Genomic DNA, 131,853 nt, shown 5'->3' with positions numbered 1-131,853 from the left:
TCACATGCGCTTCACGCATGTGATGTGGCTTTCTTTTTTTCTTTTTCTCTTTTTCTTTTTAGTGGTAATAGAAAAAAAAAATTATATTTTTTTATTTTATATATATAATTTTTATTTTGATACTCTAATTTTAAGTGGATAAATAAATTTGAAAATCAATAGAAGAGTAACTCTATTTTTTAGGCAATGTTTTAGTAGAAGTTATAATTGTATTTTTTCTGGATTGTCATTTAGTTTTGTCTCTACTTAAACCTAGGGATATAGGGGTATTTTTGAACAAAAAAAATCCGGTCCAAATAGGAGAAGCCCCTTAAATAGTAGTATAGAAAAACATAAAATATAAAATGAATTCTACATATAAATGATAATGGCCAAAAAATTTTATTAAGAGTACCGTTTTGTGATATTTATTCATTTTAGATATATTCATTAGTTCCAATTTATAAGGATATATGGACAAAACTTAAGTACAGTACCTTAGATGTTATTCTTTAGGTTCCTCTCTTAAAATTTAGCCATGTGACTACTTTCTGTTTGTTTCAGCATTAATGTTTTCTAGAAAATTTGTCATTTTCCAGAGATCATTTTTTGAAAAACTATCTTATTTTCCAGTATTTAGTAACGACCTTGAAAATAAGCTTTAAAATGTTTTTTAGTGTTTGGTATGTAAAAAAAAATTTTGGAAAACTATCTCATTTTTTTAGAAAATTATCTCATTGCAGCTATACCACTGTAATTTTTGTGGCTCTGGAACTCTAAGCATCAATGTTTCTCAGCCTAATTGTCCAAATAGTCTGATAAATACCAAAATGCCAAATTGTCCATATAAAAAAGCCTAAATTCTAACAAAAATGCACCTACATAATCAAAATTGGCTTAAATAGTTGTCAAAGAAGTTCTGCAACATTGTCTACGAAGCTTGTCATTTTTCAACATGAATAACCTTGCTTGTTTTTCATCCCCATGCAAATGGTCAAATGCAGACGCAATCATATTTTCTTCAAACCCATCCATCTTCATAACTTCTTCATAAAGTCTACCAAAATTTACCTGATTTTCAGAAATCTTTTCTATTGCAGAAGCAACCTTACCAAGTTGTATAGACAAATCTTGGTAAACAACATCTTCAATCATAGTAGCATGACTTCGTTTCCTGTGAGACCTTATTTCATTTGAGGCCACATGTGAGGGATCAACTTGCTTCTTTTTGGATACGTCATCAACATCAGCATCAACAAGCGGAGGTGAGTCATCTAATGCTTCTACACCTATATCACCAACTCCCTTGGAAAAACCTCCCCAAGCTCAAATAGCCTTATATAGATTAATTAGTAGAGCCTCCTACTAGTTAGAAAAATTCAAACTGTGCCTAATGAGTATTAGATACATATGATTTGAGTTCATTATATAGAGTTTGGCACCTTGCTTCACTTGGGTGAGCACCTTTTTGATACCTCATGCCTCTTGTGATACAAAGACTTGGCACCTCAACTTTGCCATTTGCCTTTGACTATGATGTTTCAGATATAGCTTTATCTAGCAAACTAATTCTGCTAGTGATGTTCTACCTGAGATACTAAACAAGTATTACCTTACTTTGACATGCCCGAGTCAGTTCACTCCTTAATTTCCAATTGCCAAATGAGGAACTTTCTCAATACAAGGACAACAACAACAACAACAAAATAAAAACTCTTTAATAATTTTAATTCCCTAAACATTGAGAGAGGATTCTAATATCACTAATAGAGCCCTACACAATCTGCATAATTCACAGTGATAAAAAATAAAAGCAAGGTCAAAATTTTGCAGTAGTCCAAACAGGATTCCATCAAACCAAGAAGAAATAAAATCAAGTATACTAAAACACACGCGAACAAGAACCAGCCATGCAAATCTTAGGAGACTAAATTGTGAATAAAGTAGGCAGAACAACAAATTGTATCATGGAAAATAGAATGCACAATAGAAATTCTCTATAAATTTTTATAACAAATAATAAGCCGTAAGCCAATCACGAATTTGGTGTGCAGAAAAAACGTATCTACGTTGAACTGTACCAAGTAAATAACAATAATCACTAGATCAAAGAAAAAGTTTGCCCATAAGTGTGTAAGATTGTACATAAATTCAAACTCAAAATTTGGCACAATCTTCAATAGCTAACTTTCTTCATAATGTTAAAAAAAATATCTATTGAGTTTATTAATTAGAATTATGGATGTCTGAGCATGCCCACGTGCTTGACTGTCGAAATCATCAAACACAAACATCAAAAACCATATAAAACACGTAAACTATAGTCTATTTTTTATCATACAAATTTTCAACTCAAACTACCCCCACCCCACAACAAATGCCAAAGGTTATAAAATTTAATATTAATTAATGCCAAACTTGGGAATACTGTAATTGAAATCAAGAAACTTATCTTATAAAAACATGAAATTACTATATATATCGATAGAAACACAAAAAGCAAACTATAATATTGGGGTTTTTGTAGAGAAGAATGACATATTACCAATGCAAGGAAGAGTTGTTGACCGTGAGAGATAGATAGAGAGAAATCTGTGAAAAGAGGAGAGACCAGAGGGGGACAAACAGTGAGAATATGAGAGGAGAGAAAAAGCAAAGAGAAGGGAGAAAACTGAGAGCTTACCGTGAGACTGTGAGAGAGAGAGTAGGCACCAAAATTAGTTGTTTCCCACGACTATAGAGGGTAAAGAAAAAGATAATATTGATAGGAGATGTGATGAGAGAGAGAGAGAGAGAGAGAGAGAGAGAGAGAGAGAGATTTTTTTTTTTAAAACAAAATTTGGAAAACATCTCATAGAAAATAAGCCTTATTTTTATTAGAGTTTTCCATTGACTAAAAATAGTTTTCCGTTGACTTTTTTTTTTTTTTTTGTGCTACCAAACACTGAAAAATGTGGAAAACTATCAATCTAAATAGTTTTCTAGCGAAATAAACAGAGCGTTAATTAAAAAATACACTTTTATCCTATAAGAAAAAATCAACATAGCAAAATCTTAAAAAGGGAACTTAAGAAACGCACCTAAGTATTGTACCTAAATATCTCTCTCTCTCTCTCTCTCTCTCTCTCTCTCTCTCTCTCTCTCTATATATATATATATATATATATATATATATATATATATATATATATATATATATAACTTCGTCTCCCAAGGAAACTTTCTAATTCCGCCACAGAAGTAACAACAATTGCTTGTTGGTGAAAGTACAATAAAACAATAATAAAATTCAAAATTGCACCAAAATTAGACTTTATTGAGGCATAAAAACCTCACTGTCTTTAATCCAAATCGGATTCTCATGCATATTTCATGCATCATAAACCTCAACCACAATAACATCATCAATTATAAATTCAATGTTACAAATAGTTTTTTTTTTTTTAACGAAAACACTATTATTCTAACTTCCCACTAAAACCTCAATTAACCAAATTATTACCAAAATAAATATTAGATTAACTCTTTCATTCATTTTATTATGAAAATTCACCAACAACAAAAACTCTAGTACTTGAGATGATCAGCTTCTTGTAACAACAATGTGATCAATTTTATTTTTTACGAATTCTAGTACTTTAGATTTCTTTTTTCCTAGTCAGGTTAAAAATATAACCACTTTATTATGAATCAACTGTACTTGGTTTTCTTCTGTGTTTAATCAGGTAATTCAAACTTTTTGTTTAATTGTTGAGAGGAGATAATGTATATCCCTTTGGTTCACAATCGCAGAAGGAGTTGGACACTATACACAAGTTTTGAGCCAATCCATTAAACCCATAATCACCCTATCCATGTCTCAGACTCTCAAACCCATACCACTCCCCCTAATCTGAACCCAATAACTAACTCTAACCAAAACCAACATGCAACCAATACAATTGACACCCCATCACCACATCCACAAGACATTAATGAATCCACCCCCAATTTAGCCATACACTCTAAATTTGGGGAATCTCAACCTTCCAAGGTTACCCCACGACTCCAATCATCACAGTGTCCCACCAAAACACATATATTCCCCAGTATCTTCCCCAGATAATTTGGGAATATTAGAAACCCCTCAACATCACAACCTAAAGGACTCTAGCTACATCCCCAGTTTTGAACAACGTACATAAAGAGAGAGGATTTGCTGCAACCTTGTATGCAGCAATTGCCGCATATAGGATAAGGTGGTAGCCAAAAGGAAGTGACAAGTGTCCAAGGGTCATGTGAAATGATCATGTCTAGCTTAACCTATGATTTATTGTCACTCTTCTTTAGCTGTCACCTTACCCTGTATGCAACAATTATTACATACAAGATTGCAGCAAATCCTCTCCTGTACACAAATATACGGATCACAAGGCTTAATTTATCCATAGTGGCGTGATTAGCAGTATTCCTTGAATTCGTCCTAGACTAAGATGTAAGTTTTCATAGAATGTGTACTGTACAAAACTAATGAGCATATGCATAACAAATCTTGACATCCATAATCCATTACAACTCTTATTTGAGTTTTACCAGTTGTCATAAAATTTGTATTATTCACATTCTATATGTTGTCATAGTTGTCACACAATCTGTATTGTTCACATTCTATAACTGTGAGGTAGCCCAAACACATTCTATAATTTGTCATAGAATGTGTATTTTATTCACAAAGAATGTGCACGAAACATCCATTACAACTCTTATTTGAGTTTTACCAGCTGTGAGGTAGCCTAAACAGTAAAAAAAAGATGCAGTATTTTAAATGATTGCAAATTTGCAACTTCAAAAGAAAAGTACAAATTTGGAATTCTTACTCTCATAAATCACCGGTGTATGTGTGCCTCAACGCATGCAGAAATATAGTATTAAGAAAGAAAAAAAAAATACTTTAATGTACACCAAAAGCCTACTACAATGCATGAAGTGTTTGATGCGGTTTTTTTTATCAATCATTGTGTGTTACACTTACATCCTGTCGAAGAAAATTTAAATTGTCTGTTTTGTGGGTAAAGAATTCATGTACACGAAAGAATTTGTGGGTGTTTTTTCAAATCTCAGTGTCAAAAATGTAAAAATCAGTTTGCGTTAAAAAAGTTATGTTAAGGTTAAGTCTAGGTCTAAAACTTCTCAAAAAAGACAGTTTAGTGTGCGTTTGATTCCAAATAAAAAATACAGCTTATTTTACTATTCAGCTTATTTTTACTACTATTTATGAACCCATTGCATTTTTTGGTACTATTCATGAGTCTCACAGTATTATTCAGCTAACTTTTACCTTTATCTACATTACTTTTAGCAAAAAATATTCAATTTTAGCAAAATAAGCGGATTTCAAACAAACCCAATGTGCTTAAAGATGAGGAGTCAATGATCTTTTTCTCATATGTTTTGTACCGTAATAAATATTTGAATGAGACTTGTTTCATTAAAAAGTAGATAAAATGGGCACAAATTTGACTAAATTTAAATTTGAAATGAGTGAGATATGATTGTTTGGAAGTGCCACGATAATGATAAATCCCATAATCTTAATCAAGCGAGAAGCAATTACGCTTGCTCAAACATGTGGCAATTTGAAATTCTAATTTTTTTAGAAAATTGGTTTCTATTAGGTTTTAACTATATGTTGTTCACCTATATAAAGCACATTAGATATGACTTTCAGAGGAGAGAAATGAGATTATATCAAAACTAAACAAATTTTATTTTGTTCATTTCTTTTTAAGCATAAACAAAGAAAAGAAACTTGTGCTATTCAAAGAGAATGCCTTATGCCTTTTCTCCTTGAACTTCATAGAAAAATCCTTATTCTTTGTCTACTCATCTTGTGATCCTAAAGAGAGTGTTTGGTTGTATGAAACCATAGTGAGGTTCACTGAAGAAGAAATCTTCAAGAAGGTGCTTTCAAGTGCTCTAGAGATTATAATTCATTTGGCGAAAATCAGTATCAGAGAATTTCAAAGATTCTAGACCTATTGTGGTAGGAAGGCAAGCATGTCGTTTTATGTAATCTCTAGAGCTATTTGTAAGCTACAAAAGTTTAAGCAATATGTCTAAGCTCAGTGCCCGCTTTATAGTATAATTGTACAAGGGATTGATGCAGTCGTTTAAGGCTCCAAGTATAAAAAATGCCTCAAATTTTAATTTAATTAAACCCAAATATTAACTAATAAATAAAATAATATTTTTTCATCAAATGAAAAAAAAAAAGAAAAAAAAAAAAGAAGAAGATAGAACTGCTACATTCACAACATTTCTCACAACACTTTCACAACAAATCCTAAGTAGCAAGTTATTATTGATGACAAAAAAATAATTTTAATAATGAGTTCAAATTAAAACCCGTAATAACTTAACATCTAGTATTTGTTATGAAAATATTGTTAATGTGACACTTCTAAAAAAAAGTGCAATACACAAAAAAGTTTACAACATTTTTCACAATAGTTGAGTTGGCAAACTTTAACTAGTTTTCAGTTCTCACTTAGGTCTGCCACCAACATCATTCTTTTACTTTTCACACTTGTTGATGTAGTGGAATAATATTTTTGAGATAGGTTGAAACTCTCTCTCAAAAATATTATTCCACTCAAGGGAGTCCATCTCATACTGGAGGTTATACCAATTTGACCAGTAGAACGATATATTTCGGTACCGATCAATACCGGTGTACCGTTTTGGGTTTACCGTTATTTTTTATATTTATAATTATATGTGTGTGTGTGTGTGTGTGTGTGTGTGTGTTATAATAAATATAAAAGTTTACCATAAAACATTACCTCAATTTAGAACAAATTATTCATGATTTTAGACTTTAGCATCTGTAAGTGCACAATTGTACCCGGACCCAAAAACAAGTGATGGGCTCAGGCCCAATGAGCCTTATACAATGAAATTTGTAGAGTATTGGTTTGAAACCTAGGTTTGGGATGTTGGAAGCTGATTAACAGGCTAAAGTGCCACAATCTATGCAAGTGATAAACAAATATGACAAAGAGACCTCCTCGGACACAAGCCGAGGACAATTTGTATTGTACTTCTCTTTTTACGCCAAAGTTTACAATTCTTAGTTCTTTTTTTAGCTAAGAAGTCGGTCCCCTTTCTTTCCTCTCTCGTCTTCTTATACTTCTTCTTCTTCCACATTTCATCCACGTGTCACACAAATCTTCCTTTTAGATACTTGCCCCGTCTACCACCTTCTTGAAGTCTTCAAATAGTGGCAGGAAGGCTGAATTCTACTGTTCAGAAGTCATTTCTCCATTAATACGGTCAGGAAGGTAGATGCAAACCTTTAATATGGTGGTAGCAGCTTTTTCCTCAGATATTTCTCACATGCTCCTGCTTCTAAAGGGTGCACCGATCACAGTTTTACCCACCAGTCCTTCCAGAATTCTGCCTCTAACCCGTTTAGCAAGTCCTAGGGCCATTACTAGGCCTGTCCAAGGAGATACTCCTCCTCGGACAACTCCTCGGACTTCTATAGTGCGGACTGCCTTGTGGGCCTAGAGACCCTGATCAAAACAGACTGGTACCAACCACTCAAGCCCAAAGCCAAAACGTTTATTCAAGTGCTTTTACCCCCCACAATAGCTCCTCAAAACTTTATTTTTCCCTCCCATCCGAGGAGAGAAATAGAGTTTTGAATCAAACAGCATACCCTCCACACACTTTGCAATTCGCCACACGTGTAGGGGTCTTTTCGTTCCCTGAAAACGTCTCTGACGCTTCGAAACCCGAAACGTGCGCATTTATGGCCGCAAGTTACATCTTGTTCCCCACGTTCAACGGTGGGATACGCATCCAACGGCCCAGGTTTGTTCTAAAAATTTGAGCAAGAAAGTTTTAATTTCGAGGCCGCCTCCCACACGTCAAAACTCCTGGGAACCCGTATCTCCATCCATTCTTTCAGAAATTAATCAAATCTAAGTACCAGTTAATATCTTTTCTCTCAAGAAGCTCGTGAAGACTTGCCTAATCAACTCCCGTAAGTTCTCACTTTTCCTTACTCATTCCTTCTCGGCTTCTATCCTTAGCCACCATCTAGATCCCTTTCCTCGCTTCAAACTTTTGTTTCATCCCCACCAAATGGGTAGATTTAAGTGTCTAATTGATACTGACACCGAAATGGAGGGTTTTAGGGCCAAATATCATATTCCTCACGACGTAGGCTTGAAATACTACCCAGTAGAAGCCATAGGTGACGCTAGGAAATAAGGAGAGGTTATCATTCCCATGATTGCCTTCATAGAAGGTGGGATGACTCTCCCTATGAAAAATGTAACCAGCGAATACCTACGTAACCATAGGTTATGCCCAGATCAGTGCACACCCAACTTATTTAGGGTGTTAGGCTGTGTCGATACTCTAAATGAGCAAATGGGTTTGAACCTCACATGGCACGATGTTGCCTATATGTACGAGTGCCATAAACTCAAAAGTGTAGGATACTACATTAAGTCCAGGTCTAGCGTCGTTAGGCTGATATCCTGTCTTCCCAAGTCCAACAAAGGCATGAAAGACGACTATTTCATCACCTCGAAAAATTGGTTTGACGGTCCTCACTGCCCAGTCGAATGGGGAGAGCCAGGTGTGACTCTATAGGAGTTAGATTTCCTAACCCATGACTCAATCCCGTTATTTTTACTGGTTTTGAATTATATTGCGCATTATTGTTTTTTTCCTTGATATTTATTACTAATCCGACCATGTTCGTCTTCTCGGACGTTTCTTTTCACATATAAACAGCATGTACGTCCACGTCTAAACTTTTGCAACGTTGCAAACTTAAATCGCGTCCTTCGCTCCAAAGTCTTTGTCAGTGAAGACCTGCAAGTGAGACCTGCCCACCTGATATTAGGATACGATCCTATATCAGTGGACTTCCAAGAAATCGACAACGCGATCACTGCTGGAGACAAACAACGCAGAAGAATAGACGTGGCACGACCCAGCTTCCTTTCTAACCGCGAACTCCCAGACGATCCCTCCATCATCCTATACTCTCGCCCGATTGCAGCGATTCCTCTTTCGGCACATTCCTAGACAACTGCCATCCGAGAAGAGCCAAGGTCCTCACAACAATCGTTAGACGAGGAGATCGACCAGTTTCGACTCGAGGAAGTTGAGAGACCTCGAGAAGATCCACTCGTCATCCTCTCGGACGAAGAACACGCGCCCGCCAAAACTTCGGGCATACAAGGCCTGGTGATTGCACAGCCTGATTCCAGCTCCGAAGAAGAAGAAGATATGGACACTCTACGGAAGCTGATGAATAAGAGGGGCACAAGAATCTCTCAAAAGGGAACAGGTGGGTCGCAGGTCCCTCCGTCCTTACCACCACCTCCTCCTCCCTCCGATCCTAAGCCTCCTGTTTTGGAGCCTAAGAAGAAGAGGAAGAATGAGGTCGAGGAGGCAGATGTGGAGAGGCAGAAGAAGCTGAAACAACAACAACAACAAAAACCTAGCAAAGGCAAGGGATGTGCCTCTTCAGTGGAAAGCGGGGAGAGCAGGGACCTTGCCGAGGTACACCGTGCACCGGCTAACTGGTCTCCCGAGCTGAAACTGGACGGGGCACCGATCTCCTACCAGTCTAGTATTAGGGCGTTCCAACAAGGTCACGCTCACCATCTGTCCGATACCTTGGAACATCCCCTTCTTCTGCCTAAGGACATGGACGCCCTGGAAAAGATGCGACAGCCGCATCTATTCCTTTCGCTAAAAAGGGACTTGGCTTTGGTGAGTATCTAAGTCTTATCCTCACTTTATTACTTTCATTACATCTTAACAAAAGAAACATTCTTATGTACTTTAGACTCGTACTACTAATAATGCATTTATTTTGATACTTCTCCACAGGCCATTCAGGAAGTCTTCACTGCTGAGAAGTGGGTGGAAGATTCTCAAAAGAAAGCTGCACTTGAACTGAAGCTTAGGCAGGAGATCGAGAAGTCCCTAGGCCAAGCTCTTGCGCAAAACGAGAAGCTAACCACACAGTTAGCAGAGCTAAAAAGGGAAAAGGAAGGTGCCGAAGCCAGCCTGAAGACAATGAGGACCCAGGTGGAAGGGCAATGCAAGCTTCTTCGTCAGAAGGACAAAGAACTATCCAAATCTCAACAAGAAAACTCCGACCTGAAGAAGGAGCTTGCTAAGATGAGAGATGAGGCTCGTACCTTCAAGGACTCCATGGAGGCCACGAAGAAGGTCGCTTACAAGGAAAAGGTGGAGGCGACAGAAAACCAACTAACTAAGGAGTTCGCCGAGCTATGCCGGAAATACTGTCAACAAGTATGGGAGGAAGCCTTGAATGTGGCAGGGATTCCCTCAACCTCCGAGTTGAGGAAGCCCGAAAACATCTGGCTCCCCCAAGACATCCAGGTGATAGAAGAACTCCCTCCTGTCGCACCTGCCCCTAAGACAACATCTTCCACGCTCCCTCCCATGATTCCGGAGCCCATTCCAACTCCTACAGAACCTAAGGGTTCAAACAAAAAGAAGGAACAGGGTGATGGCACCAAGAAGACTACGAGCCAAAGTGCCGAGCCCAATGTCCCTCCACCGGTGACAACAGATAAGGGAAAACAAGCCCAGACCTCATTTGAGATAGAGCTGAAACGAACAGAGGCTGCTAGCACTTCCGAGCAGGACCCCCCTTCTAAGGCTTAGGGCTTAGGCTATTTAGGACTTCTCTTTTTGTTATCTAACAAATTTTTTTAAGTTTTTTTGCTCTGAATGTACATTAATAGAAATTAATGAGAAACTGTCTGGTTTGATTTTCATTGGATTTCCAATCTTTAGTATAAAAATACTCATCAGCACTAGAATAAATGAATGAAACAACTAACTCCACTTCGAATATTTCAATTTGCCATAACTTTAAATAAAAGTACACATACTTAGCCTATACTTTGTAAATCATGCCTTAAGAACATAACATATGTGACACAGCAATACACAATCAAAAACTTAACTTAGAATTCAATTTGGGGCATGAAGCTATTCAAGTAGAGGGTCCGAGGACCCGATATAACTAAACTTCCTTTTAACAAAAAGTAGGATATCAATTTCCACAAGGCATGTGGTTCGAAGACCATGCATGTCCAAGTTTCTGTTTGATACTTAGAAATAGTAACTTGAAATGCTAATTTCCCCAAAGTAGAAGGTCTAAGGACCCGACATAACTAAGGTTCTGTTTAACAAACAATAGGATATCAATTTCCACAAGGCATGTGGTCTGAGGACCATGCGTGACCAAGTTTCTGTTTGATACCTAGAAATAGTAACTTGAAATGTTAATTTCTCCAAAGTAAAAGGTCTGAGGACCCGACATAACTAAGGTTCTGTTTAACAAACAATAGGATATCAATTTCCACAAGGCATGTGGTCCGAGGACCATGCATGACCAAGTTTCCGTTTGATACTTAGAAATACTAACTTGAAATGTTAATTTTTCCAAAGTAGAAGGTTTGAGTACCCGACATAACTAAGGTTCTATTTAACAAACAATAGGATATTAATTTCCACAAGGCATGTGATCCGAGGACCATGCATGACCAAGATTCTGTTTGATACTTAGAAATAGTAACTTGAAATGTTAATTTCCCCAAAGTAGAAGGTCTGAGGACTCGACATAACTAAGGTTCTGTTTAACAAACAATAGGATATCAATTTCCACAAGGCACGTGGTCCGAGGACCATGCATGACCAAGTTTCTGTTTGATACTTAGAAATAGTAACTTGAAATGTTAATTTTCCCAAAGTAGAAGGTCTGAGGACCCAACATAACTAAGGTTTTGTTTAACAAACAATAGGATATCAATTTTCACAAGGCACGTGATTCGAGGACCATGCATGACCAAGTTTCTGTTTGATACTTAGAAATAGTAACTTGAAATGTTAATTTTCCCAAAGTAGAAGGTCTGAGGACCCGACATAACTAAGGTTTTGTTTAACAAACAATAGGATATCAATTTCCACAAGGCATGTGGTCCGAGGACCATGCATGACCAAGTTTCTATTTGATACTTAGAAATAGTAACTTGAAATGTTAATTTTCCCAAAGCAGAAGGTCTGAGGACCCGACATAACTAAGGTTCTGTTTAACAAACAATAGGATATCAATTTCCATAAGGCACGTGGTCCGAGGACCATGCATGACCAAGTTTCTGTTTAATACTTAGAAATAGTAACTTGAAATGTTAATTTCCCCAAAGTAGAAGGTCTGAGGACCCAACATAACTAAGATTCTATTTAACAAACAATAGAATATCAATTTCCACAAGGCACGTGGTCCGAGGACCATGCATGACCAAGTTTTTGTTTGATACTTAGAAATAGTAACTTGAAATATTAATTTTCCCAAAGTAGAAGGTCTGAGGACCTGACATAACTAAGGTTCTGTTTAACAAATAATAGGATATCAATTTCCACAAGGCACGTGGTCCGAGGACCATGCATAACCAAGTTTCTGTTTGATACTTAGAAACAGTGAGAGATAAACCCAAGTACATACTGATAATTTGAACAACGAACGATAAAAATACTTTTTATTAATAATAATACCTTCGTAGGTTATTTACATTCCAAGGGTGTTGTATAGTTTTTTCATCTAGATCAGCTAATCGATATGACCCTATGCCTGCTACAGAGATGATCCGATATGGTCCTTCTCAGTTTGGTGCTAGCTTTCCCCATGCTGGGTTTTTGGCAGTACCCATGACTTTCCTCAACACCAAATCCCCAGGCACTAGTGGCCTTAGTTTCACCTGAGCATCATATCCTCGTTTAAGCTTCTGCTGATAATAAGCCATTTGAACCATGGCGGCCTCTCGCTGCTCCTCAACCAGATCTAGGCTTTTTTTAAGGAGGCCATCATTATTTCCCGGGCTAAAAGAACTTGTCCTTAACGTGGGGAAACCAGATTCTAAAGGTATCACCGCATCGGCCCCATAAGTCATGGAGAAGGGTGTTTCTCTAGTGGACCTCCGTGGTGTAGTATGGTATGTCCACAAAACGTGTGGCAATTCCTCTACCCATCTACCCTTCGCATCATCCAGCCTCTTCTTAAGTCCACTGACTATGACTTTGTTAACGACCTCGGCCTGCCCATTTCCCCAAGGATAAGCTGGGATGGAGTATCTATTTGTGATGCCCATGTCACTGCAATATTTTCTGAAAGCTTTACTATCAAATTGGACGCCATTATCTGAAATAAGTGTGTGAGATACCCCAAATCTAGTGATAATATTCTTCCAAATAAGCTTCTTGGAGTCGATATCCCTAATATTTGATAACGGCTCAGCTTTGACCCACTTGGTGAAGTAATCAGTTCCCAAGAGCAGCCACCTTTTGTTTCCCACAGCCCTCGGAAAGGGCCCAACTATATCTAGTTCCCATTGAGCGAATGGCCAAGGACTGGACAAAGGATTAAGAACTCCCCGAGGCTGATGAATATTGGGAGTGAACCTTTGGCATTGGTCACACTTTCTTGCGTAGTCTTGAGCTTCCCTCTGCATATTGGGCCACCAATATCCCTAAGTCAGAGTCCTATGGGCTAAGGATCTTCCCCCAATATGGCTTCCACAAATTCCCTCATGTAATTCTTCCAAAAGTGCCTCCATTGCTTCAGGATGTACACATAGCAAGTATGGTCCAGAAAATGAGCATTTATACAATTTCTGACCCTCGGATAACCAGAAACGAGGCGCCTTTCGATGAATCTTATCTACTTCAGACTTGTCCACGAGAAGAATATTGCTTTTTAGAAAAGAGACCACAGGGTAAATCGAGCTAGGCCCAAGCCTTATCAGATGGATACGGACGGCACTTGCAGTAGTTAGAGCTGGTTCTAGCAAGTCTTCGACGAGGATAATCCTGGGTAAACATTGAGCCGAGGATGTTGCCAAAGTAGCCAACAAGTCCGCATGTGTGTTTCCACTTCTAGAAACGTGCGAAAATATGAAAGAATCAAACTCGGATTGTAAACACTTGACCTGGGTCAGGTACTCTTGGATTCTTGGATCCTTAGCCTCCATAGTCCCCGTCACTTGGCCCATGACTAATTGAGAATCCGAGAACATATGAATTGTCTTTCCCCCCATTCTACGTACCATATTCATACCAACCAAGACCGCTTCGTACTCGACCTCGTTATTAGTGGCCAAGAACGCTAATCTCAATGATTTCTCAAAGACAATTCCCTCAGGGGATACCAAAATAAGTCCAACGCCAGACCCCCTCTGGTTGGCTGCCCCATCAACATACACTTTCCAAATCGGAGGTCCTTTGCCCGTGATCATGCCAACTGATTTTTCATCCATGTGTGATTCCTTCGTAGTTTCTTCTAACAATGGTTCGGCGAATTCTACCACTAAATTCGCGAGAACCTGGCCCTTCACCGAGGTGCGTGGCATGTATTTGATATCAAAAGCTCCCAAAATAGTTCCCCACTTAGCTACCCTTCCCGAGTAGTTAGCACTCCGTAACACTGACTTAAGAGGTAGTTGGGTCAAAACCACAACGGTGTGGGACTGAAAATAGTAAGGAAGCTTCCACGTGGCATGGACTACAGCCAGAATTGCCTTCTCTAAAGGCAAATAACGCACCTCAGCTTCATTCAAGGATTTACTGACATAATAAACCGGTCTTTGTACCCCGTCGTCGTCCCTTATAAGAACCAGGCTGACTGCATGGATGGCTACAGCTAGGTATGCAAACAGGATTTCATCGACTTTCGGCCAAGACATAATGGGCGGCCGAGAAAGATATTCCTTAAGTTGCTGGAAAGCTAAAGCACACTCCTCGGACCATTGGAATCCTTTCCATTTATTTAACAGTTGGAAAAAAGGTCTACACTTGTCAGCTGACCGAAAGATAAATCTGCTAAGAGCAGCAGTCATCCCAATCAATTTCTGAACTTCTTTTGGATTCCAAGGTGGTTACAAGCCCTAAATGGCCCTAACTTGTGCCGGATTCACCTCTATTCCTCTATGAGTCACCGTGTAGCCTAGAAACTTTCCGAAACCCACCCCAAAAGAACACTTTGAGGCATTAAGGCGCAACTTGTACTTCCTAAGTATTTGAAAGGTATCGTCCAGGTCTTTCACATGCATAGGTACTGCCTTACTCTTCACTACCATATCATCCACATATACCTCAATGGTCTTTTCAAGTTGTGATTCAAACATTCTGGTCATCATCCTTTGGTAAGTAGCCCTGGCATTTTTCAACCCGAACGGCATTACTTTATAATGATAGTTCCCTGTTGGAGTAATGAAAGCAGTCTTCTCCTGATCACCCAACGCCAATGGTATTTGGTGATAGCCCTAGAAAGCATCTAAAAAGCTCATTCGAGGATGCCCGACCGTAGCATCCACAAACTGATCGATGCGTGGCATCGGGAACGAGTCCTTTGGGCAGGCTTTATTTAGGTCTATGAAGTCCATACATACTCTCCACTTTCCGTTCTTCTTTTTTACTACAACTGTGTGCACCAACCATTCCGGGTAGAAAACATCTTTAATAGCCCCAGCCCTTTTGAGCTTGAGCACCTCCTCCTTGACAGCCTCAGAATGCTCTTTCGAAGAGCGCCGAGGCGGTTGCCTTCTGGGAACAACGGCAGGGTTGACATTCAAATGATGGCAAATGAAACTTGGGTCAACCCCCGAAGCCTCATAAGGATCCCAGGCAAAGACATCGATGTTGTCTTTCAAAAACTTCACCAATTCCATCTTCTCTAAATGTGGTAACCGTGTCCCAACTTGGAAGAACCTTTCAAGATCATCGGTTATAAGGAATCTCTCCATACCTTCACACATGGCATCCTCCGCTGTCAACGCACTGGGCGCATCCAGAGTCGTTAATTGCTACAAGTCTTCCACAGCCGAGGCCGAGGACTTTGATTTGGCTTGATGCAGTACTGCAGCCGATATGCATTGTCTTGCCACTGATTGGCTGCTCAGAATTTCTTCGATGAATTCCCCTGAAGGGAATTTTACTTTAACATGCAAAGTTGAGGAGACGGCACCCAAAGCATGCAGCCAAGGCCTGGCAAGGATGGCCGTGTATGGAGAATATGCGTCAACCACAATGAAATCCACATCGACCTTTTTCGAGCCAAACTATACGGGCAATCGAATCTGCCCCTTTGGTATAACAGCCTTCCCTTCAAAACTTAGTAATGGCAAGTCATAGGGAGTGAGATCCTCCAGTTTTAACTTAAACCCCTTGAATAAATCAGGGTACATAATATCCGCACCGCTGCCTTGATCGATCATCACCCTTTTGATGTCTTAATTCCCTATCCTCAACGTGACCACCAGGGCGTCATCATGGGGTTGAATAGTTCCAACCTTATCCTCATCAAAGAATCTTAAGATAGGCACACTCCCTCTGATCCTCTTCGGCTTAGAGCCAGACTCCTCGGTCTGGGAGTGTGACACTGCCATCACCCTGGTAGGACAGGAACCGGTCCTACCAGGTGCAGCAAAGATGATGTTAATCGTTCCCAAGGGCAGCCGAGATGAGTTGGTCTTCTGATTATTTGAACCTGACTGACTGCCTTGCCCGTTTGGTTGATATAGGTGCTGCTTCAATTTTCCCTCACTAACGAGCTGCTCCAAATGGTTCCAGAGGGTCCGACAATTCTCGGTGGTATGACCCACATCCTGATGATATTAACAAAAGAAGTTCTGATTTCGCTTCGTGGGGTCCTCGGCCATCTTACTGGGCCACTTGAAGTAGGGCTCCTTACGGACTTTCTCTAGCAGTTGGTGCACTAGTTCTCGGAATATAGTGTTAACTGCTTGAGGAGTGGCTGAGCCAGATTGCTCAGAGTAATCTCTCCTCGATTTATTGTTATGGTACCTGTCCGACTTGAAATCCCTTCTCTCCTGCGGGATAACCTTCGCCTTACCTTTACCTTGTTGTTGATCTTCCTCAACCCTTTTGTACTCGTCGATGCGGTCCATGAGGCGACGTACACTCCATACGGGCTTTTTGGTCAGGGATTTCCTTAAATTATGATCAGTGGGAAGGCTCACTTTAAAAGTATTAATCGCCACCTCATCAAAATCCCCATCGATCTCATTGAACATTTCCTAATACCTGTCGGAGTATGCTTTCAATGTCTCACTCTCCCTCATGGCCATAGATAATAGCGAGTCCAACGGTCGAGGAACTCTGCTGTATGTAATGAATCGAGACGCGAATGCCCTGGTAAGTTCCATGAACGAATCGACAGACCCCGACTTTAGTCCATTAAACCATCTCATAGCAACAAGTACCAAGCTAGAAGGAAAGACTTTGCACATCAAGGTTTCGTTCTGAGAATGCACCGCCATCCTTTGATTAAAGTGGCTCACATGTTCCACCGGGTCCGTCCTGCCATTATAAATGGTGAAGGTGGGCTGGGTGAACCGTCTAGGGAGCCTTCCCTTCTGAATCCTACGTGAGAAGGGCGATTTAAAGAGTTGGTGTAGCGCTCGGCTCATAGCATCGTTCCCCAAGCCCCTGGAGAGAAGCTTCTTATGCTTACAACCGGTAGGTCATCCCCTTCGTAAGAGAAGGTTTCGCTAGGGGGAGTCTTGGACCTTAAACTGTAACTGCTTTCCCTGGACCCCCTTGAGGAAGGATTGGATAGGGGTGAAGCCTGCCTTCGTTTGACACGGCGCAGCTTTTTCTTGAGGTGGTCAATCTCCCTTTGCATGGCCTTGGCATCATCCTCATGGGTGGCACTGCTTCCACCACGCGTATGACTCGCGTCAGGATATACGGTATGCACACTTCCCTCTCGATCCCTCCGACACTCAAGACGCTCAAAAAGATCTTCGGGCTGGGATCCTTGAGATTCTGCATGATGCGAACCTAAGCCTGCCATAATATTCCAATTTCTTCAATGCTAGATCCCCACAGACAGCGCCAATTGTAAGTGCACAATTGTACCCGGACCCAAAAACAAGTGATGGGCTCAGGCTCAATGAGCCTTATACAATGAAATTTGTAGAGTATGAGTTTGAAACCTAGGTTTGGGATGTTGGAAGCTGATTAACAGGTTAGAGTACCACAATCTATGCAAGTGATAAACAAATATGACAAAGAGACCTCCTCAGACACAAGCCGAGGACGATTTGTATTGTACTTCTCTTTCTACGCTAAAGTTTACAATTCTTAGTTCTTTTTTTAGCTAAGAAGTCGGTCCCCCTTTCTTTCCTCTCTCGTCTTCTTATATACTTCTTCTTCTTCATCCCTGTTTTGTCCACGTGTCACACAAATCTTCCTTTTAGATACTTGTCCCGTCTACCACCTTCTTGAAGTCTTCAAATAGTGGCAGGAATACTGAATTCTACTGCTCAGAGATCATTTCTCCATTAATGCGGCCAGGGAGGTAGATGCAGGGCCTTTAATGTGGTGGTAGCAGCTTTTTCCTCATATATTTCTCACATGCTCCTGCTTCTAAAGGGTGCGCCGATCACACTTTTACCCACCAGTCCTTCCAGAATTCTACCTCTAACCCGTTTAGCAAGTCCCAGGGCCATTGCTGGGCCTATTCGAGGAGATACTCCTCCTCCGACAACTCCTTGGACCTCTATAGTACGGACTGACTTGTGGGCCTAGAGACCCTGATCAAAACAGACTGGTACCAACCACTCAGGCCCAAAACACAAACATTTATTCAAGCACATTTACCCCCCACAGCATCAATTAAAAGAAAAAAAAAACACACAATATAAAAATAGAAAACTTAATTGTTTATTGCATACTAAGAAAATAAATAATAATAATAATAAGTTAATGCAAATAAGTTATCATTTTGTCTTTACAAAAATATAAAAATTACAAAATTAAAAATAAATAAATAAAAAAAAAAAGTTTTTTTCTGTACCGGCTGGTACGCCAGGTATCAGCCGGTATTGCCTGAAATTGGCCGGTATGGCCGGTATTTAAACTGGTATGAAACGTTAGTATTTTGATACCAATATACGTACCGATATGGTACATACCAGCCGCTACGGCCAATACCGATACGGTATTGACTACACTAATTCCACTACATCAGCAAGTGTGAAAAGTTTTGTCAAATTTTTTATACCTATAGACTTTCTAAAAAAAATTGCACGGTTCATGTTAATTAGTAATGAATTTTAATAGAGTTTAAATGATATTTATTTTTAAAAAAAAACTATATTTAAATATGTAAAAAGCCTCAATTTTAAATTATTTCGCCTTATGCCCTCAAATGCATCAAGCCGCCCTGTCTAAGCTACAAAAGTTTTGTGTATGTTTTGACCATTTGTAACTATTTATTCATAGTGGATTTTTTATAGAATCGTCTACCCCCAGAGTGGATTTCCCTTTGAAGAGTTATGTCATTGATTTTTCACTTTGTCATCAAATCTTTTTTTTTTTTTTTGGTATTTTTATATAATTGTATTGTAGATCACATATCAGAGATAAGTTCATGATTAATTAACAAAGAAGTCTAAACTACAAAATTTTCAAGCTTAACAATCATGATATAGTTTTCAAGATAAAATAATAGTGATTAGGGAAAAAAATAACTTATTTATTAAAATTAACTTTTTCACAATTTTTTTAATAGTTGTCGAGATGGTAAATTGTCAATAATAGAGAATGAAGCGTAGAAGACTAGAAGCAATACTAATAATATTTCACCAAATCTTTCATTCACCATTGTAAATATCAAATTGTAAAAATAAAGAATAAAATTCAGCAGCACCAATTCTAGCGCTTGAGATGAGCTTGTCGTAGGAAAAATGATTAATTAGTTATGAACTTTTTTGCCATACCTTTTATTCCCCACCTCCTTTTTTTTTTTTTTTTCCCTATTGGGTGAAAAAGGGTTTCTATTTATGGCAAGGAATAGGTTCTTTCTGTCTACATCTGCTCACACGTAGCGCCGGCCCTAGGCCTAGGCCACTTAGGCAATCACCTAGGGCCCCCTACTAGAAAAAGGCCCCTAAATTTTGGGACAAAAATTGAAATATATATTTTTTAAATATTTTTTTTGAGATATAGAAAAAAAAAATTAGTTTGACTTTTTTCCTCTACTTTTAAGAAGTCCCAAAGAATTGAGTAATGCTAAAGATAATACAACTTTAAAAACATAGGGTTTGCAAATATGTGTCACTAATTACAAGAAATAATTTAGATAGGAAAATACTATAAATTTTACTTTAAAACATTTACAAATAGATGTGACAATTAATATGATTTGTAAACGTCAATAACCTATTAAATACATTTTTAAATTACTTAGTGATACATCTTTATAAGCATTATGTTGTAAAATTTATAATATCTCTAACATCATTCATTCAAATACTTATTTATTATCACCGTGCACCCTTGGTGCGATGGTCACTTCACAAGTATAAGTGCTTGTAGGGTGTGGGGGGCAAAGGTCAGGATTCAAGTCTTCAAGAGAGAACTTCACACACATATACACTTAGATTAGGTTAGAGTTGAAATTCTATCTTATATAAAAAAATACTTGTTTACTATCTTTCTAAAGTGTCATTAATCACATTCATTGCTACAACATTTGTAAGTTTTTCGTAGTAAAATTTGTTATAATTTTAGCATTTATTCAAACAAAATACATACTACAAGATAAAAGGAATGCATTTTTGTTACATAAAAAATTATAGTATGAAAACTAGTTAAATGTTGTTTAATTAATAATAAAAATGCCCTATTTAAATATATCTTCTTAGGCCTCAATGTTTGTTGGCCGTCCCTGCTCACAAGTCAAGTATTTGTAAATAGAAAAGAAGCTTCCCAATTTTCTTTCTATTGACAAAATAGACAAAAAGATGAAGTTTCCTCCTTCTGCAATTTTACTTGAACAAAATCCCTCATGTTTCTCGTTTCTTTTTTAAATTGTGGAATCAAAATTTTAACTCACCTCTTCTAATTTGCTCTATGTTTGGGCAATAAGAAGCTAATTTATTTAATGCAACCTCTCTTTTTTTATAGGAAAATTGAAATTTTATTGCTTAACGAGGAATAGAGGTTACATCATAGATAAGAGTTTGCGCGCACAATACAACAAGTATATATATATGTGTGTATATATATATATATATATATATATATAGAGAGAGAGAGAGAGAGAGAGAGAGAGAGAGAGAGAGAGTATGTGAATGAGACACTTTCTTACAATTGGGTCCGGCTTGTGTCCAAGCCACTAGACACAAGCTCCACCCCTTACAATTTATCTTTATTCGTATCTTGAATAACAATATCTTTTCTTTTCTTTTCTTTTTTTTCCTGAGTAAAACAGTAGAGTATCTTGTTCAACACTGTAACCATTTGAATCTGATCATAAACAAACCATGTGATTATTTTTTTTTTAATTTTTTAAAAAAAAATGTCAATTTTTAACCATAATTTTTAATTGTACTGATTTGGAGTTTGGACGATTGATTTCTTAGGAGGCTACCCGTATTTCCGTGCTAAAATTTCCCATGGATTAATTACAGGTGCACATGCCTTCTTAAAAAAATTAATAAATAAATAAATACACATGCGAAGAAAGATTCGAATTAAAAACGATTTTTTTTTTTTTAAATGGTAGTTAGTCATAGGAATGGTAAGCAATAGTTAAAAAATATGGTGTGATAAACGTGGAAAGAGGGTGTGGATTTTAATTACTTCAACTAATAAGATTTTTTATTCTTAAATAATAGATTTGGGTGAAATAATTATCAAAATTGAGAAATTGGGAAGGAAAAAAAAAAAAAGTGAATGAGACTACTCTCAAAATTCTAAAATTTGTATTTGACTTATTAGGTTACTTTTTGTATTAAAGTTCTTCATTTTTCTTGCCCTCGTAACTTTAATAATAGAGAATATGATTCCTCAGTTGGGACTTGGGACCTCATAAAATTTGTTCCAATTTATTTAAAATACCTGCATCATAGGACCCATATAATTCCCACATGCGATCCACCTTATATATGGGTGGACTCCCGTCTTAAAAAGAATTGATCATATTTGTAGACTAAAGCTTATTCTATGAATCATTTTCTATATAAAAAAAGGTATTTTTTGAAAAATTATTTTATTTTCTTATATTTGGCAGGAATCTTAAAAATAAATTGAAAGACTATTTCTTGACTTTTCTTATTTAGCTTGGCATAAAATAGAGTTATTTTTTTGAAAAATTTTAACGAAAAACAACCCTTAAAAAATAAGTCATACTTTTAATAGGGTTTTTCGTTGACTATAAATAGTTTTCGTACTCTTTTTTTTTTATATAATACTACCAAACATAGGAGAACACTAATAATCATCTTCACATAAAGTTTTCTATTGAAACAGACAGAACAAACAAATAACCCACTGAAGTAAAAAGTTTTATCATCACATACTTCTTTTAACATAACCAACAAATACTTATTTACACAATTTCACAACGTACTAACATGTCAAATTATTATTATTAGTGTGGTCAAAAGTCTTGTAACTCAATTAGTACCTTTAGTTTTTCCAATAGAAACATTTAGGATTCAAATCACAATTTACTAATTCAATCCATGGGAATTGTGTATTCTAAACTCTTACTTGATGTTATGTAGCTCCAACATAATTAAGGATGAAACTACATATAGACCAATTGGGGGGGGGGGGGGGGTGGAAATGGGTTCTAATAGAAAGGCAAAGCACAAACTCCACTAAAAAATTATGATTACTTTTAACGGAGGGTAAAATAAGTTATATTACACACAACATACTGTATATTTTGATTCAAAAAATTCCTAAAATTCTACTAACAAAGAAAAAATAAATCCCACTAAGAAAAAAACACAAATGACTTGTGTTTATATAATTGTGGTGATTAACTTATTTTAGACTCAAAATTAAAATTTTGAGACTTCCAAGATTTGGGTGCTTTTGTTGAATGGAATTTCATTTGTTAGCATAATATGGTTTGATATCCAAACTTCAAAAAATCATAAATTTTTTTTTTTTTGAATTGTTTTGATGATTAACAAGGACCAGATTCAACAAAAGCCTTTCATATATGTTGTAGCATTTTTCTTAGAGAATCAATAGCTTATTAATTAAGAAATGCTATATGCATAACATTTTTATAACAAATTTTACGTGACATATTATTATTAATAGACAATAAAATTATTTTAGTGAAGAATTCAAATTATAACCAAATATAATTTATCCCATAAAATTTGTTTTGAATTTTCTATAAAAAAAATTGGTCATAAAGTATTCTCTTATCAATTTGTTTGTCATTGTACTATTTGTTTGTACGGCAGCGTCGGCACCATTCTGCACACAGATCTAGACCCAAAAGCCAAAAGGTTCAAAACTCCAAACGGGTAGTTAAAACTTTTATGGGGTCGGAGTTTCGGGTAGGGTTTGACCTGAAAGCACCCCAAGTAAAAAGGAAACCAAACCAATCCTTGTTTGTCTCTCTGTTTTACATTCACTCATTCATTTCTCTCTTTATCATTTCAGCATCGCACACTTCTTTCTCTTCTTCTCACTTCCCACGTCTCATTTCTCAACCAAAACAACAACAACAACAAAAAAAGTAAACTAAAAAAAAAAAATGAGCTCTCCTCAGATTTTTCGATCTGCCTCTAGAGCTGCCAGGTCAATCCTCTCCTCCTCCTCCTCCAAGGCCTCTCGTTTTCACTCTGGTAATTTCTTTAGCTCATTCTTTTTTATACTCTGCTTTCTCAGCTAAATCTCTCGTCTGTGTAACAGTTATCGGTTCAAAAACTGTTTTATGAGAAACCCATTTAGCAAAAAACTTTTTTTTTTATTTATAATTTTTATAATAAAATAGCACTGATCGAGTTGTTGTGCTGTTGATTATGCTTATAGATTTTTGGTTTTTTTGAAATATGTTTTCTTTGATGATTTGGGTTGTGCCTGTGTGAATTTTTTTGGTTAATAATTTGTATATATTGGAGTGAGAGATTTATGTTTGATGAAACCGACTTGTCGTATTTGCAGAAGGGAGAGCTGTAGCTGCGGCTGCAGCGGTGTCGTTGAGTGGCAACAAGCTGCCGTTTTTTGCTTCAAGTTACGGGAAGGCGGGTTCGGAGAATGCATCAAGAGAATGGATTGCAGGAGCGATTGGCGTTTCTGCTGCAGGTTCGAACTAAAAACCCCATCTTTATAAATTTTGTTGAGCTCGTCGTTAAAATTTGGTTAAAAGTTGGATCCCAATTGACGTACCCAATTTCACAACATGTTAAAGTGGTCGACTGTGAGCGGTGAACAAAAAAAAAAGTGAATCCATGTAAAAAGTAGTGTGCAGAAAGTGTCGACCATTCACAGTCAATCACTTCGGCATTTTGTGAAATTGGGTGTCCCTGGATTTATTGTTGTCCAAAAGTTTAAGGTGTTCTCACTTGATTGATGGGTCAACACATGAGATTTGTTAACTTCTTTAAATAGGAGGTTAAGTAGAGATAGAGCGTGGACTGAAGAAAAGAATGAATAAATTAATACTTTAAAAAAAAATTCCAGAACCAAATTGCTAAAATTTGGGGACAAAACTGGAAGTTGGGTCAAATTTTAGGATTTAAAGTGTGTTTTTGGCTTTTTTTTGTGATGTGCTTTTAAACTGTTGAGATGATAATCATACTTTAATTGGTTATGATTATGTTCCCTTCGAATTGATAAGATTGTGACGGTTTATATGTGTATGTTTGTTTGCTTCATGTTCATTTGTTTTAGGTTTAATAATGATGCTGTTGTTTATGTGGCATTTGGATTGGTTTTGTTAGTGGATAGTTGCGAAATATATTTCTTACCTATATTTTTCATGGGAGTAAAAGGAAATGATGGCTTAAAAGTAAAAGGTATGAGCAGGGGTCAGTGTTGTAGTCTGGGGTGGAAGGAAAGAGGAGCCATGTTCCTTGCTTAAATGTAGCATTGTGGCATCTGGTACCTCTTCTAAAAAAATTATACCATGCTTGTGCATGGTAATGGGTTGAAATTATAACCTTGGATGTATTCTAGAATTGACTATTTTCCTGAATTTCCCCAACATTTTACCTGAACCCCAAACTACAAACATTTTTCAGCTACAGTTGTACTTCTGCATTGATCACATTTCATGCTGATCCTTTTACTGTCTGACGTTGTGGTCTCTCACTCTCTCTCTCTCTCTCTCTCACACACACACACACACATGAATGTTTAAACATTGTTTTAGTAAGTTGTTTGATCAAATGTCATAATCTCCTGTATGGAATCTTGAGAGACCTCCAGCAAGAGTTATGGATCGTTTTAATCATATTGGCAAAAAATTGTAAGTGCCTGATACATCAAGTGTCCTGCTTGTACAACCCTATAATTTTATTATATGGGTTATATCACTTATTGGTGTAATTTGAACAATAACTGAATCTTAAGGGGCGTGTCATTTATGATAGCATGTCACTGTCCTCTTCTGGCTGCATGATATTATGATACAGTTTCTCTCTCTCTCTCTCTCTCTCTCTCCAATTTCTGATCATATTTTTTCTTTTCTTTGTGATTGCAGCTTACATGCTTCAGGAACAGGAGGCATATGCTGCAGAGGTACTCTAATAACCATTTTATTACATATCTATTTCATTATTACTCCAATTCAATCTCTCATTTGCCTATTGTGTTGCTCAATGACTAATTATCTTACTTGTTCTTCTCTATTCAGCTGGAGCGCACTTTCATTGCAATCAAACCTGATGGAGTGCAGAGAGGGCTGGTAAGATACCATTAGACTTCTTGCAAAAAAATTTAGTAACCTGTTCACACTGTTTCAAAACGACTTTGCCTAATGTATACCACTCAGTGGGGTTGAGTTGTTGGTTGGTCTTTTTAGGCTGGTAACAGGATATTTATCTCATCTAAGACATGTTATTGTGTTCCAGATTTCAGAGATCATATCTCGTTTTGAGAGGAAAGGTTTTAAGCTCGTGGCCGTTAAAATTGTGATTCCTTCAAAGGATTTTGCACAGAAGCATTACCATGATCTGAAGGAAAGACCTTTCTTCAATGGCCTGTGCGATTTCCTTAGCTCTGGCCCTGTTCTTGCAATGGTTAGAAAATCTATAACTCTCATCTTATTGGTTACCACAACTTGTGAGTTAGCCGAACTCAATTGTTCTAATTGTCCATACAGGTCTGGGAAGGAGAGGGAGTAATAAAGTATGGTCGAAAACTGATTGGAGCTACAGATCCACAGAAATCAGAACCTGGAACTATCAGGGGCGATCTGGCTGTTGTCGTTGGAAGGTATTGCTTTGAATAATAGCAGTTTTTGGTTTCTTAAATTTACCATATAGGCATTTACATCTTTTTTTTTTCTTTATTTTTTTTTATCTGAATTAAATTTTACTCTAGTCTAATCTAAGTGTATATGTATGTAAAGCTTCTTCTTGGAGACTTATATCCCGGTCTTTGCCCCTCTATATACACACACCCCATAAGCACTTATACCTGTAAAGTGACCATCGTGTCAAGGATGCGCGGTGGTACATCTTGATAATTACTTAGCCTATGTGCGATCTGGTTTTATTACTTGTGATATTTGCCATTAAAGTTACAATTTCTCACTGTAGAGTAGCAAACAATAACTGGGCCCTTGTTTTTGTTAGTAAAATTATCATGGGCCTGGTGACAATTGTGCTTTTGCTTTCCACATGCATACACTGTTCGTTGCTTTGTTATCATGATCTTGCTTTTGTTGTTCGCCATGTAGAAACATCATCCATGGGAGTGATGGTCCAGAGACCGCCAAGGATGAAATCAATTTGTGGTTCAAACCAGAGGAATTGGTTACTTATACAAGCAACTCAGAGAAGTGGGTCTATGGAAACTAATCATTTTTTCCTTTTTCTTTGAGTGAGTTAGACCCCGCATGAGAAGCAGGGTTGAAGCAAAATTGTTAGAAATAAAAATGTCTTTTGGTGAGGTGAGTGATAAATTATAAGTTGGTAACATCAATTTTCTGCACACAATGGGCAGACACGAAACATTTGTAATAATTAGTTTCACCTCTTTTTCATGGGACAACACTTATCAAACGAGTTAGTTTTAATTATGAATTCATATCATAGGCCACCACCAGGTAGCACAGGTACAATTTCTATTTGGTTATTGTCCCTCGCTTAAGATATGAAATTGATTGGTTTTGCATGACATTCTTTACACCGTAGGAGGATGCATTACACAGAGTTTGGTCTATGTCAACGGTTGAATTCATTACTGATAATTAAGATTGCATGACTTATAAATAATTATTTAATATATATATATATGAAAAAAAAGAAAAAAAGAAAAAGAGATTATATCATATTTAATCACAGAAGTTGGTAGATTTTCGTTTTAATTGAGTATCAAGTTTATTTTATGGGATGTATAAAATAAAAAAAAGTTTATTTTATGGGAGGCTGATGTGATGTGATCACTGATCATTGCCATTAATAGTTTACTACTAATATCGAATGATGAAAAGCGACCGAACTTTACCCCCAAGAGTTTCCTAGGAACTCAAGAATTTTTAAGTCTAAAAAAGTCGGATCCAATGATGAGGGGTAAAAGAGCATGACCAATTAATGGGTATGTCTGGCTGAAAGAGAAGTTCAAAGTTTTTAAAGCTGAACTGAAATTTAATCAAGATTAAGTGCCCATTTGGTTGGGCTTTTAGGGGCTGAAACGTAGCTTTATGTAAAAGCTGGGTTGCTTTGGACGTTTGGTGAAGCAAAAAAGCAACTTTTTGGTAAAAGTTGCGTTTTGAGCCAAGGTAAAAACGCCCAATCCGTTTATGGAGGTCTGAAGGTCCATAAATAAAAGGTTCAGCAGCATTTTTAACTATCCGTTGGGCGAGTCCGAAAATTACCAAATTACCCTGACCTTCATTCCTCTCATCTCATCTCTCTACTCCGCTGGGTGAATCTTCTTCCTCTTCTTCTGCTTTCTTCGTCTTCTCTGCTTCTTCCTCTTCTTCTGCTTCGTTCGTCTTCTTCTTCGTTCGTCTTCTTCTTCGTTCGTCTTCTTCTTCGTCTTCTCTGATCTCTGTGTGTGTGTTCGTTCGTCTTCTTCTTCGTCTTCTCTTATCTCTGTGTGTGTGTGTGTGTGTGTGTGGGTGGGTGGGTGGGTGGGTGTGTGTGTCTGGAGGAACTGAAGATAAGAAGATCAGGAGATAAGGACGAAGGAGATAAGGACGAACAAAAGATATGGAGGAGAAAAAAGTGAAAGAAAAAAAAAAGAAAAAAGAGTTTTTGGGTTTGGTTATGCAACTTAGAAGAAAATATAATGAGTAAGAACACAAATTATTTTACAATTTTTTTTTTTTAAGTTGTGATGTTATAGAGTATGTAGTGGAGAAAAAATTATGGGTACTAGAACAACTCATTTAAAAGATAAGTGTTAATAAAATTTTATTTTACAAAGATTAATTTTAAATTAGTATTGTGAAAATATTGTGACATTTTATTATATCTCTAAACTTCTTAAGTTAGTACTATTTTTTTTTAGAAAATAAATAGTACTATTGACATAATATTTTTATAACAATTTCATAATAAAGTTTACATAGTAAGTTGTTATTAGTTCTCATCTAGACCTACTAGTGACATTTTTTTTTCCTACTATTAAAAACTTGTTATATAAACTTTATTGGGAAATTTTTGTGAAAATATTGTGTCCATAACTTGCATTAAAAGAGATAATTAAAACAAAAAATTCTTTTTATATAGACATTGTCCTCTTTAGTAATTTACCCTTCAAACTGCCACTTTTATAAGTGCTAGCCAAACACTCAGTTTTTTCAAAAAGCACTTTTTAACAGTTTTTACCAAACACTCAGTTTTTTGAAAAATCACTTTTTCATTATGCACTTTTTAAAAACTCAACTTTTTCATTATGCACTTTTTCAAAAAGCCCAGCCAAACTCACCCTAAATCGTGATATGTCATTTAATATTTTAATATATTTATATTTAAATTAGTTTATATTTATTAATTTTTAAATCCTATAAATGTGCATAGCCCAATAGTTTGCAAACTAGTTTTGACTTTTGAGAAATTTCCTTCTACCATTACATGGTTACTCACAACTAATTGAACAAGTCATGTAATCAAATGAAAGCATAGTATTAAAAACTAAACCCTAATTCAATCGGATAAAAATCCTCCAAAACTGGTAAAATCAAGAATTAGGAATTCTTTGACTGTTTCAGTTTTTTATTTTTTTTTTTTAACTACAAGAAAATAACAAGAAGATTTCATTATCATTTACTGGAGTAGGAAAAAAAAAACATAGGAAAAATTTTCCTAGAAAGGTAAAACTTTTTTCCATTTGATGCGGAATCGAAATCCGCCGTTCACACGGACCGCGTCCTTCAGTTACTATAAATACTTTAAATACCCTCTCTCACTCACTCATTCACACGGGTCGCTTTTCGAGGAAGCTGTCTGTTAGTTTTCACGAAACTCCCAAATTGCTCTCCGCGTTTTCCCAATTCCCCATATATTCTCTAAACCCTAACCCTAATTTTCTCTCAAAATCATCAAAATCTTCGCTTGCATTGCTTCTTGATTTCGATTTTCGTCGAATCCTACTTTCTATCTCGGTGAGTCTTCGATTCCAAAACCCTAGCCCTAATTTTTTTTTTTGTTTAGTTAGTTTTTTAATCATGTTTGTGCTTATTGTTCGGTCATAGTTGTATGAAAAGTTTTCTGTTTGGTTGGTGAGAAAACATGGAATAGAGAAGATACGAGTTATGATTTTGATTTTGGTATCGTATAGCTTCAATTCAAGCTTGGCTTTGGTGTTGTATTAGGCTTATTTTTCGTGGATTTTCTTTTATGTTCCAGGGTTCTAAAAGCAGCGAAGAATCTGAGATTCAAGTATATTGCTAATTATTTTTTTTATTGCCCTAATCAATTTTGATATTATTGCGAAATATGTTTGATTTTTATAAATTTAGATTAGAAATTTGTTTCAAATATCTACTTTTCTAGGTGCATAGATTGTTTGAGGTATTTTACGGTTAAATATTTGTTAAGATAATTAATCCCCTTGATTCTTATAGTTCATGGTTGTAAGAGTTTGAATGTTTTGAAGTAAATTTTCAAAGGTCTTTGTTGATATGCTTTGGTTTATGTACCACTGTGGAGGTTTCTTTTAACTTGTTGTTTATCTCTTTATAATTGGTAGTCTGTGAAGATGTTTCTGTTGCCATGTTATTTTGCTTTGTTTATCTTATATTTTATGACTGACTTCAACATTCTCTAGCAGATGGCAACTAAACCTCTTACAACTGAGGCAATTGCCCTCACAGAGAAAAAAATGGACATGGCCTTAGAAGACATCATCAAAATGTCTAAAAACCCTAAGTCCAGGGGGAGGAAGCAGCGAAGGGTTCCGGTAAGAAGTTTTTTTTTTGTGAAAGCAAACTTACCTCTCTGATATCATCTATAATTTATGCTCTCTTTTCTTGGGCTGTTATCATAATATATGAATCCTCTGTCCATTCAGAACAAAATTCAGAAGTTTCCCAATAATATTGCTCGAGATAAATCTACAACGGTTCGACGTTTTATGGATACAAGATCATCACTTAGACAGGTATGAAATGGTTGCTGCTAAAGTGCATTATTTGTTTATTTATTTTGCCCATGATCTCACGTTTCTTTGTTTTTTTCAACAATGGTAATCAGGGGGCCTTAGCTCAGAGAAGGTCAAATTTTCAGGGGAACCAATTTCCTCTGGCAACTGAGGCAGCACGGAAGGCTGCAGCTGCTCCGCTTCGCAATAGAGCTTTTGGTCGTAACAGGGCAGCTAATTGGAACAAGACAAGGTATTTCATCCCAAAGGTCTATTTGTCCCTTATACTGCTTAAACCTCATTATTGTGGCGATGACAATAGTTAAGCATCTGATGGGATTTTTTTTTGATAAATAATTGCAGGTAAAAGTGTGGCTCTTCTATAGAATTGATCACATCTGCCATGTGCTTCCTGTTAATGTATAAATAAGTCGCATATGATTTGTTTTCCACCAGAATCAGCCAATTTGGGAATAATTCCAAGTGTTGACTGTTTCCTATTGCCATCCTGAATAGCATTCTTGCATTATAAATCTTCATATATGTGGTGTGCAAAGTGTGACATAGTGTGGGCAGAGCACTTTAATTTGAATGTCGCTGTACGTATTTGGAAATTGGAGTTTTGTTATTTGGGTTGGCTGTTGAGGTAGTGGTTTACAAGTGATAAACAGGGATATGATTGGAAGGAAATGGTTTAATGGAATTGTGAATTAAGTGTGATCTATGGAAGTTTGTTTGGTGGTATTATTTGAAGATAGCTAATGCACTGGAAAAGTTCACATTGTGCATTTTAAGTGGCTCATTGCTTGATAGGAAAAAGTTTACATTTTTTGCAGTGTCAACTGGATGTTTTCTTGTTACTGTACTGAGTGCGGCAATTTCTGCTTTTCTTGGTTTATGAATCTGAATCTATCTGAAGGTTGCAGTTGTTTTATCCACATGTATGCTTATTTTACATATGCTCCAAACTGGATGTTTTCTGGTTTCCTAGTGAGTGCGGCAGTTTCCACTTTTTCTGGTTATGAGTCTGAATCTTTCTGATGGTTACAGTCGTTTTATCGACATGCATGCTAATTTTTCCATATCCTCCATGATGAGATCTGCTGCTTTTCCATTTAGCCGTCAGATTTCATTCTTGAGATTTGTAGGATTTGGTTTAATCATTGTCCACAGAGCATTGTTGGCCTGCAGACATTTTGATAATTTATGTGAATTGGAAGATAATGCTGTGGGATGCACACCCTTCAGTCTTAGGGTCAATTACAAGAGATTTCTACATTTTGGAACTCGTCTGCTATTTCTACTCCATCTGACTGACACTTCATCTCTGCTTTTCTTTTTTCTTGCCTATGCTCTTGGTGATTGGTCTTCAACTGTGTTTTGCTATGGGATGGATCTAAAAAGGATGGTTCTTGGCCAACTAAACAAGATTCATGTGTTTCGGGTTTTCATTTAGAGTAATTTATTTTTGCTTGAGATAACCAAGTTTGGAGTTTTGGGTAGTAGCTGAATGTCAAAAAGGAGCATAGAGTTTTGCTCCTGTTAGTTATTTTCAAATTCATTTAGTGGTTGGCAGCGCTGTTGGCAATGTAGTTTGGTTTTAATGTAGTTTGACAAGGTGTGGAAATTGGATACTCATTTTTGTGCAAAAGCTTTCATCGCTACTGTGAATACTACGCTTAGTTTTCAAGACTCATTTTGGAGCTTCCTTGGACAGAGTCTCTTGTTTATTGAATTGAATGGAGAAATAAGCCCATTGTGGTTTTTCCCCAATTCAGCTTCTCGTGGTTGTCTTTACTTTTGTTTCCATTCAATCGGGGTGCAAGGTTTGAACTCATCATGCTTTGTGATTGGAAAGAGCTTTTACAGAAATTTAAGAGAATTCACACTTCAGAGTTCCAGTCTTCACTATATTGAAGTTACTGTTTTTTCCTGAAATGGTTTGTGTTAACTTTCTCTTAGTTGGATATAAATAGAATCTGTCAGGGTAAGATGCCTGACTCTCCTTGTGAATGTAAATTGCACGGTGGTCCTATGATGTTATTATTTGGTATTGATACTGGGGCGTCTTGAATATTTCCCTTGTTGGACTCAGCTCTTGATGGTATGTTCTCTTTATGTTTTCCAATCCTTGTTTATATTTCTGCTTGCAGGGGTCCACTTATCCAGAGGCACGCTGCAAATGGAGGCTTTGTGGCAAAGGTATTTATTTGACTTCTCAGCTGCATCAATCTTCATCTCCTTGAAAATTATTTATAACATCATTGAGTAGGATCAGTAAGCTTGTTATTCATAATATTAATCATTACACTAAGTTTGGTTTACCACTGAAGAAGAAAAAAATGGAGAAGGTTTTGAAAATCTTTTATATCAAAATAAGAGAGAGAGAGAGAGAGAGAGAGAGAGAGGGTTTTGAAAATCTGTTGATTTTCATTGTTGGGCTAGTGAATGAGAAATCAATGGTCCAATGAAAATTTACTTTCCAAACTAGGTGAGTTTTGGGGAGAAACTGGTTGTAAGAACAAAAGTTATTAAAATGTCTTATCTGCTCTTTATTTTCCTCCTGCTTCTCCACATGACCAAACAAGGGGAAGTATTTTATATTCTTTATTATCTTTTATAGAAAATAAATGAAGTAGTGTGAATTGCATGGCCTTAAAGAGTAGCTCTCTGTACAAGGGTTTATGGGTAGCTTTTTGTAACTTGGTTTGACGTAAGGGGTTGTGACAACAAGATTGGACGTGGATTTACTTTTACTTGTCCATATTATAGGTTGAGCCAACAAGTTGTTGGACTCATTTTTTTTTGTCAAGAGATACATTTAAGCTGTTGCTTAATGGGTGATAGGATCACCAGATCATGCTCAGTAGCTTTTAACCTCACTTCCAGTCTCACCATGCAAAGTAAATAATATTGATGAGTTTTATATATGGTGTTGCAGTCAATGCCACCGCAGCAGCAGGCGCAGCCAGTGACCAAGCAGAGGTCTCAGACACTAGACTCGCTGTTTGCAAACATGAAGGAGCAGAGGATGAGGAACTTGCCACGCCAGAACAATGCTGTACAACGTAACAATGCTGTACAACGTAATGGTGGTGGCCAACAAAGACCACCATGGGCAAGAGGCCGACTTGGCAAATAATTCGAACCAGTGAGCCAGCTAAATTGGGTATCGTCTGCAAAAGGTTCTGGTGATTCATATCTACTTGGTCTTCCTGCATATCCAGTTGATGCAAGTTGGAGTAGCTGAGAGTGCCCAAATGCAAGATCAATGGCCTCTTTTTCAAGTTTAGTTACCGTCCTTTTCTTCTCAATCTTGACAATTTGACAATTTGTAATTCATTTTGGTTCCTTTGCACTTGCTGTGTATAGCACTTTATCATAGATTGATGATGGTAATCCCTGCTTTTGCACATTGATTTGGTTGCCATCTTTCTTGTTTTCGTTGACTGCAGTGACTTAACCTCTACTATCTGGGTGTTGTGCATAGGTTTGACACGTCCAATGTGGATGACTGAACTTGTCTTTGCCCATCTTGTGTTACTTTTTCCAATTACTGCTTTTGTAGGATACATTCCTTGTGGATTGTAATTATTGGATGATTGCAATAATTATCTATCTATTTGTTTTCCCTCTCAATTTGTGTAGATTTCATGGTTATAGAAGATTCACACAATGTGAAATGAAAGATGTATATATCCAATGCGGGATACTTTTTCGAATGATGTAGCAGCTGGTTATGCTATCAGGGTTGCAGCCGTCGCGTATGTAGGAAAAGAAAAATAATATTCTGATTCAAACAATATGTTTAAGAGAATATATAAGTAATCCAACACACCTTGTTTAATAGCTTCTTTTGCACATCGTGGTTAACAACTTCTGATGTCTTTCTTTTGTGGTATACCGACCCCAATGTTCATGATTTAATAGCGAAGCCTTGCCTCTGCTCTCTGTGATGGTAACCTCTGTAATTAATTAATCATCCTCAGCAAAATGGTACCTCTGCTCTCTGGAGTAGTAACCTCTGTAATTAATTAGTCATCCGCTGCGAAATCGTACCCCTACCGTTTTGGGTAGGTTTAAATCCTCCTGGAAGAAGAATTGTGTGAGAGGTCAATATACAATATAAGGATAGGATAAAAATTTTATCTGATGACAGATTGGCAGGTGATATCTGTATGCGGATCTCACTTGTCCACTTAGTAGGGACGGGATCTCTCTTAAAAAGTGGGTCAAGAGATCAAATTGGTCAAGATCGTATTTATTGCCTCTAACTGTGTACTCAAAATTTAATTCGAATTAATTTAGCCCATTTGCTAAAGTCAGTCATTATTTAGAAACGAGCTTCAAACAGACAAAACAAATAAAGACATGTTATGTTTGTTCTCACTCAAAATTTAATGCGATTTAATTTATCCTCTTTGCCAAAGTCAGTCATTATCTAGAAACGTGTTTTAAACTAGCAAAACAAATAAGGACATTATGTTTGTTGAAAGTGGGATGGGTAATAATAAGGACGTGCCTCAAATTGGCAAAACAAATAGAGACATGTTATGTTGGTTGAAAGTGGGATGGGTAGGCAATGATGAAATCCTAGGGTTAAGCATGTTCCAATTAAGAGTATAAATACCTCCACTGCAGCATTCCTCAAGGTATGCAACTCTTGTTTCAAGGAGTGCAAAAAATAACACTTATTTCCATTATTAACTTAAAACTTTGAAGTGCAAGGTGCTCTTATATAGACTATCAGGACTAAACCTTAGTCCTAAACACTTATTTCCACTACTCACTCAAAATATTACACAATAAAATTTGTAATATCCCTCTAAATGTTATTTAAATAATGTAGAAGCTATCACTAAATGGCCTTTGCAATTGTATCATTGATCTTTCTTCATTTGGCATACAATGGAAAATGAATCACTGCCTTGTTAGGTTCAAAACAATAATCTAATCTAATGTTTCACAACATTGCTTCCACTTCCTTAAAAGCCAAGAATCAGAGCTTTAAAAAGAAATGAAATCTTTCAACCGGTAAAAGCCCATTACTTTCATACTTGCTTTGGCCTTATAATGAGTATGAATATACATAAATTTTATTACCTTTTTCACAACGGCACAACCTAATGACTTACTAAAAAGGTAATAAATTCTTATTAGAGTAATATTAATATTATATTCATATGATTTCATCACAGCTAAATAAATTAAACATTAATCGTGAAAACAAATTGGAAAAATTGTATATATTATCAATCGATTTTTGCCCATATGCGGAAATCTCTCTTGTTATTACATATGAACACATTGATTAGAAATCCATAGTCGGTTAAAATAAAACAGTTGTAAAAATATGAAGTTCTATTAAAATAAGAAAATAGAAGCCATTGATCACCTCGGGGGTGTAGCTCATATGGTAGAGCGCTCGCTTCGCATGCGAGAGGCACGGGGTTCGATTCCCCGCACCTCCACTTTTCATACATTTCTTCTCTTTTTACTCCCATGATTTTATTCAAGTTTCGTACACCACCATGCACACTATAACACACCCCCTATCTCGTACCCTCCACCACTTGTCCTAACGACCACTCGTTCCTAATCCAAAAACCCAAACCACAAGCAAAACCAAACCAAACCGATCAAAGATTCAAAACAATAGCTCCTAGCTAGCTCTACTTTCTCTTTGGCTGATCATCCAAAACAATCCCACAAATGACTCTCAACTTGGGTTGTTCTTGTTCTCCTTGGCTTTTCTCTCACCAATCTCCTCCACTTCCCAAACTCTCTGAAACCTTTGCCACCAACAACTACTACAACAATATTTCTTATTCTCTTACTTTTGTTAACTTCTCTAAGACCCTCAAGACCAGAGTCTCTTCTTTGAGTGAGAGCCAGAATGGGTTGGTTGAGAACTCGGTATCCCAGCTTTTGGACGAGGAGTTGCTTGCTAAGGTTTCAGGTGCTAAGGATGCCAATGAAGCTTTGGACATGATTGGTGACAAGTGTGGAAGAAATGGAGGTGTTGTGGGAGTTAATGATTGTTGCTTGATTATAACAGCTGCACTTGAGCGCAACAATGCTGAGTTGGCTTTGTCGGTTTTCTATGCCATGCGTGCCAGCTTCGACCAAGGTACCAGGTTTATATGTGTTTACGTCATGCAACTTTCTATGTAATGATATACCCTTCATTTTTAATTAAGTGAAAGCTTTGGTTGTTGTTACTTGAAAGTTGAAACTGTTAATTACAATCATAAGTTATCGGATCGGGACATTGTGAATTTGTGATAGATTTCGTGCATCATCAGTTTTCGTGTGGATTGGATTGTAAGTGTCTATCGAGTCTCACTAGTGTTAACTAGGTCGAATTAGGTCGTAATTACAATTTGATTACTACCTATATGGTGTAGCACATATGTGGCTAAATTCGGGGACAAATGGTATTTTCACACCAAACTAGTAATGCCATGTGGCTCACGTATATTGCTCACAACATAGCCTTGATAAGGACGTCATGGATTTAACTGAGAAAAATGGTGGTAATTGGATTGGATAACTATTTTTTGTGCGTTAGTGTTGTATTCTTGTTTTGATACTGATGGTGTTTATTTGATTTTTTTGTCCATGGGCTGTGTGCATTTTTGGATTTGAGGAATGGTGGAAATTAAATTCAATGGAGTTACATAGACAAGATCGATCTGGATAGCTAAATAGAATATGGTACAATTTGTAGTACACCGCAAGTAATTTGGGCGCACATATTTGCTCTTGTTGTTTTGGAATGTGTTAATTAAGTTTTGATAAATGAGATGACTAGGTAGCTAATAAGCTTTATCTTGGTTACATTTTCTCATTTCATGCTGTTCTCCCAAGTTCAAGATTCCTTTATGGCCTGTTTGGGAGTTTAGAGAAGGAGGAGAGTAGAGGGGAGGGGAGTAGTGGGGAGGAGAGTAGAGGAGAATGATTACCCTCCATCTTGTTTGGATGTTTTTATAATTAGTAAGGGGGAAGGGAGTAATTAGTCCTTCCCCTTGTTTTTAACATTGTAATTTTATAAATATAATAAGGGTAAATTAGGTAATTTACTTTATCAATAATTTTATGTACTCTACTCTCCCTCTAAATCTCTCCAATATGGGAGAATTAAAAATGAGGGGGTTGGAAGTAGTTGAAACCCCTTCAAACCCCTCCCCCTCCTTCCTTAAAAAACTCTCAAACAAGGTAATTGAATTACTCCCCTTCCCTCTACTCTACTCTCCCTCCTTTTTTAAACATCCAAACAGGCCATTAGGAATCACAAAAAGGTAATGTGAAGTAGCGAGTCCTATTAAAGTAGTTGAGGTTTTATGACTTTTTCCATCATATTCATCTATTCAAATATGATTACTATTAAATGGTTGTTCAAAACATATCTATATGTGTTTGTGCGCGCACACGCACGTGCGATCTCTTGGTAGCTAGTTTAAACAATATTACTGGATTATAGCGTTAAAGTTGTTTAATTTAGGTCATTCTAAGAATTTTCATTGCTAAACTATTATCTTATATTGATATTCGTTGCAGGTGCTACTGAAAATGGATCTTCTGCTGAGAGATGGAAGTGGTCCAGGCCTGATGTACATGTTTACACATCCTTAATTAGGGGTCTTGCAGCATCATTGAGGGTTTCTGATGCTGTTAGGATAATTGAAGATATTTGTCAAATGGGAGTATCTCCTGCCGAGGAGGTATGAAGTCACAAAACACTAGTGAATTTATTTTATAAGTTCTTTAGCTGATTCAATATTCATCTCTCATCAGTATATCTGGTATTCTACTGAGTATATCTATTTTAATAAAATCAGCTATAAAATATAACATTCCCCTGCTTGTACTTTGGAAATGGGACATATTGCCTACTGTAATGTTATCGGCTTTACAGTGTTTGCAATTTTATGGATGTTGTGCAGGTCCCTTTTGGAAAGGTTGTGAGGTGTCCTAGTTGTATGATAGCTGTTGCTGTTGCACAACCCCAACATGGTATTCAGGTATAGACAGAAAAGCTTTGATAACACGATCTGGTCTAAACTCACTTTGTGGGGAATATCTAGATTTTGATCATCTGAACTATTGCTACTCATGCCACAGATGCGGTGCACCAAAAATTTCTTAGTATTGATAACTTTGATGATACAATTAATGTATGCATAGTACGTCTGTGCAGATTGTATCCTGTGCGAAGTGCCGCTACAAGTATGAACTTATTTCTGGCGACATAGTTAGCATCGAGTCTGAAGAAATCAGGTTTGTTCCATCTGGTTTTGTTTATTTGTCACGAAGTTATGCACTTTGTTCAGTATTCTATTGCTATTGTTGTTTTTCTTTGTGATTATAATAGCTTTCTTTATCCGTCATATAAACATTACACAATTTGTTTGGTATTCCATTGGTTAGCATCTGCAGTAGTTCGACATGTATGAGTTTGCTTCCATTTACTTGCACGGGAATTACATTATGTTTCCAGTTCAAAGTGAATATGTCTCCATATATTGGCTTGTAAACCATTTAACTTGGATTGAATAATTAAGCACTAAGTATAAATACTGTGTCACATTTTAATTCTATGTTGATCACAGAATCTATTAATCTATGATGTTGATGCTGGGATATTTCACTTCTTCTAAGGATCTCCTCCTGCCAAACGCAGGATATTATATTTCACTAAATATAAATACTGTCACATTTTAATTCTATGTTGATCACAGAATCTATTAATGTATGATGTTGATGCTGGGATATTTCACTTCTTCTAAGGATCTCCTCCTGCCGAACGCAGCATGGATGTTCCAGCATGGAAAAGAGGGCTAAGATTCCTGCAAATAATGAAGCAAAGCATTCCTTCTGCTGTTCACTCTATCGTGGTATAGATTCTTGATTTAGAATTTTTAACTACAGATTCTACCCACTATGCACATTGGTAGCTCAGGTGTTTATTTTTGCCAATATGCTCATGCAAGCATTACTTAATAAGATACTTTATATTGCATACCTATTTATTTATTGCAAGTTGCAAGAAACTAAGCCAAAAGGGAACCTCTTTGCCAATCACTGATTATCCAAAGTTTGCCAATGCAATAATCCAATAACATTTGAGGCTCTCTCTCTCTCTCTTTCATTACTTATCTTACTAAAAAAATATAGTACTCACCAATGACACCCTGCCAATGCTTATTTAGTAATAATTCCTTCCACCCTTCCAAATTTCAGGTAGAGACTCCTTCTGGTATGGCACGCACACACAGATTTGCTACTGAAACAGTTGATCTCCCAGCACAAGAAGGAGAAAGGGTTACCATTGCTGTAGCAGCTCCATCAAAAGTTTATAGAGAGGTAGGCCCCTTCAAATTCAGTCCAAAGGCCCCCAACTTCTATGCTGGAGAGCCTATGTGCCTGACAAACCACAAAGATGGCCGAGAATCACTATTGTTAAGAGCACCACTAAAAGAAGGAAGCTCGTCCTTACTTAATCCCTCCATCCTCTTTCCCCTTCTTGCTGTGTTGGTCACTGGAGATGCTGCCTCTGGAATTATTAACCCCAGCTTGCCCCAGTTCCTTTCAGCCGCTGCAGTCACATCTCTTGCTGTGGGGGCTACTGTAAATGCTTTGGTTCTGCCCCAGTTAAATCGAGTAAGCTAGTCTCAAGTTTTCAAGTATTACCTCCCTCTCACATTCTTGATTCTTGTCTTCATTGAGATAATCAAGTTTCTACTAAGACCTTCATTTGGCTGTGTCAGTTTCTTCAGGGCATTAAATAAAATCTAGTTCTGCATATTTCTCCTTTCCTTTCCCCATTTATTCTGTATTTGGTATTTAAAAGAAGTAGATTGAGAAATGGTTACACATTACTCCATACTTAAGTTGGCAGCTAAAGACCACCAATACTCTATTACAAATTATGTATTCTTTAATTTGACAGAAAATTGTCTTTATATCTTTTGCATCTGTCACTTTTAGTTGTAGGCTGGACATGCATACCTCATGATATCATATTCTGCAAATATGTTTAAAACATAGCAGCGAACCATCACAAATAATTAATGATAATGCAAAAAATTATACTCCTTTTTTATTGCATTTTCAGTGAAACATATGAGCAAAACATCCAGAAACACATAATTTATAGAATATTTAAAAACCAGCTAGCCTAGGTTTTTTTAGATTGTTTGTAATTGTCAAGCTAATGTATTACTGCAAATCTAACTAAACTAGGATATCAGTAAATATAAACAGCTATCGGAATGGTTTCATTTCTCTTTTGCAATGTGATTTTTACTCTTTAATTTGATCCATCATGATTTTTCTCATTGAATGAGTTGAGGCATATTCATTTATCCATTGATATCAGCTTCCTCAAAGATCGGTGGATGCAATTGCTATAAAGCAGCAGCTTTTAGCTCAATATGATATGCTCCAGTCTCGCATCAAGGACCTTAAAGAAGCTGCTGAAAAAGAGGTATGCTCTTATGCAAGTTGTAATGGTTGCATGGACAGCTTTCTTTTCTTTTATCAAATGAGTTGAGTGAGTTGGCGTGTGGAGGATAGCCCTCAAAGCTTTCAACATAGGTTTCATGATGTGTGCTGGGACCTCATTGTTATAGGACTAGAAAGGAACTATATATGTGCTAGAAACCCTGATAATAGAATCATTTTGAGTCAATTTTAATTCAATAATTATATTGACAAAAATAGTTTGTTTGAAAATACAAAATGAAGGATTTATCTAGATTAATAAATATACCTCCCTTTCATGTTAAGCAATCTGAATTAACATATTTTAAAACAGTGCTCACTAAAGTAGTCTTCAAATCACAGCCAAAAGACTGCAAGAATATCAAGATTATCTATACAAAGTCCACTCTATGCTTCAGATACAAATGTGAAACTGAGCTTTCTATAAACAAGTTTAGTGCACTGAATTTTTCATACGCAAGGACATAAAACTTTAAGGATCATCATATATTAGTTATGAGTATTCTCATGGAGCACTCTTTATATTTGTATAGTTGGTTGGTATTGGACATTTGGACTAGCAATACGTCTATAAAATAAATGTTGGACAATCCCTGACAAGTCATAGTTGAAGAAAATACCAGAAGAATGTTGTCTTCTTCTCTGGCAATCTTCTAAAATGGGTTCATTCGGGATCCTGTGAGGTTGAAATATCATATGATGCAACAACTATACGATAACAATAACCACATTGTTTCATAAATTATCTGATAAAGTATCTTGATGCTTGATATGAGAAATCCATTTGTTTCTTGTGTAGGTTTGGATGTTGGCTCGGATGTGCCAATTGGAGAACAAAATTTTTGCTGTAGGAGAACCCTCTTATCGGTGAAACCGCCATAACATTATTAGCTCTACTTTCTTAATTTCTGTATAATCGCTGATCTAATTATTTCTGTTAGTTTAGTTGACTTATAGTGTTGTAAGTGTATGAAGGTTTCCTCTGTTTGAAGTTTACCCTCTGAAGTTTTCTTTGGTAATATTTAGTGCTCGGAGAAGTAGAGTCAAAAGAGTGCGAGAAGGCTTGGAAAACTCCCTCAAGGGACGGATTGAACTAATTGACAGCTTTGCAAGAGTATGGTTCCTGCATGACAGAAACCATAATTCCAACCCACCCTCCCAAACAAAATTCTCTTAATTTTGTGTTTCCAAAAGCATAATTTAATGTGTGGTTATGCCATCTATTTTTCAGATTTCTTCAATGATTGAAATAGAAGTAGAATTGGACTCTGACGTACTTGCTGCTGAAGCAGCAAGCAATGTGGTGCGCACAACTTGATTATATGTCTCTTCTCTGCTTTGATCTGACTTGCATAAGATTATCTAACTTGGTCATTCTTGTTTATAGGAAAGTATTGCTGAACAGATACAACAAATAATGGAGCTAGAGAATCTTGAAGAGGCATGTTCTTTTCACTTGAATGTACTTTTGTGACTTCGAATTCAGAGAATTGGAAAAGGCCTTATTGATATTGGTTAAACTGAATTCACCATAAACTTATTTAGTCACAAGAAAATAGATCCTGGGTTTAGGAATGCACTTTCTTCTGAGCCACTGGGCTAATCTGCCATGAGTTCTTGTTGGAACATGAATGCATTTTTGTCTATTAACCTCTAATTTCCTTTGCAGAGATGGAAACTACAAGCTGAAGCAAACGACGAGGCAGAAAGAATTCTTAGTTCCCAATCCATACCCACAGAACAGATTTAAACACATATGGTTGGTTGTTCTACCCAAGTATTAATTGTCTGCAATGCTCTCTATCCATTGGATGTATCTGTTACCAAAGATCTTTTTGATTGAATCAATCAAAAAGCAATCACCATTCCTCTGACATATTACCAAAAGGATGCTAAACAGTGTAATACGTTCAAAAGTCATGAACATACCAATACCATGACAAGAATTTAAAGAATGCAAGATTGTGGAAATGGGGGTTGGTGGCATCAAAAGCTTGGTTTTTTTGGTTGTCTCTGTTGAAGACTTTCCCACGGGCTCAATCAAAGATAAAGGCGTTATATGTAAATTTTGTCTCACTTATATTGTTCATTGAAAGTTTTAAATTGACCACCACATTCATTCCCACAGTGTAGTACAATTTCTTTTCATTTTTTTGGGTGTAAAAAGTAGTTCTCCATTTCAGCGCATGTGTATTAACTCAGATGTTCTGTATAATAATTTAATAAAGGGATCTGTTATGGGTTTTTTTCCTAAGCCTAAAAACTCATTTGATGTCGAGGATAAGAATAATTTTCTTAGTTGGGTCATTCTCTTTTGTCCCATAACCTAGTTATATAGGCCAGTAGTGTTCCTGGCGTGGCTCTGTTGGTTACTGTCAAGTAGCATGGCTCAGGTGTTAAAGCCCAGACAGTTGTAGTACATTGCTGAAACTCCAGTTTGGCACATAAAATCTAGGTGGGTAAAATACTATTTTGATCCCTCAATTTTACTAAAAATTTATTTTTCATCCCTAAACTTTGTAAAGAATTTTTTAATAATATAGAGACAAAAATAGAGATGAAAAAAAAAAATTTAATAGTTTAGAGATGAAAAACAAACTTTTAGTAAAGTTTAAGAACATAAATAAAACATTTTCAATAGTTTAAGAACGAAATATGAGCTTTTCTATAGTTTAGGGACAAAAAATAAACTTCTTGAAGTTTAGGAATGAAAAACAAAATTTTGGTAAAATTTAAGAACCAAAATAGTATTTTACCCAATCTAGATTATAACACACACTTATGGACGACTTCCTACATAATGCTTCTGGACCTGAAAATTATGGGAAGGAAAAAGTTATTAAGATTGCATTGAACTTGGACTTTGAAAATGTGTATTGAAATTTGAACGTGTAATTTGTAAGAAACGGCATCTATTGAAATGTAATTTACTATAAATATCATAATATCAACTGATGAAAGTACACTAACAGCTAAAGTGCACCACCAAAATCGATCTAGAGAAACATAGATCAGGTTCTACAGAACACAGACTTTCCTGCATTCTTATACCAGATAGGAAGACATAAGATTCCAGCTAATTTTCATGTGGTTAGGCATTGATGCCACAAACCGAAGGAGATCTGGCTTTGAGCTCAGCGCTGGATGCAGGTTTTCTGACTTTTGATCCAAAACCTGAAGGAACTTTGCAATGTTGGGAAGTACAAGCTCTCTACAGTGCAGATGTAACAAGGGAACCTTAGATAAAACACTTCCCTTCTGAACATCCAGACCTTCTGGTCTTCGCAACCTATATGGTTTCCCAGTTATTGGCTCAATATCAACTCGAGGCATTTGCTTCCATCTCTGGTGAACAAACCAACCATATTTATAGTCGCCCACAATTGGAGTGCCAAGAGCTTCAGCACAATGGACACGGAGCTGCAATAAAGTTAATGAAATTAGATATGGTCTGACACAAAGGGGAAGAACTCCAAGCAAACACTAGCCTTGGCAGCACACTGATCATGCAGCATCACACAAGAGACTAAGATTTGGCCTTGGACATTTAATATTTACTTGGCCAAATAAAAACACTGCCCTGTGTGTCCGTGAGAGAGAGAGAGAGAATGCAACATTAATGCAATATTGTACCTGATGCTTCCGGCTAGTAAGTGGACGTAATTCAATCCATGAGCATCCATTTATCTTAGGGCCAAGAACCCGATATTCAGTTATTGCCTCTTGAGAGGCTTCTAAACCTGTTTGATGGGCCAAGATGACTCTCTCAGTCTTCCCATCATTCAGAAGCACCTGCAAAGGATAACAATTAGTAATACATTCAAGTTGTTTTCTCTTCCAAATGAATCCATCTAGGGAAGGTAATATTTATTGTTTATGCAAAGATAGAGAGAACCTTTGAAAGAGGAGCACAAATTAAGCCTTCCTTTTGCTTGGGACAGCCTATGACCAAAGCCCAATACCTCTGATATGTTGCTTCATATGCATCATTCCAAGCCTAGATTAAGCATATCACTAATCAGTTTAAAAATAAAAATAAAGTTGAAGCATTCAATTATTTCCCCATCATGTTCAAGAAGTTACATTCACCACCCCTGATCTACATGGTATAATCCGCAGAGTGGGGTATGAGTACCTTACAGGAGAAATTTGCTTTGTTTATGTCACTAAATAACCACTGAAGATGATCGACACTTTCTTTGGTTCTCCCCATCAAGAGGAGGCCACTGCTCTCTCGGTCAAGACGATGAACCTAACAAAATACCTCCATGAGAACAGCAAACTTCCAGTCTCCTAAAGAGAACTAATGATTTGAGATAGAAATTGTAATAGTGGTGGCACAGGTTGCAACCAACACTCCAAAAATTGCACCACATCCATCTAATTTTTTTTTAATTTTTGTGCCAAGTGAGTTAATTCAATGCAAAAGAAGAGAACATCAATGTAAATAAACCATCAAAAACCCAATCATATATCTAATTATATAGGGAGAGGCTTAGATCCAGTGCACAGGACTCTAGAACCAGCCAAACGCAATCATATATATATGTATGTCTATATTGGTATCTTTCCTCTTTTTTAAAGTAGAGGAGGATTCAATGAATCATAGAAATATGACTAAAAGCTTTTCTTATGACTTGGTTTACCAAAATAATAAGCGAATAAAAATGATTGTCAAATTAAAACTTCCTTTATATATATATATATATATATATTTCTTAACTTCCTTAAGAAATAGAACTTTTACGTCTTTGCATTAAGGGGGACAAAGTACTCAATGGTATTCATGAAACAGAAATAAATAAACACATGGTCAGTAATGATAAGATGATTACAGCAGTAAATGAACCAAGCCGTTCATAAACAGCTTGGCTTTGGCTCGATAAAAAACCTTGTTTCAATTTGTTTATAAATGAGCCAAACTTGAGCCTTAATTTTAGGCAGATATAGCACATATCTGCTTTCTCAACTAGTTACTATCCTATTCAACCTAGTTCTGGATTTCACTAAACAATCACAAACTGAAAAAAAAATCTCAAACACAGAAAAAGCAGAAAAATAACAATATTATAAGTGGAAAAATCTTTTGTAATTATCTGGATCAACAACCTCATTACATAACAATCATTTTTTGAAAGTACAAAGTAATCATCTAAAACTAAAAGCTTACCAACTTAGGACCCTCATCATAATCATAAGAAAGAGCTGCAGCTGCCAGAGCATCCATGCTGTTATGAACAGGCAGATTCCCCTAAGAACATAGTTATAAATATATAAATAAAAAGTTTAAGTGGCAAGTGGCAAGTGAATAAACTGAAGCAACAGTCTATCATTAAAATGAATAGGGTCACAGGATACTGACCTTAACTGGCAGTTTTGGGGGCTTGTTTAGAACAATTATAGCATAGTCCTGAAATTTCAACCACCAATTAACAAATAGTAATATGGGCACAAAAGAATACAGAATCAACAACAAATATAGCCACACAGCATTTTCAGGCAGCAAATAACATGAGCATGAATTAAATGTAAGACATGCCTTGTACTTGACAAGCCTTTGCAAGTACTCTATCTCATCGGCATTTGGATATAGTGTCCCACTTGGAATAGTGTCAAATCTCTTGGAAATCCTGGTCTCAGCAACTGATACAGGTATGTAAACTCTTGCCCCAGCCTCCATGACCTCATTAGGCCTAATCTGTAGGTCAGCTGTATGATTGCAGATCAAGTAAACCCCCATAAAATCTCAAACAGTCAACAAATAGAAGTAGAAATAAAGGGGGGAGAGAGGGGGAGAGAGAACTTCATGTATCCATCTTGTGGATGTGTACAATGATGTTGTCAACAAGTTCTAGCTCAAAAGACACTTAAGGATGGAATACAAGGTGAGACTGTGCATCCAAAACTCACTAGTTGCATGTGTAACTTAACAATTGAGGGAAAAAAAAACTGGGATGGGAGTGAGATCGTGGTTAAAAGCTAGTGTCAGTACCTTCCTCAAAGGTTTCATATGTCCTTCCTTGTCAACATTGGAGTCCTCCGAAATTGGGCATTCTATCTGGACCTAAAAAAGAAGAAATTACATAAGTTAATAAACTTAGTTCTGTAAAAATTCCAAAGTCCCTTACACACTCAATAAGAATAATGATTAGATTTATCCCTTCCACCAGCTCAAAATTTTAGGACAAATGGTACAGCATGTGGTACAATGGTTCAAAACTCTCCACTGTAGCTCCCATTTAAATTTTTTTTTAAATCCTTGTATTGAGCCCATCCATTGAGTTTGGGTCCACACATGCAACAGAGTATTAGAATATTGATTTAAATTACCAAATTCATCATCGTCCTATCAGTTTAAGCTTTTGAAACAACTAGTAGTTTACTAGTCAAAACTCCAACTTAATATGGATAAAACTAACTGAATCAAAACAAACACAGATAAAGTGATATATAAAATTTTAAATAATCATAAAGTTGACAACCCAACCCAACTCTTCACAACCCAAATTAATATACTATTCAAACATAATAACCCACCAAAAAAATTTAAACATTTATACTCACAAGGCCTTTGTTGAAATGTGACTGAATCACAGTGTCCGAAATCTCATCAAAGTAATACTTGACCCAACTGATAGCGGTGACCCGAGTGGACTGACCGGGGATGCTGAACGAGTTCTTTCTGGGTAGAGGATGAGCAGGAAATGGAGGCAAAGACAGGAGCTGCCGAGGCTTTGGACCTTCTTTTGGGCCACCCAATTGGGCTATGTTGTTGGAAACCCGGATTACTGGGTCAGCGTAAGCAGGTGGTGGAGGATAAATTCTAGAGTATTGCCTAACAGAAAACAATATCTGTTGGCGATTGAGGATTTTCTTCCACATGCTAATTCTGATGAAAAAAAAAGGGTAGTGTTGCTATGAGATTTAGAAGCTATAAGTCTCAAAAAGGAAATCAAATAATTTTTTTTGTAAGCAAGATTGATTACCTGCCAGTGCTGGGCTTTTTGGTTAGCATATGACTTTCCTGAAATGGTGCAGTTCACTCGAACTTCTACCCTCTTTCTGTGATGAATAACGAGTGATGGCTATTTAAACTTCATATGGGGGTTATACGGGTCCCTTAAATAAGAATCAAGTACATGCATTAATGTCAATAAGCTGATCAACAACTAGATTCTGATATTTCAAAAAAAAAAAACATTGATATCATAGCAAACTGGGCATCCCCTTTCAGCACAAAACAAAAATTAACATTTATCATGACTCCACAAAAAGTGCAGGATCCATCCATTTATATATCTCCAAAGTACTTGATAGTTTCTAGCAACCGAACAAAGCCAACTTCAACTGGTCAACAAAATGATTCTATATGCTTCTATTTATTTATCTTTTTGGTAAGTATACATAGCTTCTATTTACAACACAATAAACCCATAAAACCTTGTTAATTGCTCTACTTCTGATCCCAAGTCCCAACCATATATTACATAAAAGTAAAGCAAATGAAAAACACTTGGTAAGAAGCTAAAGCTAGTACATCAGAAATTCACACATAGGTGACTTATTCACCAGAACTTCATAATGTTCTGAATTTCAGCTCTGCTTAAACAAAGCAAACCCACAAAAAACCGCAACATGGAAAATCCCAAAACATCTATTTCCCTTTAATAACCTTTACCTTACAGTTTTTCAGCAACCAAACGTCAATCAAAACATAAAACAAGACAAAATTTTCATAACATTCAACTTCAGCTCAACCTTAACACATCTAAACTTTAAAGAAAAATACTTTTTCAATTCATTTTTTTCTCCTCCTTCCCAAAGACCCACAAGGGCCACAACAGCATAAAACACAAAACTTTTTATTCTCTATTCATTTTCTTCCACTTTCTCAGATACCAAACACTAAACAATAAGTTCTCTCTTTTTTTTGTTAATCTAATTACCCATTTCAAATCAAACCCCAAAAACACCAACCATTGCCACAGAATCCTAAAATATCCCACAACACCCAGACCAACCAATCACTGCCTCAAAATTAGAAAAACCCACCTCAAATGTATAAAATCCGATGGTGAGGCAGAGAGAGAGAGAGAGAGAGAAACCTGAAGGTGGATGTTCTTTTTGGTAGAGCAATTTCTGAAAACAGTCTAGTATTAGCAGAGCAAGCTACAGTATTACACCTTTGGGCAAACGGTGCTATATACTGTAGTTTATAGAGTAACTGGGCCAAAAAACCTCTTGATTGGTTTCAATGGCTGGGTTAGGACTTGGGACCAGCCTTTGTACCCAACAAAGGGCCTGGGTTCGGACTTGGGATCAGGCCCTAGGTACCATTTGGTTTAGTCATACTTTTGTTTGGTTAAACCTCAACAGTCACATAAATATGACAATATTATTAAGATACTTGTAATTCAATTGATATTTTCTAGTGTTTTTAAAGAAAACATCCCGAATTCAAATTTCTCTCCCTCAACTTTCAAAATCAATGAAATTTCATCCAAATTTAGAAATATACAATCTAGAAAATATAATATGAAATGAGAGTTTTTTTCTTTGTTATTAGGCTTTCAATTAATAATTTACCAATATAACAATGAAAAGTCTTTTAATTATTAAATTATATATCTAAAATTAAAAATAATGTTGGATGAAAATTTAATTTATTTATATGGGTTCAACAAATTTGTGTCGAAATTGGACAACTTGTCTTGACACAAATAATGAACTAATTTATTTACAGTTGATTACTTGTTAATCAAGTCAACACAAAATTTACAATAACTCGCAAAAAAATTGTGTTGTGCTCCAAGTTAAGTCAAACATTGTCATCCTTAGTCTAAGACGATAAATTTAAGTAATACGTTATCTCTTCTTTCCTTTTCTTTTTTTCATCTGTGATAATTTTCACTTAAATTTTTGTTATATTTTGTATATTGATTGTAAAAAAAAAATTAAGAATATGGTCAGCCAATTGTCTTAACAATCACAAGTGATGAAATATTCACTTTTAAAATTAAATTAATAATAGATTTTACCACTTCAATTGTGAAAGCTCAAATAGTGTAATACACTATAGTTAGTTTAGATCCCAAAATTTAAATTACGACTTAATTGCTTTTACTCTAACTTATCTAAGTGCAAAACAATAGTAAATGATACACAATAACTGGAACAACTCTCTAAGCCATTACAACAAGTAAGCAATAATAAATATAAAGCTTAAAGAAAAGGGAAGAGAGATGTAAACACAAGATAATACCGAGATGTTTTATCGAAGAGGAAACTAAAGTACTCGACAAAAAACCTCTCCGATGCCCTCCAAGCCAAAATCGATTTATTAGTGAATAAAGTTGGAGTGCACGAATATCAAAAAGACCCTCCAAGCCTAATTTACCCTATGTACTTGAACCCTCCAAGTTCTTATTACCAACAAACTTCATGGAGCCATGTCTTCACTAGTTATCTGGATCCCACAATTAGCTTCAAATTGCATCCGTCAATCAATGACTTCTTTAAATGCTTCTCATACGCACCAAAACTTCTCTCAGCACTCATAATGGGCGAGGTAAGTGTTTAGGCTAAGAACCTCTCAAGGATGTGTAAATGGAGAGGTAGGAGTAGAGGAAAACTTTAGAGAAATTGTATAGATGATTGTCGGTTTACAATCTCTAACTCTCAAGTGTATAGCTAGGGTTTTCTCTCTCAAAAGTTCCTTGGGAAAACTCCTTACAATTTCGTGGGTAATGTGGGTTTATATAGTGTTGGTAAAGGATTGAAAAAAAAAAACACTTAAAAAGTTCATGCAGTGAGTTTCGCGAGTCACTCGCAACTTGGCTTTAGTCGCAAAGTGACTCGTGAAATCCAGCCTTGCATGAGACTGTTTAGATTTTAGCATGTGCTTCTTACGTGTTCTTTCGTGGGTTGTCACTCATGAGCCAATTACGAATCCTCCTTCTTCACAGATCTTCACCAAACTCTCACACTCAACCCTTACATTAAATTCTACAATAAATACAGGAAAATAATTGAACAAAATTACAATCAAATTTGACACCAAATTAAAGCCAACATAAAACATAGTTGTAAATCACAACCTTACAAATTATATATAATAACAGGATAAATACGAAAATAAAATAAACATATTTATCTTAAATGTAACACATGCGAATAAGTTTAAGGGTACAAGAAAAAAAAATGGTTTGATGATGACTTGTTGATAAAATATGCTTTTAGAGTTATAGATAAAGTGTATCTATGAGTGGCTTTATGCTGACTAGTTGAGAGATGCTAAGAGATTGAAAGATGAAATGACCCTTCTTTTTTTCTTCTTCTTCTTTTTTTGTTTCTCTTTTTTTTAAATAATTGAAAGACTTTTTTATATTGAGTGAAAGAAAGAAAGAAATTATTGTGGGGGGCAAAAAGATCCTAATGAGAATGTGGGCCTTTTGGGCCGTGTTAAGGAAGGCCGACCTGCTACTGGGTTTAGAATTTGTTGGTACTATGGGTCGGCCCATACGCCGAGGGTCCGAGGATCTAGCCGAGGGTGAACTTACCCTCGGATGGACACCGAAGAACTCGGAATTTCGTGATAAAGATTAGAGGATGACACGGTTAAGGCCAATGGTTAAAAGGGGTAAACCCTAGAATGCCCCAGAAGCACTGGTGTTGAAGAAATGTCAAAGATAAAGGCTGCCACCTCCACATTAAAGACCCTGCACCTACCACCCTGGCCGCATTTATGGGGAAGTGACACCTAAACAGTGGAAGAGAAACTTCTGGTTACTATTCAAAGGCACTGAAAAAAGAAATATCTAGGCTAAAGGGGAGGTAAAGCAATACGTGTACAAAGTATTCAAAAGAGTAGTATTTAAAGAGCAATCTAAGACAGAAAAAGGGATCCCCCCTCTTTGTAACCTAAAGGAAAGAGAAAAATAGAGAGAAATTATATAAGAACAGTTCTCGGCTTACGTCCGAGCAGATTGACTTATAGCATTCTTTGTTGTTTTTAAGGGTTTATAATCTTTGGCTTGCTATTTAGTCCTCAAACACTTCTAACCTGGGTTTCAAACCCACACTCTACAAATCACATTGTTTAAGGCTCGTTGGGCCTGAGCCCATAACTGTTCTTGGGGCCAGGTGCAATTGTGCACTTACAATTATATAGATATATTTTAGTTTTAAGTGAACATATATCTCTTTCTAAAAGTAATAATAATAATAATTCAATGGAAATGAAATTATGGTGACAATTCGGGTTAACATGTCGGGTTCGTGTCATGTCAAAGTAGGAGTATTCGACTAAATGCCTCAACCCAAACCCTACCTATTTAATAATTGTGTCATGTCCCTTCAACCTTAACCCGACCTATTAATGAAGTGAGTTGACAAGACCCAACCCACTTGACAAGCTTAATAAACAGGTCATGTTGGGTTGACATGAGTGTAGCAAAACCCATTTCAACCCACTTAATGTTAAATATGACATCCATATAGAAATAAGTTCTTTACATCCCAAAATAATGCATATACTTCAAGTCTTCTACCCACATCCAAAATAACATAGTTCAACAAAAATATAACATCTATCTAGAAATAAGTTCTTTACATTCCAAAAGAAGAGCATACACATCAACCCAAATTAACATAGTTTAACAAAAATATAACATTCACAAAACTTGCCAAGTACTAAGTATCAATATTAAAAGAGTTGGAGTAGACAGTAGACTAATCATGACTATGACTGCGAGTATCATCCATAGATTCTTTGTTGATGTCCAAATTTATAACATTTTCCACAAATTCATCCAATTTCATTTGTGCAAATTCTATGCCAAAAATATATATAAGTAATTGTAGTATTATCATGCCTCAACAATGTTACGAGAACTAAATAATAATTTAAGATTAATAATTAAAAAAAATTAGATATTTATAAGAATGTTTAGAAATTTAGGGTCTGTAAAGTTTCAATTTACAATTATATCACTTATAAGTTTATGTAATTACTCATTTTTCTTTTTAAGTTTAAAATATAGGTTGGACATAAAAGGTACTTGACAAATATATAATAAAATAAATATTTATTTGTTATACGAGTTAAACGGGTTGTGTTAAATAGGTCATTTCGGGTTGACACAAATAAATCGACGTGTCAAACGTGTCTATTGCGGGTCCTGCGGGTTGACCCGTTTATGACACTTTTTTATCATGTCGTTTATAGGTCGACCCATTTATGACCCAAATCTACTAAGGTCCAACCCTACCCCGTAAAAATCAGTGTTGTATTCGAGGGTCCCGTCAAACATTGAAACCTCTACATAATTTTTTATTATTATTTTAGATTGTTATATAAGTATAATACTATATTATGAAACTAAAATGAGAGGTCTTCTTCCATTTACAAGCCTTAGGCTATTGATTAATTTCACTTAGGGAGCGGAGGCCTAACCTCCAAGGCCTAGCTCACACAAACTGCAATTTGTATAAGAGATATGCTTAAAAGCCCCTCTCAAACCAAAACTCATTAATAAAGGCGATAGTAATAAGAGGTATAACAAAACTCATGAATAAATGTGATATAAATGAGAGTTATGTTTAGGCATAAGGAAGGCTTTAACGAATGTTTGAGCTTGTTTTTTTTTTTTTTTGAAGAAGGTATGTTTAAGTTGGGAAAAAAAGCATATAGATATATTTTATTTTAGCTAAAAAATTAACATATATCACACTCTATAAAAATAAAAATTAAAAAATTCAATAGATATGAAATACATACATATATATATATATATATATATATATATATATATTAGATTATTATATAAATATGATACTGTGTTATAAAACTAAACTGATGGTTCTTCCATTTAAGAACCTAAGGAAGAGGTGGCCACCTCCCAGGCCTAGCTCACAGAAATCGTAATTTGTACAAGAGTTATGCTTTAAGGTCCTCCCAAACCAAACTCATTAATAAAGGTGATTTTAATGAGAGGTATAACAAAACTCACTAATAAATGTGATTGATGATGTGGAAATCATCAGTAGAGTATGCTTGTCAGATGAAGCAACAATCTAGTCCCTGTACTTGCAATGGATGTGAAAAGCCCTCCTTAGATGGTCACCGGTGTGGTGCCTGTCACAAAGTCTCCGATGATAAAGTTAGCGTATAGAAGCTATTAAGAAAGTATAAGAGCTTAAAGTATCAGAGCTTAAAGTATCAGAGCTACGGCGTATTAGTATGTTTGGATGTGTGTATGTACCTTGTCTAGTTCTAAGGGGCGTGCATATATAGCTCTATAGCTCCTAGCCGTTGTAGCCTTAATTGTGGCTTTAGTGCTTCTTTTGTAACGCCTCTGGACTCATTAATGTGGGCTTTGATGAGTTTCTAACAGTTTGAAAGCTAGTTTGTAACTGTCTGAGGCATTGACTCCTCTTATTAATGGCTTGCCTTCCTTCGTCCATGACGTGGCCAGGTAGACGAAAGTGTTTGAAGAGATTGTCTGAGGAAGAAGGTTTGTTGGTCCTATCAGTTGCCCCCCCCCCCCCAAGGTTCCATGGTCGTCCTTATGTGTTATGCCGACCACTAGAAGGTGAAAGGTTTTTTACTGAGACATGACTCTTGGGGTTCCGTTCCGCATTTAATGCGTAGTGGCGGCGCCACGCACATCATGGACACGTGGCATGTTCTGATTGGTGGACTTAATGCCCCACTCGTGTGACCCTTGGGTTTTCCGCTGGTTTTCAATTTTTTGTGCCTAGTTTTTAAACTTCTTTTCTTTTTCTTTCTCAGTCACTTTTTCCTTTCTTTCGCCTTTGCTACTCTGTGCTTCCTCTTCTCCGAGCTGTTCTCCCCTGCAATTTCTTGTGCTTTTCCTTCCCATGGTTGCTTTTTTGAGGTACGGCTCTTTCTTACCTTTTTTACTTTTCGTAGCATAGGTAATTTGTAAGGGTTTCTAATTTTTCCTTTCTATTTTGTGTTTTTTAGGATTTTGTCCCTCTTTTTTCATTTCTGGGGTTCCATGGTTGGTAGCTCTAAAGTTAGGATACTTTGCCCCTTCATTTCGTTTCTCTTTGCACTTTTGGGAGCTTCTCTAAGTGTTTCCCGTACATTTTGCCCTTTAATTGAAGGTTTTGTGTTTGAGGGTAATAGCTTAAGCGTAGTGTTGCTGATCTGTTTCCTTTGCTTCTTCAACCGGTCGATTGGTTCGAAGATTTAGTGGGTGAGCGAACAGTGATGTCGGAGGCGAGATCCAATGAGCTTGAGATGGGGCTGTCATCTAGCAACGACCCAAGGGAGGTGGAGGAAGATACTACGGCTTCTGGCCCAAGGGAGGTCAAGGCTTTTTCTGCCATTGGGGAGAAGTGCGGCTTGGACGCTGAGACGCTTTCTAGGTTTAGGGATAGGTTTTAGTTTCCTGAGAGGGTTAGGGTTCGTTGTCCTCATAAAGAGGAACGAGCCTGCCATTTTTCACCCGGGGAGGTGTGCTTCTACGAAGCTGCTTTTCAGTGCGGGCTTAGGTTTCCTGTCCATCCATTCATTATGGAGCTTTTGGGTCATTTCAATATTGCTCCTGAGCAACTTATGCCAAACTCATGAAGGATAGTGGTCAGCTAAATGGAGATATGGTTGGCAGCCACTGAAGGAGATATGATCAGGGTGGACAAGTTTACATACCTATATCGTTTAAAGGGAGTCCAAGGAGTATGGGTACTATAAGTTGGTGCCTTGGGTCAAGGAGGCTAGGATCGTCAAGGGCCTGCCCTCGTCTTTCAAATATTGGAAATCTCGGTTCTTTTTAATGTCTGGGGATGAGTGGGAGACTCCTTCTGTTAAAGTTTAGGGTGACATCCCTAGGTTGCTCCGTCGATGTAGAGCCTCGAGTTTAGGTGTGTCGTCTTTCTGCCAGTCCTTCGTCCTTCGTTCTTTTGTATATATTTTTATCATCGCTAACTTTCTTGTTTGTTGTCTCTCATGCAGTTAAGAAGCAGCTAAAGCTCAAGAGCAGGTACAAGCAACTCGTCGAGGCAGCTATAGAGTACGTGAAGACGATTGAAGACTTGGTTGACCCGCGAAGTTTAGCTCTTCACTGCTTTGGTCCAGAACCTTCCGCTTACGTCCTGCGCACTATAGAGATCGAGGAGAAGAAGAGTAAGTGTTTACTCAATTCATCATTGTCACTCCCTTTTTTTTAACAAGTGTTTCCCTTTCGCAGAGATGATGATGAAGTTCAACCAGAGAATGTACACCAAAATTAGGACCAAGAAGAATGAGCCCCTTTCCAACCTTGGGAAAAGGGTGGTGCATGTTGTGGAGAAAGGGGTCTCCATCACTCCCGCTACCCCTGTCCCTAAAGCGACGAGGACTGCTTCCCCAACTACCTTGGTGGAAGAGATCACTCCACACTCAAAGAAGCAGTGCATGGATAACAAGGGAAAAGAGAAGGCCGACTCCTACTCGTCCAGTGTTTGGGACAACGCTTTCACGGCTGAAGAGCTTAAGGTCCTCTCTAGCATACCCTCTAACAAGATTGTGGGTCGTCATATCCACAAACTCGTCCAAGTAGTGTACTTGTGCAATTTTATCTTTCCTTTTCCCTTTTTATTTTACATTGTTCTGAAATTTAGATCTTTTTTTCAGGTACTGGAGGAAACCATTCATATTACCTCGAAGTACTTAAGCCACGAGGCAAAGGCCGCGTCAGTAGGATCTTAGGTGGAGGCTTTGGAGGTAGAGAACTCAAAGCTAAAGAAGGACCTCATTGCTGCTATGGACAAGACTAACACTGCCAAGGAGAAGGCTAAGGTCTTGTTTGACTATTTAAGGGCTGAGAGGCAACTGACCCTGGAGAAGGATGAGCAGCTCCAAGCTGTGAAGGAGAAGATCAAGACTGTTACTACCAAGTCCTTCGAGGCCTTTCAGCAAACTGAGGAGTACAACACTGTGTTCTTCAGTTGGTACGACAAGGGTTTCGAGCTCTTCTGGTGATACCTCGTCAAGCATCCCACTAGTGTGGACCTAGAAAACTTAGATCTAGAAGAGGTGGATAAGGAAATGGCGATGGATGAGGCCTCTCAGTCTACTGCCACTGCTCCTGAGGGTGACGCTCCAGAGAATGCTCCAATGCCTCCCCCTGTCGGTGGTGACGAGGCTACTGCTTAAACCTGCTTATGTACATGTTTCATTTTTTTTTTTTTGGTGCCCGTATGTTTTTTAGGCTTTTGATTCTATCTCCAAAATAGTATTTTCATTCTAATTTAAGAATAATGTTTCCTGCCCAATGTTTTTGGGCTCTTGTTTCAGGCAGAGTGTATTTATGCTTACCATTTATTTTTATGCCTTCGTTGATTAGTCCTTCATTTTGCATGCCTGTGACTTGCCAGAATCCTCTTCTGTTTACCCTCATCTGTGAGGACTTGGTCAATTTTAGATTAGGGATCTGGTTGATTAGGCTTTGTTAGTGATTTTTATTCGTCTAGGCTGACTCCTATCACTTAGCCAATTTCTTTAGATGACTAATACCCATTCGAGGGATTTTGTCATTCGGCTCCGACAGTAATTTACATCCGTTTAGGCAAAATCTTATTACTTAGCCAATTTTTAGTTGACTTACACCCATTTAAGGGATCTTGTCATTTGACTTTGTCAATAATTTACATCCGTCTAGGCGGAATCTTATTACTTAGCCAATTTTTAGTTGACTTACACCCATTTAAGGGATCTTGTCATTTGGCTTCATCAATAATTTACATCCATCTAGGTGGAATCTTATTACTTAGCCAATTTTTATTACTTATGGGCTTGCATACAGTACATTGGGATATTAGCTGAATAGTACTTTTATTGCTTTCTTTCAAATATGAATACAATCGTCTGTTACATTTTTTTGTGGTACTTCTTTAAATGCTCAATATTCCATAGTCGTGATAGTTTCTTCCCGTCCATCGTTTCCAAATGATAGCTGCCTTGTCTTGAGTAATGAGTGACCTTGTAGGGTCCTTCCCAAGTTGGACCAAGCTTCCCCTAGGTTGGATCCTTAGTAGCAGGCGTGACTTTATGTAAAACGAGGTCCCCTATGTTTAGCCGCCTAAGTTTCATTCTCTTGTTGTAGTATGCAGCCATCTTCTGCTGGAACTTTGTCATCTTTTGGGATACTATGTCCCTTACTTCATCAAGGCAATCCAGGTTAACTCTCAACTGATCGTCGGTGCTGCTTTCACTAAAGAATTCTTTTCTTAAGCTGTTGATTCCCACCTTGACTGCAATTATTGCCTCGGTGCCATAGGTAAGCCTGAAGGAAGTTTCTCCTGTTGGAGTTCTCGCTGTAGTTCTGTATGCCCACAGGACGTTAGGCAATTCTTCTGGCCAAGCGCCCTTTGCTTCTTCCACCCGAGCTTTGATGATCTTGAGTAGTGTCCAGTTTGTCACTTTTGTCTGTTCGTTGGCCTGGGGGTGGCCTGGAGACGAAAAGTGGTTCTTGATTGATGGAGGAAAAAAATGGTGAAAAGGAAAGATGTTTTAGAAAGCTAAATTGTTTAGAGAAAGAAAGAACTAACTAGCTTTTCAAGAGACACACTCTTGGAATAATACCTCATAGGTAGATTTCTTAGATTCAAATTCAACTAGTTACAATTGAAAGCACCCTTGCTTATTTATAGTTACATAAGCAAGCTGTTGAGTTAATTACAAGAACCCACCATGTGGCTGCCATGTGATTTGGCCAAAACCTAACTAACTTCTCTAACTAACTGATAGGCTATTGTGATTATCACTAACAACCTATCAACTAACTAACTTTCTGTTACAAGTGATAAAGGCTATTAAAAGTAAAACCAGAAATTACTTATTATACAATAGAAGCTAGTAACAGATAAATTTTAAAATGGACTGCATCAGGACTGTCCCTCTTTAGAACACACTTGTCCTCAAGTGTGGCTGGTTGTAAGCTGATCTGGTTCATGATAGGGCAGCAAGTGATGTACATTGAAACTGTTAGAAATACGTAGATGATTAGGTAGCTTGACTTGGTAGGCATTGTCATTGATTTTATGTAGTATAGGACAAGGACCAATCTTCTTTTACTGCAACTTTGTATTAGGTCCAGCAGGGTTCCTCTCCTTGGTCAGGATCACCCATACTAGGTCACCTTCCTTGAAAATCACTTGCATTTTCTTCTTGTCAGCTTTTGCCTTGTACTTAGCATTGCTAGCCTCTATTTTCTTCTTAATATCTGCATGTAGTTGTTGTATGAAGTCAGCTAACTCAATGGTTTTCAGATGCTCCTTCTTGTGTAATGGTAAGCTTGACAAGTCAAGAACATAGTTTTGAAACTCGGACCGTTCAATGAACCGTAAAAAGAAAAGGTTCAAAGTTTTTGAGGTTGGACCAAGGTTCAACCGAGGTCGAACCGTAATGACGTCATAATCAATTTAATAATTATTTAAAGTATAAATAAACATATTAAATTAGAAAAAAAAATAGAAAAATTGAGTGTAATAGTTCAAATAAATATAAAGATTTATCTTTCAAATATATATATTATAACTTTCATAAGGAAAATAAAAAATATTAAATTCTAAACAAACATCAAAAATTTTTGTTATGGCTTAATATTATACACTTTTTATAGGAGCTTGGGTCTAAATTATCTTAAATCCTTACCAAGCCATTTGACTACCTAATCCTTGTCATGCCCAGCCCATTTGACTAGTCAACCATTTATGAAAATTTTTAAAATAAAAAATAAACAAAAACAAAAGCTAGAAGAGTCCGGACAAACCAATAAAATATTTAATAAAATAGAGAACAAAACCCAATAACATTTCCAAAAGAAAGTGGTTGACAGCAAGCATTTAGTGGGTGATAGGAAAGCAAGTTGTCCATCACACAGAGAAGAGTCAATAGACCAGAAGACTCTAGAGTGCAAAGGCAAAAGCAAAACGCAGGAAGAGAGAAATAGACAGAAAGAACCATCGGAAAAAAAGCAGAGAGAAAATATAGAAACAACAGTCGGTGAAAACCGTGATAAAGAGAGTGAGGGAGAGTGAAAAGAAGAATAAGAAGAAATGGCGGTGCGATCTGAAGGTCTGAGGTTGTAGAATGAAGATTCAACAATTGCTGAGCTTGTAAGTACCCAAAAAAGGAAGAAAGAGAAGCTCTGAACTGAACCCGCGAGAACCGTCCACGGTTTTCAAACCCGGGAGGTTTAATCGTGGTTCGCACGGTTCACTGACTTTTCTGTATATGCCGGTTTTTAGAGTTAAAAAAATCGTGTTGATGAACGGTTTCCGGTTAACCCGGTCGCACTGTACGGTCCGGTCCGGGTTTTAAAACCATGGTCAAGAACACTGGCTGGTTGCATCCCATAATCAATCTCAAAGGCTAACAATTCATTTAATTACCAAAACTGATTTACAAAGAGCTTACATTCTCATACTTATGCTAGTTGTTTGGTATTGGCAGCCTCTAGATGGTTGACAAGTGTCTATATCCTATAGGCTAAGGCTTAAGAAATATTCTAACTAACTAATTAGTTACAAGTGGATTAGGATATAGGCATATAGTTGCTTGAAATGCTCTGCATCAGGACTCTCCCTCTTAAGAAGCACTTGACCTTAAGTGGTCTTGGTTGCCACAAGATTTGTATGAATTTCTAGCCTTCTAGGATGATGCAGTTGCCTAGTATAATGAGTTTGCTGTAGCACACCAAATGTTGCTGCTTCTGCACAGCGAAGTCCCACAACACTGAAACTCTAATGTAGATGCATTTGCATTAAGATGACTCCCTTTCTTGAAAGCAAACTTGTCCTCAAGTTTGGTTGACCCTCCAATATTAAAGCCTTCTTCATCTTGACCATTGGTTTGGGACTTACTTTCCCCTTCTTTGGTTGCAATGAGTAGCGAAGCACTATCTTGTGCAAACTACGTGTGCTGCACCTTCCTCCCAAGACGACTTGCCTATAGTAGTTACATGATTGTATGTCTACTTCATCACAAAGAATGGAATAACAACCTCTTGAAACTCTGATTTCATCTCTTTTATTTAAGCAAGACAATTTTTGTTGATTCTTCAATTTTTGCTTGTTCAAAATATCTTGTGACTCCACATTCTCATAACTACTTTTCTCAATCAACAAGTCACAAATTATTCCTTCAATGCAGAAATTAATTGGAAAAATTTTACCTTTACGGTGTTTGTCTTCCTCCATTTATTGCTTTGGAGCTTGCAAGGCCTTTGTTCCTAATGATAAATCATTTTTGTACTCAACAATAACAGCTGCTTCATCCATAGACTGATCATAAACAGGTTTAACCACATATTTCATGCTATCACTCATTTCTTTCCCTTCTTCACCAACCTGTTCTTCAATGTAATTATCAAAAATAGGATGCCCCACGTCATGATATTCTAAATCTTTAAACAACAAATCTTGATCTTCTAACTCTTCTACCAACAAGTCTTGATCTTCTATCTCTTCAACCACCAAGGTTTCACCCTTTGACAAAACAGGTTGATTATTGGCTGGTATCTTGGAAACTTCATTAGATCCAGTGGTATTTGACCCAATCTCAACATTCATGGTTGGCTGCCTCCAATGCTTAGTGAAGTTTGATGCAGTACCACCACTTGGACTGGTTCTTGAATTGAAAAGGGCTGATTGTGATCTCTTTGTTTGCTGAGTCTCAATCAACACTGCTCTATTTGCTGCATTTGAATTTGTCCAGCACTTATGCAAGTTGCTATAGTGGGTTTGGATTTGGTTGTACGAAAAAAAATTGCTTCCTGAGTTTCTGTTTCAGCTTCTCCCAAATTTGAATCTTGGTTTTTCCTTCCCTCAATCTTTGAATCTTCAACTGCTCCCACCAAAATCTTGCCTTGTCTCTCAAATTAGTTGCTGCCAATTTAACTTTCTTGGATTTTGGAATATCATAACAAGCAAAGAACTCTTCAACTTGGCTAAGCCAATCCACAAACTCCTCATGATCCAAGCTGCCATCAAATTCAAGGACTTCAATCTCAAATCTTGATTCCCAATTCTGGTTTGGCATCTTTGGTTGAACCCTCACAAGATTGTGGCCATACGTTTCTTGTCTCCTCCTAGGAATATGAACAAAAGGTTGTTCATAATCCTCCTCATATAAAGCTACACTTCCAACAGTATCATGCTGGTAGTATTGTTGTTGTATCTTCCTATCTCTTCTCAATTGTTCAGTCAAGGCTTGTAGTTGCCTCCTCAATAATTCCACTTCAGCTTCTAAGCCATTTTGAACCCTTCTACACCTTGGTCCATTGGCTGCAATATCATCTTCCTCTACTACAAGAGCAGCTTGCTTCTTGCCCTTATCCTTCCTTGTCTTCTCAAAAACCATGGCTTCTTGCTACTCAAACTAATTGCTAGCACATAGGAAGGCTTTGGTTTGGGAAGAGAGGTATTTTAGGCTAGGAAAAACAATCAAGACTGAATCTTGATAGGTTCTTGGACAGAAAATGAAGAAACAAATTGCAAACGAACTTAAATCCTAAGGATCTCAAGCTCTGATACCAATTTGATGCAGGGAATGTGATGGGCTGTTTGGTGTATGGTTTAGAAACAATGAAAGGGCTAAGTTACTTAGAATAAATTGATAGGTAGATAAATACCTCTGCAAGAACACTTACCCAAATAACACACAAAGGCTAACAATTCATTCAATTACCAAAACTGATTTACAAAGAGCTTACATTCTCCTACTTATGCTAGTTGTTTGGCATTGGCAGCCTCTAGATGGTTGACAAATGTCTAAATCCTATAGGCTAAGGCTTAAGAAATCTTCTAACTAACTAACTAACTAATTAGTTACAAGTGGATTAGGATATAGGCATATAGTTGCTTGAAATGCCCTGCATCATTGATCCCCAATCCTGAGCAAAAGTCTCTGAAGCTTTAACTGTCAAATTGCCACCGTTGTCCAATATGAATATTCGTAGTATCCCGAATTTGCAAACTATATTCTTCCACACGAAGTTCTGGATCTCTGCCTCCATAATGGTTGCAAGTGCTTCTGCTTCAACCCACTTTGTAAAATAATCAATAGCGATCAGTAAAAACTTTACCTGTCTTTTACCTCTGGGTAGTAGGCCCATGACGTCAATTCCCCACTAGGCAAATGGCCACGAGGAGGCTATTGGCGTTAATCTCTCTGCTGGGATGCGCTAAACATTCCTAAATCTTTAACATTTGTCGCATTTATCGACAAACTCTCTTGCATTCTTTTACATAGTAGGCCAAAATTAACCTATTCTGATTATTTTACTTACTAGGGACCTCGGGCCTGTATGATCTCCACAGATTCCTTCACGAACCTCCTCCAGTATGTATTTGGCCTTGCTTTCGTCGACGCACTTCAGGTAGGACATGGAGAAATCTCTTTTGTACAGGGAGTTGTTCATGATAATGAACCTGGTTGCCCTCTTCTTGACTTTCCTAGCTTCCTCGATGTCTTGTGGAAGTCGTCCATCTTGGAGGTAGGATAGAATTGGGGTCATCCAGCTGTCTTCAATCTGGATGGCGAAAGTGAGGATTTCTTCAATGCTAGGATGCGTTTGGACTTCCATCATTAAACCCATGCTCGTCGACCGTACTCCTAACGACGCCTATTTTGCTATCTCGTCAGCCCCCATATTATGGCTTCTAGGGACTTGTATGACTTCTACTCGGTCAAATTCTCGAGCCAAATGCATCGTCAGTCTCAGGTACTTCTGCATCCTTTCCTCATTTGCTTCATAATCCTCCTTTATCTACCCCACAACCAGCTTTGAATCGCTTTAAAGGAGTACGTTATTGATGCCCAATGCCTTTCCGACCCTTAGTCCCATCAATATTGCCTTGTATTCAGCTTCGTTGTTGGTGACAGGGAACATCAGCTAAACCCCGTACTTGAGCGTCTCTCCTTCTGGGGGTGATGATGATAACCCATACTCCCCCCTTCTTTCAAGCTGGCGACCTGTCAGTCTGGACCGTCCATCTTTCTACTTCGTCCCATGCTCTATCCTTGTTCAGGACTATGAACTCGACGATGAAGTCTGCTAATGCCTGTGCTTTGATAGCTGTTCTGGGGTGGTACTCAATATCAAACTGGCTGAGCTCGATTGCCCACTGAATCATCCTTCCTGCAGCCTCGAGTTTGTTCATGGACTTCTTGATGGGTTAGTCCGTCATCACTAGGATAGGATTCGCCTAGAAGTATGGTCGTAGCTTTCATAAGGCTACAATCAAGGCGAATGCAATCTTCTCGATCTGTGGGTATTTTGCTTCAGCTCCTTGGAAAGCTCGATTGGCATAGTAGACTAGGAGTTGCGTTCCATCCTCCTCTCAAATCAAGGCTTCACTTACGGTTGTGGCTGACACTGCCAGGTACAGATACAAGTCTTTTCCCTCTTTGGACAGGCTCAGTAAGGGCGAATTGCTCAAATAGTGTTTGAGTTCCTGGAAGGCCTTTTTGCACTCTTCCGTCTAGGTGAAAGCTTGCTTTAGCATCTTGAAGAAGGGTAGACATTTATCCGTTGCTTTAGAGACGAACCTATTGAGTGCTGCTATTCTCCCTGTAAGCTTTTGGACTTCCTTCACAATCTTTGGCAATGTCATTTCTAGTATGGCTTACACCTTCTCTGGGGTTGCTTCTATCCCTCTCTAAGATACCATAAACCCTAAGAACTTCCCCAACGCTACCCCAAAGGCACACTTGCTAGGGTTTAACTTCATTTGATACTGCCTGAGAATAGTGAACATTTCTTGGAGGTCGTCTAGATGGACAGACTCTTCCTTGCTCTTGACGAGCATGTCATCCACATATACTTCCATATTCCTTCTGATCTGTTTGCTGAACATCTTGTTTACTAACCTCTGGTAGGTTGCTCCTGCATTTTTCAGTCTAAAGGGCATTACCTTGTAGCAATAGAGCCTTTGGCTCATGATGAAGACAGTCTTCTCCTGATCCTCTCCTGCCATCTTTATCTGATTGTATCACGAGAATGCATTCTTGAATGTAAGGAGCTTGTGTCCTGCCGTGAAATCCACTAGTTGATCTATCCTCGGCAGGGGGAAGCTGTCCTTTGGGCAAACCTTGTTCAGGTCCGTGAAGTCCACGCACATCCTCCATTTCCCATTTTTCTTCTTGACAAGGACGACATTGGCCAGCCAGTCCGAGTAGTAGACCTCGCAAATGAAATCCGCGGCTAGCAGTTTATTTACTTCGTCTATGATTGCCTGGTTTCGTTCTAAAGCAAATGCTCATTGTCTCTGCTAGACGGGCTTTCTCTTAGGATCAACACTTAGCTTGTGTTGGATGATTTTTGTAGATATGTCTGACATGTCCTCGTGGCTCCATGCGAAGATTTATAGGTTCTCTTTGAGGAATTGAATTAATTTCTTCTTCATTTTTGTACTCATGGTTGCCCCTACCCTTGTAGTCTTCGTTGGCTCTTTGTCTACCAACTCCACAGTTTCCAGAGCTTCCACCTTCTCTTCCTCTTTCTCCTCTATCATCCATGTATAGTTTTCATTCGCAGCTAACACTGCTTGGTAGCACTCCCTAGCTAGAACCTGGTCTCCTTTTACCTTGCCTACACCATTTTTTGTTGGAAACTTTACCTTCAGGCAATAAGTGGATGTTGTCGCCTTCCAACGATTGAGTGTGGGCCTCCCAATGATCACGTTGTATGAAGAAAGACAGTCTACCACCAAGAAGTCTAACTGATGAGTCAGTTGTTGCGGGTGAGACCCCACTGTGACCGTCAATGTCACTATACCTTTGGGATATACTCTGTCGCCACTGAAGCTAACGAGAGGAGACTTAAGGGGACGCAGTCTACCTGGATCCAACTTTAACTGTTGAAAAGCAGAGAGGTAGATGATATCCGTAAAGCTATCGTTATCCACAAGATTCTCTTGGTGTTGAACCCCTCTATCATAAGCATTATAACCAGGGGTTGTCATGCGGTTGCTTCTCTCCTCTAGCGTTTTCTTCCGAAAAAAAAGTCCCTATCCATCCGTCTCTGCTTCAATGGTGGTATCCTGTGGATGCTGTTCACCTGCCTCTGGTGTGATTTCTTGAGGGATCTAAACGATCCTTTTGTGGATGACCCACCTGTGACCGTCTTTATCTCCCTAATCACACTCTTTGGACGATGGGACGCGTGGTCCTCGTCCCTTGGTAAGGCTTTGTGCTTGTCCCTGTTATAATCCCTGGATCTGCTAGAGTCTCATTTTTGACATATTTCTTCAACTTCCCTTTACGGATGAGCTCCTCTATCTGTTCCTTCAAGTCTCGGCAATCTTCTGTGTAGTGGTCGTGATCCTTGTGGAAGCGGCAATATTTCTTCTTGTCACGCACATTGGGCGACAAGTGTAGTGGCCTTGGCCATTTGAGATAATGCTCATCTTTGATCTGTGCCAAAATTTTATCAACAGGCATAACTAAAGGAGTGAATTTTACCGTCCAAGTGGTTTTATCATCATTCTTTTTGTTCCCGTCAGTATTTTGACAATCTGTTCGCCCCCTTTTTCGCCCTCTTCGGTCGTTTTCCTTTCTTTCCCTCTTATTGGACTTCTCTACATCTTTTATTGTTGTTAGGGCATCTTTGGCGTTCATGTACTTCTACACCTTCAGGAGCATCTCTGCCATCGTCACCACAAACTCCCTGGACTTCAAACCATCCTTAAAGGTTGTTAGCTGTACCTTGTCATTAGCTTTGTCAACCTCTAATGTTTCTCGAGTGAAACACTTCACGTATGACCTCAGGGTCTCCTTTTCTCCTTACCTGATGGTGAGTAAGTGGTCTGCTGGCCTTCTCGAGCGCTGTCCCTCGACAAAATGGCATAAGAAGGAATTGCCCAACTGCTCAAAGTTTTCGATGGACGATGTTGGTAACTTTGTGAACCACTCCCCCGTAGCTCCTTTAAAGGTGGTGGAGAAAGAGCAACACAGTATTTCGTCAAAAGGTTGTTGAAGACCTAGAGTCGTCTTGAAAGTGTTGAGGTGATCCAAAGGGCCTTTTAGTTCATCAAACAGTTCAACCTCGGGGTCTCCTTTTCTCCTTGCCTGATGGTGAGTAAGTGGTTTGCTGGCCTTCTCGAGCACCGTCCCCCGACAAAATTGCGTAAGAAGGAATTGCCCAATTGCTCAAAGTTTTCGATGGACGATGTTGGTAACTTTGTGAACCACTCCCTTGCAGCTCCTTTGAGGGTGGTGGAGAAAGAACGACACAGTATTTCATCAAGAGGCTGTTGAAGACCTAGAGTCGTCTTGAAAGTGTTGAGGTGATCCAGAGGGCCTTTTACTCCTTTCTCATTTCACAGAGAAGGTCGACCTTGGTCCTTCTGGAGTGACGGGTCTCTGACGGTCATTCCTTCTTTGACTATCTCCATCATCCTTCCGGTTGGTCCCAAATCAGTTATCTTCTTGTTGCAGTCGCAGCCTCTTCTCCTAGTTCTATCTGGTAAGCTCTTCCACACTAGCTGTAAGTGTCTGGATTTGCAGAGTTAATGCTGCAGAATCTTGGTTGGACTCCATCTAGACTTGTGAGTTGAACAGAACTACGCTCTCAAACCTAAGTACAAAAATGTCTTTCCCACAGACGGTGGCAAACTGATGATGTGGAAATCGTCAGTAGAGTATACTCGTCTAGATAAAGCAATAATCTCGTCCCCGTGCTTGCAATGGTCGTGAAAAGCCCTCCTTAGATGGTCACCGGTGTGGTGCCTACCACAAAGTCTCCAATGATAAAGTTAGAGTATAAAAACTATTACGAAAGTATAAGAGCTTAAAATATCAGAGCTACTACATATTAGCATGTTTAGGATATGTGTATGTACCATGTCTGGTTCTGAGGGGCGTGCATATATAGCTCTACAACTCCTAGCCATTGTAGCCTTAATTGTGGCTTTAGTGCTTCTTTTGTAACGCCTCTAGGCTCATTAATGTGGGTTTTGATGTGCTTCCAACAGTCTGACAGCTAGTTTGTAATTGTCTGAGGTATTGACTCCTCTTATTAATGGCTTGCCTTCCTTCATCCATGACGTGGCCGGGTGGACGAAGGTGTCTGATGAGATCGTCTGAGCAAGAAGGTTTATTGGTCCTATCAGTGATAATAATGAGAGATGAGTTTAGGCATAAGGAAGGCCTTAACTAGGTGCGGCTTCAGGAATCCCCCCGACCTCGACCCCTCCCATTTTTTTTTAATACATAGTAAGTTGGGAGTGGAGAATCAAACCCTAAACATTATTATTGGAGACGATAAGATAAGAGGTGGCAATTGAATGAATGAATCATTGGGAAATGCCCCTCCTTTTTGCAATCTATAGTAGGCACAAGGGCGGTTGCACATAGTAGTCAAGGTGGTCACAGGACCACCCTGACTTCCCTAAAAAAAGTAATAATAAACTTGCACCAAAAAAAAAACTATATACATAATTATATTTAAATTAACATGTTTTGTCTACCATAAAAAAATATTGACCACCGACTTAATAATTTCAAGTATTTGGGTTAAAAAAGTAATAATAGGGACACAATAAAATGCCACAACAATTTCACAATATTTCAAAATTAGCATGCCAACTCATTCATGAGGTTTTTTTTTTTTATCCCTAATTGAAATATTATTATATGCTAATATTGGAATTGTTGTAACATTTTGTTATATCTCTAGCATTACTCACACAAAAGTAACCTTGGCCCCTAAACATAATCTTAACCCCTTAAACAAATAAATAAAAGTTCAAATAAGATTAGGCCAAACAAAAAAAAAATTACCAAAATATTTAACAAAAGCTCATTCAAAAACAAAATATATATTAAAAAAAAAAAACCCTAATCATTCAAATTTCATTCAACCCTTTCCATAAAAATAATTAAATAATCCTTAATTTCATTTTCTTGAATTATTCATTTCTCGCTCAACCCATTCCATAAAAATAATGAAATAATCCCTAATTTAATTTTCATTTAAAAAAAGGGTACCAAGAGAAAGATTGTGTCATTGAGTTCTCCTCAGTGACACTGGGAGCTCTTCTCCTCAGTGGCTTAGCTCACAATCATAACATATATCATTCGTTGCTCTCTCTCACTTCTTCCATTTTTCTCTTCTCTATCATCATTTTAGACTCTCTCTCACTTTATTACTCTCAGCTCAAAATTCTCAGTTTTCACTTAATTTCTCATTAGTCATTTTTTATTCTTTAATTTTTTTATAGAATGAATTGTAAATTTCATGTATTTGCATTTTTTTATGTCCATATATTCAAATTCTCTTTTTATAAGATTTTGTATTTTTGTATGATTTAAGTTTCTTAATGAATTCTCTAGAAATAATTCTTTAAGTTATAGACAATGATATTTCCTAATTAATAAAACATCTTTATCGCTTTTTATATCAGTAAAAAAAAGCTACTACATCTCATAATTTATATATATATATATATATCCATGTATAATATGATTTAAAATATCATTGTTCCATCATAATTGCTCTAAACCATGTGCTAAAACACTAAAGAATAAAGATTTGTTTGTAGTGTAGGTAGTATTTGATTTTAGGTTCTTCAACCGACTTATAAACCGAACTCACACGTCACTTTGAGAGAGTTGATGAAAACAATGCAAAAACCTATTAAAATGAAAATATATAACCAATGTATTATTATTATTTGTATTTAAAGCATTACTTTAAAACGAAATCTATGGCATGTTCCACAGCTTTTGTAAACCTACTTTTAAATTCCAGACGTTGGGTGAGACATTATTGCAAGTGCCATTAGAGAATGTGGGGTCCTCTTCTAATCAAATCAAAATATAAGACAAAATTGTTCCAAATATTGTGCACTACACGTGGATGCATGGTCCATAGACACAAATCCTATTTTACGTCACTTTTCTCATGATTTTGAATGCAGCATTGAGAAAATCCAAATCCAATAATTTGGAGCTGAATGGGTTGATGTGCCATGCACTCAACTTCAATGTGTTAAAAAGCTTGGCTATGAAAAAGATTGAGAATAAAAGGTATACATTACGCTTATCAAAAAAAAAAAAAAAGACATTACGCTCGTGATAAAATATGCACAAAGGTGTGGGGGTGGTGACTTTGATGGCCCAACTTTCTAAGTTCTAACACATAAACAAATGAAGGAGATTGTTATCTACGACTAGAGTAGTTATGGTCTTTTATTTTTAATTTTTCAAACAGTAAATCAAATTTCAATAGTTAGAAAAATTTATGGTAAAGTTTATTGTCGTTCAATTACAGTACTCTCATGTTAAAAAAATAATAATAATAGTCACTCAAAAACTAGTTAGATTTGCAAATAATGTACTAAATTTTCTTGTGAGGATGCAGAATGTTTTATTCTAGTTTATTTTTGTACTTCAGACTAATTTAGCTAGTTTTTCTTAATTTAAGCAGAATTTTCTTTTCCCTAAAAAAAATGTTTATTGTCAACAAATAAGAGATATGAATTCTGAAGTTCAATTTCTACTTACACAAAAAACTAATTGATATCTTGACATAATAATAAAGAACAATTATTATAAAGTGAACGCTATAAATTTGAAATATTATCCAATCTATCGAGAAAAAAAAAATCTATAGTCTTTTTACCATTTGGTCAGGATAAATTAGAAAACCAAAACTTGGTATGACCACCAATGCCGAATAAGACAATCAGCTCTCAAAAATCAATAAATTGAGTGACATAAAAATTTTCACAACTTTTTATTTTTATAATTGGTAATGTGATTCATTGTATTAGTAGATACAATAATGTAGTAGGTAGGTGAATATAAAAATTTGTAATTTTAGCAAATTAGGAAAATATTGTGTCATCATTGCATTTAAAAATTCATACGATGAGTAAGAGACAGAACAAAAGGACCATGCAAAACAGAACCTTTGCGGGGTCCTTTAAACCATCAATCAATAGGGAGAAATATTAATGTTTATTTATGAAGCACAAAGTTGAAAGAACAGAACGAAAGGACCAAATGCAACAGTGCAAACACAGAACCAAAATGTTAACGGGTCCTTTAAGCCATCAGTCAATAACGAGAAATATTAATGTCTATTTATGATGCAATATGCACGTTTATTAGAAGAAGAAAAAAAACTCTCTTTTCAGTCACTCTATGTCAAGTTCATTTTTCTTTCAAGGATGGCAATGGAATCGATTAAGTAAAGAAGTATTAAAGGCTCTTTCACATGCCCTCACCACACCCCAAGCAAGAGCCAAAGAGATAATTGGTATTTCTTATTTTCTTCTTTTATTTTACTCTTTGGGTTGATAAAAGAGTCTCTGCGAGACCTATAGTTCCTGTTAGTTTATTTGTATAGTATTTATGTTATTTATATATATATATATAATTTTTTTTGTAGTTTTATGTTAAATGTATTATATAAAAAAAAAAAAAAGTTAAGTTAAAATATTTTTGCCCAACACTGTCTCTTAGCTTTTGACTAAATTATTTAAGAGGAATGTCTTTATGCAAACTACCACGTGACAGTTAAAAAGACAATTTACATGTATTATTTAAATAAGTTACATAAATTTAATGCAAACCACTATGGTTAAAAAGACTACTTATGTGTATATTATCTCTATATAGTCTCCACTCTCCATATTTTAAGAGGATTCAAAAAGCTAATTATGACTTCAAAAATTGTCAAAAATACCCATAATCTAATTATATATATTTTTAAAGAGTTTCAAACTATGGTGTTTGTTCCTCCTGATGATAGCTCTTTATTATCAGACCAAGACAACAAAAAGTTTTTTGGTGTAGGCGATAATTAAACCACAGATCTCTTATTCAAATAGGGTTAAAATTGTAATTCAACAAAATTCAAAAACAAAAAATTACCTGAGAAACTTTTTTTCTTAAAAACTAGGACATACTAAACCCAGTTACTCATTTTCAAAATCCTAAATTTTAGTTTCTTAAAAATCTCTTCATGTTTAACATTACCGATAATAGACAAATTCAGATTGAAAAATTACATTAAACTAAAAAGTAAAAAATGCCCCTAATTTAATTAGATAATTTTTATTCTTAAAAAATAAAAAATAAAAATTAGGGTTAAAATTGTAATTCAACAATATTAAAAAAAATTGCTAGAGAATTTTTTTTTCCTAAAAATTAGCACAATCTCTATTTAAATATATCTCATGCAATTTTGATACATTTTTTCCTTAAACACTAGCACACACTAAACCAGCAATTTACTTTATTTCAAATTCTAAATTTTAGTTTCTTAAAAATCCATTCATGTATAATCTCACTAACAATAGATAAATACCTCTAATATCATTAGATAATTCTTATTCTTAAAAAATAAAAATTAAGGTTGAAATTGTAATTCAATAAAATTTATAAAAAAAACTACCCGAAATTTTTTTTTCTTAAAAATTAGCACACTCATTAAATATATTAGACTTGATTTAGGTCCAGTGCACTCGACCCGGCCAGATCGTGACACGTGTCTAAAAGTGGACACATGTCATCATCTCAACGAGTTAAGTACTACTGGACACTGGACCTAAGCATGACTTAAATATATTTCACGCACATTTGATACATTTTTTTCCCTAAAAACTAGCACACACTAAGCTCAGCAGTTTACACTGTTTACTTCATTGTCAATCATAAATTTTAGTTTTTTAAAAGTTCATTTCTATATAACCTCACTAAGAATAGATAAATTTAAATTGAAAAATTACATTAAACTAAAAAAAAAAAAAGCATCATTGCATGTGTAGAGCACGTGTGATGAGACTAGTCTATACTACTATTCAAGGGACTTTCCCTATTTGGATTCCTCTTTTTTAGTTCAAAAATACCCTTATAGCCTTATGTTTAAGTAGAGACAAAATTAAAAGACAATCCTGTAAAAATGTAACTTTAACTCCCACTAAAATATTGCCTAAAAAATAAGACCACTCTCCTGTTAATTTTTAAATTTCTTTATCCACTTATAAATTAAAATTTCAAAATAAAAATTATATATATATATATAATCTACAAAATAGGACTACTAACAAACAAAAAAAAAGTGAAAAAATAAAAACTCTCCACAATCCCCACTTTCTCCTAAAAAAACCATCCTACCTTCTAAAAAAAACCACCATTCGATTTTCTATTAAAAAAAACTCCTATCATTGCCATCCCCAAAAAAAAAAAAAAAAAAAAACACTTATCCTAAGTTCGGTAAAAAAATAAAACTACCGCACATTCTTTAAAAAAATCTCACCATCTGTTTCCTATTATAAAAAAAAAAAAAACTACCGCATATCACATCAAAAAAAAAAAAACATATTTCAATGTTATTTTGTGTTATTTTTTTAGAGCTAATCTTATTTTTTGGCCATATTAGTTGTTCTAAATCTGCAATTTTTGTGGAAAAATAAGTGTAAATTTCAAATTAAAATAAGTAAAAAATTATAATACTAATAATAATAAATATATAAAAGAGTCTCCATGCGTGTAATGAGGCTAGTATTATTTAAGTAAGTTACATAAATTTTAACTGCTATCAAGTTGTTTGCATAAAAATTCTTGTAACATAGGTTGCCTAAAAACCTTGCTCATTTTTTCCTCAAAAAAAAAGCCTTGCTCATTTAGTTCTTTGTCAATGAGACACTCCTAAAATTATGGACAAAAAATGTGGTGGATAGAATCTGAAACTTCTGAATTTACTACATGTTATTCAAGTCTATTAACTTTGCCACCCGATCTTATCAAAAAAAAAAAAACTCTACCAGCCGGGTGTTTCCTAAGGAACAAGATAATTGGGTTTAGGTGGGCTAATCCTAATCCACCTATGAATTAAGAAATAGGATGATGCAATTATAAATTAGTAGTCTAAGCTAATCAAACCGAAAGTGAACAACGTTACGTATATGATCATACATTGACCTTTTCAAAACGTTACCGAGTCACCGACTGACCGACGCCTTTAGAAAAGCAAGGTGGTCGGTGTTTCCGGATAACTCACGAGAGAAGTACGTTTTGCCGTTTGGCAGTTTTTTTGCAATTCCGCGTTAACCACAAAGTCGTAGGAAAAGGAAAATTGCTTTTGTTCATTGACACGCATCCACCGTTTATAGATATCACTTATCAGATTTATTTTTCTTTTAATTTTTTTGAGAAGCACTTATTTATCAGATTTCCATACTTCAAAATTGAAATTTATGACATACTATAAAAGGTTGAATATATAATAAAATATTTCCAACCCAGAATATATTCTTTTTTTTTTCTTGATAGGAACCCAGAATATATTCTTGTAACACTTTTTTGGTGTCTCTGTATACTTTATGAGAATATCATTTGGAATCACACCTAGTTTTTTTCTCCTTTTTTTCCTTTTTTGCCTACAAAATGATTGGTGTTGGTGATGATTATTTTTTTTCAAAAAAAATAATCATGATTGATGTATGATATGATGCTTTGAATTAAAAATCAGATAGTTTCATTGCAAAGAAAATTAAGTTAATCAGTACATCAAGAATGAGGGATTGGAATTCTGTTTGCCTACAAGTTGATTCAGCTTATTTGGGTTATGTAAAAAAAAAAAAATTGAAAATTTAGGGGTAACTCAAACAATCAATTGATTGGTGTATCTATTTCTATTATGTCATCGATTTGTGTATAGTTATTAAGTTACAGTTTCCACCAAATTGTCAATTAGAAAAAGAAGGTAAAATTTTGTCAATAAGTACATTTCCCATTTGGCATTAAATTCTATGCAAATCAAATATTTACCGGAATACCATAAATGCGTACTCTCATTTTTCATATAATTGTAGATTTACTAATTAAATTTATTATGAAATTCACATTTTATATAAAATGAGAGAATACATATTTATAGTATTCCCTCAATATTTAATAATTTTCCTCAACCTCCCAGATCTTTTACATATAATACTCATTTACTCCTTTTAAAAACAAGAAAATAGAAAAGTTAGATATCAGTCATATCACTAATATCATGGAAAATCTGTTTTCTTTAGTACTACATTTAAAATCTTATTACACAAAAATAAATATGATAAATGCTATAACATCATGTAATTAAATATTTACCAAACAAATTGATCTCCGAGCTCTAAAGGCAATTCCTAACCCCTAGCTTCGCAAGAGCTGACAAAATAATCTGAGATCATATGAGCAACTAATTAAGAGGTTTCTCCTTCAAATAGGTCATACAAGTGGTATCACTGTTGAGCTTTGGGCGACACAAACAAAGTTGACCCTCTTGTGAGATAAAGGCTATAAGGATGTTATTCTTGAGATAAACTCCCTTTTTAGTTTATTATTAAGGGAAAATTTATCATATGCCTTTATGATATTGGTTTATAATACATTTTAAAAAAATATATGAAAAAAGAAAAAATAATTAATTTTTTTGACAATTTTTTATATTTTCCATAAATGTTGTATTAAAACTTTATTTAGTAACAATTGTCTTAAGAGAACTCGTTAACAGGATCTTATTATATATATATATATATTTTTTTTTTTTTTTTATACAAACAGGATCCTATTATTAATTAGGCAATGAGCTAACGCCCCATTATTGCACATATCTTTCTGTCAAATTACCAAAACTTGCTATTTTAAGGATAATAGATCAAGGTCATGCAATTTTTTTTTTTTTTTTTTACAAATGAGGGTGTCTAGACTTCTTTGACTATTTAATTATTCTCTCAGAGATATATATAATCCACTGTCCCACACATACTACTATATTACATGGAATAATTTTATGGGAGTGACTCCAAGATATATGTTTTTTTGAAAAAAAAAAAAAAAAAAAAACTAGTTTATGTACAAACTAAGGAAATCTTAAAAAGAAGTCCACATACATAGGACATTCATAATAAGGTCTATAAAAGCTAATTCATAAGACTGCATAAACATAAACAAATTCACCAAACAAAGTTGATTCTTATAATAATAATAATAATAAGGGAAATGTAAAACTAAAACCACCCAACCAGTACTTCCTCAAAAAAAAAAAACCACCCAACCAGTAGCCACTAGCCATCCCTCTCTTTAAAAAAACAATAAAAATTAAAAAATAATAACCATCCCTCTCATAAAAAAAGTAGATCTCATTATAGGTCAAAAACAGAATCTAAAACAACCAACCAGAGAAGGACAACGAGGTTAAGTAAGTAAAAGAGTACTTTAGTCAATCTGAGAAAGCATCTAAATTCTAAAGAAGTAACAAACATTTTTCTTCACAGTAGTCCTTGGAGCATGTAGAACTTGACGAGAAGCCCCCCATCACCACAGACAAAATTAGCACCACGTGGCTGATCTGGTTCCCTACCGCCACTTCCCTGTATAAACCATAAAAATCTCTTTCATTTCTTTTTCTTTTTTATTAATTTCCACCCATTTTTTTTACAAGTTGATTATCACCACAATTTTCTCTTAACCCTTTTTTATATTGCCTTTCATATAGGTGATTTTCAATGATTTGGTTTTGTTTAATGGATAAATAAAGATCAAATTACACTTAACAATACAACAAAATCTTAATCCTAAAATTTAGAATCAATTATAAATCCTCAATGTTTCTAAAAAAAAAAATTATAAATCCTCAACAAAATAGTTAGAGTTGTCCACAAAAGAACTTGCCACCTCAAGTTTTTTTTTTTTTTAAGTAACTTTTTTTTTGCTTAGCAAAAAATCAAGAAGAAAATATTGATTTCTTAGGGAAAAAGATAAAAATGATTCGGGCTTGTTTGGTAGGCCATTTTAAACTTACATTTTTACATTTTAAATAACTTTATACACACTTTTTTACCTACATAAATTTTATACACACTTTTTTACCTACATAAATTTTAAAACATTACAAAAGTTTTATCTCAAACTACTCTATTAAATGCTCTGAAATATTTATTAATGACCTCAAAAAAACAGAAAAGAGGAAGTATTTAATATGGTATTTCTGTTACTGCCACTATATTGACTCTCGTCCTCCCAAAAACAAAAACAAAAAACAAAAACAAAAACAAAAAAAACAGGGCTGGCATTGGTAACCGTTCCTATATATTGGGCTCCTCGCTTTCTCGTATCAGTTACAACCAAGACCAAAACTAAAAGGTGCTCTCATTATTACAGAAGAAGAAGAAATCTAGCTTTTTGTAACAGTAACAGAAGAAGGTGTGTTATCATGGCTCAGAAGAACATCCTGGTCACCGGTGGGGCCGGCTACATAGGAAGCCACACGGTTCTCCAGCTCTTATTGGGTGGCTTCAACACCGTTGTCGTTGACAACCTCGACAACTCCTCCGCCATAGCTATTGAACGAGTCAAAGAACTCGCCGCTGATTTTGCTCACAACCTTTCCTTTCACAAGGTTCTTCTTTTTTCTTCTTCTTCTTCTTCTTCTTCTATTCTTAAAAAACAAAAAAGTTGTCGTTTTGTTGTATTATATCGTTTTGTTTTTATCGTATAGATTGGTTTTTGTTTCTGGGTTTTGATTTAATTCTCTGTTATGTGAATTATATGTGAATTCTGTATAAAGGGTGTTTTTTTTTTGGGGGGGTTCTAATTTGGTTTTGAAATTTGAAAGTTGTTTGATTGATAAGTGCTTTCCTTTCCCCTGTTTTTTTTTTTTTTTTAAAACAATATGTCGTTTTTTATTTATTAAATAATTCTCTTTTATGTGAAGTATTAGTGAATTCTGTGTGAAGTTTTTTTTTTATTTTTTTTATTTGGGTTTGCGAATTTGGTTTGGAAAGGTTAAGCTTTTGAAAGTTGTTTGATTGATAGACATGTTTTCATTTGAACAGTATTTTTGTTTTTTTGGGTATTTAAGAATTCACCGTTTTGTTGTATTTATTGATTTTCACATTTTGAATTAATTCTTATGTTAGGTGACTTATCATTGAATTCAGTGCAAAACGGCTTTTATTTTTTATTTAATTGGGTCTGGAAAGGTTTAAGCCTTGAATGTTAGTTGATTCATAGATTGCTTAGAATTGTAGTTTATGCGTATTTAGTTGTAGTTTATGCGTGATAAAGGTTTAAGCTTTGAAAGTTGGTTGATTGTATCGCTCAAAATTGTAGTTTATGCGTGCTAAAGGTTTAGTCATTGGCTGATCGCTTATTCTGTTATACATACATATATGTTTGTATATATAAGTGTATATACATATGTGTATACGTATGTACGTGTATCTATACATGTATACACACACACATATATATCTTTTTTTCAGTTGAATTAGACTACTTTTTATTGAAAAATTGAGCATGGAATTACTAATTTTGTGCATTTGATCCAACTCTGCACCTTGTATTTTGTAAAGTCACGTTTTGATTGTGCAGACCATGCCTCTGATCTGCTACATCTCACTGTTTCTAGTCTGGTGGCTTTTTTGGTCAAATTTATGTTTTAGTCGACTTTTTTATTCTTGGGTATTTGTGGGGGGGGGGGGGGGATTCTATTTTTCAATTTGTTTCTTTTTTTGTTTTTTGTTTTTTTTTCTATTTAATCTATTCATATTACGTTGTTAAGTTGATGATTGTGATGGCCTACTTATCAAAAAAGAAAAAGTTGATTGTGATGAACCATTTCTTTACATTTTCTGTTTTTACTTGCAGGTGGACCTCCGGGACAAACCAGCACTTGAACAAATTTTTGCTTCAACAAAGTAAGTACTAAATGTTTATGGCTGAATTTACAGTTTTGCGGTCTCTTTAAACTATGAAGACAGATAGGTGCTTTCTACTTTGTTGGCCTCCCATTGTTGTGCACATTTTCTTTCACTTTAATTGTCATCTTTTGTGCTCTCATCCATTCATCGTATTCAGATGTCATCAAACATCAAACTCTTTAGCTAGAGGTGGTTTTCATTTTGACACATGATTTTTCAAGAGTAAATCACTGGCCATTTTTCTTCCATCAAACCTCTTTTTAAGTTCAACTTATCACGTATGTTTCTACCTGAAAGAAAACATAACCTTAGATAATAAGGCATGACTAGACTACTATGTTTTTACACAACCGACAAGCAGCTTGTTTCTTACCACACAAAACGATTTTAAAAAACTGTGCTTAATTTTGCAATACTTTACCAAAAATGATCCTCCTGCTTAATTATTCTGGCTATAAGGTTTTTTGTCTGTCTCTTTGTATTGCAGATTTGAGGCTGTCATACACTTTGCTGGGCTAAAAGCTGTTGGTGAAAGTGTGCAAAAACCATTGCTCTATCATAACAACAATTTGATTGGGACAATTACTTTGTTGGAAGTCATGGCTGCACATGGATGCAAAAAGGTTTTCCCTCATTTTGCTGGTTGTTTTTATTACTTTCTTATACATGCACAAGATTCATATTTTCTAGAATTTATAATCAGGACCGTTGAGGTCTCCTAACACAATTTTTCTGCTTCCGTTCTGTTTTTCATTATGTTCTTAATTTTTTCCAACATATAGATTGTCAGGAAAAGTCAGCATTTTTTTGGCTATCTTGTGTCATCTTCTCTATTTAGAGTTCCTTCATTACATCCTGGAAATGGTTTGCAAGGATTCTGTTTTTTCAATTGTTAGCTTCAGTGTTGTTTTGGCTGTGTCACTGCTCTTTTAATACTGGGTACTGTCTTGTGTTCATCACAACTTGTCTCCAGTTGAGTTGAAATATATGCAGTGTCTGACCTGCTTATATTTTTTCCATCTGTCTTGAAACTTAATTTGCATCAATTAAAAAGAGAAGGAAAAGTGAATGCTTTTTACTCTGCTCGTTGATTCAACTTGAAGTCCAGAGGCCTGAATTGCCTTTATGTTGAAAATTTGTGTGTTTTTGATGTATTACTGCTCAGTTGGGTTTGAACATAACAATGAAAGTTTGTCATATCATGTAGTATTTATGATTGGTATCTTTGTTTCTTCCAATTTCCTTTTATCCCCCAATGATGGTTCTCCTCACCTAAAAATTGATGGTATAAATGACAAAGTGGTTGTGAATTTTACATTCTTGACTGATTTCCTTTCCTTGTTCTTGAATTATTTCAGCTTGTGTTCTCATCGTCAGCTACTGTCTATGGTTGGCCAAAGGAGGTACCATGTACAGAAGAGTTCCCCCTTTCTGCAGCAAATCCTTATGGGAGAACCAAGGTATGTATTGAACAGTTATTAGGTGCTTAGTATTAGGCAGTACTCAGATCATGTATCTGATAACAAGTGAACAATAATGAAAAAAAAGAAACTCTTAGATTCAGTAAAAGATAAATGTTCAATTGATAAGCATCGTCTTATTTAGAATCTAGTAATGACATCTGATGAGTCTCATCTTTCAGCTTTTCATTGAAGAAATTTGTGGTGATATCTACCACTCGGACTCTGAATGGAAAATCATATTGCTAAGATACTTTAATCCCGTTGGCGCACATCCTAGTGGCCATATTGGTGAGGATCCCCGTGGAATTCCAAACAACCTTATGCCCTTCGTGCAGCAAGTTGCTGTTGGCAGGAGACCAGCCCTGACAGTTTATGGAACTGACTATTCAACTAAGGATGGCACTGGGGTATGCTCATTTAATTTAATTCTTTTTTTTTTTTTATCTGTTAGTTACACACCCACTTTGTGTGTTTGGACCCATAACTTTGCCCTCCACCATTGCTTGAGAGAGAGGGAAGTGCCATTTGAGGAAGGGACTAAGGGCTCATTGGCCTTAGTATTCATTTCCTCCTCTATTGCACATGGTGAATAGATGTTGAGTCATATTTTGTGGATTAATCCTTCATTATTGTAGATGAACACGTGTGGTCATTAGAAAGCCATTGGCCTTTGGGCGAAGTGGCACTTCCACCCCCTATATGTATGGGGTGGTGGGAGACAGTGACGGTTTTTGGGTGGTGTGGAGTATTTGTTACTTTTTCCTTTCCAGTATTTGGTTCTTACTTTTGTTAGAGAATCCATTATGATAGTTGTTATCTCCCTTCAGGTTCGTGACTACATTCACGTTGTTGATTTAGCTGATGGTCACATTGCTGCTTTGCGCAAGCTGGATGAGCCTACTGTAGGTATGTGCCATGAAATTGACATGTTCTTTTCTTTCTTTGCTTATCTTGTGCTTGTTGATTCTCCAAAATACCAGCTTGTCTTGAAATGTTGTGTATAATGCATTGCTTCAATTCTGGACTCCCCCACACCCCCCCCCCCCCCCAAAAAAAGTAAACTTTGTTAAAGTATTGTAGGAAATTATTTGGTGGTAAATATTTAAAAATTACATACATACATACATATATATATATATATATATATATATATATATAAGGTCATAACCTGAGAATAGGTTGTTGACGAATTGGTTGTAAATCAGGTACTAAATTTCATATGCTGTTTATTACTTAGGGGGTAGAGTTCCTTTTGGTCTTACATGTTTCTGATGTCTCCACAGGTTGTGAGGTTTACAACTTAGGAACAGGTAAAGGAACATCAGTTCTGGAGATGGTTGCTGCATTTGAAAAGGCATCTGGAAAGGTAAAAATAATAATAACAATAATTCTACTCTTCCTGTACTTTTTACTTGCCAATTTTTATTTTCCATAGAATAATTGCTTGGGGGTTCATTTTACTGAACCCTAGTAGTTCATGTAAGGCAATTATTACTTTGGGTGTTCTCAAACATTTAGTTAAATGTCCATTGTATGTGGGTGCATTGCGAAGATTGGAAAGAAGTTGACACAAATGGGACCCATGTGCAAGCTCCCATCCATTCTGACTCTGAACATAGTCACCATCTGGATGAGTGCTGTTGGCCCATCTTAGCATAGATGTTCTCATTATTTAAATGTTAAATTTTGATGTTTTAATCCACTAGATTGGTGTAGGCATTGTGTAGGCCTTGTTGTTTCTCTGAATTGCACAGACATTGCAAGATTCTCTCTTTTTTTTTCACTTAGCTGTTCTTTTCAGTTTGGCACTCTAACGTGTGAAATATTTTACTGTTCCAGAAAATTCCACTTGTAACATCTGGGCGGCGACCTGGTGATGCTGAAATTGTTTATGCTTCAACAGACAAAGCAGAAAAGGAATTGAAATGGAAGTAAGTGCTAATATAAAACCAAATAAGTACTAAATATGCAGATCATGGAATCAATATTTAGCCAAATGGCTTTCTTAATTTCTAGACGCAATATTTAGTGTTGTGTCACATTTTTCTTCTTACACATTTGGCATCCTTGCAGGGCAAAATATGGCATTGATGAGATGTGCCGGGATCAATGGAACTGGGCTAGCAAAAACCCTTATGGTTATGGATCTCCTGATTCCACCGACTAATCAATGGAATTGAGCTAGCAAAAATCCTTATGTCAACTTATAGAAAAAAGAAAGAAAGAAAAGAAAACTTATGGCAATGGATCTCCTGACTCCTCCAACTAAAACAACGCATATTTTTGTCCTGTCACCCGTGGTGTCATGCTTTTGCAGCCTTCTGACATTAGCTTTTTCTAGAACTTGGCAGACATTGAAGCTGATAATCATTGTGGTGTAATGTTCTAGGTTACTAGCCAAGTAATTCTTGGTTTCTACATTTTGTTATAAAGGTGAAATAGATTGTCCATTTCAAAACTGGTGAGACTTAAGTTAATTTATTTAATACAATTGCAACCTATTTCTTTCTTAAAACATTTTGCTGAGTTTGTCACTTGCTTTAAGCTTCCATCTCTATGAATGACACAGGAGTCCCGTGGGCTTGCAGTCATTTCTTGATATACGGGACTCAAATTTTTTGTTCCAATGGACTTATACATGTGCACAATAAAATTTTGCAATCCTTATATGACCTTCTCTAGATGTGTTCCAGCAAGGGCACCACCAATCCCCCTAGGTGGGACTTTGGCTGTTTCATTTCTCATTGTATGTGGATGTGGAAGAGATGGGAAGCTTTTTAGTTTTTACCCCCCTAAAGAACTGTTTTAGGCAGAAGAGAGAAGGCATAGAATTGATGATAGGTTGTCATTTTTGGCTACTCATGTTCTGCAGCAAGTCCTTTCTGTGTTAGATGTTGATGTCCTTTCTCTTAGGTTTGTATTATGATCTCTTTTTACGATGTGAAATAGGTGTCGGTGGTGGCCTGCAAAGGAACTCGACATTTTTCACAATTGCTAACATTACCTAATGCATAATGAAGGTGGTATCAGTAATAAACCATGTTAAGGTGATATATATATATATATATATATATATATATATATATATATATTTCTGCTTCTATTATTACGACTTACCATCTTGGCATGTTACGAAAATAGTTGCATCTTTCTCTTCGCAAATAGATACTGCCAGTCTGGCACTGCAGTGTAGATATCACATGATAAGCTGTATCACGGGTGGTGGATTGGCCTTTGGGTTTTTAATGTGCAGGACCTCATTCAATTTTTGAAGCAGAATATCCAAGTACGGCATATAGCGATATAGGTGGGGTTGATGCTGATATATTTGACCATACAGTCATTACAATTATTATGCTTTCTTTTGAATATGAAGTACTAAAGTTTCCAAATGCAACAAAGATTTGAACATAATGGTGCAGACTGTTGCTTGTGCATTTGAATTGTCATTTTTCAGCCCAAAAAAAAAATTGTAATTTGAAAGTTGAAGACCATGATTTGATAACTGGAGCTTTTCCTTGTCAACAGTATTTCCACGGATGATGGGCCCAACAAAGCTAGGAAAAGTGTTAGCCAAACGTGTAGCTAAAGCCTAAAGTGATGCCAATTTTTTGCCGTTGTGGTTGGAACTCGGTTGCATGAGCTGTTTTACTCCAAGTTCAATGATTGTACTGGGCCATTTTTGTTTAAAGAATGGTTTAAATTTTTCTCGGAAGATCTAGGATTTCTCCAACCCCACCAACATGGCTCATTGCAAGTGGTCAGCAACCTGAATTTTTTATACATGAATAACAAAAGTGATACAATTCAGGAAATAGAGTTAGGATCACTTTGGGGTGTTTGGAAGAGCAGTTTGAGTTAGGTTGTTTGAGTGTTTTTGATATAGGTGTGAGTAAAAAAATGTGTGTAAATGTGTGTAATATTATTTAAAATGTGTTGAAATATGTTAAAACTATGCTACCAAAATGTGTTGAAGGCCTTAGTAATGTTCATCCTAAACTTGCTATGATATGTATGATGAATGCACAAATAATTGCTAACACTTCATTGTGACATTTTATCAAAATATAATTTGTTTTTCATAATATTATATCTTAAGTATAATTGGAGGGACATATTGCTTAATTCAATGGTTGGTTCATGAGTTATGACTACTAAGAGAACCCTGAAATTCCAAAACATGATGAATTTACTTGGAACATTTCAAAACTTTGAACAATAATAGGCACCAACTAGTGGAGGGGTATCTCCTTCAGCATCAACTGTTTGGATATGGATTTAATGTTTGGGCACTTTGGCTGAATTTGATTGGATGGAAAAAAATAAAAATAAAAAAAGAAAAGAAAAGGAATAATATGTTTGGAAGTAGGGTTGTCCATGGGTAGGGTTTGTGCCCAACTCGGACTCGACCCAAAATTTTCGGGTGGGTGAAAACCAAAACCAAAATCGACCTGGAATGCTAATCGGATCATCCAGTTCGGGTTTTGTCGAGGTTGGGTTGTACCAGCCGGTTTCGAGTTTTGTCATCGGTGCTGATATTTGGTCGGATCTGTTAAGATTTGGCCAAATCATGATGAGATCTTGCTGGATCTCATTAAGATCTCGCTGGATTTGGACTAGATCTAGACGAGATCTCACGCGGATCTAGTGGATTTCAAGTATTCCTTTTGTTTGAGAACTCCAAATATCATCGGCTTTTGTAAGTTTTCGTTGAAAAACCTTCGAATATCGCCTAAATTTTTTAGTTTTATGATTAGGTTAGGTAGCTTGAGTTTTGGGGAGGAAACCTGCCAACCAACCCGAAGGTGTCGGGTTTTATGGGCGATGATCCGCCCCCGACTGTTGGAGTGGTCGGTTCGGGCAATTGGCAGATCGAGTTCAGGCGAGTTGGTTGGGTTTCTAGGTTGGGTGGACAATCCTATTTGGAAGTTGTTTGGAAACCTAAAATTAAAACAAAAAAGAAAAAAAATAATAATGACGTGAGTGTTGCAATGAAATCTTTACTAAAGCTTATTATAGTTGCTTTTGATTTTCTAAGGCAACACCATTGTTAACAATAACAAACAAAAATGCTAAAGTTCCTACGATTTTGGTGATTAATGATATATCAGTTTGTAAACTTTATGTAATAAAATTTATAATATCTTTAATATCACTATTAACAAAATACATTCTCTTAATACGGTGGCACATTTAAAAGTTTTAAAGGCTTCAACTTATTTTTTTTATATAAGAATCTTAAAGGCTACAATTGAACCGCCCTAACAAGCAGTTTTGATCATGATAAACCTAGCTTGTTGTCATCTATTAAGAATCATGCAACTATGATGTCAACGCATTACACCTCAGTATAACTTTCTGATAATAAACACATATTTACTAAACAAACATATGAAGTTCAAATTTCAAGTTTTATGTCCACAATGTCACCCCAGTAAAAATTTTGCACTCAATCATTTGGAAGTTTGAAATGAGAGAACTCAGAGGACACTTAAAGGGTAAGGAGAGGAAGAGCGGACGGGGAGAGGAATGGTTACTCTTCTCACTATTCATAACACTTACATATGATTTCCTATCATATATTCTATTTCATTCAAATATTCATTACCTAAATTAGTCTCTAATCCTATTTTAAAGAGACCAATGTGAATTCTCTAAGTAGGAGAGGAAAATAGTCATATAAAATGAAAATTATGACTCTCTTTAACTAGTAATATATATATATACACACATTGAAATTGTAGTGGTAAATTTAACAATTTGACATTTTTGAATATAAGTGGAATCTCTCCCCTCTCTTTCCAAATTCTTGCCATTTTAGAAAGTTAAAATGAGGGATTTGGATGCCTTAAATACACCTCCAAATTTCTTCAAACACTTCTCCCTCTCCGTTTAAAATACATCAAAACAAGGTACTTTAAACTCTCTTTATCACTTCCTTCTACTCTACTCTCTGCTCTCTCCATTCAAACACACAAGTGCACTTTGTTGTGTTTAATTTCATATAAGTGAATGCAAATAAACTTTGGAAAGCCATCATTTTTATCTTCAGAGTCCTTGTCCTTTTTTTCGATGAGAGATATTACGTCTACAACATTTTTACAATATTTTCATAACAAATCACAGGTGGTTTGTTGTTATTGGTTCAAATTTGAACCTAACACGAAGATTACTTTTTTGCCTTAATAATAACAACCAATAACAACCAGTAATAACTTAATACTTAGGATTTGTTGTGAAAATATTGTGGACATATCATTTCTCTTTTTCGATAAGCACTCCTGGTATCATCATTATTATTATTATTATTTATTTCATTTAATATTTTTTAGATATAAATGATAGTAAAGTGTTCTACTCCCTCTATGAACATATGAATTCAAAACTGTAACGGTATCATCACATGATCAAACAGGCAAACAAAGTCAAGAGTCCTTTGACAATGAGATATTTGATTGTAAAGTCACTACAATAATGACCTTCATTTGAATAATGATTCATGATAATTGATAAGTAGCATAAAATTCTATCAGTGATTCTGTGTACATGCTAAAGTGCATGCCGGTTCTTTCTTTCTTTCTTTCCCCCTTTTTTTTATTATTTATTTTATGGAAAATTTTTAAGTAGTCCTAGAGTATAGTGAAATGGTACTCATTCTTCTCACATTCATGGCGGGGTCTGTCATGAATGTGAAAGGAGGGAGTATCATTCTCCGTGTTTTGAGAGTACCTAAGAATTATTCTTATTTTATATCTTTTATGGGAAAATTATTGTGTACTCCCAGAGTACCATAAATGTGTATTCTCTCCTTTCACATGAATGGTGAATCTCACTAATTAAATTTATAGTGGAACCCATCATTTATGTGAGAGAATATAATACATATTTATGGTACTCCGAAAATACTTAATAATTTTTATCATTTATGTGAGAGAAAATAGTGCATGCCTATTCGAATTGCCATTTTCAAAAATTGCAATAGTAGCAGGAACTTTGGACCATTCATCCAATCAATGGATAAACATTAAAGCAAATCAAGGGCCTAAAACGAAGCTCAATAAAGTAATCGCCTAAATAAATTGCTAAAAAGCGACGGCATTTGTGCCGAGCTTGCACGCAAACTCATACTTCAAATTCAAAATATGGTAGGCCATATATTTGTTTAAAGAATGATTCAAATTTTGAATTTTAAAATGGCTACTATTTTGGTTCCTATTAATATTATTATTTTTTTTAAATCAGTTTTATGAAACATTTTGAAAACTGAATTGACATAATTATCCTTGGTAAACGACAAGTTTTTAAAGAACGTCAAAATGATGCTTTGTGAAGAAATTATGTATATAATTTTTTAAAAATTTATTAAAAAAAGGCAATGGAACATGTCTTGAATTTTACTATTATATTAAGGCTTTAAAAAACAGGAATCTTTTTTTTTTTGAAAAGAAAAAACAAGAATCTTCGATGATGAATTAAACAATTAACATATCTTCACCCAAAAATAAAAAGTTAAACACTATTCGATTTTTCTATAAAGGTTTGGATTCAAATTCTTCTTCTAGCTTCCATTTGTTGTAAGGAAAAAAATAAAATAGATGCCGGCCAAACTTATAATCATGGCAAATAAAGATGATGTAGGTTGTGCCATTTGGCCAAAGAATAAAATAAGGCCGGCGATGAAGCTTTATGATTGAGTTTAACTTTTTACTCAGCTAAACAACAAAAAATGGTGTTGTGTTATTTTTTTTTTTTTTTTTAATACGAGCTTCATTCTGGAGACTTGAACCCCGGTTATTGTCTCTCACACTCCACAAGCACTTATATTTGTGGAGTAACCATCGCACCAAATGTGTGCAGTAGTGATGTTGTGTTATGTTTAAAAAAGAAACAACTAGTATTTTGAATTAATTATGAGTTATTTATTACTTTTTTTTTTTTTTGAGAATAAAGTAATTTACTCTAGAAACAAAAATACCTTACTATATGATTTAATTTAATTTTTTTTTTAAATCTCACGCTTACTAGTAATTTGTATCAATGCGCAAAACACCGAAAGCTTGTAAGTTGTATATGTATGATGGTTAATTCAACAATGGATAGTTTGCACCTATGTCGTGCCAAACAACATAAAAAATATTACATGTAATTATTTTAATTTAAATGTCAATTTGATCGCTGTAGTTGCATCGATGACCTCCGTTAAACCTTTACTTTTATAATTTGATTTCTTTTATGTATATGTGTATATGTTATATGATTTTTATTTTATTTTTGAAAACGGTATGGATCGAAGATCGATTATGCCTTGAATAAATATAACTTTTTCTAATTGATGGTGATTGAATAGAATTGATGACAATGTTAATTGCTTTGCGTTGATTATCGAGATTAATACCAAGTAACGACTAAAATAATCGGTGGAGAGAATATCCTGAGTATACCGTAATGTGATTCATGAAACAAAATTACCAAACGATGAAAGTCAAAGTTCAAACGAGTAATGACAATTATACGAAGTGGAAAAGTAAAGATAACAAGTGTTGATCTAATTAATAAAACTACATTTTACAAAGAGCTACTTGCTCGCATTAACACCTCAATAAGACTACGTAGAACCCTAAACTAATGAATTACAAGTGAAATAATAAGGGATGTTTGTTCTTGCTTAGAATGTTAGTCTTTACGCGTATTTGAGGTCTCCAGACTCTCCACAATTATTGACGATTATTTGTAACGCATGGAATTTCATATTCTATTTTTTTAGAGTTTTAACTTATGATTTTTATTTCTAATGATTTTAGACTTTACCATCAGAGAAAAACACTTTTTACTAAATTTTGTACCACAGTTCATTTACACACGTTGTCTCCCTATGGCCCTATTTACCTAATTAATTGTATTATAATATTAACACTTACAATACATATATAAATGTGAATGTAATTGTTATATTCAATTTATTAAAGCATTTATCTATTGTGTTTCTAAAAAAAAATAGTCATTTATTCAAAACATCAATTTTTTTTCTTTCTAAAACGTCAATAGTTTCACATAACTATTTTTTTTATAAGTTTTTTTTTTTTTTTTGGCCGTAAATCTTATTAAACAAAAATATTCTTACCATAATTTTTTTTAATAAGAATTTATGCCATAGCATTTTTGGAATCCAACAATTGTACCAAACAGAACTTTTTTTTAAAATGAAAACATACCAATTTAAGTGTGCAACAATATATCGTGCTAGAAATATTCGATATTTTTATGGTGTTCACTCTATAATGATTATTGCACTAATTGATTTTTCGTGTAGATAAAACTAAAGAAGGGAATACTTAGACCATTAAGAATTTCAATAAAATAAAAAATATATATAATATTTTTTTTATTGAAAATCTTAATGGTATATAAGTATTCCCTTCTTTTTTAGTATATACTAGTGAAAATCTTGTGTGTTGCATGACTCTAGTCATAAATTTTCTTTCTATATATATTGTAAGGACTCGGATCGTGGCCTTAGCCCACCTAGAACAGTGTGAGCCAGCCTAATAAGCTTAAAACAATAGATTTGTTAGAGAGTGGGTTTTATAAGCAAACTACAAAGTCACGTAAGTTCAGGCTCAAGGATGACTGGGCTTAAGTTATAAGGGTAAGAGACATAAATTCAACATAAAATCCCTCCTTAGGTAAGTCCGGGGACAAATTATTCATATAGTGATCAAGTATAATCTTTTTACAATGAGTTCTTGTATTTTCTATTCTCTCTCACTTTTTCCATGATTGCATGCCCATTTTTGTGGGGGTCACTTCCTTATATAGTTCCCTCCATTTCATCTCAGCCTTCCATCTATACAATTTCTAGGGAACCCTTTGGATGTTTGTCCCATCAAGACTCTTCTGTAGGTGGTAAGAGGGGCTGTGAGCTGTGAAGACACTGTTTATGTGTCATTTCTTCATAAATGCGATATTTTCAGTTGGTGCAGTGCATTAAATGTGGAGATGGCAATCACCTTCCCGTATATTTCTTGTTTCCGTTGCTTACACGGCTTTGTTGCCTTCCCTAGAGCTCCTCTTTCTAGTATGGCTAACTACTTAAAGTATTTCCAAGATGCCTTTACTTCTTGGGAACCTCAGTCCACATGTCGGTACCCCTTTTCTCCTCGGTCTTCCTGTCTATGTGTACATAGGTCTTTAATCATCCTTGGACAGGACTCATAGCCCAACAATGTGCTCAGATCACCTGCTCCCACATATATATATATATATATATATATATATATATATATATATATAGAAATAATAACTTTATGAGTTATTATTACATAATTTTAAAACTCATTTCTAAATAAATGAATGATTATTATTATATAAAATGCATAATTTTTTATATTTGTCCTTATATATAATGTCTCAAATTAAAATTATCAATAAAAACTTTTCTAACTTTTTTAATTCTTTATTTATTATAAGGAGGCTGATTTGAACTCAAGCAGTTAAATCTTTTCTAATACTTACACAAATAAGGTTATTCTAAAATAATTAATTCCAAACTTAAAATTAAAAAAATCAAAAGTATTTGTATACCTAAAAGAAAATTCATATTTAAATCATCTGTTTTAGTGTTGATTTTATTCAAATTGTGAACACCCTAACTTATACAACTTGAGTAATGTCTCTAATTAAATTGTGTTTTAACCAATAAGAACATATATATTAATATTACACATGAAAACAAAAATTAATAATTGTTGAGAAATTTAGACCCCGATTGATAGAATTAACAAGTTTTAAACCCAAGCTGTTAATTAGATTTATTATGAATGAAACTTGTTAAAACAAACAAACATCAATATCATGTCAAAAATAATGTGCAGCGGAAAAGTAAATACCAGTTTCACAGTAAAAAACCTAAGGGGGAAACCTTCCCGAATATAAATTCACTATAGTAAAAAGAAGTTTAAAATCTAGTACAAAACCTTTGTCCCTAGACTCTACAATCTCCGTAGATGAACTTACAGTAGAAACCTTCTACCGTTTCAGAACATTTAAACTCTTCAATATATAAATGCCACCCTTTTGATGCACGGATCCTAGTACGTGACTCACTCACCAACTTAAGGAAGAAGAATGTTGGCTGCAAAGTTTTTCACTTCATCAACAATAAAGATCAAGAAGGACTTGGTTACAAAACCCTAAGGCGCAAAAGACGCAATAGCTTCTTTCAGAGAGAATAAGGTTTCGGTCACCTTTTGCATATGTTCTCCTTTTATTCTCTTATGTGACGGCCTCTAAAATAAGTCTTATATGTCTAGGGTTGTGAGAAAAAAAAGCTTACACATACATGTCAGTATGGGCTGAAAATCAGATCTGAAAATTCTGATTTTCGTAACCTCGATAGATAGTTCGATAGATAGTATCTGTCGAGCCTCACTAAACCTCGATTGATAGCTATCTATCGAGCAACCATCGAGCTATCTGTCCGCAGGTGTCGAGCTATCTGTCCGCAGGTGTCGAGCTATCTGTCCAATTTTAGCGAACAACTTTTCTTCATTTGTTTCTTAGTCCAATCTTGATGGCTTTAATACTATACTTGAACAACATGTTCTTTGAAGTATTAAACACATTCTAGATCTACCCAAATATAAGTAAAGTGCATTTTGTCAAAGGATTAGCCAATTACATAAAATATGTCTTTAACAATAATGAAAACATCTGACAAAAAAATTAAGCCAAAATTCCAATTCATAAATGAAAAACAATCCAAATTTCAACTTTTTTAACAAAATGAAAAGGAAGTTAAGTAAAGATGGACTTACATAGGAATTTGGACTGATGGATCTAATTTAGCCAAATATTATCTATGATCTAAAAGGATAAGGAGGAATTCTAAATTGAATTTCGTTAGACTTTCGAAGAAATATAGTCATGAAAAAGTTCACAAGAACCTTAAATTATATGATCTAGAAGGATATGGGAGGGATTCTCATACTAAGAAATTAACACAAATTAAAGAATAAACATAGCTTTAAAATATAAAAATAGATAAACATTGATAAAGTCTTAACAATCAATAAGTGAAAGTAACTTGGAATTCGATTGCACTACATCGCATGGAAGACATATTTTGAACTAGATTTTTCGTAGTGATAGTCAATTGAAAAAATCAAAACACTTGCCAACTAAATACATAGGATAACCAAAACCTAAGAGACAACACACAAAATAATTCAAAAGTTGAGAATTAAAAAAAAAACTTACCTAAGAGTAACCAAGAACTTAAATGTGCGTCCCTTGTTTTGCTTCTTTATAATAGACTTTCTTTAACATAATATCTGTGGGGGGTAAGAGTTATTAAATAAACAAATGGGCTTTGGGCTTGATCAATTGGTACCAGTTTGTTTTTGTCATTGGGCCCCTAAGCCCACGAGTCAGCCTATACTGCAAGGGTCCGAGGAGTTGTCCGATGATGAAAGCCTCCTCGGACAGGTCCGCCAAAGACCCTAGGATTTGCCAAGAAGGTTAAGGGCAGAATCCTGGAAAAGACTGGTGGGTAAGAGGGTGATCCAAGCACCTTCTAAGATGCAAGGATATAAGATAAATATCTAAGGAAAAGGCTGCAACCTCCACATTAAAGACCCTGCATCTACCTTACTGGCCGCATTAATGGGGAAATGACCCCTGAACAGTAGAATTCAACTCTCTGGCTATGGTTCAAAGACTTTAAGAAGGTGGCGGATGGGACAAGTATTTAAGGGAAAGATTTGTATGACATGTGGAGGAGCCAGTGTAGGAAAAGCATATAAGGAGGCAAGAGAGAGAGAGAAGGGGATCGGCATTTTTCTTATGCTAAACAAAAATAAGAACTAAGGATTGTAAACTTTAACCTAGAAAGAGAATATTTATACAAACCATCCTCGACTTACGTCCGAGGAGATCTGTTTGTTATATTCATTCATCATTTATACGAATTGTAACATTCCAATCTGTTAGTCGAACTTCCAACATCCCGAATCTAGGTTTCAAACCCCATACTCTACAAATTTTATTGTATAAGGCTCATTGGGCTTGAGCCCAACATTCGTTTTTGGGTTTGGGTACAATTGTGCACTTACAATATCCATACATGCAAATTTAGAAACAAATAACAATAAGCAAAATAGATTTATTTAATCAAAACTATCATATACAAATACATATGCTTAAGTTGCAACTTGAAAAAAAAAAAACGTGGGGTGCAAGAGGGATTTTATGGAAAGAGCATTGGTGAATATATATAAGTTTTGAAATTTTGATAATAGATTTTTAGTTGGAGTAGTATTTAAATTTCTAAAACTTAGATGTATGTTGCATGTTTTATTAAAACACTTATTGTTACTTTATCTAAATAAATTGATAAGAACAAATAAGTTGTTGTCTCTATCAACTAAAATTTATATGTATATTGAATGTTTTGTTAAATCACTTATTGTTACTTCATCTAAAAAAAAAATTGAATTGAACAAATAAGTTGTTTTCTTTGTCTAAAAAAAATGTGTTTATCCAAAATATTACTTTGGTTTGGTGAAGCCATTTGACACAAGTATAGTTTAGAAAAAAATATTGCAATTTAGTGAAGCCACTTGTTGCAACCATGACTTCTTAGCCCAATTTTATCATAAAGATACTTATTGTTATTTTACATAAAATGCAAGTTGCATGCTTTGTTAAAATACTCATTGTTATTTTATTTATTGAAATTAATAAGAACAAACAACTTGGCGTAACCACTACTTCTAAACTCGACTTTTATTATATAATATATGTTATTTGCTACAATTTAGTCAAGTCACGTAGTGCAACTACTACTTTTAAGTTCAACTTTTATTATATAGTATATGTTATTTTTATTTGAAATGCATGTTGCATGTTTGTTAATATACTTATTGTTATTTTATCTAAAATGCATGTTGCATGCTTTGTTAAAATACTTATTATTACTTTATCTAAACAAATTGATAAGAACAAATAATTTGGTCCAACCATATCCCAAAAAAATTTGCTGCAATTTAGTGGAGTTACTTGGCGCAACCATGACTTTTAAGCTCAATTTTTATTATATAGTATATGATATGATATGACATAACAATTCATAAGGAAAATGGCAATAAAGGGAACATTTCATCCTTTACAATGCTTTATCATGTTTATTTTAGCATAAGACTTATTTAATGTGTCGCTTAAAGTATTGTAAATAAAATGTAATAGTTATATAAAATAAAAAGGTGACTCACATTTCTTTTTTTTTTGGGAAAGAAACTTGCTGCTGCTTTTTTATTTAAGAAGCCGAAGGTTAGAAAAAAATAAAAGATGCAATGTCTTATGGAACATGCTCCATCCAGACAGACTAAGGGAAGGAATGTCTTGCTCTCTAGGCTAAGGCATGTGCAACTGCATTGCCTTGCTGTACAACATGAGAGAAGGAAATACTCTGAAAAGAGTTTACAAAAGCAAAAATATCTTTGATGAGGTGACCACCTTGAGCTCTTTCCTAACCACCATACTGTAATGCCTTGATCACTGTTTCGGCATCCCCTTCAAACACCGATTTTGTAATACCAGTTTCTAGGGAAAAAGAATACTGCTTGCTTTGCAGCAAGCAACTCCAGGATATCCACAGCAGGCGACTTCTTGATCTTCTCAGACAAGGTAGTCCTCACTTCACCCTTGGAGTTTCGAAAGACCACTCCTATACCAGCTTCATCGGACTCTCCAAACATTGCGCCATCAAAATTTACCTTCCAACAATCTGATGCAGGTGGGCGCCATCTCCGTGAGACTGCACGACTTGAGCATGAAGGGATATTGATCAGATTATTGAAGTCATGGAAAAAGGTGACTCGCATGGAACTTACAAGTAGAAGAAAAAATAAGCAAAAGTTAAATAAAATAAGCTGGTGACTTGAGTGGATTCGCAAATAGTAGAAAAAGTAAATAATAAGCTAGTTTATAAGTATTCGTTTGGAAACAACTTATTTGGCTTATTGCTGAAAGTGTGCTAAAGTATACTTGTACAGTTGTACTTTGAAAAACTTGAAAATGCGGGAAAATGTGAGATTTTAAAAACCTGTATATAAAAAGTAGTAACAACTAAAAACTGAAACTAATGCCAAACATACTAGTGTATCCCAGATAAGTAGTATCTCTATGACTATTAGGAGTTTTATTTTTTTATTTTTTTAAAAGAATTCTACAGCCCACAAATTTCTTTATATCTCAATTTAACCGAAAATCCGATATGAATATATATGTGTATATATATATATATATCTATTTAACCAAAAAATCATATACTATATAATAAAATTTGGGCTTAAAAGTCGTGATTGCGCCAAGTGGCTGCACTAAATTGCAATTTTTTTTAGAATTTAAAAAAAATTAATATAATTTTTTTGTACTTATCTTCTTCTCCTATAATTTATAAATTGATAAAAATCTTAATTTGATTATAATCCAAACTCTTCATCTAATCCTTTTATTATTATAATTTATAAGTTAATAAATTTTTTTTAAAATTTGATTACAATTCAAACTCTTCATCTAATCATTTTTTATTTAAATTATATTGCTAATTGTAAAAAAAAACCACACATAAAAAACAAAAAATAGCAACAATCTTCATCTATTTTTTTAAAATTTAAATTATATTACTTCGTGTAAAAAAAAAAAAACATAATTGTAAGTGCACAATTGCACCTGGACCCAAGAACAGTTATGGGCTCAGGCCCAATGAGCCTTAAACAATATGAATTTGTAGAGTGTGGGCTTGAAACCCAGGTTAGAAGTGTATGAGGATGAAATGACAAACTAAAGATTGCAAGTACTTGGAAACAAAAAGGAGTAATGTAAATAGGCCTCCTCGGACGTAAGCCGAGAGCTGTTCTTATATTATATCTCTCTCTTTTTCCTTTTTCTTTTTAGGTTACAAAAAGTTCCATCCCGTTTCTGTTCTAGGTCCCTCCTTAAATACTCCTCTTTTTAATACTTTATCCACGTGTTGCCCCCAATTCCTCCCTTAGCCTAGATATTTCTTTTCTTAGTGCCTTTGAACAGTAACTAGAAGTTTCCCTTCCACTGTTTAAGTGTCACTTCCTCATTAATGCGGCCAGGGTGGTAGGTGCAGGGTCTTTAATGTGGAGGTAGCAGCCTTTACCTTTGATATTCTTCCAACATCGGCGCTTCTAGGACATTCAAGGGTTCTCTCCCTTTAACCATTGGTCTTGACCGTGTCATTCCCTAACCTTTACCATGAAGTCTCAGGTTCTTTGATGTCAGTCCGAGGGGAAAACCATCCTCACGGATCCTCGGATCCTCGGCGTATAGGCCGACCCATAGCACCAACAATCTCTAACCCCAGGGTCAGGTCGGCCTTCCTTAACAAGGCCCAAAAGGCCCACGTTCCCACCAGGATCCTTTTGCTCCACACAATAATACCCATAAAAAAAAAGCAACGTATTTAACAGCAAAATCTTCCTCTTCACACGTGACTTTAAAAAAAAAAAAAGATAATTATTGTTCATACCGATTTACCAAAAATGTTTTTGGATAAAGTTAAAAAAAATATTGTAAATAAGGTAATAAATATTTGAGTTTAAAGTAAACGCTTTCTCTTTCTTCTAAAAAAAAGGTATCTATATATAATAAACGTTTGTTCTTCTAAAAAAAGTTTTTTTTTTTTTTTGGTTATAAAAGAAAAGTTTCCATTTTTCAATAATTTTTTTTTCTTTTTTCTTTCTATTCATATGACCTTTTTTTTATCCACTTTTTATGGGATTTATGAGATAGCATCAAACAAATTGATTCGAAATCTTAATTCCAATATGATTTAAATTCTATATCAAATGAAACTCTACCTATATATTAATACACACACACACACACACACACACACACACACACACACATATATATCCTTTTTGAAGTGAAGTTTATTATAATATGTGAATGCCTAAATCCCATGATAGGTATACATTATTTTTTCATTTTGTTTAAGCTATTTTTCTTTAACTTCAAAAAAATTAATAAAAACTTCTCACGTACATTTTAACCCAATTCATAATATTAAACCTTTTGTGCTCATTTATTCTCTTCTATAATAATTGGTTTAGGTTTTAGTTACATACTCACACTTTCATATCTCAAAGTGATAGAGAAAACAAACATTTTTATTCTTTGTTATTTTTCTAAATTTATATCTTAATTTATAATTTGTCTTAATTTCTAAACTTTAAATTATGAATAATTTTGATTATATTCTTTATATTGAATATAAATTCCTGTTTATAGGTTTTTGGTTGTGTTATATTCTTCGAAAAAAAAGAAATAAAAGAGTTCATATAAATTTGGCAACAAAGCTAAATAGATAAGTCTAAGAAATGTTTACTACTAATAATTTTATTAGTAACTTTTTATTAACATGATTTAAAAAAAAAATTGAATAGAGAGATAATTTATTAACGTGATATAATCTCTACTAAAACTTTTTTAAGGGATTGGTTTAAAAAAATTTCGAAGTAATTTTCTAATTATTAACTACTATGCGCTAACTTTTAACTACCAAAACCCACTATTGAAATATTAATTTGTATGAGATACCACTTCAAAAAATTAATATCTTAGCTATTATATATTAATGCTAATTTTTTTTAATTTACAAAGGAAAAGTTTTCTCCCTCCCTACAAAACAAATGGATTATAATAAGAATTAGCTAGACAGGGGTAAGACTACATTGCCTCTTTTTTACAATACATGTTAAATTCAGATCATTTTTCATGTATATACACACGCTACACGAAGGAATTATAACAAAAATTAACTAGACAGGGGTAAGACTACACCACATATTTTCTACAATAAATATTTAATTTATGTCATTTTTCATGCATATACACATACATGTAGTGTGCAACGCACATGACTTAAACTTGGTAGGGTGAAACTCACTCAAGATTCGGTGCCTTCTTCCATGCTTTCAAGGACAAAAATTAAATTCTCATGTGAGTCTTTCTCTACTTCATATTTTTAAATGTTTAATAATTTAGATTGTTCTTAATTATTAAATTGAGATTTCACTTAAACATGATTTAAATTATTGTTTTGGATAGTTTTTAACTATTAAATTCAAGGGTATTCCATTTAAATATATGTGATTAATTGAGCCTTAAAGCTCAATATTTTATTAAAAATCATTTATATATATATATGTATGTATGTATGTATGCCTTTTATGATACCTTAGTTTCACACAACATGTAATTATTATATAGCTTAAAAGTAAAATATTTATTTATTTTTATTATTTATTTTAAGTAAATTAAAAAAAAAATTATTTACATATAAATTTTGATTAAATCACGTAATACTAGTTAAACACTAATTGACCCCAATTTAATCGAAAATCTAGGTGCAAAGTGACATATTAGAATTTTTTTTTTATTTGAATGAAACTGAAAATATTTATTAAGAAAGTTGTTGGCGGTAGATTTTTCTTCCTATACGCAATTATGTCAAAACATTTTGGATTGTTTGGAAGAGTAGTTTAAATCATATTGTTTGGGTGTTTTTGATATACGTGTAAGAAAAAAATGTGTATAATATTATTTAAAATGTGTGAAAGTATCTTTAAACTAACTTGCCCAACACCATTTTTTTGGGAATCCAAACGGAGCGTAAGAGTAAAGACCACAAGACCACAACCCCTTCTTTGTTAAACTCGCTAGCTGGCCGGTCCTCTCTCTCTCTCTCTCTCACACGCTTTTCAAGTTTCAAATCCCTTTCTCCCTCAATTCCAAAATTCTAAACAAAATAGAAATTCAAGAGTACTCTACTACGCGCTTCATAGCTCTGACTCTCTCTCTCTCTCTCTGAGTCTTCCTCTCTATCTCTCTCTACTAGTCGGTGCATCGCTTTCTCAGATCTCTCTCTTTCTCTCTATCTCTGGCCGTCAGATCAGGCGGATCTGAATCTGATCGACGCCATCGCCAGAGAGTCGCCGATACTCCGATCGGAGATAGATGGAGAACTTGATCTCACTCGTCAACAAAATCCAGAGAGCTTGTACCGCTCTCGGTGACCACGGCGAAGCCAGTGCATTGCCTACTCTTTGGGACTCTCTTCCCGCCATCGCCGTCGTCGGTGGCCAGGTCAACTCTCTCTCTCTCTCTCTCTCTCTCTCTCTCTCTCACTACTGTTTCATAGAGCTATGCTTCTTTGTTATGCTATTTACTTTTCGTTTCATTCAATTTGTTCTACGATCTATTTGAGTAATTATTAGGTATTTTTTACTTGGATTTATCAAAAAATTTAGCTTAGAACTTATATTTATAGTTATTCTTAATGATCGAAGATCTTTAAAGCTGGTAGCTCTTGAACGATTTTCGTTCAAATTGTTTTAGGATCTAACTAAAGTAATTAGGTATTTCACTTGGATTTATACAAAAAATTGGTATAGAAATGATATTAACAAGCTTATAGTTAATGATCGAAGAAGTTCTTTAAAGATTGTAGCTCTTGAACGATTTGACCTTTTTTTTGTTTCGTTTCATTCAAATTGTTTTAGGATCTATCCAAGTAATTAGGTATTTTACTTGGATTTACACAAAAATTTGGCATAGAAATGATATTAAAAATCTTAGAGTTACACTTCTTCCTAATGATCAAAGAAGATCTTTAAAGTTGGTAGCTCTTGAACGATTCAACGTTTTTTTGTTTTCAAATATTTTTAGGATCTAACTAAATATATAGGTATTTTACTTGGATTTATATAAAAATTTGGTATAGAAATGATATTAACAAGCTTATAGTTATGTTGCTTCTTAATGATCGAAGAAGATCTTTAAAGCTATTAGCTCTTGTTCTATTCGATGTTTTTTCGTTTCATTTCATTCATATTGTTTTAGGATCTAATAGGTATTTTCACTTGGATTTATTAACAAGTTTTAGCTTAGAAATTATGTTCACTAGTTTATAGTTATGCTTATTATTAATGGTTTTCCATATGTGGTGTGGATTGTAAGTAAAACTTGGTGATTACATCGAAACTGAGAAATGAAGATGATCTTTAAAGCTACTAGCTCTTGGAGTACTTAGCTGAGGGTTATTATTTTTATTTTTAAGTATGATTCTGTATTTGAAGTTGTTGTATGGATAGGGAACAATTTGAAATGACAGTGAGCTGAAAAATGAGTTTTGGCACTTTGATTTGAAGATTAATCTTGACCTTTATTGCAAACTCTTTGTGCTCCATTTCAAATATAAGCTATACTTTGGCTTCACAAATTAATCTATTGGTTTCTAGTTTTCTACTAATATTTCTTCAACTATTGCTATGGTTGCATTTGGATTTGAACATTTAGGATCAACGGATTTGAAGAACAATTGTTAGTAAAGATTGCTTGATATAAGTTTAAAGCTCAAATGTATCCATAAATTTCATCAATAGAAAAGGATTGATATTCCATACTTGATTCAAGTCATTTAAATTAAAATTTGAAATCCAAAGCTTTCTCTTTAAATATCTTTTACTCAAACAAACAATATAAGTATTTTGTGAAATATGAGGATGAGTCAGGTGGATGGGTTGTTATTGTGGTTTTGTTTTTATGCATTTGGGGCGCCTTCTATTTGCTATTTTGAAATTTTTGAAAGAGGCAGGATCTTGATGACCTGTCAACTTTGTAAAATGAATATTAGTTTTCTATCCATTGCCTGAGCAAGTATTGTATTTTTGTGTTTTTTGATTGTCTCACAGAGTTCAGGGAAGTCGTCCGTGTTAGAGAGCATTGTAGGAAAGGACTTCTTACCTCGTGGATCAGGTAATATATATGGCATTCATACTTTTGGTATATTCGTTTATTCTGATTTTTCTTGTTGAATATTTGAAAAATAATGGCGTAACTTATATGTAGGGATTGTTACTCGGCGTCCACTTGTCTTGCAGCTCCATAAGTTAGAGGAAGGCAGCAGAGAATATGCAGAGTTTCTTCACCTTCCGCGGAAAAGATTCACTGATTTTGGTAGATTTCTTCTTCCACCCTTGATTTAAAAAAAAATTTCTGGATTGATATTGTCACTTGAAAATGCCATTTATGTTTTCTTGTTATCTATTGGGCTGCTATAAAGCTGTTGTCTAATCACCATATACTACATCATGTCGTATCATAATATGTAGATGCATCAGTGATTCAGTGGCCAATATATTTTATATGTGAAGTTAGTCTGTACACTCACACAAATACGTGCACACAAACCACACAAGGACGGAGAGACAGAGGAGAGGGAGAAGTATATATTTTTGGGATTGTTTCATTTTGCATGTTATCATTAATTATATTTGTATTTTGTGCAGCTGCTGTAAGGAAGGAGATTGCAGATGAGACTGATCGAGAAACTGGCCGCTCAAAGCAGATCTCCAGTGTTCCAATCCATCTTAGTATACATTCTCCTAATGGTAAGATAGGAATTATAACTATGTTTTTGTTTGTTTGTTTGTTTTTATTCTTTTAATTTTTTTTTAATTTTTTAATTTTTTATAATTGTTGTTTTTTTGTTTGTTTTTAGATATTGAATCTGTCTGAAGTTGGATGTATTTTTATTTTTATTCTGAAAAGATGCTTTACTCATTGTGGTTTTGCTATAGAGCTAGATATAGAAGGTGTAAACTAATTGGAAAATTGGGTCGCTTTCATTCCTCTGTGCATAATAATACATTTTCATTAATGTTGTGTTTCTGCATAGGAAAGTATTGCGTTCTTTATTTATTTATTTTTTTGATAGGTAAGACAACTTTATTAACAAAAAACTACTTCATACAAGAAGAATGAAGCAGCCAAAAAAACATATGTACAGAAAAAGAAAAAACAACACAATGCAAATTTTGTACAGTACAACAAAAAGAGAATCTAAAAACTACTTCATACAAGAAGAATGAAGCAGCCAAAAAAACATATGTACCGAAAAAGAAAAAACAACACAATGCAAATTTTGTACAGTACAACAAAAAGAGAATCTAAAAACTACGGAATGGAATGAGGTTATCAAAACGAATGGGTTTTATTTCTCTGCTTAGTAGGAATGCACATAGAAGTTGTAGTTTTGGTTTCCTTAAAAATTTGATGCACGATTGCAATCTTTATCTATGTTTTTACTTAATGTCATGTAGAATTATGCCTAGTGTTGGTAAAAGCATGCTTAAGCACGAAGCACCAAGGCCCCAGCGTTTTTTGCCTCTAAAGCAAGGAACATTGAAAGAAATGCGCTTTATTTGGACTTTTTCAAGAAGCTCGAAGCATGCTTTTTTGCCCTTTTTTATATTTTAAAAAAATAAAAAACCAAAATTAAATTGTAGTCAAAGGATCTTAACACTATTGATATAAACCATTGGTTTGCTATTATAAAATTCATACCAAATTCAATGTTGTGGTGTGCTGGGACGCTGCTATACACTTCCCAATCCCTCCAACTTTACAAATTCTAATAGATCCATTTGGAACTGCAATCATTCCACAATCCATGGATCTTATATTGACTAATTCTTATAGACTTATACTCATTAGGTGATTGAATTATTAACTAATATTAGTAATTAGTCATAGGGAATTATGGCTACTAGAGATTTAAGAAACAATATTGCATGAAAGCACTTATATTTAGCGGATCCAAAAAATAAAAATGACTTGACTTGCAATTTTTGTGGTAATATTACAAAAGGAGGGGCCTATATAAACTTTATATGAATTATATAAAATGTTCTATTTCAATTTATATGATTATTTGATCACTTTATCGTTGTATTGCCCATTAATACATATTTTTCAAATTATGTTACCAACAATTATCATTCCATCTGTTGAATCATGGACCGTCATCTGTTTTATCAAAGTCTCTGCAAATGTTCTTAATGTGCTATTATCCTGTAGCACCCCTTTTGGTTGAAGCATAACACACTTTGTAAATTTTTTTTTCCTCTGGCAGTTGTGAACTTGACACTCATTGACCTTCCTGGGCTTACGAAAGTTGCTGTTGGTAAGTTACATGCGTCTCTTAATTTTGGCATTTGATATACTGACTCAGTACTGTACAAATGTTTGGCTGGGTCATCTTTTTGTTGGAACCTATAAGTTTTCCTTGCTTTTCCTAGGCTTTCTTTTCCTAGGCTTTCTTTTCAACAAAAAAAGCCTAAGTTTGCCTCTTTATAATTATATAATGTTGTAACTAACACTTTTTCCTGGGTAATATAGAGGGTCAACCGGACAGTATTGTGCACGACATTGAAAATATGGTTCGCTCCTACATTGAGAAGGTAATATTATAACTATTTAGTTTCATTTTTTAATGCTATAAGAATAGCCAAATAGATTAGATGATGTTTGATTAATACTCCAATTTTTATGGAGTCTGAATAAGTTTTGCAAAAGATTCTTTCAGTCCCTCAAAACTGAGAATATGTCTTTGGGGACAAGTTCCCTTGGCCTCTTATCTCTGGCTTCATCTCTAATCTTAGAGGGAAAAGGGAACAATTAAAAACTAATTTGGTTGTTATGTTGGTCATTTGCTCAAGTACAGAGCTCTAATGCTAATCATCTAGTATCACATTTACCAGAGGATAGAAAATTTTCAATAGTTTATAATACTTTAATTCTAGGAACCAGTGGCTCATACTCTTCTGGCATGCTTCTTTCATTAACTGTTTAGACTAGCCATTATTTATATACAAATTCTTCTTTTTTGTCATTGTAATTTGCTTTGTTTGCTGGTCCTCAAGGTAAATTACATGAGTTATGACTTACAATTTATCATCACTTTTGTTAGAAATAATTCTTTTGCATTTTAGCCTATTAAATTTCTATGATTTATGCAAGGCTAAATTTCGAAGTTGTTGCGTTGTTTTGTTTGCTGTACATTTTATGCAGCCCAACTGTATAATTCTAGCCATTTCACCTGCCAATCAAGATCTGGCTACGTCAGATGCTATCAAAATCTCACGTGAAGTAGACCCTACTGGTAACTCCTTTATTGTTTCTTTAGGCCATGTCCTCTTATTTTTTTTTTTTCACTTCTCCAATATACCCCCGTGGGTGCATTTAATGTTACAAGTCTTACAAGTGTTATCACTTATCATCAACCATATATGCTATAAGATGTATGATGTGATATGTTCAAACCTTGTATTGGTGGCCACGTTTGACAATATGACTATGAGCAGTGGCTTTTTAGTTTTCTAATACTATACTGTTTTCATTTTGCAGGGGATAGGACAATTGGAGTGTTGACAAAGATTGATCTTATGGATAAGGGTACTGATGCAGTGGATGTAAGTTAACAGGATCCTATGGCTAGAAGCATGACATGCGATTTTCAGATTTCTAAATTCTGACTCTTTCCTTTGGTTGCTTAGGTATTAGAAGGGAAATCTATGCGGTTGAAATTCCCTTGGGTTGGGGTTGTGAACCGTTCACAAGCGGACATTAATAAGAATGTTGACATGATTGCTGCTCGTCGTAGAGAGCGTGAGTATTTTAGTAGTACCCCAGAATACAAGCACTTAGCTCACAGGATGGGTTCTGAGCATCTAGCAAAGATGCTTTCAAAGGTGGGCAAATCAAAACTCTTGCCTTTCTATTTTTTTTTTCCTAGCAAAAATAAAAGACAGTTTTTTTAAAGTTTTTTTTTTTTTACTGTTGTTGGAGTAGTTTGTATCATGACTTAATCAAATGGTTAATATTTCAGCATTTGGAAACTGTAATCAAGTCCAGAATCCCTGGCATCCAGTCCCTTATTAACAAAACAGTTTCTGAACTCGAAACTGAACTGAGTCGTCTCGGAAAGCCTATTGCTACAGATGCTGGAGTAAGTTTGATCCTTACCTTGTTTAAGCCTTCACATTTAGCAGATCCTCAATTCCGGACAATTTAATAGTAATTGCTCTCTTCGACATGCAGGGAAAGTTGTACATGATCATGGAGATTTGTCGTGCTTTTGATCAAATATACAAGGAGCATCTTGATGGCATGTAAGTTGTACTTTCATTGTCTTCCTTGATCATGGGCAGGGGCTCCTCCCAGCTTGGTTCAATGTGGCTTCTGTGTTGTATCCATGTTATATTAATTTAATTGGTTGTGTTTATTATTGTCCACAGACGCCCTGGTGGTGACAAAATTTACAACGTTTTTGATAACCAGCTTCCTGCTGCACTTAAAAGGTTGCAGTTTGACAAACAACTTTCTATGGAAAATATACGGAAGATCATAACTGAAGCTGATGGTTATCAACCTCATTTAATAGCTCCTGAGCAAGGATATCGTCGTCTCATAGAATCTACTATAATTTCTATCAGAGGTCCTGCTGAGGCAGCTGTTGATGCGGTAGGCATTAGGATTTAGGAGAAGAACGTGAATATTCTTTAAAAATTGACATTGACACTTGTTTCATCTCATTTAAAAATTAGTTGTATTTGTTGTTGTTATTGTGTTTTACTCCTTTGTGCATCCGCATCTAGAAAAGGTTTATGCAGTCGGTACCATTTATTCTTATTGGCATCTTAATGTAGACCGTTTAAAGGACAGTCTCTGAGTATTCTGTTGGCATCAGTCATTCATAGTCTAGGATATATACCGATTTGATAAGGATATCAAACCTATTAACGCCTGATTTTTGAAGCTCAAATTTTTCTCTATGTATCACCCCCATGATAAAACCATTAGAGGAAGGTTGGCCATGGCCCCAGTAGATGGGCCTGCCAATGCCAGAGGTTCTTTCTCAATTGCTTGATGGTTTTTGTATGGAAAGATAAAGCGTTGATGGAACATGATGATGAAATGGGGCATTCGGGTCTTACTGTTTTGGGTTGAGAAAAGTCCCAAACCCTGTCCTTTGATAAGGCCCTTGTATTGCATTGGTATATAATTGAAAGCTATGCAAAATCTTGTGGCTGCCAAAAAGTTGTTGAATATTCTCTATGCACAAGCCCGAGTCATTGCTGAATGACACTGCCTACTTCCTGATGAGCCATTTTTATTTTTTCATGATTCCAGGTTCATGCCCTACTGAAGGATCTAATTCACAAGGCTATCAGTGAGACTCTGGTATGTTCATGACCACGCCAAGTTTTATGGCTACCATTGAATTTGTCTTTAGTATGTTATTTAGAGTTCAAATTAGATGCCTTTCATTAACTCAATATACATAAAGTAATGCAGAAAACATGAAGCACTTCTAAAATTGAGTTGACTAAATATTATTGTGGCCATGATTAATTTTAACCATGCAAAGTGCTTCTGTTGTGTAAGTAACAAAAAGAATTTTACCTGTGAAATTTGCTTTCTTAAATGAGGGGGAAATGTTTTCTGGAAGTTTAAGGAAACTATTGAAAGCCTTAAGAAATTGTAATTACCACTATAAAACTTGTGGGATCTTTCAAATATGCATTGAGTTATAAGAGATTAGAACGGATTCATGTAACTATGTATAGTATTAGAAAATTTTGGAAGACTGAAAGTATTTGTTGGAGATAGAAGTATGAATTTTTTTTTTTCCATATTTTAAAATTTAGGAGTTGACGTTTGACATAATCAAGCGACAGATAATCTTAAATTTGGTGGCTTAGACCTTTGATTGCCTTTTACTCTCCTGTTAGGGAAATCTCTCTGCCATCTGTGCTAGTAAAATAGGTTGAAGGTCATATGAAGATATTGATACAAGTTTTGGCCTTAGTTGAGAACTTTCTTGTCCTTGCCAACAACAATACAGACGCCTGTCCACCCACACCCAACCACCTGCACGAGCACATGCATGCACACCCACCCCAAGGATATGAGCCTTCCAATTTACATTTTGCATCACCGCATTTAAGCCAATTAAAAATCTGAAAGTGTGCAGCTGCAGCAATAGACTCAGAGTATTCTCTCCAACTGTATAAATGACCTTGGACACTTGATACCCTTTTTCCCCTGTTTTCTATTCTTCTTTATTATTCTCTTCGGATTTAAGTCCATAATTTTTCAAGATGTTTTATAAGTGTTTCTTTATTGGACTCACAGGAGTTAAAGCAGTATCCTGGCCTCAGAGTAGAGGTTGGAAATGCAGCAATTGACTCACTTGACCAAATGAGGGATGAAAGTAAAAAAGCAACACTTCAGCTAGTTGATATGGAGTGTAGTTACCTGACAGTTGAGTTCTTCCGGAAGCTTCCTCAAGATATTGAGAAGGGTGGCAATCCAACACATTCAATTTTTGATAGATACAATGATTCATATCTCAGGCGAATTGGTAAGTCATACAACTTAAAGTTAGCAGGCTGTGCTGGCAATTGTGCCTAAATTTGGTTTTTTAATTTTTTTTTCTAAAAAAATATTTTTTCTATTCCTTTTAGCTTATTTATCTAAAGCTTCCTTCAAATGTTACACTGAAATCGTGCAAATAGTAAGTCTGCATGGTTTGCTACTGATTATAAGTATTCTCTTTTCCCTACATATAAACAGGAACTACTGTTTTGTCTTATGTCAATCTGGTATGCGCCAGTTTACGAAATTCTATTCCGAAGTCCATTGTTTATTGTCAAGTGCGGGAGGCCAAAAGAAGCCTACTTGACCATTTCTTCATAGATTTGGGAAAAATGGATGTAAGACCGGATCCCTCTACATCTTTATATTATATGTTTTCGTGAAATTTGATCTTTGTTGAGGGCAATTTATGAGTATTAATTGACTTAAAAATTCTCTTGCAGCCAAAGCGTTTGTCATCATTATTGAATGAGGATCCAGCCATCATGGAGCGGCGAACTGCTCTAGCAAAGAGGTTGGAGTTGTACAGGAGTGCACAAGTAGACATTGATGCAGTTGCTTGGTCTAAGTAGAGCGATATACTACGCATTTTTATACGAGAGGAATTTGGCATGGTGTCATTCGATGGAGATTGGAGGAGGGAGTGAGGTAGCTTGTTGTATTCTTTTTTTTTTTTTGGTTACTAAATTTCCAAGATGTGATTTTCATCTTTTTCTAGTTGATATTTTACGTCATCTTTATGTATGATACATTTATATATACATTCAAGATGATATAGGAATGCGTTTTATTTTCCATGTTATGCCAACTGTGGACGGACTCTCTCTCTCTCTCTCTCTCTCTCTCTTTATATTACAAATTATGATGATGTAAGAGCCAGCATAATGTTCATAATAATCAATGTTAGAACGGACTTGCATTCAATTATATGTTTGATTATATTCCATTACATTAACATATTCAATTAAAGCATTTATCTAACAAGAAAGATTGGAAACCACTTGTGACGAAGTAATGGACCAAGCAGATAACATGTTGACCTTATTTTTCTGGTGATATTGAGTGTTCCGATTCTTTTCTTGCACAAGGCTGAGAATATTGCCATTACGATACAATTTTCAATTTTATTTACCCAGACAATGTTTATCTGTCACCAAATTACTTCCAAACTGGCATGACTCCAGATGTGAGTGTATAGACAAACGCTAATGGCTGATATTCTGTTCTCATTATGTTTTCCTGAGAAATTCAAACCAAAATTTCAGAATATCTCAAAGCGAAAATTGTGTAGCTGAAGTTGTCGTTTCCAGTCACTCCGAAATGATGATTAAGGCTGTCATAAGAAATAATCAGTTTCAAGAAAGTACTCTCTAACATTATTTTGTTTACAAGAACCATCATATGATTATTATTATTATTTTTTTAAAATTAAAAAAAAAAAAGAATCATCATGTTAAGTATGTTGACAATTAAGGGAAAAAAAGCGTCTTCATTTATTTTTAGAATGGAGATGAATGGAGATGAATGATTTGAAGTTCTATAAATACTATAAAACTTGAGTAGAAATGTAATTCTTACTTGTGGAATGGTAATGTAGATAAACCTAATGTTACGTCTCCGAAAAAAGACTGGCGTCGGACTGTAACTGACTGAGTAAAAATATGGCAGCTATAATGAAGTTTATTTAGAACATTTTTGTTGGAGCTGTCTCAATATGTGTTGCTTGGGACAGATTGAAATATCTGTTAATGCAAATAGTTCTTGGAGTAGGAGGAAAGTCGTTCATTTTAATAAGAGAAGTTAGGCCGTTTTTTGAGATCTGGACGTTAGGAATTGCAGTAAACAGAGTTTTGTCACCAAAATCTGTGTTTTTATTTGTTGCTTTATTTATATTTTTGGATTGTGGTCATTTATGGTGGTTATGATTGTTTCAAATTCAATTGCTAAATTGTTAATTTTAGATACAAGCAACAATCAACCGGTAGTTTAAACGTTGGAGTTAATCTTAGATTTTTTCAAAACTTGTAGTTGCCTGCGATTTATCTCCAATGGCAATTGTTTGGAATAGTTGTTATAACTTATAATATAACCAAGCGTGCATTTTTAGCTCGACTGTTTGCTGAGCCTTTTCAGTTGTATTCTTTGTTTTTTGCGAGTTAATTACACCACTTGCTATTGCTTTTTCTAAAACCACCAATAAGCTTCACTGTGCTTAAAACCAAATTCCCTAATTCCAAAGACTAACCTAACTTCGACTTTAATTGGCTAACTGGAGATATGTGCTTCGAAGCAAATACAGGTATATGGGTTTTACAGTAACACAATAATAATAATATTCAAGAATGTAAAAGACTTAGTAAAGCAAGGAGGATGTATAGAAACAAATTTATAACACAAGCTTACCTCAACTCCTAATGATAGTAGATAGGATGCTTTAGATACTTCACACTTATTTTCAGAATTCACAAGGATATTTGTGTTTTAATATGTATATACAAATGGTAGGAGGCTTACAATTACAAAAACAAAGTTGAAACAAAGTGAGAACTGAAGAAAGACTTATATTATTATTGGTTGTTCTTTACAAAAGAATGACATTCCTTTTATAGAAGGAAGAAGGTGCTGCTATCAAACAAATACCAATATCTATCTAAAAGACCTACGTGTCCTTGTAGTACAATCATTCCTACAAATGCTTGACGATATTCTTTGACCGATTGACCTATATACATTGCTTATTATGTACAATATTGCATTGATGGGAAGAAAACAAATTAGTTTTGCATCCAGCCTTATAAGAATAATATAGCTAAATCAGCAAATAAGTTAATGGACATACATTAATTATTCATTTTAAGAAAATTTTTTATAAAAAATTTAAAAAAAAACTGTAAAAAAAAAAAGTAAATTACTTTTTCATTTTCTCATAAAAAATTTCCTAAAAAAAATGGAAACAAGAGTCTTGTTAAGTTGAACGGCAACCGAGCATATAAAACGACACGGTCTGTTAAGCAAAGGCCAACTACCAAGTAAATAAAACGACATCGTTCAGACTAACGTTTTGGCTTCTCTCGCATCCACTGCTCCGGATTCCGAAATTCCTTGAAACATTCTCATGCTTTAAACCCACGAAAGAGATAGCTTTCAAATATTTTTACATATGTCATTGTCCATTAAACACAAACACAACCACAACCGACTCCGAGGTTAATTTGCAAAACAAGCACCCTTCTGCAAAATCCATCGGATCTGCTATTCTTTGTGAATAGGTACATTTCTCTTACTCAATACATTCTCGTTTTCAATTTGTTATAATTCTTTCTTTTCTTTTATTCTTCTGGCTTTTTATGTGTAGCTAATTAATTTTTAGCCTAAAAAAATGTGGTTTTAATTATTCAACCTTCGAAAATGTTGGAACCTTGAAATGGGTTGTGTTTAAATTGCCTTTATAGGTAAGAAAATCATAGTTTCCAAAAATGATTGTCTAGGAGGTGGTTTTAATTATTCAACCTTCGACATTGTCCGAACCTTAAAATGGGTTAGGTTTGAATTGCCTTTATATGTAAGAAAATCATTGTTTCCAAAATGATAGAGCTTTTGTGTTGGGCGTTTATTATACATATAAGAGAGAGAGAGCTAGAATCAATTAATGGGTCTGATTTGAAGCTTTTTTTTTTGACAATTAGTCAACAATACACATTGGGGTGTCCTCTATCAGAGTGCATAAGAAAGAAAAGAATACACACGAGGGACCCAAAATTTTGCAAAAAAGGGTTGGTTGCTTGGTTGTTGTTTATTGAGACATTATTCTGTACACCTGGAGAAATCTCACGGTGCAACACTTCACTTGTTCACCATTTCACTAAAAATTGTTGAGACACCACTGCGCACCCTTGGTGTAATGATCACTCCACAAGTATAAGCAATGGGAGTTAAGGGCCGAGTTTCAAGTCTCCAGGAGGGAGTTTCACATGTAGACTTAAATTAGGGTAGAGTAGAATTTCTAACTCGTTTATAAAAAAAAAATTGCTGAGTCAGTTTAACTAAATATATTTTTTATCATAAGCTAACTCAGCAATTTTAAACAAATGAGAGTCTTTTAGTTAAATAGTGGAAAAGTAACGTGGTCCACCATGAGGACTGTATAATTTCTTGTACACCTGTTCTTCATACACAGGTGAGCTCATGTGTGAAGCTTACCTAATGTGAAAGGAGGGTGTGGTACACCAGGTGCAAATGGTCCTAGTTTTAAGACACTGTCGCTGTTGGAGGAGCTGAAAATTAGGCTGCTGATTATGATTTGGATGTTCTAGGAAGAAAATAGAAATTTTTTAAAAAGGAAGACGTTTTTAGTCTGGATGGAAGTTGAGTAAATTATTCCAGCTTGTGTTATGGGCAAGAGAGAATGAATTTAACATAAAATATTTGATCTTCTTTTGTTTTATTAAACTTTATCTACCTGCAACCATTATCATTCTTGCTAGACTACAAGGTGAAAAAGACAAGTTAATGTTAAGTGCAGGCTTGTTGCCTATTAGTTGGTATGCAAAATGTTAACTTATTGAGGAATAAGGGTTAGGGTCTACACGGAAAGATGGAAAAGTATGTGATTAAGCCCCCCAAAGGGCGGCAAAATCTGGCTAGGGATTACACCACATGAAAAATGTTGGTCACTGGTTTAAATCTTCCCTTTGTCTTCCCATTGGGGCCGAATTATACTCGCTCATTTAGAATTTGAAAAGGTGAAAAGAAAAAAAAAAGTTGTTGAGGTTAATGTTTTGAGACAAAGAGTGCTTGTTATATTGCATATATGGTTTTAAATATTTCTTGAATGTGTATGGATCCCCTGCAAAAGGGCTGAAGGGCATGTTTTTTATAGAAAGGGATAGTGATACTCCTTGTGAAGTTGGATGGAAAAACCTTGTGTACCTATTTCCTGTTCCCCTTGTTGAAAATGAAGAAGCACGTTTCTTATGGCTGTACATAACCCTAATGATGTTAATACGATAATCATGCACGAGAAAACTTGTCACATAACTTAGAAACTGCCTTTGGTGCTCTTGGTCATTTTTGAAAGTACGTATTGTTGGAATTGATTGTTGAGATGAATTTTTTTTACTGATTTAGTACTTGTATCTAGTGTCCATAATGAAAATCTGTTATGATCTCTGGACACTTTCTGGTATTTCCTTGGCAATGCAGATCAGCTTTTAAGGATATTAAGAGGCAGAGAAAGAGAGAAGAACACAACGGTGTAATGGCCTCTGAGAGGGAAGATTTTAGCCTTTCGGGACCATTACACCTAACTTCTGTTGACTGGTGAGACCTTCAAACCTAACCGCCCCCTCTTCTTCAAATTTACTTTTCTTTATAGGACTAAGGCCTCTGAGGTTCTTTTAAGAATAGGGAGTTCAGTGTAGTCAAAGGCGAGCTGGGCGCTCACCTAGGTGCCTGAGTGAGGCGAGGCGCCACGAAGGCGCCTCAAAGGCTCTAAGGTGAGGCGCTTGCCTTTAAAGCCTAGGTGAGCAAGGCGACCGCCTTAAGCCATGAAAAAGGCGCTAAGATGAGAGCCTCAAGTTTTTTTTTTTTTAATTTTTTTTTATAGAAGTTTGTTGTGAAACCTATTTTTAGACTATTAATTTCAAAAGGCATGTTATAAAACCTATTGTTAGTTAAATTAATTTACAAATTTGTTTTGTAAGACTTATTGTTATATAAAAGCTTATTGTAAAATGTATTGTTAGAACTAACTAATAGAGCCTAAACCATATTAATCCTATTTTGAAATAATTTGATGGACCTAATTTCCTCATGCTACACATTGAAAAACACTTCATTATAATATTATAATACACTAGGTACATATGATTGAAGTTCTATATGTAAAATAAATATATTAAGAATTTGGCGCCTCGCTTTACTTGGGCTAGCGCCTTTTTGTTGCCTCATGCCTCAGGCAATACAAGGCCTTGGCGCCTCAAGGTCGCCATTCGCCTTTGACTACCTTGAGGGAGTTACTGGAATGGTATATATTGAACTCCTGCAAGTGGACTATGATTGTAATACTAGCTTGATAATTAAACAATATAAAGATGGCTTGTTTCTGAGCTGTTTCATTCTATTGCAACGTATAGTAGACAATATGGCAAACATTTAATGTCTGTATAATGAAATTACATCAAATTTACAACTACTGAAGTAAAGCTTCTTTTTCATGGGTGGAACATAGATTGGAACCATGACCCATAGGTTCCCCCCTCCCCCCCCCCCCCCAAAAAAAAAAGTGGCATGTGTTCTAATTTCACTCCAGTTTTTATAATTGAACGCATGTAGAAGGTGGGGCCTACTTATTTATTTGATTATATGTGTTGTGCTCTTTTCCTTCTTAGTTATTATCTTGCATATGTTTGTTGACATGACTTGGGTGCTCTATATTTGACATCAGTTTGGATTCTTCCAGTTGAGTCCTCTTTTTTTTTTTTTTTTTTGTGTGAAAATTTGAGTCCACTTTGTTTTCTCTAGAATGTGCAGATGAAGATGTGAACTGTAGTCTTTCTGTTAGGGGCCTAGTAAGAATTCAAAGATTTTGTTCTTACGCTAAACTTCCTATAAATGGGCTAAATTTTGCTTGATGTTATCATGTTTTGTTCAATTTCATCCAGAATTGGAATAGTTTTAAGTATTGGAATAGTTTTAAGTCAATGTTGGTTTTTCTGGATGTTCTCTCTGTATTTGCTAGATGATGAGGGAAAATTTTGTTATGTGCCATATGCAGGGAGAGTGCACATCATCGAAGGTCTGTTGCTGCCAGTTTGGTTCAGGCTGTCTACATTCTTGAGCGAGATCGCCAGGAGAAGCGTCAAGATTCCCAAGTCCTTGCTCCTCCTTGGTATGAGTTTTTCCATTTTCGGTTGCTTCGTCATCTTGTGGATGATGTTGATCATTCCATATTTGGTGCCGTTTATGAATTCAAACCTCCAGCATCTTACTGTAATGACTCACTAGATGGAAGTCCACGATATGTGATTGCATTCCGAGGCACCTTAACTAAACCAGATTCCCTCTCACGTGATCTTGAGTTGGATCTCCACCTCATCCGAAATGGGCTTCACCGGACATCTCGCTTTGAGATTGCTATGCAAGCTGTCCGAAACATTGTTGCTTCAGTAGGCGATTCAAATGTCTGGTTAGCTGGTCATTCCCTTGGGTCAGCGATGGCAATGCTTGCTGGAAAAACTATGGGCAAGAATGGCATGTTTATCGAATCTTTTCTCTTCAATCCGCCATTCTTTTCAGCCCCTATTGAGAGAATTAAGGACAAAAAAGTGAAACATGGGATTCGATTTGCAAGCAGTGTGATCACAGCAGGACTTACTCTAGCTATGAAGGGTAACCATAACCACCAGAGAAACCAGGCAGAAGATCCTTTTGCTGCTTTGTCTGCATGGATCCCTTGTATATTTGTGAATCCAGCAGATCATATTGGTTCAGAATATGTTGGCTATTTTGAACATAGGAAAAAGATGGAAGAGATTGGGGCAGGAGGTATTGAGAGGTTAGCGACCCAGAACACGATTGGGGGTCTACTAATGCATGCAATGGGGAAGGAGTCAGAGCCACCATTACACCTAATTCCCTCTGCAAGTCTGACAGTTAATCTAACTCCTTCACAGGAGTTTAAGCAAGCTCATGGAATTCATCAGTGGTGGCAACCTGATCTGCAATTGCAGACCAAGCTTTACAAGTACAAATAATTGTTGACATAATTATTCTTATTATTACTTATTTCTTATACATCTTATATCTGTCTGGGTGAGTAATTAATTTGGTCTTCCTTCTAATAGTTCATGGAAGCAGTTACCAGCAGATCGCATCCAATCAGGCTGAAATTGAAACAGAAAAAGGAAGAAGGATCCAAGCTGTTTTGTTTCTATAGATGTAAAGGGTCAGAGACTATGGTTTGAAGCATGGAGTTTTGAAGCCAGGAATTCCTTTCATGGGCTGAACTGAACACATGCTATTTGAATTGCACATTTGCATGTATTTAGTGTCATTTTTTTTGTTAATACTGTAGTTTGCAACCAGAGAAATTGGTTTGTGTTGTGGGAAATTTGTGTCTTGGATTTCATCAAGTCCTTGGCGAATGGTGATTAGAACCAAGAAGTAAAAGCACAGCGGCTATTTGTTGGCTTAAGGCTTATGGTTACTTTTGTATTTTTTATGGGCTACCTAAGTGTAACTGTGTAAGTGTGTTACACTTGATCTGTCTCTTTGAAATCCTTGGCTAAACGCACATGGTCTGGACGTTGTGTTTGACTGTACCCTCATTTCAAATATCTGTCGGTTGGAAAGACGAGGCAAGATGAATGTTTGATTTTAAGGCATATTCTGTTAACTTGTAAAAATGATAAAGTTGTAATTGTTTGAGGAAAAGTGAATGGAATTGGTGGGTCCATTTTTCCACCAATCACAACGTTGTGAAAAGATTACAAAACATATTCTATTATATGTGTGTGTATGTATGCTATGTCCCATTTTTCCATTTTTTTTTTTGGTTGAATGACTCTATCTTCACAAATTGGTTTTTCTTGGACATTGTAGGATCTACTATTTGAAAGAAAATGGTGAAGAAGCAAAGTATATTTAGCTAAATTATCCTTTCCTGCTGTAGTGCTCTTTATTCATTTATTTTTGAAAAGTAGTTCTCCTCATTCAATTGGCCAGAGATCCCGGGGAAAGGTTAAAAAAAATAAGGCTCATTAAGCTAAAATGTTCATAGACACAATCTTTATTGACTAACATCACTTTCATGTCATATATTACAAGCAGTAATATCACTTTCATGTGGGTCAACATTATTTTTGTTAACACTTATCTCAATATGTCATCTAACAATTTTGCTCTTAAAAGAGCAAAATTTATGGGGGCTAGATTTATTATTCTTTATTTATCACTTTGTGATTATTCTGCAACTATTTTTGACTAGAATGTTAATAGCATCTAAAAGTGCGCATTGAATTGGATACTTACCTTAAAAAGGCGCACAGGATTGAAAATTTCAAACACTTGTTGTGGGAGGTACATTTTTCTAGTTGTTTGGCCGAAAGTAAACCATTAGCCATTAGGAGCAAGTTGAACGCCCATTCAATTTGTCTGTGACCAATAGTATTGTGAGTAGGTTTGGAAGATTCTTTCATTTCAAGGAATTTATTTCATAGTACTATTCTTGTATGTTTTTGGTCCTCTTCTACCGTGATTGGTGTGTATAATAAAAATAATCTCAGTAATAAATCAGAATGAAAGTGATATTGCTCATGTATTACTATGCAAGCACTAATCATGTCTCTTTTGTAGATTTTACCTATCAGTTACTAATTAACACTAATTGAATTGTTCATTTGATTTTGTTTTTGTTTTGAATACAAGTTAAGTAAAGCTCATTAAATCGTTCATTTCATTTCTTGAATTGTTCATAATTAATGATTCAAATATCATAATTGAATTGTTCATTTCATTCCTTTATCAAATAAACTTATTAATTGTTCACTTCGTTTATTTATCAAACAAACTTATCATGTCAGTTTCAAATTGACCAAAGAAGATTCTCTTGATTTGGGAATTTAATAAGCCGGTTATAACAAATCTCACAACTGTCATATATGACAGTTTATGACTGGAGTATATATTAAAAAAAATGATGTGAATAGTACAGTGTGAAAGTAATGTATTAAAAGTAAAAATCAACCACGAAAAAAAAAAAAACTATAAAATTTGTTAGCGTCTCTGGCATTCTGTTGTGAATTAGCTTATATTTTCTACAAGAAAAAGAGGAGAGGGAGAAGGAAACATTGTGAAAGTTTAAAGCCACTTTCTTCAAGCTGTCGTTCAAATCAAATTTCTAGAGAGGACCTCAATCATTTTCAGAATTACAATGTATATACCAAACCAAAGCCATTTGTGATTGTGAAGCCAGATTTTAGAAAATGTATTGCTCCAAACAGAGCACGTGGTGAATCTACAGGAAATGCGTGAGTTCACTGACAAAGTCTGTGTCTCGATCTGTGTTAGACACTTAGACAGACGTGACACCTATAGTAAAAGTCAAAAAAGTAGACTCGAATCCCCATTAAAATGGACAATTATCACCACACCACACCACACCAAGTGCTACCTTTGTCCCAACCACCTGCACTTTGTCCCACAAATTTTTATACTTTTTTTTTTTTAACTCACTCACTCACACATTTTCACTCGCCTCTAGACTCAGCCACCGCAGTAAATTTTTATAAAAATCACCGTCACCACTCACCACTCACCACATCCAGATGGCCACCACTCACCCTCCAGTACTATCTCAATCATTGACCATGAAATTCGTGCTACACATTTTGATTTTGTTCCTCAAAACTCACAAAAACGACGCCATTGTGCTCACTTTTCTTTCTTAATTCCTGTAGTAGTAGTAAATAATAATAATATATAGTAATATTAAATCCTTAAACAGAGCCGCACTTTACGCATCTTTGTAATAAGATTGCACTCTCAGTCACTCATTCCAATATGGTCGGTCTCCTAAATATACTCTTATTCTCGCATCATAACTTTACTGACTACCTAATTAATCTCAACAAAAAGCACCAAATACTACATTCCAAAAAAATATTATGAAAGCAAATGTAATGATTACATTGAACAATAAATGATGTAAGTAAAATTAATGACATAAACACTAGGAGTATATCTTACATTCCATAATTAACTTCAGAGATATAATTACATTGATGATTGATCAATAAAAATCAAATAATTTAATTTTAATTTTCACCAAGATAAAATAAGAAATTACCTTTGGTTCATTCGTCAATGCAGCTTAATTGGAAACCTAAACAAAATACACAGCCTTTGAAACATAAAACCTTGCTTATATATAAAAAAAAAAAACTTTCCCAAAACTGCTCCCATAAGGCATAAGCCTCAATTTTTAGTTAACTAACGAAAACTTGAGCTCATAATCCAGTTAATAATTTACAACAAAACCCAAGAAAATTCCCATTACAACCTCAAAAACCTAGAAACCTTAACTAAAAAAAAAAAAAAACCATTTTTACACTTACCATCCACCAAAACAAATTGGGTAATCCAAATTAAAAATACCCATACAACCATATTTCCCAAAACTAACAATCATTAAAAAAAAAAAAAAGAAAAAAGAAGAAGAAGAAGAATTATTAGCAATGGAAACCTAAGACAGATCCATCACTCACAGCAATGACAACCTTACAATCCGCTTTAGCGTCCACGTGGTGGGTAAAGATATGCAAGACCCGAACCCGACCCGCCATCTCCATCTTCGACTCTATCTCCATTGTGGGCCCGACCCGATTCGCAACGCCAACGGGTACGGGTCCCATTGCACTCACCGATTGTGGGGCCACCAAAGGGAAAGACTGAACAGCAAAAGTGGCGGCCATGTACTGGGTCCGACCGGAGTCGATTGTGCCGGCGGGTATGAACATGAACCCGATCCGGTTACCCGCATAGAGGAGCTGGAGAGTGCTGTCGTAGTGAGTGAAGGAGGCTTTGTTTGGGTTCAGAACGGCGACGTATTGGGAGAAAGTGAAGTTAACGGTGGAGGAGTTGTAAGAGACGGAGAAGGAAGGGAGGTTGACGGCGTTAACGGATATTTTGGGGTCGTGGGGTTTGAAGACAGTGAAGTAAACGATGAAGATGATGATGATAACGAAGATGAGGAAGACTGTGGCGACTATGCATGAAGCTAAGTTTGTACGGCCCGATGGGGGTCTCTGTGGTTTGCTCATTTTGCTTTTCCTTTTCCTTTTACTTTTCCCTTTGCCTTCGCCTTTGCCTTTGCCTGTGCTTTGAGAGTGGGATGATCTATGCCTTGGAGAGAGAGGGAGAGAGAGAAAGGAGGTGTGTTTGGATGTGGGGTTGGGGTATTTAATAAGGGTGAGAAAAAAAGGAAAAGTGGGACAAATGGGAAATGAGGTTTTAATTGATGTGATATCATTATCAATGATTCAATGTTGTGAAAATTTTTTTTTTTCCTTTTTTTTGGATGTCATAAAATGGGAGAAGGATGAAATTTTATGTTGATGAGTATGCCGCTGATGTGGCACATTAGCTGAGTCGATTATAATGAGTTGGCAATTTGACTATTATGATGATGTGAATGTCTAATTAACCTAATCATGCCTTAATTAGAAAGTAATATAAACTTGAAAGAGTAATGTTTGAAAGAGTAATGTTTTAGATGAAGGAGGAGTTCAAACCTTAATAAAATACTATACATTTTAGAACTAAATCTCGAAATATCATCCTTGGAGCCAAATCCTTTGCTAGAATTCGAGTTTCAAATCTATAACAAGAATCTATAAGAGAGTTGTAGTGACATGTGAGGGTTTTGTTTCTCTATATATGCTTGGATTATTGAAATGAGTATTTTTTATTCCAAATCAAATGAAAAGATTGTGAATCAGAAAAAACAAGTGGAGAGATGATAAATGGATTATAAGTATGAAATCGGCTAAAATATTATTTACATCATTTAAAGTTGAGGTTGTTTTTAAATTGATCATTCAGATATTATTTACACCCATATAAGTGATATGCTAATAGTTCGAGTTGATTCGACTCGATTAGAAAATGTATTGGCTTGCTATAGAGCTACATATCCAAACTAAGTCAAACTACTAAATTGGACCAACCTTACTCATTTTTTGTATAGATTTCAATTTTGGTGTTTGTTTTCCTATGTTGGGCTCACAACTCACCGACATTGGCCCATATCTCATTCTTTTTGGTTCCAACATTTGCGAAATTCGTCAACTCACTAACACATGCTTCAACATGATCTCGTCCTACGTCAATATTTTTTAGGCCATCAGAATAGCCATTCTCAGTCTCTAGTAGCTTCTCTCATTGGTCACTGATGCACCCATTTTCAAGCCCTTGTAGTCGTCTTTTGGCGCATTCTTCCATTGTCATGATTCTAATCTGTACAGTTCTTTCTCCATTATGTATGAATAATCATCCATCTAATCCGATGATTCACCGTCACCTTCTAGGCATCTTTAAGACATAAGTTTCTATTTCAAATTGAAGGCATCATTAAGAATCTACCTGGAGTTTGAGGTGAGTGTCAAAGATATAATTTTATGTGTAGTGATCCAAGAGATCCAATATAACATAGACATTGTTATGACTAACCTTAACTCATATAAATACCCTATTAGGATTTTTTGAAACAAAGAATGCATAATAATGATATAGATTCTACGAGATTCTTCCGTGGACGTAGACTATCCGACTGAACCATATAACCCATGTATTTCTCATTCTCTCTCGCCTTCCCTTCTCTACGATTCTCTTTATTTTTGCAATATTCAACCCATGTAAAATAAAAATTTACCGCATCTAAAGTAAATGAAAAGGAATCCACCGGAAAGAACAAAGTGGTGTTGTTTGAGAGGAAAGTGTGAAAGCGAAACTTTGACACTGTTGTTTTGTTGTTATAATCTATTTTGTTGGGAGTTTTGTCTTATGGGAGGTTCAATTGTCTGTGTGTACTCGGACTGAGGTTTGTGGTCCTTCCGAGAAAGTATCTTCAGCCACATAGAGGTTAAATGAGTGGTGGTCCACTTGAAAAATGAAGTAACGATAAGTTCAGACTATGAGTGTTAGAGTGAGTGTAAGAGCAAAGATTACAATAACATTAGGTGAAATCGCATGTGATGGATTATGGGATCATGTGATCTATTAACCAGTCAACATTTTTTCTTTTTTCAAATGGTCTTCAAATCCAAGTTCTTTATTCGAATTAAAAGATTGATTTAGTGGGTTCCAGGCATCATATGATCTATGAAAACGTGGATAAGTTTTCTAACTAACATTCTCCAGGTAACTACTGTCCTTAAACTAATGTTACTAGCTAGCTTCAAGAGGCTAGTTGAGTGGTTTTTAGAATATACTAGGTAGTAGGTAAACCAATTCTTTGGAGTCACTTATAAGAAATTTCTCCTGATCATTATCCCTGTGTGTTGGGGGAAGGATTAGATGTGTTTGTTTTGGCAAAGATTAGCTTTGTTTGTTTGTTTAGACAGAAATTGATTTTCGAAAAAGCATGGTGTTTGGGGTGACTGAAATTGTTGGTCAATCAAAAATTATTTTTTAATTGACTATTAAAAAAAAGACACTATTGGCGAAAAATATTTTATACTTTCATTTTCCGTCTCACCAAAAACTCAACTGAATCTCCACTCTTGCCTTCATTTTCAACTACCCAACTACCACCCCCACTGACGTCATTGTTCTCTAGTTGCCAACCATTGCTACTAGTCGCAATCAAAATTTTTTGATCTAATTTAAAAAAAAAAAATTTATTATACATGTGCTTGAGAAAAGAGAAAATGTGAGAAAGTAGTAGAAATTATGAGCCTATTTGGTACACACTTCCAAATACATGTTTTCAGATTTTAAACAACATTACACGTATTTTCATACACTTTTTCACCCACACATATTTCCAAGATTGCAACTAAATAATTGCAAACATTTTTTTTTTTTGGTTAAGATAGCTTGACCCCGGTAATTAATTCAATTACACAAGTTGATTAATTAGGTTCAATAAATCGTGAATGCACCAACAAATAGGACTGAGCAAGGGACTCGACCGACCCAACCCGAGAGGTTTTGGATAGGTTTGAGAATATTCAGGTCGGGTTTCCGGTCTAAATTTCAGGTTATTTTCGATTTGGGGTTGGTTTCGAGTCGGTGTCGGGTGTCTTATATATGCTACTTCTGAACCTGCTTTTTTTTTTTTTGTTGAAAAAAACCCTACTCTTTGTTGGTCTCTCTCTGCCTCCCCCAGCTACTCTCCCAAGTCTCAATCTCACCCAGTTTTATCTCTACGTGTGTAAGTCATCCTTCTCTTTGTTGATTTAGTTGGGTTTTTAATACTTTCAGATTTTGGGTTTTATTCTATGTGAATATCCTATTTGGGTTTGATTTTCTTGCATTTTGTGATGTGGGTTTGGCTTGAATCGTATTGACAGGCAGCAAAACTAGTTTTTTTAAGGACCCATTTCGATATTTTTCAGGTTTTTAACTATAGAGTTGTGTTTCTTTAACTAAAGAGCTGTGTTTTATTAAGGACCCATTTTGATTTTGTTCATGTTTTTGTATTTCAAGGTTCGTGAAAGTGTTGGTAGTAAGTGGTTTAAGAGGTTCTATTTTGGATGTGGTCTTGCTGAAGCAATGAGATTAAAGCTTTGAATCCATGCCTCACATGTACCTTTTGATTTGTTCTTTTTTAGTTTTTTAGATTTATAACTGCATGTAAATGCTTGATTGAGTCTCAAATTGTTAGAAACAGTTTGGTGGGTATCTCTAAAATCTTCATGTCAATCATTCCATCTTGTTGCTGTTAAATGAATAGTTTTAATTTTGTGGTAGCTGTTCTGCTTGTGATCTTTGGATATTAGTTGAAATTAATTTTTTGAATTCAATAAATAGTTTTGTTGTGAGAGGAATCCCCTTAAACATTGTATGCTTTGAAATTGCAAACTGCCTTTGCTTGTGAAATGCATGTCTAACAAACTGCCCTGGTCCATTTGTTTTCTTTAACAATGCAGGGTATAGTTTCAATGTGGTTTTGCATTGGAAACTATGTTTTAAGTTTGGAAGTATATGCATGCTATTTGGATGTCTAAGATGCTTCTATTCAATTTTTTATTTTTTTGGTATTGGATGTCTAAGTTGAGAATGTATTTCAAGACAATGCATTCACAATTAAGGATTCAATACCTTTTTGTCTTGTTCACTCTTTTATTTATAGGCGGCATTTACCTCATCCATTAAAGGTTGATAGTTCCTGTCATGTTAATTATCATGTCTTTTTATGCATGTTAGAGAAACTTCTACCTATAATGTTTCTGTGAACTAATTCTTAGTTCCAAAATGTGATTCCAAAAGCATTTTTAAGTTGGATATACTTGGCTGGGAGATTCTAGGCATTGCATTCACTACTGCCCTTGCTGTAGCTACTGATCCCATTGCTTCTCTAATTGATACAACATTTATTGGTCATATTGGTATGTTTCATGTAAAATATTCTATCTAGTTTTAGAGTATATAACTTCTTTATTTTTTTTTCATTATTATATCTGCATGGTGATAAACTGAACATACTGGTAAAGTTGTACAACATTTGACAACTTTAGTCTCATTTTTTTAGTAGTTTCTTTAATAGTTTTGTGAATGCATTGTTTAAGGATTGATTTTTTTTGTGTGGTACTAGGTCATGGATTCAATGGAGCCTACACAACTTGATGTTGCCATTGCAAGACCAACTATGAGATCTCCTCGTTTACCACATGTGATATCTTCTTCTAATCCTAATAAGAGAAAATCACCATCAACGACTGCAGACCACTTTGAGAAGTTTATAGATGAGGAAGGTAGAACTAAGACAAGATGTATATATTGTAGCAAGGAGTACATGGCTGATGGCAAAATATATGGGACATCTAATTTAAAAAAACCATACACCTATTCGTCCTGAATATCTTTTTAATGAATTGCATGATGGACAAGACCCATTGTCCAAGGATGTAGAGGAGGGAAATCTAGTGCCTAGGACTTTTACAAATGTTGTGGGTAGAAAAGTTATTGCTGAGATGATAATATTGGGTGAGCTTCCATTTAGGTTTGTAGAGAATCAATGATTTAGAAGGTTTTGTAATGTCTTCCAACCTAATTTTAATATCCCATCTCGCTTCACAATAGCTAAAGATGTGAGTCGGATTTATTTTGAAGAGAAGGATAAGTTGAGAAATGCCTTGAGAGACCGTAGGATTTGCCTTACCATTGACACATGGGCTTCAATACAAAATTTTAATTACATGTGTCTTGTAATTTTTATAAATGATGATTGGAAGCTACATAAAAGAATTTTGAATTTTTGTATTGTTGATAACTATAAGGGGAAAGCCATTGGCAAAATAGTTGAATCTTGTTTGGAAGAGTGGAATATTGAGGGGATTTTCACCTTGACTGTGGATAATGCTTCCTCAAATGACGTAGCCATTAGTTACTTGAATGGAAGCTACTAATATGTGGAAATGTACTGTTTTGGGGAATGAATTTGTTCACGTGAGGTGTTGTGTTCACATCTTGAATCTTATTGTGACTGATGACTTAAAACATCATATTAAGCCAATTGATAAGGTGCGTCATGCGGTTAGATATGTGAAAGTTTCTCCAAATAGGTTACAAACCTTCAAGAGGTGTGTGGAGAAAGTGAAAATAGAGTCAAAGACTATTCTATGTTTGGGTGTGGTCACTAGATGAAACTCCACTTATAAAATGTTGGAAAATGCTAAAAAGTTTGAACATGCATTCAAGTGGATGGAATATGAAGATCTTGATTATATTTTACACTTTTGGGATGGGAAATATGACAAGAGACCTCCAAATGAGGATGATTGGGAGACTTGTAGAAAATTTGTTAAGTTTTTAAAACTTTTTTATAATGCCACAAAGAGGTTTTCGGGTTCCTTGTATGTGACATCAAATGCTTTCTTTGATGAGATATATATGATTAAAAGAAAGATAGATTTATTTTCTAGGAGTGAGGACCATTTTTTGTACTCAATGGCAAAAACAATAAAAGAGAAGTTTGACAAGTATTGGGGGAGCGGGGAGGATTCATCAAAGCAGGGAAATGCGCTTTTGTATGTTGCTGTGGTACTTGATTCTCGAAAAAAGTTGGATTATTTGAATTATTGTTTATCAAATTTGTATGGGGAGAATGTTGCTAAGGATATTAATGACTTTGTGAAAGGTGTATTGGAACGCTTGTATGAGCATTATAATTCAACTCATTCATCATATGTGTCTATACAAAGTGCGAGTGAGATATCAAGGATGGAAGGTGTTGATGTTGATGATGAGGATGATGATCCAGACAGATTTATTGCCTCTTAATACAAGGCTTTTAGGCAAGGAAAACAATCTGTTGGGTGTGTAGATGAGATTGCAAAATACTTGATAGTAAATAGTGAAGGGGAAAATGACAAAACCTTTAATATATTGGTTTGGTGGAAGTATAATACTAATAAGTATAGTATACTATCTCGACTCGCACAAGATGTGTTAACTGTACCTGTTTCTACTGTGGCTTCTAAGTCTACATTTAGTACTGGAGGATATATACTAGACTCATTCCGTATTTCACTTGCCCCTAAGATGGTTCAATCTCTCATATGTACTCAAAATTAGCTTCAATATTTAGTGCAAATTTCACTTCGACAAGCCATGGATGATGTTGAGCTCTTTGAAGATTATGGAAAATGTAATGTTCTTAAAATTTATTAACTTGTTCTTTAACTAAAATTTAATATATCTTGTGTATTTAATATATCTTGTTAGTGCATTAAATGGAATTTAATATATATTGTTGTTCTAAAATGTTTTGAAGTTTTTTTGGAAGCAAAGTTAGCTTCACCTTCAGCAACATCACCTTCACCATCAAGCACTATTACTAATCTTGACTGATCTGCCTACATACATTGGTGAGTGTTGTTTCTGTGTTTTTTTTTTTTTGGATTGGGTGTCATTTGTTACTTGCTGCTATTGTTACTGATTGAAGCTTTTATCATTTCTGTTTTCTTCAATCTTTTTCTTTGATATGATTAATACTTGTGATGCAATTATCATTTTTTTTCTTGGATTCTATTTTTGTTAGGATTAATTAATATGATATTAGGTTCACTGTTGAATTTTGCTACTTAAAGCTCCCATCCTTGAAGCTTGCTATCAATTACAATTAGTCATCTTCACGCTTGAATTCTCTTCATCACAATTGTGTTCTTCAGTTGATGATGGAGCAAAATAACAGTGACCCATCTTTTGGTTTTTTCTTATGTAGTGATTATTTAGCTTAAAAAATAAGTTAGATGATTCTGATTAATTTGACTCAGATTCTCTCCTATCCATATTGCTATTTTGCTTAAATTCATGAAACAGACATCATACTTCTAACTTGTATTGTTCTCTCCTATCCATATTGCTATTTTGCTCAGATTCTGTTTTAGTTCTCTGTCTCTGTCTTGCTTGTTCATGAGAACTTAGCTTTTTCTTTGTTTGGTGTTGTAGTTTTGATTGTAATCTTGAAGGTAAAAGAGGTTGGGTGATTGGGTCCTAAGCAGAAGGTCGTGATGTGTTGATTATTGTTTTTGGGAGAAGGGCAAAGGGTGATTCTTGCCTGATTTGCTGGACTATTACAATGATTAAGGTTTTATTTGCCTGATTATTATAATGATTTGCAAAAACTTATATACTGTGTAATGATTTGGGTTTTTATGCTTGTGGATGGAGCCATAACTTATATACTTTGTAATGATTCGGGTTTTTCTTTTGCTTCTTCAAACCTATGAAAAGGTCTTAAACCCTTCTCAAGACCTTCATTCTGATATTTAACAGATAGAATCTAGGTTGATGTATTCAGGTTGTTTTATTATTAGAATCTAGGTTTTCATTAGTGATTTTTTTGACAATATTTGATGATTTGGGTTGATGAATTCAGGTTATTTTATTATTGATTTTTTTGAAAATATTGGATGATTTGGGTTTTATTTGAAGATGTGAATGATGGTTCTGTTATGGAATTGTGCTTGGTTCTTTTTATCCTCATTTTTTTGACTCATTGGACCAATATGGTCACATCAAAGGAAAGTTTTTTAACAATCTGATCAGCTAAGAGCCACTTACCTAACAAAGATTAGCTCAATTTTTCAAGGACCCAATTGATAAATTTGTGTTTTTTTGTATGATAATGGCTGATCAGATGGTTAAAAATCGAATCTCTCCTATTAGGTTATTGTAAATGGTCTCTGTATATGATTTGTCGAGGTTGAGAAGATTTATAATAACTTTCTATTTATGTATGTCTTTGTTTCATGGTGTAACTGTGATAGGCAAAGAAATTGAGATGTGGTACTAATCTATAATAACTTTCGCCATTATCGTAAAAAAAATAAAAAATAAAAGGTCAAACCCGAGACCCAGAAAACCGACCTAATTATAGACTCGATTTTTCGGGTCGGGTTGGGTTTTAGGCAACCAAACCCGACTTCTATCGGGTTGGGTTTTGGGTTACAGTAAACCCGACACGACCCGACCCAATATCAGTCCTACCAACAAATCATCAAGAATACTAAATCCAGCGGAAAATAAATTTGACACGGTAATTTGTTGATAAATGCGAAAAATCTCGCAAGACAAAACCCCCACTAGATGATTTTAAAGTCACTACTTCTAATAATCCACTAATCAACAATCAAGCGGTTACAAGTGAAGATCTGGAAGCACTTGGTTACAAAACTTTATGGTGTACAAATGTAGTAGCTTCTCACAAAGAAAATAAATCTCTTGGTCCCAGTATCCGTGTGTGACAGCTCTTAAAATAAGTCTTATATATGTCTAGGGTTGTGAGAAAAGAAACTCTAAATAAATACAAAAGCCGGGGTCAGATTTCAGAACTGGAAATTATGAAATCCTAATTTTTGATAGATCGAGCTGCTGTCGAGCTATCTATCGAGTTTCAGAACGGGACCCACAAGTACTTTTTTCAGCAATTTTTTCTTTAAAATTGGGTCCTATGGTACTATTCACACATTTAAAAATTATTTTGCTACAGTATTTTCAATTTTCAGCAATAAGCGGTATCTAAACAGATCTTTAACATGGGTGACTGACAAGTGGAGAAATGCGAATGTGAATCTGAATGGGGATCATATGGTGAAAAAGTCAGGAGCATTGGTAGGGCACCAAAGTCACGGTAAATGTGAATAATTTTTGGGGTCAGAGTGGAGTTTACCAACTTGCAATAATGCCTAGGCAACTGAGGATGGGCTTTAATCATTGTTGACATGACACTGTAGCAGCAAAGCAAGGCAGTGCAGTGCCATAAGTTCTGATTGAAGAAAAAAGCTTACGCACTTCATTAGGGGAATGATGACAATGTAATTGAAACCAAACACAAAAGGAAAGATGCGAGGAAGTTGCTGACTAAACTACACTTCCTGCTTCAAAAGAACTTTGGGTTTGTTTTTGTCAGGCTAAAGCTATTCTTTCTAAGCCTGCCACAAAAAACAAATTAGGCTCAAATGAGGTCCATTTGTAATCTGTTAAGTAGGGTTACAAATGAGGCCCATTTTGCAGCAGCTAACAAAGCAAAATAAACTAATAAATAGCGCTTTATAATCATGAGGATTCTGCAAAATGCCGCTGGATTTCATTTCATTTCTGTTTTGTTTTGTTTGTTTGTTTGTTTTTTATTTTTTTTTCACAATTGTCGGTATGACCTTTAATGATGGATGCAAAAGTGATGCTATACTTGTGGGGAAAAAAAATGTCAATTTGTAATATGCTAAGATTTTCAAATGAATAATCCAATTAATGACATCATTTCTATCACTTTGTTTATATCGATATTAATGTTTTCTAGAAAATAAATTATTTTTAAAAAGTACTTTTTAGAAAATTATCTTATTTTCCTATATTTAGTAGTGACCTTAAAATGTAAAACACTCTGTTTGTTTCAATAATGATATTTTCTAGAAAATTGGTCATTTTCTAAGAAGCATTTTCTATAAAACTATCTCATTTTTTAATGTTTGTTAGCAACTTTAAATGACCAAAAATAAAGTTGTTTTCCAAAAAAATTAAATAGAAAACTATCTCTAAAAATAAGACATACTTTTTATAATGACAAAAAATAATTTTCCTTTGACTCATCATTTTTTATACTATCAAACAATAGAAAACATGAAAAACTATCTTTATACAAAGTTTTCCATTGAGACAAACGGTTTACAAGTTGAAACATTATCTCTTGACTTCCCTTATTTAGCTTTGCGTGAATAAAGTTGTTTTTCAAAAAAAATTTATCGGAAACTAACTCTATCTCATGTCAAGCTAAATATGGGAAGTTAAGAAATTATTTTCTTTTAACTCATTTTTTATATTATCAAATACAAGAAATGTAGAAAACTATCTTCATGTTTCATTGAAACAAACGGGAGTGTACATAGAAGGTGCTATAGAAGCAGTGATATAATGCGGGCACAGTAGTTCGTATGCCAACAACTTCATCAACATTGGTTTCTTTTCACATTTTACATTTAACGCCAAATGCAGCTGCTTTGCATGCAAAGGAAAAACAAAAAAGAAAAGGAAAAAAAAAAAGAAAGAAAGAAAGAAAGAAAGAAGAGAACTTTCTATAATAATAATGTGGCGTTTGGTACGGGGTAATGTTTTAAAATTTCTAGGAATGTTTAAAGATTTCTAGGAATGCAGGCATAGTAGTTCGTATGCCAACAACTTCACCAACATTGGTTTCTTTTCACATTTTACATTTAACGCCAAATGCAGGTGCTTTGCATGCAAAGGAAAAACAAAAAAGAAAAGGAAAAAAAAAAAAAGAAAAAAAGAAAGAAAGAAAGAAGAGAACTTTCTATAATATTAATGTGGCGTTTGGTACGGGGTAATGTTTTAAGATTTCTAGGAATGTTTAAAGATTCTCATGTTGGTTGCAAATTACGCTAGGGAATCAGATGCTAGGGAAATCTAAATTCCTCCCTTAAACCCTTTTCAGTAGGAATGTGGATTCTTTTTAAAACAGGTGGTAATCCAGATTCCCAAGCTTAAAAGAAATTGTATTTTTTATAAATTGACAATTTTAACCATTTTTTTAATCATTTAAGCAATTAACGTTTTGTTTGTTTCAATGTAAAATATTTTCAAGAAAATATTTTCTAATTTTACGGTGTTTGTTTTGCAGTAAAATATTTGGTCAAGAGTAAAATATTTTCAGTCAACTAAATCAACCTAAGCAAATTTATGTAAAATATTTTACGCTTAAAATTTTGGTAAAACATTTTACATTTGCTTACTCCCTCTCACCCCGATACTCATCCCCCTACAGTACTCCTACAGTCACTTGAACCTCAAACTCTGCCGGATCAAATTTCTCTCCAAAAACCCAGCCACCTCCGGTCCGCTCCCACAAATCACTGGCTCCAAGGTCTGAGGCACCACCAGCCAACTCCAGCTTCCGTCGGCGCCTCCCATCGTCGGATTTGTCTCCCTTCTCTCATACCCATCTCGCGGAGAAGGGAGACAGATTCGACGATGGGAGGCGACATAGTAAAGCATTTAATTTACCTACGAGCAGTGAAAACTACTGCGGTGACCAAGGCGACTCCAGCGAGAGCCGTGAAAACCACCGCCGCGTTCATCGGAGCCACCATAGCCATTATCCAGAACCAACCGCCGTCGGGACTGTTGTTGTTCTTGTAGTTGAAGAACATGAATGAATGAATGAAAATAATCAAAAATTACCAAAATGCCCTTATCTTCTTCTTCTTGCTTGCTTCTTGTTTCTCAGAGAGAGAGAGAGCTAAGGATTTTTGAGAATTTTAACAGAAAAAAAAGAGTTTGAAAGTGAGACTGGTGTTAGAGAAACTGAAATTGGTTTTTGAGTTTTGGTTTATAAATGAATTTTTCCAAGTCAAATCTTTGAGTTTGGGTTTTTTTTTTTTATTTATTTATTTTAAACGATGTTGTTTCTATTTTGGATGAGTTTTGTTGCTTTTGGTTGGGCATGTAGTGGTGGTGTTACTGTTAAGTCCAATCGTGTGAGGTGGCTGTTACTCTTGGTGGTTTTTGCTCATTTGAGGTGGCTGTTGGCAGTTTGCATTTTCACGCATTTTGTCATTCCAAACACTTGAAAATATTTTACAGTAAAATTTTTTACATGTAAAATATTTTACATTTGAAAATATTTTATATCGAAACAAACGGAGCGTAAGATAAAATATAAAACAAATTATCAATATCTTCTCTCTTGTCTTTATCTTTTCCCGCCAAAACAACATAAATAGGATAAAAAAAATAATATATTTTTTTTAATAAAGTTCTATTTAGATTTTACATGTGGAAAAAAAAAAAGTTTGAAGGAGACTGTTAATAGTTTATATTTTTTTTTTCATTATTTATTTAGAGGAAGATATTTTTTTTAAAAGACTTGGTAGTTCACATTCAAATCTAAGGATAGAATGGAAAAAATAAATAATTCATTTAAGATTCTTGGAAATACACCAAATATTATTATCTCACATTCTAGGAATCTCCCAATGAAACCAAACATAGTAATAACTACATTCCTAGG

General features: G+C 35.2%; 10 protein-coding genes and 1 non-coding gene across 17 annotated transcripts; 7 read left to right on the top strand and 4 right to left on the bottom strand.

Annotated features, from left to right (window-relative positions):
- Positions 1-23,464: 23,464 nt before the first annotated feature.
- LOC142644385 (nucleoside diphosphate kinase 3-like) lies at positions 23,465-27,198 on the top strand. Its single transcript, XM_075819014.1, has 7 exons — positions 23,465-23,702; positions 24,022-24,162; positions 25,562-25,599; positions 25,715-25,765; positions 25,932-26,099; positions 26,183-26,295; positions 26,762-27,198. The coding sequence occupies exons 1-7, from the start codon at positions 23,612-23,614 to the stop codon at positions 26,880-26,882; spliced, it is 723 nt and encodes a 240-aa protein (XP_075675129.1). The 5' UTR covers positions 23,465-23,611; the 3' UTR covers positions 26,883-27,198.
- A 2,242-nt stretch (positions 27,199-29,440) lies between these two features.
- On the top strand, positions 29,441-34,251 carry LOC142610498 (uncharacterized). 2 transcript variants are annotated; one of them, XM_075782319.1, is made up of 6 exons: positions 29,441-29,635; positions 30,301-30,432; positions 30,544-30,633; positions 30,726-30,865; positions 32,766-32,814; positions 33,554-34,251. In XM_075782319.1, the coding sequence occupies exons 2-6, from the start codon at positions 30,304-30,306 to the stop codon at positions 33,752-33,754; spliced, it is 609 nt and encodes a 202-aa protein (XP_075638434.1). In that variant the 5' UTR covers positions 29,441-29,635; positions 30,301-30,303; the 3' UTR covers positions 33,755-34,251. The 2 variants fall into 2 exon arrangements, with proteins under 2 accessions (XP_075638434.1, XP_075638428.1); XM_075782313.1 differs by having other exon boundaries at positions 29,449-29,635; positions 30,304-30,432.
- Positions 34,252-36,010: 1,759 nt separating this feature from the next.
- On the top strand, positions 36,011-36,083 carry TRNAA-CGC (transfer RNA alanine (anticodon CGC)). The gene has a single exon. It is a non-coding gene; the product is annotated as a tRNA-Ala (tRNA).
- Positions 36,084-36,156: 73 nt separating this feature from the next.
- Positions 36,157-43,385, top strand: LOC142618991 (uncharacterized). The gene is made up of 12 exons (XM_075792068.1): positions 36,157-36,742; positions 38,173-38,336; positions 38,559-38,636; positions 38,813-38,892; positions 39,425-39,509; positions 39,856-40,275; positions 40,994-41,101; positions 41,918-41,985; positions 42,145-42,232; positions 42,350-42,421; positions 42,506-42,559; positions 42,788-43,385. The coding sequence occupies exons 1-12, from the start codon at positions 36,325-36,327 to the stop codon at positions 42,866-42,868; spliced, it is 1,716 nt and encodes a 571-aa protein (XP_075648183.1). The 5' UTR covers positions 36,157-36,324; the 3' UTR covers positions 42,869-43,385.
- A 628-nt stretch (positions 43,386-44,013) lies between these two features.
- Positions 44,014-49,357, bottom strand: LOC142619001 (RNA pseudouridine synthase 3, mitochondrial). Of its 2 annotated transcripts, none has more exons than XM_075792078.1 (11): positions 49,224-49,357; positions 48,105-48,237; positions 47,683-48,007; positions 47,111-47,182; positions 46,658-46,816; positions 46,481-46,528; positions 46,289-46,369; positions 45,254-45,370; positions 45,014-45,115; positions 44,752-44,910; positions 44,014-44,538 (listed from the first exon to the last, which is right to left on the bottom strand). In XM_075792078.1, the coding sequence occupies exons 2-11, from the start codon at positions 48,131-48,133 to the stop codon at positions 44,164-44,166; spliced, it is 1,467 nt and encodes a 488-aa protein (XP_075648193.1). In that variant the 5' UTR covers positions 48,134-48,237; positions 49,224-49,357; the 3' UTR covers positions 44,014-44,163. The 2 variants fall into 2 exon arrangements, with proteins under 2 accessions (XP_075648193.1, XP_075648200.1); XM_075792085.1 differs by having other exon boundaries at positions 49,171-49,291.
- Positions 49,358-58,141: 8,784 nt separating this feature from the next.
- Positions 58,142-61,326, bottom strand: LOC142624407 (uncharacterized). The gene is made up of 3 exons (XM_075797975.1): positions 61,302-61,326; positions 59,265-59,348; positions 58,142-58,575 (listed from the first exon to the last, which is right to left on the bottom strand). Exons 1-3 carry the CDS (start codon positions 61,324-61,326, stop codon positions 58,142-58,144), a joined length of 543 nt encoding a protein of 180 aa, XP_075654090.1.
- A 3,462-nt stretch (positions 61,327-64,788) lies between these two features.
- LOC142624397 (uncharacterized) lies at positions 64,789-66,093 on the bottom strand. Its single transcript, XM_075797966.1, has 2 exons — positions 65,560-66,093; positions 64,789-65,112 (listed from the first exon to the last, which is right to left on the bottom strand). Exons 1-2 carry the CDS (start codon positions 66,091-66,093, stop codon positions 64,789-64,791), a joined length of 858 nt encoding a protein of 285 aa, XP_075654081.1.
- Positions 66,094-77,136: 11,043 nt separating this feature from the next.
- Positions 77,137-84,300, top strand: LOC142616797 (UDP-glucose 4-epimerase GEPI48). 5 transcript variants are annotated; one of them, XR_012840890.1, is made up of 11 exons: positions 77,137-77,525; positions 78,776-78,825; positions 79,316-79,451; positions 80,187-80,288; positions 80,471-80,698; positions 81,119-81,197; positions 81,575-81,657; positions 82,131-82,222; positions 82,365-82,752; positions 83,545-83,598; positions 83,820-84,300. XR_012840890.1 is itself a non-coding variant. In XM_075789578.1 (9 exons), the coding sequence occupies exons 1-9, from the start codon at positions 77,340-77,342 to the stop codon at positions 82,456-82,458; spliced, it is 1,050 nt and encodes a 349-aa protein (XP_075645693.1). In that variant the 5' UTR covers positions 77,137-77,339; the 3' UTR covers positions 82,459-82,806. The 5 variants fall into 5 exon arrangements, 1 of the variants encoding a protein (XP_075645693.1); XR_012840891.1 differs by having other exon boundaries at positions 77,167-77,525; positions 82,365-82,724; XR_012840889.1 differs by lacking the exon at positions 83,545-83,598.
- A 14,730-nt stretch (positions 84,301-99,030) lies between these two features.
- Positions 99,031-108,400, top strand: LOC142611039 (dynamin-related protein 5A). Its single transcript, XM_075783048.1, has 16 exons — positions 99,031-99,467; positions 101,075-101,138; positions 101,232-101,339; positions 101,672-101,773; positions 103,297-103,347; positions 103,563-103,624; positions 104,235-104,325; positions 104,571-104,635; positions 104,720-104,914; positions 105,052-105,171; positions 105,264-105,334; positions 105,461-105,686; positions 106,356-106,406; positions 107,361-107,589; positions 107,802-107,941; positions 108,047-108,400. Exons 1-16 carry the CDS (start codon positions 99,339-99,341, stop codon positions 108,173-108,175), a joined length of 1,833 nt encoding a protein of 610 aa, XP_075639163.1. The 5' UTR covers positions 99,031-99,338; the 3' UTR covers positions 108,176-108,400.
- Positions 108,401-110,225: 1,825 nt separating this feature from the next.
- LOC142639201 (GDSL esterase/lipase At4g10955) lies at positions 110,226-116,099 on the top strand. The gene is made up of 4 exons (XM_075813329.1): positions 110,226-110,872; positions 112,806-112,922; positions 114,379-115,347; positions 115,448-116,099. The coding sequence occupies exons 2-4, from the start codon at positions 112,861-112,863 to the stop codon at positions 115,488-115,490; spliced, it is 1,074 nt and encodes a 357-aa protein (XP_075669444.1). The 5' UTR covers positions 110,226-110,872; positions 112,806-112,860; the 3' UTR covers positions 115,491-116,099.
- Positions 116,100-118,545: 2,446 nt separating this feature from the next.
- Positions 118,546-119,526, bottom strand: LOC142608904 (uncharacterized). Its single transcript, XM_075780562.1, has one exon. The coding sequence runs from the start codon at positions 119,420-119,422 to the stop codon at positions 118,832-118,834; it is 591 nt and encodes a 196-aa protein (XP_075636677.1). The 5' UTR covers positions 119,423-119,526; the 3' UTR covers positions 118,546-118,831.
- Between the last annotated feature and the right edge of the window lie 12,327 nt (positions 119,527-131,853).

The sequence above is a fragment of the Castanea sativa genome, chromosome 1 (genome assembly GCF_040712315.1).
Source record: "Castanea sativa cultivar Marrone di Chiusa Pesio chromosome 1, ASM4071231v1".
NCBI lineage: Eukaryota > Viridiplantae > Streptophyta > Magnoliopsida > Fagales > Fagaceae > Castanea > Castanea sativa.
The sequence above is the reverse complement of the archived record's forward strand: the minus strand, read 5'-3'. Positions and strand labels throughout refer to the sequence as shown.

Excerpts from the sequence above, each read along its gene's own strand:
- LOC142644385 (XM_075819014.1), top strand. The coding sequence starts at position 23,612 with ATGAGCTCTCCTCAGATTTTTCGATCTGCCTCTAGAGCTGCCAGGTCA. Across the intron at positions 25,600-25,714 it reads AGGAGGCATATGCTGCAGAG|CTGGAGCGCACTTTCATTGC; the intron begins GTACTCTAATAA and ends TTCTCTATTCAG. Across the intron at positions 25,766-25,931 it reads ATGGAGTGCAGAGAGGGCTG|ATTTCAGAGATCATATCTCG; the intron begins GTAAGATACCAT and ends ATTGTGTTCCAG.
- LOC142610498 (XM_075782319.1), top strand. The coding sequence starts at position 30,304 with ATGGCAACTAAACCTCTTACAACTGAGGCAATTGCCCTCACAGAGAAA. Across the intron at positions 30,433-30,543 it reads GGAAGCAGCGAAGGGTTCCG|AACAAAATTCAGAAGTTTCC; the intron begins GTAAGAAGTTTT and ends CTGTCCATTCAG. Across the intron at positions 30,866-32,765 it reads GCTAATTGGAACAAGACAAG|GGGTCCACTTATCCAGAGGC; the intron begins GTATTTCATCCC and ends TTCTGCTTGCAG.
- LOC142618991 (XM_075792068.1), top strand. The coding sequence starts at position 36,325 with ATGACTCTCAACTTGGGTTGTTCTTGTTCTCCTTGGCTTTTCTCTCAC. Across the intron at positions 38,337-38,558 it reads GAGTATCTCCTGCCGAGGAG|GTCCCTTTTGGAAAGGTTGT; the intron begins GTATGAAGTCAC and ends GATGTTGTGCAG. Across the intron at positions 40,276-40,993 it reads TTCTGCCCCAGTTAAATCGA|CTTCCTCAAAGATCGGTGGA; the intron begins GTAAGCTAGTCT and ends CATTGATATCAG.
- LOC142619001 (XM_075792078.1), bottom strand. The coding sequence starts at position 48,133 with ATGCTAACCAAAAAGCCCAGCACTGGCAG. Across the intron at positions 46,817-47,110 it reads ATATGAAACCTTTGAGGAAG|ATTAGGCCTAATGAGGTCAT; the intron begins GTACTGACACTA and ends GCTGACCTACAG. Across the intron at positions 44,911-45,013 it reads TTTGTGCTCCTCTTTCAAAG|GTGCTTCTGAATGATGGGAA; the intron begins GTTCTCTCTATC and ends TATCCTTTGCAG.
- LOC142624407 (XM_075797975.1), bottom strand. The coding sequence starts at position 61,326 with ATGGAGGAAGACAAACACCGTAAAG. Across the intron at positions 59,349-61,301 it reads GGAAGACAAACACCGTAAAG|ATATTAAGAAGAAAATAGAG; the intron begins GTAAAATTTTTC and ends AACTACATGCAG. Across the intron at positions 58,576-59,264 it reads GCAAGTGATTTTCAAGGAAG|GCCACCCCCAGGCCAACGAA; the intron begins GTGACCTAGTAT and ends TTTCGTCTCCAG.
- LOC142624397 (XM_075797966.1), bottom strand. The coding sequence starts at position 66,093 with ATGACAACCCCTGGTTATAATGCTTATGATAGAGGGGTTCAACACCAA. Across the intron at positions 65,113-65,559 it reads AGCCAACGAAGACTACAAGG|ATAAAGATGGCAGGAGAGGA; the intron begins GTAGGGGCAACC and ends TGATACAATCAG.
- LOC142616797 (XM_075789578.1), top strand. The coding sequence starts at position 77,340 with ATGGCTCAGAAGAACATCCTGGTCACCGGTGGGGCCGGCTACATAGGA. Across the intron at positions 78,826-79,315 it reads CAAATTTTTGCTTCAACAAA|ATTTGAGGCTGTCATACACT; the intron begins GTAAGTACTAAA and ends TTTGTATTGCAG. Across the intron at positions 79,452-80,186 it reads CTGCACATGGATGCAAAAAG|CTTGTGTTCTCATCGTCAGC; the intron begins GTTTTCCCTCAT and ends GAATTATTTCAG.
- LOC142611039 (XM_075783048.1), top strand. The coding sequence starts at position 99,339 with ATGGAGAACTTGATCTCACTCGTCAACAAAATCCAGAGAGCTTGTACC. Across the intron at positions 101,340-101,671 it reads GAAAAGATTCACTGATTTTG|CTGCTGTAAGGAAGGAGATT; the intron begins GTAGATTTCTTC and ends TATTTTGTGCAG. Across the intron at positions 104,915-105,051 it reads TAGCAAAGATGCTTTCAAAG|CATTTGGAAACTGTAATCAA; the intron begins GTGGGCAAATCA and ends TTAATATTTCAG.
- LOC142639201 (XM_075813329.1), top strand. The coding sequence starts at position 112,861 with ATGGCCTCTGAGAGGGAAGATTTTAGCCTTTCGGGACCATTACACCTA. Across the intron at positions 112,923-114,378 it reads CACCTAACTTCTGTTGACTG|GGAGAGTGCACATCATCGAA; the intron begins GTGAGACCTTCA and ends TGCCATATGCAG. Across the intron at positions 115,348-115,447 it reads TTGCAGACCAAGCTTTACAA|TTCATGGAAGCAGTTACCAG; the intron begins GTACAAATAATT and ends TCCTTCTAATAG.
- LOC142608904 (XM_075780562.1), bottom strand. The coding sequence starts at position 119,422 with ATGAGCAAACCACAGAGACCCCCATCGGGCCGTACAAACTTAGCTTCA.